This window comes from Lissotriton helveticus, chromosome 9 (genome assembly GCF_964261635.1).
Source record: "Lissotriton helveticus chromosome 9, aLisHel1.1, whole genome shotgun sequence".
Classification (NCBI taxonomy): domain Eukaryota; kingdom Metazoa; phylum Chordata; class Amphibia; order Caudata; family Salamandridae; genus Lissotriton; species Lissotriton helveticus.
The window spans coordinates 1,184,982,112-1,185,126,290 of NC_136070.1; the positions used below are offsets into that span (position 1 = coordinate 1,184,982,112).

At 46.1% G+C, this 144,179-nt stretch overlaps 1 pseudogene; it reads left to right on the top strand.

The window, feature by feature from the left end:
- Positions 1–82,375: 82,375 nt before the first annotated feature.
- On the top strand, positions 82,376–83,044 carry LOC144783394 (uncharacterized; annotated as a pseudogene).
- Positions 83,045–144,179: the final 61,135 nt, after the last annotated feature.

Consider the following 144,179-nt stretch of genomic DNA (forward strand, 5'->3'; position numbering starts at 1 on the left):
ATGTTTACCGTTTGGACTCAAAAATGACTCCGAGGTTTTTCACTTTATTGGTCCGAGTGGGGGTTTCGCCCATTTCCTGTGGCCACCATTTGGGCCCCCAGAAAGAGGTATTGTTTCCAAAGAGAAGCATCTCGGTTTTACCTGTGTTCAGTTTGAGGAAGTTTTGGGCCATCCACTGCCCAACCCCGTGCAGGCATTCTTGAAATCTAGAGTGGTGTCCGTGTGGTCTCCAGCGAGAGACGCCACGATTTGTGTAACATCGGCGTATGACACTGTTTTGAATCCAAAGGATTTTATGAGCGAGCAGAGGGGGGGCAACGTTTAAGTTAAAAAGTGTTGGGCTCAGTGAGGAGCCCAACTCCACAGGGCAGGGAGAACCAAGATGAGCTATGCCCATCGAGCTCCACCCACTGTTCTCTATCAGTGAGAAAGTTCTTTATAAGGGCCAGAGCCTTGTCACTGACTCCTATAGGAAAAAGGCGACTGACAAGCTGGTTGTGGTCAACCATGTTGAAGGCCACCGAGAGGTCCAATAGGATCAGTGCTGCCTTTCCAAACTTGGTGAGTTGTGTGTTCATGGCTTTCTCAGCGATCTTAGTTGGCAAGGGAAGCCGCGAGATAGGCCTGTAGCTGTTTGCGTCTTGACGGTCCAAGCTAGGTTTCTTCAATAGCGGAAGAATAGATGCCTGGATGGTGGTTCCAAGATGGTCTGTGGGCGTGGTCCAAAGCATGGATCTGCAACTCGTGGATTAAATCCGGGTGTGGGCGAGGTCCAGGGCGAGGGTAACAGCGCCTGAGTATATCGTGGCTGGTGAGGCGGCGGGGCAGCGAGTGGCTCCACTTGCTGCCCCGCCGCCTCGCCACCTCAGGACTCATCCACTCGCCAGCAGCCACGATATACTCAGGCACTGTTACCCTCGCCCTGGACCTCGCCCACACCCGGATTTAATCCACTGAGTTGCAGATCCATGCTTTGGACCACGCCCACAGACCATCTTGGAACCACCATCCAATCTAGCCCTGCAGACGCTGGATCACTGATCGGCTCTATAGGCACCCAAGACCGAGGGTGGTGCCCCTCCAGCACTCTTCTTAAATTGACAACCCTGTCCTGAAGACGATCACCATTAAAGAGGATCGAAACGCCGTCGACACCACAGCGCAACCCTTTGGCGTATTTCTGCTGTTCGGCTCATGACAAAAAATGGAAAATAATGAATGCGATTGATGTAATTTGTTATTCTTTTGAGCCACCACTGTATATATATTCAGCTTGCGCCGCTCACGCTGTTCACCTTGATCACTTGCGTCGTCACCTGTGCCCACTTGTATATACCACTACACACTAAGTGCCTCCGGGTTGTCTTATGATTCTCTCTATACATTGCTGCTATAACTGTATACCCCTATGTAACTGTATGTGATACTATCTGGTGATTAACAACCTTAAGACAAAACAATTGAGTCTCCTTGTCTCTTGTCTCTGTAATGTTTTCTACAAACATGATTAACTGAATTTGAATTGATACCTGTTGGGATATTGTTTCTACTTACACCAGTTGATACAGGAAGCCATGTAGAGTTTGGTAGTCTTCTTTATTAGTTCCATATAGTAAACACATCAGTCCCTATTCTGTTTGTCAGCCATCTCTCCAGCCCTGTTTCCAGCTCTTAAACCAGCCTCATCAGGAGCAGCCTCCCTACTGCACAGCCCATCTCCAACTGTCACCACTCATCCAGACAGGCACCCAGGCCTTCCATTCAACACAGTCAGACCAACATTCCGTTACCATCTCTCACTCTGGCTGAGCAGCAGGAGACAGCTAGGCTGGATTACATTCAAAGACACTTTAAGAATTCCAATACCAAATAAATAAATTCAAAGTTGGTTAATTGGCAGCACAGCTTTCATCCTCACAGGTTGATCTCCAGTGGCAACTGAAGACAACCAGTGGAATTTAGGTTGAAACAATCTAAATGGTACATAGAATATCAAATGAAAGATGCACATTGCATTTGTAATTAAAACAACGTGACTACAAAGAGTGGATATATATATAATAACAGTGGACATATAATAAAACAGAATATAACAGACACTTAAGAGGATATAACCCACTGGCTCCCTGTAGAGAAAAGGATAGACTTTAAAGCCCTGTGTATTGCTTTTAAAACCCTCCACAATCACGGACTAGAATACCTAAAGAACCAATTCCAATGGTAAGTTCAGCTGAGAAATCTCTGGTCATCATCTCTAAAGCTGCTGGAGGTTCCTATATTTTGGCTTGTAAACTGGGGGGGTCAAACGTTTTGTTACTAACACTTCGACATTATGGAACTGTCTTCCCACCAATTAAAAAGACTCGTCTGACTTGCTTTCTTTAAGGAAGAGCCTTAAGACCTGGCTTTTTTCCCGTTAGTCAATCTTCTATATCGTGAGGATTGAGTGCCGCTAGCTTTTGGTTTTCACCCTTGGTTTTCAGCGCCTAGACGTCTCCGGGCATTAGTTCACGCTTTATAAATAAATAAATAATTAACACCGGGTCTCAAACCTTGTTCCCAGGATCCAAAGTTAGCAGCTCTGGCCATTAGGCCACATCCATATTTCTCTATTTATTTGTGAATGTCAAACACAAGTAGTATGGTTGCATATGGTCACAGACAGTGAGCATATTCTCTGTTGAAATGGCTTCGTAAAGTAAAAAAACAGCAGCTATTAATGCAGGAAGATTCACCTGGAGTGCTGTTTGGGAATTCTTGCAAGGGTTTGTTTTAATACTGGATTTACGGACATTGTTCAGCACCTTTGCACTAATGCACAAATAGGGCTAATCATTTTTAATATTACTTACATATAGACAAAATCTTTTTTTTTATTGGCACTTCAACAAGCTTGGCTCTTTACACAATTTTACAGAATAATGCATCTACAGTTCTTTATAATAGAACCGCACTGTCGTCATACTTCAATTCCCATTTTATACATAGCAGTGCCATTTAAGTCCACAGGTATTCTGTTGAAGAAGTAGTCTTTGTTCACCAGTAAACAGAATAAACATTTGAAGAAAACAAATATGTTTAAAAAAAAAAACACCCACTCCCACCTCCTCTGCTTCCGTACTCAGATTGGTCAACAAATGCAGAGGAAAAAAAATACTAGTTTAGTCACAAATCCTGCATTATATGACCATAGAAATAGGGTTATTGTTGCGTTTGTGGCTATTAGTCTCCTTTGTCACTGGGTACTGTCTCATTCAGGGCACCAAACTGCATAGCTTCGGGTAACATGCACTCAATCTAATATGGTGTCCTGCAAGAGTTCTGCAATGTCTGTGCCATCGTTCCTCAGTAAAGATTATCTGCCACCCTTTCATTCTGTCTTGCCCGTCATATATGTGCCTCCTCAGTTCCCACCCACTCAAGTAAGTCATCTCGCCAAGCCTGAATCATTGGGTGTCTAGAACTCAACCAACTAATTGCACTCTGACTCTTAGCCACAATAAGCTCCAGCACTGTGAACCTCCTGCTTGGCTGTTTCTGTGCATTTTCCAGGAGTAAACCCAGCAGACACTGTTTGAGTTTACAAGGGCCTTCTCACCCCATAACAGATGTGATGTCGGCTAGTACCTCCGCCCTGTAGATTGTATTAACCGAGCAATGACACACAACATGAAAAAAGTCAGCTTCTATACAACCACATCTAGGGCACTTGGGAGTTCTGTATGAGTAAATAGTGGGCAGTCTCTTCGGAGAGCGATAGACTATGTGGATGTAGTTATTTTGCATCAGTTTATTGAAACCCCATCATGAATGTTACTCTATTCCTTTGGCGTAATGGGCTCATCGCACGTTTGTTACCAGGTTCCTTTCCAATCGGAGCGGCGCTCACCGCCAATCTGCTTGTAAAGCCTGAAACAAGTATGTTATTTGCTTATGACACCCATCTGGGGAAATCATTGTAGCTATGGTCTGCATGGGCTCTGGGGACTCGGGAAATGATGGCCACAACTGCATACAGTAGCAGCTATTTCTGCATGCTGTAAAAATTGTCCTTGTCTAAGTCCAAATGATCCAAAAGTGTCCCATATAGGCATAAAGTGGCCACCTGGGTATAGGTTGGACAGTATAATGCATCTGCCCTCTCTCCATCTATCTGTCAACATCATCTGGGCTGTTTGGGTGAAAGGACACACTATCCATAGTTCTAGGTCCGGGGCATATGGCGCCCGCTGTAGTACCCGCAGCACTGTCCTCGCCTAGTGTCAACATAACAGCTGGATCATGTGGGGTAGCGTATCACGGATGCTTCTGTGCTTCTGTTCCTCATCAGCTGTGCGCCCAGCTGGTGTTCATCGTGCATGCCAGCAATGAGTGATCCCTCCTAATTATTATTGTCAGGTAACCAGTGCATTGCATGTTGGAGATGGGGTGCCAAATAATAGAGCCCTAGTTCTGGTACCTCCCTACCTCCCCTATCCCATACCATTTTGAGAATGGCCAGCCCAATTCTACACCGTTTACCTGCCCACAGAAGCTGCTCCAGTACACTACACAAATTCTTTAAAAACCTAGTGGGGGATCTCCTACATGGCTCCCTGCAGAACATACAAACATCTGGGAAGTATGGCTGAGTAAGGGATATCTTATCCAAAGTGACAACTTCAGTGAGTTCCAAAACTCTATTGATGAGCTGAGATTACAGATTACCTGACCCACATTTTATTATAGCTCTATTGCACCCCACATGTAAGATAAATACCAAGATTTGATTTGATTTCATTCATGTATTTGTAAAGCACAGTTATCACTCTGAAAGGTGCATCCTGGCGATGTGCGGAAGTAAGCGCTGAGATTCAGACAGGTATGTGATGTATTACAATGTATATGAGTGAGGAACAGAGTGTATCGGTACACACAAAAATCCAGGTCTTCAAGGCTATCCTGAATTGAGTTTCTGATTCCATCAGCCTCAACATTATAGGCATGAGGTTCCACCCTCTGACTCCCAGGGCTGCCAAGGATTTTCCTACTTTGGATTGTACCTACATTAGGGGGTTTTAGCAAATTTGTTGCTCAGTATCTAAGTGTCCTAGCAGTGGCATACGGTGTGTACCTGGCCACCAGGTATTTGGGTACTGATTCTCTAAAGGCTCTAAAAGTGATTAGCAGAAGCTTAAATAAAATTATTTTTGGAATGAGTTGCCAATGAAGGGTTGTAAGTGCTGCCAAGGCCAAAGAGCCGAGGGGCACCCTCAACACTAGGCGGGCAGCTGAATGTTGTACCTCTGTAACGTTTTTAGTACTTGCTTGTTTACCCCTGCAAACAGTCTATTACAGTAGTCTAATCTAGATAGGATAAATGCTACTGCTACTGTCTTCCTTGCAGAGTAGGGGATGAGATAAAAAAACTTTTAGAAAGTTTTGATAAGGTTGAAGCACACCCAACCACTGTGAGGGCTTGTGGCCGGAATGAGAAAGAGGCATTGAATTTTACCCTGAGATTCTTTACGACTTCTACTACATTCTGCGATACAAAAGGGGGTGGTGATGGACGGAGCATCCAAATCAATCAAACACTCACACCCAGTCAAAAGATCTGGGTTGAACCAATCACCTTTCTTTAGCCCATTCTGCCACCCCAGTTCAGACATGGCTATATGCAAATCAGTCTGACCCTGTGCCTCATAGGAACAGTCCAGCCCGAACTGCCAAGTCATGTCTTCCCTGGACCGTAAACAAGCTTCCGAGGACCGGTTTCTGGCATTCCAGCCGTCTTCAGCCCGGCTTGCTTGAATCCAGTGGCAAAGTGAGCAAGGGACTCACGTCTGAGCATACCCTGCCACACTTATGGCGGCCAAAAGCGGTACAAAAGGGGGGGGTGATGGACGGAGCATCCGAATCAATCAAACACTCACACCCAGTCAAAAGATCTGGGTTGAATCCATCACCGTTCTTTAGCCCATTCTGCCACCCCAGTTCAGACATGGCTATATACAAATCAGTCTGACCCTGTGCCTCATGGGAACAGTCCAGCCTGAACTGCCAAGCCATGTCTACCCTGGACCGGAAACAAGCTTCCGAGGACCGGTTTCTGGCATTCCAGCCGTCTTCAGCCCGGCTTGCTTGAATCCAGTGGCAAAGTGAGCAAGGGACTCATGTCTGAGCATACCCTGCCACCCTTATGGCGGCCAAAAGCGGTACAAAAGGGGGTGGTGATGGACGGAGCATCCGAATCAATCAAACACTCACACCCAGGCAAAAGATCTGGGTTGAATCCATCACCGTTCTTTAGCCCATTCTGCCACCCCAGTTCAGACATGGCTATATGCAAATCAGTCTGACCCTGTGCCTCATGGGAACAGTCCAGCCCGAACTGCCAAGCCATGTCTTCCCTGGACCGGAAACAAGCTTCCGAGGACCGGTTTCTGGCATTCCAGCCGTCTTCAGCCCGATATCTTATCCAAAGTGACAACTTCAGTGAGTTCCAAAACTCTATTGATGAGCTGAGATTACAGATTACCTGACCCACATTTTATTATAGCTCTATTGCACCCCACATGTAAGATAAATACCAAGATTTGATTTGATTTCATTTATGTATTTGTAAAGCACAGTTATCACTCTGAAAGGTGCATCCTGGCGATGTGCGGAAGTAAGCGCCGAGATTCAGACAGGTATCTGATGTATTACAATGTATATGAGTGAGGAACAGAGTGTATCGGTAAACACAAAAATCCAGGTCTTCAAGGCTATCCTGAATTGAGTTTCTGATTCCATCAGCCTCAACATTATAGGCATGAGGTTCCACCCTCTGACTCCCAGGGCTGCCAAAGATTTTCCTACTTTGGATTGTACCTACATTAGGGGGTTTTAGCAAATTTGTTGCTCAGTATCTAAGTGTCCTAGCAGTGACATACAGTGTGTACCTGGCCGCCAGGTATTTGGGTACTGATTCTCTAAAGGCTCTAAAAGTGATTAGCAGAAGCTTAAATAAAATTATTTTTGGAATGAGTTGCCAATGAAGGGTTGTAAGTGCTGCCAAGGCCAAAGAGCCGAGGGGCACCCTCAACACTAGGCGGGCAGCTGCATGTTGTACCTCTGTAACGTTTTTAGTACTTGCTTGTTTACCCCTGCAAACAGCCTATTACAGTAGTCTAATCTGGATAGGATAAATGCTACTGCTACTGTCTTCCTTGCAGAGTAGGGGATGAGATAAAAAAACTTTTAGAAAGTTTTGATAAGGTTGAAGCACACCCAACCACTGTGAGGGCTTGTGGCCGGAATGAGAGAGAGGCAATGAATTTTACCCTGAGATTCTTTACGACTTCTACTACATTCTGGACACAATTGGACTTGATTGGATGGATAATTCTTGACTATTAACATGATGTCGGTCTTATCCATATTATATTTGAGATTGAGTCTCACCGACCTCTGTTAGACATTGCTTGAAGTTAAGCTCTGACTCATTAGTCATTGTCTACGACTAAGATCAATTGCATATCATACGCTTAAGAGGTTGTTTCAATGTCAAATGAGGTTATTAATGAGATAAGCGGGCCATGTGGATGTTGAACAAAAGAGGGCTAAGAGAAGAGCCCTTGGGTATACCTTAGGAGATTGAGCGTTCCATTGAAATAAATGATCCTAAGGCAACGGTTTGTCTGCGGTTGGTAAGAAAGGATTTTATCCAGGCTAAGGTGGTGCAAGATATGCCACAGTTTTTCATTCAGGATAGCAGAATGTCATGGGAAATGGTTATAGAAGCGGCAGACAAATCTAATAAGATCAGCACCACATTTTTTCTGTCATCTAAGATTAGTTTCAATGTATTTACCCTTTCCAATACCGCAGATTTGGTCGAATGCATAGGACAGAAACCAGCTTGGCGGGGTGCAATAATCTGGCCTCTTCTAGGAAGACAGTGAGCTGTTTATTGACCAGTATTTCTGCAATTTTCCCCAGGGTGGATAATAGTGAAATGGGCAAGAGGTTAGAGAGCGTGGAAGGATCCATGAACTGTTTGTTTGGAGTGGTTTGGCAAATGCCAGTTTCCATTCTGCAGGGACCATTGCTGTGGCCACTGACTAGTTTATTATGTTGTCAATTACTGGATTGACAATATCTATGATCTTATGAAGATTTGTAGACATTATCCATCTTACAGGGTATATCTGTCTCCAGCAGTTGATCCAAAGGTAATTCCCATTTGAAGGCCCGAGTGGTCACCAAATTCCTGCATCATGTTTAGCATGATTGAGGCTGATATGTCAGTTTGACATAGGTAAAACATTGCTTCATCCACACCAAATAAGATTAGTGCTTTGTATGCCCACTCGTATGCCCCAGCCGGGAGTGTTTGTTGAAGATGGCAAGCCAGAGGCTCAATCGCATGGGCGAAAATCGTGGCTGACAATGTGGACCCCTGCTGCATGTCTAGTTGTAGGAAAATCTCAGATAAGACATATTGGCCAGTCTGCCCTCTCATGACTGGGCGCTAATACAATAGCTTAACACACATTATATAGTTGTGACCCAACCCTATGGAATCTAACACCTGCCAGACATAGTCCCAGCGGACTGGGTCGAATGCTTGCTCTATATCTAGAAAAGTAAGCGTGAAGAGGTCATCCGCTAGTTCAGGGGCATGAAGGACATGTGTCAGACGTAGAATTTTACAAAAGGTGTTTCTGCGGGGATAAAAAACAACCGATCCGTATGACTCAGATGTGGTAACTAGGGCAGTAATCTCACAGCCAGTGCGTGACTAAGGATTTTTTGGTCTATGTTCAGCATCAATCATTCAATCAATCAATCAGGGGTTGCAAAGCGTGCTACTCACCCATGATGGTCTCAAGGCGCTGGGGGTGGGGGCGGCTCCAGATCAGTCGAAGAGCTAGGTCTCGAGGTCCTCCCTGAACGTGTGTAGGGTCGGGAGCATCTGATGTTTACAGGGAGTTTGTCTCAGCATAGATAGCGGACTGAAGAGCACGCCTTCATGGGTATTTTCCAGGTTTCTGAATCAGTACAACAATGGCGTACCTCATAGTGTCTGGGAGTATCCCTTTCTCCAGTGCCCCCGTATATAGTAGTAGATGTTTATCTTTCAGAGTTCCTGAGAAAGCCCCTTAAAACTCTGCTTGTAGGCCAATACCCCCAGGTGCATTGGCAGTTTTCAGTGATTCAACTGCTCCCAATAATTCTTATTGGGAGCCTCGCAGTCTTCTGATGTGAGTCGTGTCGGCTGTAGTCCTGTTGAATAGACATGGAGTGAATGCAGGCCTGTATTGGGTGGTGTTGTGTACACACCCCTTAAATGGTCTTCGAATACTGTATTTATTTCCTTTTGTGTAGTGACAGCGTGGCCCATATTACCTTTCACGACCAGTATAGGCTGAGCCGAGGTCTCTGACTGTATTAGTCGTGCCAGTAAGCACCCTGCCCTACCGCCTTCCATGTATAATCTCTGCAGACTAGTAAGTCGAACATGCTTGTCCAATTTGTCCCACAGAGCACACGCCCAATGTTGCTGTCCATCCCGTTCTGCCAGGGCCATGGGTGTGTCAGACAGTGCCCACTCCAGTGATGCCAGCTCTGTCTCACTCTGTGGACCCCCTTCATTGTGTCCCACTCTATGGCCCTACTGCCCGCCCTTTCCCAATTAGTGTAAAAATAGTGGCCTTAGGAATCGTTTAAAATACTAGGCAAAACTGGGCCTGTCAGTGCCTTCACCTGGAGTCTCCACAGTGGTATCCTGGGTGATGTGCAGAGTAGTGAGTGCATATGCAAAAGGGGTGAGTGATCAGGGATGTAGTGTCCCAAACAAGTCATATCGATTACACACTGTGGTGCTGTGTATTGTATAAAAAGTAATCAAACCTGCTATGTGTGCCTGACAAAGGAGATAACATGAACATGCACGTCTGTGTGAGTGCAGTACTTGCCAGATGCCAACCATTCCCACATCCACCCATACCTATGCAAAGTCTGACAAGCTTATTAGGTTTAGTGACTATCTATCTCACTCTCCACCACACAATTGAGGTCACCTGCCAGGATCACCTCCACCTCAAGGTGATTATGCAAAGCTGCCAGAAGTGCCATTGTCAATATTAGGCGCATAAACAATTATTAAGCACAGTTCATGACCATCTATTGTACCTGCCAGAATGACGTATCTCCCATCTGTGCTTACCTGCACATGCGATTTCAGGAATGGTACCCCCGGGGCAACTCATATCGAAGTCGCTCATGCGATCTAGAGTAGGACGTGGCATATACCTGCCCCCACCCCGTTCTTTTCAAATATTTGACACAGTCCCCCAGACAAGTGTTGGTCAAAGTCTCCTACATCTCCTGAGGTATGCGTATACCCTATTCCTTTTGTGGGTTTATTTAGTCCTCTCATATTTCACGTGAGGAATTTGTATTTGGTACAGCATTGGTCTCTGCTTCATCTTGCAGCACCAACAAGTAGTGGAAACTCCCCAACTAATCAATTGCTGATTACAACATTACTCTTTTGGTTTCCCCAGGATCCTCCCTTAGGCACAACTTACAGAATCCCTGGCTCAAACCCTGGCCAATGGGATCCCGCCCCAACTTCCCACCCCTCTCATTTCCAAATAAGCTCCTATAACAACATTAGGTGTAGGTACTACCCGAGTCGACAAGACCTTTTACGAATCGCAAGACCTGGGGAGGTTCTCAGCAATCCAGAGGATGTAGGGCTTTTGTCATCTCCCATCTGTGAAGCCATAAGAAACGTTTAACAGTATTTTATTTGATAAAGATCACCAGCCACTGGGGACACACAGAGCTGAGGACACACATTATCGGTGACAGGACCTTTTGGCAGTCATCAAGCAAGTACGCGATCACTGGACGTGTCCTGCTTGTTTTTATGGTTGCAGGTATGGAGGCCACATGCAACCAAATGGTTTGATGAGAACCTCCCGAGAAGTTTTCAAATTTGGAACCCCAGTAGCCCTGAAGAAGTTGCTCAAAAATTCGGTATGGCAACGAAACATGTTGGCTGATGATTGATTATGGCTCTATTAGAGCCATTTTCTTTAATTTGGAAGAGCTTACAGCATTGAATAAAGTCATTGGAAGCCAGTAAGCTGTATCCACTTTTAATGTTGAGGATTGTTTGTATTCTCAAGGGGTCCAAGTGTCCTGCATGATTGCAGCAGGTATAGATAGTACATTCACACTGAGTTTACTCTATCTTAATTTAATTTCATTGGGTTTAGGTCTTTCTTTATTCAAAAACAAACACATTTCATTTTCTTCTTGGAAAGAAAGCAACCAATGATGATAAGCGGGCTTGCTGGCGAGTACCAGTCAGCAGCCCCCTTGGTGTTGCAACCGTGAGGTGCTTTCTTTCCTTCCCACACCTTTTTTCAGTTGTTGGGTGGGTCTTGTGTTGTAGTGTATTAGACTATATTTTAAAGGATACACCATAACATTAGGACCAGATGGTATTAGAGGGAGTTTGTGGACAAAGTGCGATACCTCTCGCATGTTGAAAGTATATGCCTTGGTGTTTTGATTCAGGGACAGTCCTCTGGTTGATTTAGAATGTATTGAGTGGGTGGCGGGTTGTCCTTAAGCATGGGCGGATTTTGCGTATTGGCAATCCGCGGATCTGCGTATTTGCGTATTTGCGGATTGCGACAATACGCAAAATCCGCGGATCCCAGCGTATTTTTTTTTTTGCGTGTTCGCACGGGTTTCTGCAAGTTCGCGAGGGTTTTATTGTACAAAACGCTCGCGAACGTGCAGAAACCCGTGCGAACACAATGTGGCTACTCATGGCCAAACGGACGGGCTTCCATGCGAGTGGGCATGCCTCTTGTGTGTATAAAAGGTCAGAGACCGATCAGAGCAGCAGATGAAGATGTTAAATCATGCCTCAAGACAAACGTATTCCATTTCCAATCCATAGCACTTTTAAGGGCACATTGTGATATTACGGCTCTGCAAGAGCTCGAAAAGAGGGTTTTTAAAAATAAATGTTTTTATTAGCATTTAAGTCAAAGTAGAACAGTGACACAACTGCAAACAGATCAAGGAGACATGAAAGAAAGGGGGGGTTCGAGGAAGGGGAAAAGGGAGGAGGAAGGGCAGCACAATATATCTTAGCACAGTAGATTACATCAGATTCTGGTAGTGCGTAATCAGTTTTAATGGCAGTGTGAGGCTAGATTGGGTAAAGAAGGCACATTGCCCAGCCTCGACGGCGCTCTCGATTGTTTCTGGGCTGATGAATGAGTCACTGCATTTGAGCTTCAACAAGTTCCAGGGACCATCTGTGTACTGTTTCCAACGGCGCCAGCAAGCTGCCAGCGCCGTTGAAAAATAGTTACAAAGTTAGCTGCACCTGCTCTGTGCAAGCTAACTTTGTAACTATTTTACAACGGCGTTGGCAGCTTGCTGGCGCCATTACATGAGTGGGTGGGGGGAAGGGTGGGGGGAATCCGTTACATCCGCGGATTTTGTCGGATTTTTGGGAAAATACGTAAAATACACGGATTGCGTATTCACCAAAAATCCGAAAAATCCGTGGACGTAACGGATTTGCCGCCCATGCTTAGTTGTCCTGTAGTTCCCTCCACAGCTCCTGTTGTGTTTATATATCAGCGGTATTCCAGCCCGGGGGCAATAATTAAGAATCTAGTCTCAAGCAACAAATGGGGATATGATTGCGGAAGAAGCGGGCAGCTTGTCAAAAGCTAATTTTGACCAAACCCAGTGGGAAAGGAGCCTAATGGAGTCCCACTCTAACAATTTCCCAACACAGTGGATACACAAAGCAAAAAAAAGGGATATTTAAAATGGTGATCACTAATCACATCTTAAAGGATACCATGAATCACAACTGTGTGGGTCCACATCGAGTTGGTCTGTCCGTATCCTTAATTATCCAGCATGTCGTCCACTGCACGGGGTGTGACTGTGGGGAACAGAACTGCGCTATGGTCCGAATCAGAATGGACAGTGCTATCATCTGAGTCCATCGCAATTTTCTCCATGTCCTCTCGAAATGAGCCGACCATTGCCAACGCTTCCAGTTGGTCTCTCCTCTGCTGTTCCTGCAACAGGCCCGAACGGCCTGCTCCCCTGCCAGTCCGTGGGGAGCCTCCGTCCTCTTGTCCTGTGTTAGACTTGGGCCTTAGGGCAGGTTCACCCCTAATCTTTTTGCCTTTATTTGTGACCCTGTGTAGTGATTTTTGGGTCTTGGCGCACTTTTTCCCTGTGTCCCAGAGTGAAAGTGCGTGCGTGTAGTATGGCTGGCCTGCCCTCCCATAGGAATGCATGGGGAATGTGTGTGCCCTGGTAGTTCCTGATGTGTGGGGAGTGCAGGCTCGAGTTTAGTATGTATGAACTCGTGAGAGCGAATGCTGCGCAATGGTATGTGCGGCTTGTGTGTGTCTAGAAGGGAAGTGCTACTTCTGGACATTGATGTATGTGTGCAGTGAGGATAGTGGAGCGTGATTGGCTGGAGCTGGCTGGCATGCCAGGCTCCAGGAAGTCTGGATGGGTCTGCCCGGTGGTGAGTGTGAGATCAGCCTGAGTGATGTGTGGGAGGAGTAGATCTGTGTCCTGGATGGGCTGGGTTTTCCCCACACAATGCTGGCTCCGCCCCCCTGTGGTTTGTCTAATGACCCTAGCCTCCCCAGTGAATGAAAGGGGTGGTTGGGCCATCAAGGGTACTCCCAAGCCAGCTGCAACTGGTTTCCCCCCACCCTGCACCTCCTAACAAAGGATTTCTCTGTATAAATATGGGGCTGTGTCCCCACAGAAATTGTTCTACTTTTGGATTCTTGCCAGAGGGGGCTGTTGCTGTTGCTGGGGCCAGGAGGACCGCCACTTGGCTTGTCTCCCTGCCTGGAGACCCAGTGTGCTGGCTCTGGCCCTGCCCTGCCCCCCTGTCTGCCTCCAGACCTTGCTGGAGCTTTGCTGTGCTTGGGGAGCGCTCTCCCTTGTCCCCAGCGCTGGGAGCGCTTCGTTTTGCTTTTAGCGCTGAGAGCGCTTTATTTCATGCCCTAAGCGCTTAAGAGCGCTTTATTTTCCCCCTAAGCGCTGGGTGCGCTTTATTTTGATTCTAGCGCTTTGGAGCGCTTTTCCAGGCCGAGCGAGTGCCTACCTCGCTTTCTATTTTTATTTTGAGGCCGGTGCCCACCCGGCATTGCCCCGTTTCCTTGTTAATTTGAGCGGCTGCCCACGCCGCATTTGCCCGCGATCACCGCCGCAGCCCGAGTGAGAGGAGGAAGCAGCGCCCGCCTTCAAGTCCGGGCCGCGCTGGGATTGGCCCAGCCGGCCGAGCCCCCTTTCACGTCATCACAGGAGGCGGAGGAGAGAGAGAAGCAGGAAGCAGCCTACGTTGACCACGAGGCTCCCGAGTGAAGGGGAGCCCCGCCCGTGGCCCAGCAGAGTCACTGAGGAGCCGTCCTGCAGCCCCAGACGCCCGGTGAGTGTGGGCTTACCGAGGGAGTCCAGCGGAGACTGCCTCCAACCCAGGAGGAGCCGGTGAGTGGGGCAGCGATTCCCGTGTGGCGGAGGGGGGCGTCGGGACACACTGTCGGTGCCTGCCCCTCCCCTCCAGAACGAAGGCCGGTTGTGTTCGAGCCTAAGAGAGGCTCCTGGGGGACGATTTGTTATTTAGAGCCCCAAGGCTCTAGGGGGCCCCTGTATTGCTACGAGCCTGCGAGGCTCGAGTGCCAGTGCATTGATTTACGAGCCAGAGAGGCTCTGGGGGCCATTTACATTGTGTAGAGCCCCGAGAGGCTCTGAGGCCATTCCTTGGTATTTACGAGCCCTGAGAGGCTCCTCGCCCATATTGATTTAGAGCCCTGAGAGAGGCTCTGGGGGCAATTCATTATTTTAAGAGCGCAGAAGCTCTAATTGCGCATTTGTTTTGCGAGCCACAGAGGCTCTAGGGGGACACAGGCAGCTAGTTGGTAGCAGCCCCGAGGCTCCCACGCTGTGTCTCCCCACCATTGTTCTTGAGCCCACCTGGCTCCAACGTTGCCTACTCGCTATTTACAACTGTCCAGCACTTAGTGGACAGTTGCTACGTTTAGGCTTTTGTGTCTGTGCTGCCTGCGCAGACCCCTGACTTTGAGACTCAGGGCATTCCGCCCCTTTCGAGGCCAGTTGGCCTGAGGGACATTTTGAGTGTTGTGCTACATGCACCCTGCGCATTGTGATTTCTTTGCTATATGATTCTTGCGCAAAAGTTCTAACCTGCACCTCTGAATGTGTTTTAATGTTACATGTGCAATTCTTGTTTATTATTACCTTTGCTAAAAGTGACCTGCTTAGGTAATGCCTTGTTCTTTTATTCCCCTTTGCTAAAAGTAACCTGCTTAGAGGAATGTTGATGTTTGATTGCCTTTGCTAAATGTTACTTGCCTAGGTGATTATTTTAGGTTTCCTTCCCTTCGCTAAATGTGACTTGCTTAGGTGATAGGTTTTCCTTCCATAGGTCCTGATGATAAGGTCCTAGTTCCCTGCGTGATTTCCCTACAGTGTTTAGGGTGGCGTAGGAGGTATTTTCCCTGTACCAGTAGTTACTGGTTGTATGCTACATTTTCTATTTCTGTGTTACAGTCATTGTATGTTTATGTGCTAAAGTGTTATACCTACAAGTATTATTTCTAACAAGTGCATACCCCTGACAGTGGTCCAGGTGGCCCTGTCCTGTACATAATCCCTTGTAAATCTTGCCCGTGCCTGTTGGCACATTGTAAAGTGTGTGTGTTATCTAATGTGTTTTTATTATTATAATACAAAGGCTATTTTTGATATAACCTTGTGTGGAGTTTCCTTTGTGGTGGGCCTTTGGTTGTTGTCGCTGGGGTGCGCGCGCAAACGCTTTACACATCGCCTCTGAGATTAGCCTTGCTGCTCGCGCCACGTTACCTAGAGGGTGAGCGGGGGTTATCTTGGTGTGTGACTCCCTAGCCCTGACCTTAGAAATGATGATCCCTGACTGACCTCGACGCGAGTCTTGGCCGGCCAGGGTCCCGTTTCTAACATTGGTGGCTAGCGGTGCGGATTGGACTTGCGTTTGCGTTGTACCACAGTGGCGACAGGCCACACTTCAAAACTCTGCAATTTTAGATAACCACATTTTGGGGATTATTGTTTTTTAGGGAAGTTCAGTTTTGCTTCTCCTGAAAGGTGTCATTTGTATTTTGTCCAGTACCTTGTTCCCCGCCCTGCTCCCAGAGTTTGGTACCTGTGTCGCTAGTGGTCAGGTTGAGATAATCAGGGGTGGTAGAAACTGCCTTACCAGTCCGAGGGGAGGGTTGTGTGTGAATGAGTGTGTGTTACGCTGGACAGTGGAGTGCAAGTTCTGAGATAGGAATCTTGCTGAATTTTGTTGATTGTATACTCCTGTTTAGCTCAGACCCCCAGGTTCCCTGTGTGATCTCATCTCTAGAACGTCTGCCAAAATGGAGCCTGTTTTTGATCTCAGTGATCTAGTTTGGTACAGTATGCAGGAGTTGGAAAGGTTCTGTAGAGAGAGAGACATAGGGGTGGATGAGTCAGATACTGAGAACCAACTTAGGAACCACCTGGTCCAATGGTATAAGGATCAAAGGGATCTTGAGCGCAGCGAGGAAAGGGCCCAGGCCACATGCCATGAGGGTGGTGAGTCTGTGGGGAGCCCTGAAGATTCTGATGAAGAATGTGAGTTGGATGATGACAGTGGTTGGGCCCCAGCAGATAGTGAGGGCCCCATAGATAGGGAGTCCCTTGCTAGGCCCAGTGTCAGTACCAGCGCCCCATCCCTTGTCCTGTCCCCAGAAGAGTGGGAAGATAGGGAGAAAGAAAGGGAGCACCAGTTAGCGATGGAACAGCTCATGTTAGAGCATGCCCAGGCTATGGCGCAGCTAGAGATCGAAAGACTCTTAGCGCAGGAGAGGATAGAGTTGGAGAGAAGGGCCATCATCCGTGAGAGAGCAGCCCTAGAGGATAGACTCTCCCCTGCGCACAGTTGTAATTGTCTGGATTCCCCAGAGAGGGTGGAGTCCAGTGGTGGCAGCTTTTTAAATATAAGTGTAGACAGTCCCACTCTCAGTTCCCCGAGTATGGTGCCTGTTTTCCCAGAAGAGGAGTTAAGGTTGAGATTCAGGAATCTTAGAAAACTGCCTCACCAGTCTTGGGAAGATTTTGAGGACGAATGTTGTGGGACACTGTTTGATTGGGTAAAGGTTCACACGGAAGATGATTTTGACCTCTTTTTTGATTTGATTGTCAAAGAGCACCTGCTCAGTTGTTGTTCACCAGGGTTGCGCACACACCTGTTGGGGTGTGGATTGTCTGGCGCATGTGAGCTGGCAGCGGAAGCAGAGCGATGGGACAGTGCGAGAGGTTCTTCTGAGTCACTAGTGAGTGATTCCAACAATAGTGGGTCAGGTGTCTTCCAGCCCAGTGTGGTGGAGGAGGGTGAGAGTAGCCCAGCTAGGTCCTTGGTTAGTGAGGAGGGTGTAGGGGCTGACTGCCTGTCTCAGTGGAGCGGGAGTGAGTGTGTGACCGAGAGTCCCCAGACGCCCGAAGCCCTGTCACAGAGCCTGGATGGTTCCTTTAGGGAACACCAGGAAGGGAACCTAGACTTGCCTGTTAGTTCACTTGAGGGAGATCTCCTAGTGGGTAGAGAACCTGGAGCATCTGTAAGCGGAGCTTCCATGGTTATAGAGTCTGGCAGTACTGCTCCAGTAGGGAGAGTACCGGAGTCCAGCGTGAGGAGTGATTGGGGGAGTTCCCCAGTGGAAGAACCAGTGGGTCAGGGACTACCCAGTGGGGCTAGGATCCCGTGTAGTGACCATGGTGACACCACTTCTGTGCTGGGGGACCTTTGCGCACTGTCAGGTGGACAGGAGGCGGGAGATCTGCGCCAGGCAGACAGTCACACAACATATGTGTCATTTGCTAGCCTCAGGGGGATGGTGTGTGAATCCCCAGAAGTCCTGGAGTGCCAGGCAGTGATTCCACCAAAGGTTCTAGACCGGAGGTTGGAGGTCCAGGTTCAGGATTCGCCTGACCTGAAGGGTGGGAATACTGTAAACAGTGTCCTAACCAGTTCTTTCTCCAGAGGTACCGCCCCGCTTGGGAGGGAGCAGGACTCTGGAAGGGGGTGCAGAGGGTGGGAAAGCCCACCTCTGACCCCGGTACCACCTGAGGGGTTAAACCCTAGGTTGGGAGAGTGGTGTTTAGAGGGTACCCCTCGCAGGAGGAGGAGGAACCCTATGAGAAGAGGTAATGGGAGGAGAGCCTTCCCTGAGACTCCTGGTCCACCTAAGGTTGTAGACCCTAGGCTGGAGAACCAGTGGCAGTCTAGCCCTGTCTTGCAGACAGGAAGGGTGGAGAATGGCTATTATGTGCCAGGGGTTACTACCCCCCACTTTGTGAGTAGGCAGGATCCAGTGGTACCTGGGTGGCCTAGGGCCTGGTCCTGGCCGAGGGCAGCTGGAGAGTATCAGTGGGGTACCCCAGTTAGTCCCTACAGTAGTTTTAGAAGGAACCCTAGGGGTTCACCGTGGCGTAAAACAGGAGGGTGTCCCTGCAGTTGTGGGCCCGCGTCCTTGTTTTATCGCCCCAAGCAGGGAAGCCCATCACGGTGGTGATCGGTCTGCCCTGCGTTTTGGCTGGAAGGGGGTCGTGTTAGACTTGGGCCTTAGGGCAGGTTCACCCCTAATCTTTTTGCCTTTATTTGTGACCCTGTGTAGTGATTTTTGGGTCTTGGCGCACTTTTTCCCTGTGTCCCAGAGTGAAAGTGCGTGCGTGTAGTATGGCTGGCCTGCCCTCCCATAGGAATGCATGGGGAATGTGTGTGCCCTGGTAGTTCCTGATGTGTGGGGAGTGCAGGCTCGAGTTTAGTATGTATGAACTCGTGAGAGCGAATGCTGCGCAATGGTATGTGCGGCTTGTGTGTGTCTAGAAGGGAAGTGCTACTTCTGGACATTGATGTATGTGTGCAGTGAGGATAGTGGAGCGTGATTGGCTGGAGCTGGCTGGCATGCCAGGCTCCAGGAAGTCTGGATGGGTCTGCCCGGTGGTGAGTGTGAGATCAGCCTGAGTGATGTGTGGGAGGAGTAGATCTGTGTCCTGGATGGGCTGGGTTTTCCCCACACAATGCTGGCTCCGCCCCCCTGTGGTTTGTCTAATGACCCTAGCCTCCCCAGTGAATGAAAGGGGTGGTTGGGCCATCAAGGGTACTCCCAAGACAGCTGCAACTGGTTTCCCCCCACCCTGCACCTCCTAACAAAGGATTTCTCTGTATAAATATGGGGCTGTGTCCCCACAGAAATTGTTCTACTTTTGGATTCTTGCCAGAGGGGGCTGTTGCTGTTGCTGGGGCCAGGAGGACCGCCACTTGGCTTGTCTCCCTGCCTGGAGACCCAGTGTGCTGGCTCTGGCCCTGCCCTGCCCCCCTGTCTGCCTCCAGACCTTGCTGGAGCTTTGCTGTGCTTGGGGAGCGCTCTCCCTTGTCCCCAGCGCTGGGAGCGCTTCGTTTTGCTTTTAGCGCTGAGAGCGCTTTATTTCATGCCCTAAGCGCTTAAGAGCGCTTTATTTTCCCCCTAAGCGCTGGGTGCGCTTTATTTTGATTCTAGCGCTTTGGAGCGCTTTTCCAGGCCGAGCGAGTGCCTACCTCGCTTTCTATTTTTATTTTGAGGCCGGTGCCCACCCGGCATTGCCCCGTTTCCTTGTTAATTTGAGCGGCTGCCCACGCCGCATTTGCCCGCGATCACCGCCGCAGCCCGAGTGAGAGGAGGAAGCAGCGCCCGCCTTCAAGTCCGGGCCGCGCTGGGATTGGCCCAGCCGGCCGAGCCCCCTTTCACGTCATCACAGGAGGCGGAGGAGAGAGAGAAGCAGGAAGCAGCCTACGTTGACCACGAGGCTCCCGAGTGAAGGGGAGCCCCGCCCGTGGCCCAGCAGAGTCACTGAGGAGCCGTCCTGCAGCCCCAGACGCCCGGTGAGTGTGGGCTTACCGAGGGAGTCCAGCGGAGACTGCCTCCAACCCAGGAGGAGCCGGTGAGTGGGGCAGCGATTCCCGTGTGGCGGAGGGGGGCGTCGGGACACACTGTCGGTGCCTGCCCCTCCCCTCCAGAACGAAGGCCGGTTGTGTTCGAGCCTAAGAGAGGCTCCTGGGGGACGATTTGTTATTTAGAGCCCCAAGGCTCTAGGGGGCCCCTGTATTGCTACGAGCCTGCGAGGCTCGAGTGCCAGTGCATTGATTTACGAGCCAGAGAGGCTCTGGGGGCCATTTACATTGTGTAGAGCCCCGAGAGGCTCTGAGGCCATTCCTTGGTATTTACGAGCCCTGAGAGGCTCCTCGCCCATATTGATTTAGAGCCCTGAGAGAGGCTCTGGGGGCAATTCATTATTTTAAGAGCGCAGAAGCTCTAATTGCGCATTTGTTTTGCGAGCCACAGAGGCTCTAGGGGGACACAGGCAGCTAGTTGGTAGCAGCCCCGAGGCTCCCACGCTGTGTCTCCCCACCATTGTTCTTGAGCCCACCTGGCTCCAACGTTGCCTACTCGCTATTTACAACTGTCCAGCACTTAGTGGACAGTTGCTACGTTTAGGCTTTTGTGTCTGTGCTGCCTGCGCAGACCCCTGACTTTGAGACTCAGGGCATTCCGCCCCTTTCGAGGCCAGTTGGCCTGAGGGACATTTTGAGTGTTGTGCTACATGCACCCTGCGCATTGTGATTTCTTTGCTATATGATTCTTGCGCAAAAGTTCTAACCTGCACCTCTGAATGTGTTTTAATGTTACATGTGCAATTCTTGTTTATTATTACCTTTGCTAAAAGTGACCTGCTTAGGTAATGCCTTGTTCTTTTATTCCCCTTTGCTAAAAGTAACCTGCTTAGAGGAATGTTGATGTTTGATTGCCTTTGCTAAATGTTACTTGCCTAGGTGATTATTTTAGGTTTCCTTCCCTTCGCTAAATGTGACTTGCTTAGGTGATAGGTTTTCCTTCCATAGGTCCTGATGATAAGGTCCTAGTTCCCTGCGTGATTTCCCTACAGTGTTTAGGGTGGCGTAGGAGGTATTTTCCCTGTACCAGTAGTTACTGGTTGTATGCTACATTTTCTATTTCTGTGTTACAGTCATTGTATGTTTATGTGCTAAAGTGTTATACCTACAAGTATTATTTCTAACAAGTGCATACCCCTGACAGTGGTCCAGGTGGCCCTGTCCTGTACATAATCCCTTGTAAATCTTGCCCGTGCCTGTTGGCACATTGTAAAGTGTGTGTGTTATCTAATGTGTTTTTATTATTATAATACAAAGGCTATTTTTGATATAACCTTGTGTGGAGTTTCCTTTGTGGTGGGCCTTTGGTTGTTGTCGCTGGGGTGCGCGCGCAAACGCTTTACACATCGCCTCTGAGATTAGCCTTGCTGCTCGCGCCACGTTACCTAGAGGGTGAGCGGGGGTTATCTTGGTGTGTGACTCCCTAGCCCTGACCTTAGAAATGATGATCCCTGACTGACCTCGACGCGAGTCTTGGCCGGCCAGGGTCCCGTTTCTAACATCCTGAATCGCCCCTCGGATCATCAGCAACTCTCTCTTGGGTAGAGTCCTGGCTTCCCTCTATGCCCATCACCTCCAGCCATTCCTCAAGATCCGCAGGACTCTCAAAGAAGTGTGTTTTCCTCTCATGTATGATCTTCAGTCTGGTAGGAAAAAGGAGTGCGTATTTCAGCTTGGCCGTCTGGAGCTTCTTCTTCACAGCTAGGTATGAAGAGCGCTGTTTCTGGACCACAACCGTGTAATCCGGGTATAGGGACACCCGCTGGTTTTCATATTGTATAAGGGACTTCTCGCGGGCCTTCTGCAGCAGAACGTCCCTATCTCGATAATTTAAGATCTTCACTATCATCGGACGTGGCAGTCGGCCCGGTCTGGGTCGGCCAGTCAGGATTCTATGCGCCCGCTACACGCAGAAGTATGGAGATAACCCTTTGGCAGCCACGTGGTCTCGAAACCACTGTTCCATGAAATCCATGGCACGTGGCCCCTCACAGCGCTCCGGCAGGCCTATGACGTGTATATTATTGCGGCGGTTACGACCCTCCGCATCCTCCACCCGGTCCAGCAAGGAGGTGACCTGTTGCTGCAATTGTTGGATCGAAGCTGAGTGGTCCGCCACCGTTGGCGAGATCTGCGAGAACAAGGACTTGATCCTTCACCTTATCCGTCAACTTACTATGATCTGCTTTCAGTAGGGACAGATTCGTAGTGAGGGCCCCCAGCTGCTGCTCCATCGTTGATCTGGATTCCCTTATTTCCTTTAGGATTAGATCCAGCTTGTCTGTTCACTGTTCCCCGGTAGGGACAGCCTCTGTAGATCCCGGTAGGGCCCGTCCATCCCTGGCGCCTTCCGCTGTACGCATGGCCTCAGAGTCTCCCTGGCCCTCAGTCCCTTGTGGTCAGCAATCAATCCTGTTCAATCCCTAAGGAGAGAGTGTCTCTTCCACCTGGGTACCGTCTCAGGGAGAACTCCCTTTCAAGGCGTCCATCCCCCAGCCCCGCCGAGCGCCGCACTAATGGCAGGGCAAAGATACACAAGTCCAGCAGGCGGAGTGCGAAGAACCAAGACGCCGCAGGGCCAAGGAGGAAGGACCCACCAGGGTGTTCCTGTTTGGGGGTTCTTCAACCTCCCAGAGCCGTGACGAGGATGGCTCTCTCGTCACTCCCCGGTTCAACCCAGTTTCCCTCTAGGCAGCAGGCTCCAGGGGCTGGGAGTCAGGACGGCCATCATCACCAGGGGGTGTGATGTTGTGAGGGTAGGTTCACCGCCCAGACCCACCGGCCAGCCTCAGGTCCGCACCACACGATATGGAGCTGGTCCCACTGTAGGTGTTTTCTTGGAAAAGTTGCGCACCGGGCATAGTGCTAAATATACATTTAATAGTGCTTACACCATAGATCTGATTTTTTGTTTACATAACACAAAACTTCATGTTTTTTTTTTAAAGAAAATATATATAATTTTATGTCATTATTTCTTTTCAATTTTATATTATTTTATATGATGATTATTTGACATTTTTTTCTCAAAATCCTTTCACATATTAAAAACAACAAACAAACATATTCATGACAATTTCATCACAATTATTTCTGTGTATCTATCTTTCCCTATCTATTCTAAAAAACCACAGTTCTTAGATGGTATGTAGCAGCCTAAGGAACTAAAAAACTTCTTTTTTAAATGAAGATAGTGCAAACAAATTGTGTTAAATTAAGGATCAACAAAGCCTTTCATGTTGTTATTTTGTATACATTTTAACAAACCAAATTGTTGATTACTTTAACGCAGAATATAAATCCAGTTAAGCCAAAATACTGGTTTTTAGAGATGATGAATTGCACCAACGCGTTTCGGCGACAGCCTTCCTCAGGGTATTCACACCAAAGTTTGGCTCAGCTATTCTATGGCTCTATGCAGGTATATAAACTCTTCTGGGGTTGACGATAAATTGTTCACATATATTTCTCAGGTTTGAATAAGCAAGCTTTTCTTAGGGCAGTTCATCAGTCAATGCAATAGTCAGACGAGGTCCTGTGGGTCTCTCAAAGGGTATTGAAACGTGGATCTGTAATCACTTCTTAAGGTTCTAGTAATGTTAGAGATAATTCTTTAGATATTCTCGAAGTGTCTGCGTTTTTATACGTTGCCTTTTAATCTTTGCATTTATTTAGGCCTTTGATGAAAGCAAATGATGATGACATCCTTTCAAACGGACAAAAAACTCGCCGTGTTCTGTGGACCTGATGTGAAAACTGTAGGTGTTCTCTTGCACGCCGTAGCACTGTGTTAGGCCTGCCGTTGCAATTCAATGCATTATATCCCACCAAAGGGAGCACGCCTTAGTCCAGGGGAGTAGCGAGGAGACCACCCGGCGCCGTTCCGATCCGCCGTCAGCCGCTGATCTATTGCCTCCACCGCCTGTCGGGTCTCCAATAATCACCCCTCCTCTCTCTCCGCGGCGGGGCCTAGGCCACCATCAGCCCGTGGGGGCGCCCAGCGCCATCGGCCATTTGCACACCTTCAGCTCCCAGAGAAAGTTCAGCACTTGCCACAGACGGGGTGTCCCAGGGTGTCCTCCCCCACGCTCACCTCAGACATCGCACCCTGGCGCTCTGTAGCAAGGCCTTCAGCTACCTCCAGGGCCCACATGAGTATGGACAGGGCGCCACCATTATGGGTGAGTCCGGGCGTAGGGGGCAGGCCGGCAGCGTCGCGATCCCTCGACGATGTGCGACTCGTACCTCAGCGCAGGATATTTGCTGGCAAAGCGTTGCCTCGTCGAACTCCAGACCAGGGGGGGGCTCCTATTCGATCGCCTTCTCAAGCGCCGTCCGACTGCTTACGGCGCGGTGAGCCCCAGCCCACCACTTTCACTTTAGGTCCCGGCCCATCGTGCGGGACCCAGCCTTAGCCGCCGCCGCGGCTCCTCACCATCCGCGCTGAGCCCGCAAACGGGAGTTGGGTTCACTTCAGGGCTGCCGCATTGCTCCCCGCACTGCAGGTCGAGTCTGGGCCCCCACAGGTGCCCCAATCAGGATTATGCCACCAGGTGAAGCCGAAGCTGTAACGGCAGCCAACCCCCATCATGGTTGGCAAGCCACGCCCCCCGCCATTTTATGATCAACTCCCATGAATTATGACGCATCCCAGATTTACAAGAACTTGTAAACCTGGAGATGTGCCAAAATGTGCACCTTCTCAGAGGAGGCGTATTGAGGTGCATCCTCTTTCTATGTGTGCTGCCTTCTAGAAAGAGGAATATGTCTCCCAGGAGGCCCTAGGTGCCCCTTCCTGCACAAAATCAATCCTGCATGCAACACAGCCACCTTTCCAGTATCCCGCCTTAGTGTAAATGATCATGAAGGGTACCTCAAAGCTTTGGCACTGATCTACTCTTTCTTGATCCCTTGCTAGGTTTGTGCTTTACAAATACTCACATATATATAAAAAAAATCAAACATTAAAGGCACCATAGAACTTGCAAAGACGAGATCAATGTTCTGTGGACAGCATGTGAGACTGCTTGCACTCCATATGATGTCATGTGGAGCGGTGCCTAAAGTGATTGAGTCCAGTTGTCACAACGTGAATTAGGCTTTCCAATCCCAGAACTACTTTTACTACTTTCATAACCAATGCATTTTTTCTCAGTTACTGGAAACAACATTTGTGAGTTAGGAGTTTTTAAGGGGGTTCGAGAGTACAAACAAAATGTACGCAAACACGCAGGAATAAGAAGTACAAATATTCATAGCACACTTTCACAGTCATAAAACACTCAGACAGTCCTGGTTTGCCTGTCTTATGGATAGCTGCCTCAATTTATTTTTTAAAGGATGGGTTCTTCTTTTCTTTCACACACCTTCTCTCGAAGTGGAGGTCGTCTGCTTGGACAGTTTCCTTTTGTGTCAAGTTAAATTAGACGCTTAAAAGACAGAAAAGAGGATGGCGGATTCTGGTGTGAGGCGCGTGCTTAGCATCGAAATGCCTATGCGTTTTTTTCCCCCAACAAAATTGAATTTCAGTTTTTCACATTGATTCACGATCTTGAGACGTTTGCATTGAAAGCCTGAGCTCTGTTCTGGGGCAGATAAAAATAATTTGAACATAAATTTACTATTGTTGCATCCTATTGTGTCTCTACAATATGATTTAGTTATGATGAATCATTATTTTATGCAGCTCCCGAAATGGCCTTCTTGAGAAATTCTTCATCTGAAAACAGTTCCAGTGAAAGAATGTTAAATGCCTATTTTGCTCTCTTTTTCTCTCTGTTCCTCTCTCTCCAGACTGTCCAATTTCCATTTGAACTCCATCCTTCCCTCTACTCTCAGTAAAGTGGCCGGGAATCAGTTTCACGCCTTTTTTTAACTTTAACCCTGTCCTCCGATGTTACCCTGTATCTCTGTTTTGTAGATTGATTAGTTTCATGGCTTACTCCTTGACTGCTAATAGTGCCGGGAGGCTCCAGCGGCAGCCATTTATAGAATTTAATTCATTAATTGTCCCCACCTTTGCTTCTGCTATTCCCCGATTTCCTTTTATCTATCTGTCCCGTACACCTGACAATTCACATAGCTCACTGAACACCTCTGCTCAGTGGCATGTATCTGTCCACTTCCCAACCTAACTACCTGCCTTACCCTGTCCCTCAAGTAGTGTCCCTGCCATCTTCCAGTTGTCACTCTACAAGCCTCTCTGTGCCCCTCAGTAAGTCTTCCTCCCCTGTTTCCTGTTGTCACACTACATGTCTCTCTGCACCTCAGTAACTCTCCATGCTCATGTTCAAGTTGCCACTCTGAATGTCTCACTCACTTATCACTTTGAATCCCCTTCCTCTATCTCAACTCTCTCTACATCATCCATCTATCTTTACCTTTGTGCACCTTCTCCATTTGACCTTTCTGTATCCCTCCTCCATCTACTTCACTTCTCACACAATCTCATCTCTATCTTTACCTCACCTTTCTATCTCTCTCTCTATGTCTTTACTGCTCCTATCCCTCCCCACCAACCCTTTCTCTGCCTCAAGAGCCCTGGACCTCTATATATCATTTGTCTCTCCGCTTCATATCTTCCTCTCTAATCCATTACTCTATACTGTACAGCTGTCTCACTTGCTGTCTAACCTCTCAATGTATCTCACTATTATTCACTACTTCACCTTTTAGTCTCCTCTTTCTCTTATTCTGCTCCTTTTCCTTCACCTCCCTATGGGGCATATTATCAAGAAACGGAGTTAAAAAACTGCCGCTAATGCGGCGATAATGGGCTTGATAATATGCCCTTGAGAGTTCCAATAGAAGCCCATGTTCTGGTGTCAACATGAGCTTCTATTGGAATTCTCAAGTGCATATTATCAAGCCCATTATCGCCACTTTAGCAGCAGTTTTCTGCCGCTAAAACAGCGATAATTTTAACTCAGTAGCTTGATAATATCCCCCTAAATAGCTTATTGCTTTCTAATTCTACCATTTCTCAATCTCCATCTCGTTTTCTCCATCATCAACTCCTCTGCCTCTCTTTTTCTCTTTTAAACACACAGAAACACATATCTCACTCTGGACTTCCTTCTCCATTTCAACTGAACCACTCCACAGGCGCAATATTTCTTAGCTTCTTTCTAAATGGATCTCTCTACCTCACCATCTCTTAGTCTTTTTTACTGCACAACTCTTTACCTCTGTATAAACCTAACCTCTCTCTCAGTAGTACACGTGTCTCTCAACTTTCTCTTCTTTCTGTACACCTCATCTTTCTTTCTACCATTTGCCCCTATCCCTACCCTTCTCTTTTGCCCGCAACTCTCTTTGCCAGACTCGTTTTTCTCTACCTCTTTTCATTTTGCTCTCTTTTTATGTTGCATCTCTTTGTTTTTCCTCGTCTCTGTGTGTATGTCTACCTCACACTGCCATGAGCTCTCTATAATTCACGTTTTTTTTAAAATCACTTCTGTCACTACCTCACCCATTGGAGTACTCTACTCTACAGTTCCTTCTCTCTATCTTTTTCTCTACCTCCCTAATGCACTCTAAAACCATACCTATCATGTTTCTCTAGTTTACTTGCCTCTTTACCTACGTCACATAACTTCCTAAATCATCTCAATCTCTACCCCATCTCACTTTACTTCATGCTCCAACTATACCCCCAATTATGGCATTGTCATCTCTTGCATCCTGATCCGTACTATTTCTCTTACTAAGGAACGTCATAAGTAACTGCCTAGCTAGAGGAGTAAACACATAGTAAAGATGAGAAGAGGGACAAAGCAAGGGAGGGGATTTGTAACCAATGGGATTGTGAAAATCCTCAGGTAAGCACTTTAATTGTCATTGTTGCAGCAAGAACGCCAGTGATTACATATATTGGGTAACGAAAGATACAATTAAAAATGCTTTGCACATATATCTTATTTTAATACTATGCTCTAGTCCACTAAAAACCTAGGAAATCACCCCTAGCATGTTTTTCGTTCAAATGGAGGGTAACAGGCTGGGTAAAAACTGACTATCACATAACAGGTTGTTGTGCAAGTAAAACGAGCATTGCCAAAGCCAGTAGGTCCCACCTTTATGAGAATATCTAGCTGTTAGCTTTGACAAAGTTTTTGTATTACTGTTTAAAGAAGAAATTAAAATATACAAATACTGAAGGAAAAGCCAACACATATCTTATGGTATTGTAAAATTTACATTGAATTCAAGGTAAACAGCATTGCTTATTTTTCAAATATTTGTCAACCAGGAAACTCTGAATAGAAATTGAAAATAATTTAAAAAGTCAGAATGTAAAAGGAAACGCTTGCCAATACCTAATTACTTCCCACAGGAATCAGCAGTTTGCTCCTCAGCAGTGGTCCAGCAAGTAGAGTTATGGGCCTCCAGGAGCAGAGTCATGCTAAGTACAACTTCTGTCTCAGATGCCAGCTATGTGAGAGCAGCAGATGGACCCTTCCTCAGCATCATAAAAGCGTTTGTGTGACAAAGATTGTGCTTTCGTGAAATATGTGGAATGCAGGAAACAAAATAAAACAACTCTTAAAGTCTTCTCTTCAACCATACCCCTGCAAACATATTTCTGTTTATATGCTTTTACAGACAGGCTGGGAGAGATAGGGAGAAACACAGCACCAGGGTGGGGAGGTAGGTGCTTAAGGGTGAAGCTTGGGGAGTGCTTGCTTTGCTCAATACTCCGTCCATCATCCCCTTTGGTTTAGCTTTATTCACCCTAAGTTGGAACGGTATGCCTAGACATGGGTCCCTAGCTCACTTTGCCAATGGATTCAAGCTAGCCTGGCTGATGATGTCCCGGGACGCTTGTTTCCAGTCCAGGGAAGACATGGCTTGGCAGTTCGGGCTGGACTGTTCCCATGAGGCACAGGGTCAGACTGATTTGCATATGGCCATGGCTGAACTGGGGTGGCGGATTAGGCTAAAGAATGATGATGGAGTAAACCCAGATCAGTTGACTGGGGGTGAGTGCTTGCAATGTTCAACACTCCGTCCATCATCCCCGTTGGTTTTGCTTTGGTCTCCCTAGGTTGGCAGGGTAAGCCCAGACGTGGGTCCCTTTCTCACTTTGCCAATGGATTCAAGCTAGCCTGGCTAATGAAACCAGTCCCAGGATGCTTGTTTCCGGTCCAGGGAAGACATGGCTTGGCAGTTCGGGCTGGACTGTTCCCAAGAGGTACAGGGTCAGACTGATTGGCATATGGCAATGTCTGATCTGGGGTGGCGGAGTGAGCTAAAGAGTGATGATGGATTAAACCCAGATCAGTTGACTGGGTGTGAATGCCTGCAATGTTCAATAATCCGTCCATCATCCCCTTTGGTTTTGCTTTGTTCACCCTAAGTTGGCAGGGTATGCCCAGACGTGGGTCCCTTGCTCACTTTGCCACTGGATTCAAGCTAGCCTGGCTGATGACGGCTGATTAGCCAGAAACCGGTCCCAGGATGCTTGTTTCCGGTCCAGGGAAGACATGGCTTGACAGATCGGGCTGGACTGTTTCCATGAGGAGCTAAAGAATGATGACGGATTAAACCCAGATCAGTTGACTAGGGGTGAGTGCTTGCAATGTTCAACACTCCGTCCATCATCCCCTTTGGTTTTGCTTTTTTCGCCCTAAGGGTGAAGCAGCACAGAGAGAGAAAGCTACACTTGCAATCTCATAGAGTGTTACATGAAAAAGAATAAAGTAGTTCTCTAAACTAGTGGAAGGATAGAAGTGAGACAATCAATAGGAGCACAAATAGGTTATGCCCCAAGGAGGGACAAACACAAGAAGAGGAATACAAGCTATTGAATGAAAAGTAAGCAAATGAAAGTGACAGCAAAAAATTCCACCAATGGTAAGCAACTGGTGAACTGCAAACTAGGGGTGGGTCGAACTCACTCAGTTTACATAACAACTCTGCAAGATTCCACAGAGTTCCAACAAAAGGCTGAAAATATACAAGTTGCGCTGCTCGTAATACAATTTAGTATCAAGAGTGTGAGCAGTGGTGAAAAAATCAGCACAAATGGCACCATGTGGTGCGCAAGAGCACATAGCCATTTGAGTTGACTTTGATGCCACTCAAATAAAAAATCCACTTGAGCGGCAACAAATCTACTCGAGAAGCAGCCGCCTACCCGCATTAGAAAATCACCTTGCGGACGCCAAACCCCACTTGCAATCACGGCTCACATTTCTGGAGTCTCAATGGAAAAGAATTCTGCCACATGGCGATTGGCAGAACTTGGCCAGAACTCCACATTAGAAGAGTAAAGCAGAGTTGACAAATGTTGCCAATTCCATGAGAGGAATTAAACATTCAAACCAACTCTTCTGCAAACCCATGTTAAGCTCGCCATTAGACCTCAGTGAAATTTAAATTACCCTGGAGTAATTCACGTAATTTCAAGAATTTCCCATTTTGACTTAATACAAAATTCCCAAAGTTACTTCATTATGTTGCTTTGTGCATTAAATTGTCATCTGCAATAAAAAAAGTTACAGCAAATGCACTAATCAATGCTTTTGTGTGAATGTGTCCATAAAACCTCACGATCACGAGGACACATTTCAAGCTGAAATATGTGAAATTACAGATTTGCATTTATCGTAATTACATGCAAATTACAAAGCCTCCACTGGCTCCCTATTAAGGAGCGAGTGGAATTTAAAAATCTGTGCATCGCCCATAAAGCCATCTATGGCATGGCACCTGCTTACATCAAAGATCGCCTGGTAATGTATAGCCCAAAGAGAGCTCTTAGGTCCTCAGACTCTCAGCTATTAGTCTGCCCTCGGTACAAACTTGCCACCAAGGGCGGTAGAGCCTTTTCGGTGCTGGTTCCGCATTTATGGAACACACTACCTGAGCCACTACGAAAGGAAGGAAACCTCCTACGTTTCAGAAAGGGGCTGAAAACGCTGTTGTTCAGGAGAGCCCTGTGAGCCACGTAGGCCAGTGGATGCCCTCTGTACTGTCAAGGTTGTTGTTTACCATCGATTCCCGAGCGCTTAGAGGCCTGTAGGTGATTGAGCGCGCTATAAATCAAAAATAACAATAACAATAACAATAACTTTACTGGTCTATGGATTAATTATACAAAACAAATGCTGTGAAATTCACATAGCACTACTAACACCAGGTCTTTTGCAACCAAGGAGTCTCAATATAGTCTAGTATAGTATAATGTAGTCTCAATATACAAAAATCTAGACCCAATTTAAAAAAGAAATGGTGAAAATATATCCAAACTAAAAAAAATGGCTTCATCAATGCTTGTGTATGGTTTCGTTTGATAATTTTTGTTGCTTTTTCGTGTTTCCATTTCTGAAGGGTTAGCATATAATTCAGTATTGGCTGGTATCAGAAGAACTGAAAAGTGTAATACATTCACAGTTTCTCCAAACAAAGGTCCCCAAAGCATTACTTTCCCAGTGCCCCACAGTTCTTTACTATATCACTAAACTAGTCCATACTTCATCCCATATCATTCACAATAAAATACATATACTGGTGGGAATTGCAGACCTCAATACATACACCTCATTCGCCCGTACAGCGCAACTATGTTTGCAACACTTTGACTGCATGTTCATTTATAACATCTAGAAGAATATATATTAAACCTAACACCTTTGACAAGCGGAAGCGCAAGCTCTGCTGCATTACAATTATAATTTATTTATTTATTTGTATAGTGCAACTAATACCCTAGGGTGTCTAGGTGCTTCGCATGAACACCTCATGATAGCAGTGAATAAACTTAAAACCTAGAATTAGAGAAGCTATAAGGTAAATAACCAAGTCTTGACACCTTTTCTGAAGGAGAACAGATCTGGAGATTGTTTTTGCTTAACAAGTAAACGATTCCATAATCTGGCTGTGATATTTACAAAACCTTTGCCTCCCCAGTTCGAGAGTCGTGTTTGGACACCTCTACAAGCTTGTGTGATGAAGACCAAAGATTTCTGGAGGGAACATACCAGCATAATCGATTAATCAGATAATCTGGGCAGTGGGTATGCAGGGCTTTGAAGGTAATGCATAGAGCCTTGAAATTGATACGTTTTTCTATGGGTAGCCAATGCAAGGGCTTAAGAGCCTGCTTAGCTTAAGCGTATTTAGGAATGGCAAAAAGCAAATGAGCCACAGAAATTTGAAGAACCTGCAGCTTGATAAGGAGTCCCTTTTATATGCCGACCAGAATGGCATTGCAATAGTCCAGCCAGAAAAAAACAAGCATCAAAACCACTGTTTTTTGCAATTCTGGAGGTATAAAAGAAAAAAGAAAATCACAAAAAATGTTCAGTGAGAAAAACGTAGAAGACGTAAGAGCCCTTACCTGATGGCAAAAATGACTCCCACATTTTTAGCCTTAGTGACCGGAGTGGGAGAGAAACCTAATTCGTGAGGCAACCAATCGGTGGAGCAAATGCACGGATCTCTGCCACAAATTCGAATTTAACTTAAGGCAGTTCTCTAACATCCACCTGCTCACTTGTTGCATGCTGGCTTGAAAGTTATGGGTAGTGTCCCGAATATTATTCGAACTGGAGACAATGATCTGTGTATCATCAGCATATGATACCATCGCAAAGCCGTACAATCGCAAACCTGTATGATTTAATAAGTCTGGCGAGCGGGGTGACATACAAGTTAAAAATGGTGGGATTCAATGATGAGCCCTGTGGAACCCCGCACGGGAGCTAGAAGGTGTGCAACACAAAGCCATCCAGTTCCACTACTTGCTCTTGATCTGTCAAAAAAGATTTGAAAAGTGAAAGAGCTACACCGGCTGGCTATGCCAATTTCTTGGAGGTGACTTATCAGGAGGCTGTGGTCTATGGTAGTGAATGCCCCAGAAAGATCTCAAAGGATCAAGGCGGCCTTACCTCCATTGTCTACTGAGCGTCTAATTTCTTCTGATGCAGTAATCAGGGCAAGCTAACGTACTGTGCTCACGGTGAAAACCGTACTGTGTGGAGTCAAGAATATGATTGCTATTAATAAAAGTAGTTAGTACTTGGTTCAAATACTTTTCAAGAAATGTTGCCAGTAGGGGCAGGCGGGAAATTGGACGATGGTTACATGGGTCTGATCTGTCCAACTTAGGTTTTTTTAACGGGGGCAAAATAGAGGTATTTTTCCAGATTTTTGGAAATATTCCAGTTTCAAGAGGTAGATTAAATATGTCTGTAAGCTGATGTGCAACTGTCTCTGCCGCTGCCTGTACTATCTTAGGAGGACCCAGATCCATTGGTGATCCTGTTTTATTGGCACATACAAGTTTGCCATTCTGATCATAAGACATAGGTGGAAAGTCTGAGAATTGGGGAAGATTCGAAGCAGGGAGAATGTTGGAAGCTATTGTCTCTACTATCCCTGCATCAATGTGCATAAGAGGAATGCTCATGTCCTTTAGTGGCCACAGACCAAACACATCATAGATGCTGGATATCTTTCGACAGAAGGAAGATGCTAGGGTGTTACAAAATGTTTGGTCTACTGCAGTCTTCCTAGACGCCTGACTATGGATACGTTTCTGGACTGCAACAAACAGTTATTTAGTATTGTTCCCAGCTGCTATAAGTTTCTCAGAGAAATAGTCTGTTTTAGCTTTATGAATCATTTCTTTGTATTGTGTGATTAATTCCCTATATATTTCTTTCTCTGTGGTGTCATAGGACTGTGTCCAACGCCTCTCGTGTCGACGACATCGCCTCTTACAAAGCCTTAGCTCCTCAGAGAACCATGGCGCAGTCGGAGCCGTTTTGCAAATTTTCCCTCCTTTCTGGGGGATTATTGCATGTACCATTGATGCAATTCGGCTGTGATAATCTAATGATGATGTCTCTCGGTCGTGAGATTAAAGGTATCTTCTATGGACCCGTTGGGTATTGAACTCGGCTCTGTCTAAACGATACCATTGGTATCGCTTCTGCCTTTTTACTGGAAAAATCCCATTGCCAGTAACAAAAGGCATTGTTAGAGTTAACAGAACTGCTGAATGGTCTGAGAAGTGTACTTGAAGAGTATTGTTAAGTTCCAGAAAAAGGCAATCAGTAAATACGGCATCCAGGAGGTGACCCGCTCTATGATTGGAGCCTCCCGTAATCTGTTCAAAACCAATACTGGTCAGCAGATCCATAAGGACACTAGAGTCTTTGTTTTGTTGATTCTCAAGGTGAAAATTAAGATCACAGAGAATAGTATAGTCCTGGGAGTTCACTTTGTGTTCGAGTAGCTGCCCCAGAGTATGCATAAAAATAGCCCTTGGACCGGGAGGCCGATAAATGAGAAGACCATTGAAGTAATAGGTGTGATTATTAGCAATCTTAAAGGGGAGTACTTCACATGCAGAGCCTGTAGGGATCTCAATAAAGAATGCTTTCAGATAGTCCCGATAAACTATGGCTAGACCTTCCCCTTATTTTTCCTATAAGATCTTTCCTAACAACGGAAAAACCTGACTGGTTGGCCACAACCAAATCGGGGCCAGATGAATCATCTGCCCAGGTTTCTATGACAAATATTATGTTGAGGGTGTTCGCTTCTACAAAGTCTGCAAATTCGTGCTTGTGTTTAATTAATGATTGTGCATTTATGAGTGCACAGTGTAGCCCTTGTATAGCCTTATGCCCCTTGGGTTTGAGTGTGTCATTCACCTTTAATTTTGTGGGTTTACTAGGGTAGATATGAGTATATAGTGTGGCTTTAATATCTGTAAATGTAAATGTAAATGTAAATGTGGGTTTACGTGTAAAGCGCACTTCCACCCTACTCAGGGTATCCTGGCGCTGTATACCGCTGTGGAACCCTTCCTGGTTTTCCCTGTGAGATGCCCCATACTGGGCACCCCCAAGGTGGAACCAGGCCTCCCAACGCCACCGGGGCCGTTGTGGAGATTAAGCAAGCTATTGCCCAGAGATGCAGAGTGGGACCCATTATTAGAGTAGGCACCTATGCGAGAATTGTCGAGGCGGCGGACATTGAGCCCGATACCCTGCCGCGTCGGGAATTGAACCCTGGTCCCGGGGCAAACCTCTGCATCCGGGTCTGCCGCCTCTAACCAGTGAGCCACACTTCTCCACAATATCTGTGAGCATAAGTATACAAGTAGGGCAACCCTGCATCCCTGCGCTGTTACAACAATTACGAACTGGGCCTGGACAACAAGAGTTAATATTAAGTAGATTAAAAAGCTTACTTCTTGAATCAGAAATCATGGTTTCTGGATAAATTCCAAATCCAGCAGAGTGTCTGGCACTGAGCGCTGTTCGAGCACGAATGGGCGCAGACAGGTTTGCCTTTGGCGCGCCAGCTTCGCAGACCGCTCCACTGCGAATTAAATCTCCAACCGAGTGCTGGGGGCGTGGCTAATCCAAATGCTAAGGATATGCGTTTCAAATTGGGGGGGAAGATCAGCAGCTAAGTGGGGTCCAGCAACCCCTTAGTCCTCATACAGGCTCACCTGCAGAGGGCTAATACTAGTGACAAAAGTGCAAATACAAATGAATAAGGATAAAAATGAGTAAAACCCTGGGTAAAGACCCACTAAAAGATGGCGCCTGTCCTAAATGGAGCCAGGCACTTCCGAGAAGGGCACGTCAGTGCCTACAAGAAAAGAAAATTGGGCTGCCACCTAGCCAAACGGAGCCAGGTAACTCCATGCACAGTAGTGCTGCAAGGAACATAAAAGGTACGTTTATCAAATGCAATAGTTTCTCTGTTACCTTTTGGTATGCAAAGGGCATATGTATTAAAAGTTCACGCAATGCAGGGCTGCAAGAAAAGTTTCTGGGCTGCACTGCAAGAAAGAGAGAGAGCTGAACAGAGGCATACTAACATGTGTTCTTCAGTTTTGTACCTGAGCTGGCACACTTGCGGCTGCCTAGCACCAACGAAGGCACTTTTGTGCTGTGATACAAGGGTGCCTGCTTTAGGATTGGTTTAGTACAGAAAAGAGACACCTTCCTGCACAAAAAAATCATAAGAGGCAATTTCCCATCAGGTATAGAAAGAAGAAGCAACAAGAAGAACCAAACATATTTCTTCCTATTACGCCTCTCCGTTCTAGGCTCACCATTTTGGAGTAATACCAGGTTTACTATCATTAGTAAATCTGGGACTGTGTCACATTCTATGGATGGAGGCATAGACACACCTATGCTTCAGCCATGGAACACTTTCAACAGTGTAATGCAATGCAATGCATCACAAGCAGAATAAAACACAAAAGATATCCTATTGAAGTTCTAGAATCAATTAACAATAAAACAATAACATCAAATCAAAACAGAAACAATCACCACAGTGAATATCACTTTAAAAATGTTCGGTAGGCAAAAGATTTGCAAAGTAATAGCAACCTTAGTTTAAAAGCACTAGATACAAATTGGCAACCACAAAGCAATGTATATGAGGTTTACTTTCTCAAAGTATTTAGGGGTCTGGAACCATGTTCTTTATTTCTGGATTCAAGAATTAAGGAATTGTCAGCATAGAGGGGAGGGTTCTCTTTGTTTTTGTTTCCTCCTGGTTGACCCAATATCCAAACAGAGATGTGGCACTTATCACAGAAGTCAACAAGTGCTAAGGTCTAGTCTACAATGTGCAGTTTGAAGTGCATCCATGTCTGTGTTACAGGATGGTAGTTACCTCTTACCATACTTTAGAATAGCTGTAATATGTTAATCAATTCCATGCTACTGTTGCAGTCTGTCAGGTGGCGGGGGTATCTAAAATCAATAAGCAGATGGCCTAAAAAGGAGTTTTGCGGTACAAAAGGGGGTGGTGATGGTCCATCATCCCCTTTTGTATCGCTTTGTTCGCCCTAAGTGTGGCAGGGTATGCTCAGACGTGAGTCACTTGGCCACTGGATTCAAGATAGCCTGGCTGATGAGGATTATGAATCCGAAACCGGTCCCAGGATGCTTGTTTCCGGTCCAGGGAAGACATGGCTTGGCAGTTCGGGCTGGACTGTTCCCACGAGGCACAGGGTCAGACTGATTAGCATATAGCCATGTCTGAACTGGGGTGGCTGAGTGAACTAAAGAATGGTGATGGATTAAACCCAGATCAGTTGACTGGGGGTGAGTGTTTGATTTGTTCAAATGCTCCGTCCATCATCCCCTTTTGTATCGCTAAAAAGGAGTTTGTGAGAATTTGGTGTAGACATACTCAGGGACCATTATTGATAGTTCTGGACAGGTTCTTAACACTATGTTCTGGCTATTTTGAGTTTTTTATCTGAAATGGAGAATAGCTGCACAGATCTAGGAATACTGTTTCTTTTATCATGCATTTTCCCTGCTACAGTTGTCATCGTAACAGTGGTCTTCCCCCTAACCTTTTGCCTCCCTCCTTCTTTTTTGCTCATCTTCTTTTTTCAGGCCTTAGGGTAGGCCTTGTGCAATGATAACCAGTGCTAATGTGTTTGTGCACACTCCTGAAACCTTGGCAACGTTAGCTAATCCAGAATTGGCATATTTACTTATATGTTCCTATTAAGACTGTACTACATGTACCCAGGGCCTGTAAATTAAATGTTATAGTGGGCCTGCAGCACATATTGTGCCATCCACTTGAGAAGCACTTTTAAACATTTTCTCAAGCCTGCCATTGCATGCTAAGTCTGCAGTTTTAAACTGCCATTTCAACCTGACAAAATAAACCTTTTTACGCGGTCAAAGATTCCATATTTATACATATGTCACCCTTAGGGCAGTCCCTGTACTGCCCATAATGCAGGGTGCAGTGTGTTAAAAAGTTTGCTGGATCACTGACATAATATCGAGGGACATAATATCGACTATCAAAAATATCGGGGACAAAATATTGACAGACAGAATATCGACTTTGCATCTACAAACAGGTCAGTACAAAAATATTGAGTAAAAAATATCGTTTACAAAAATATAGTTTATAAAAATATCGACTTTATTAAAAACAATGTTACATTAAATTAATATTAAAAATTAATTACTAAAATATACTTAAAAATACTTAAATTACCTTATAATAATTAAATAATTAATGAAAGTTATAAAAAAAAATATTTACAATCATATTTGTTAAAACATATATATATAGTAACATAATATAATTAAATAATATGCAATATTATTACCGTAGGATAGCGGAAGTGTAAAAATTACTATTCCCACTCCAGAGAGTGCAACAGTAGGGAAAGCGTTGGATAGCCTAGGGGTACAAATTGCTATTCCCACTCCAGAGAGTGCAACAGTAGGGAAAGCGTTGGATAGCGTAGAGGTAAAAATTACTATTCCCACTCCAGTGAGTGCAACAGTAGGGAAAGCTTTGGATAGCGTAGGGGTAAAAATTACTATTCCCACTCCAGTGGGTGCAACAGTAGGGAAAGCGTTGGATAGCATAGGGGTAAAAATTACTATTCCCACTCCAAAGAGTGCAACAGTAGGGAAAGCGTTGGGTAGGGTAGAGGTAAAAATTACTATTCCCACTCCAGTGGGTGCAACAGTAGGGAACGTGTTGGATAGTTTAGGGGTAAAAATTACTATTCCCACTCCAGTGAGTGCAACAGTAGGGAAAGCGTTGGATTGCGTAGAAGTAACAATTACTATTCCCACTCCAGTGGGTGCAACAGTAGGGAAAGCGTTGGATAGCGTAGGGGTAAAAATTACTATTCCCCCTCCTATGAGTGCAACAGTAGTGAAAGCGTTGGATAGCGTAGGGGTTAAAATTACTATTCCCACTCCAAAGAGTGCAACAGTAGGGAAAGCATTGGATAGCGTAGGGGTTAAAATTACTATTCCCACTCCAAAGAGTGCCACAGTAAGGAAAGCGTTGGATAACGTAGGGGTAAAAATTACTATTCCCACTCCAGAGAGTGCAACAGTAGAGAAAGTAAATACTTCTTATATTATTTAAAAACAGTATACATTAATATCTATAAAAAATTAATTAAAAGTAATTACCAATTTAATGTAATATACTAATTAATCAATTAAAATTACAAATTACAATTAATATTTACTATTAGTTACCTATTCAAATTAATGACAAATTAACAATTAATTAACAATTAAAATTTAAATAACAATTAATTAAAATTAAAAACAATGAAATAAATTGAATTATTTAATTAATTATGAATAAATTACTTCCCACCCTATTCCCCCATTAACTCACAACCCGCTACAGAAAATAAATTAGTAACATTAACATAATTAGCAATTTATCAATTAAATAAAATTAATTGGCAATTAAGATTTAATTAATTACCCATAAAAAATTAACTAACAATTAATTCTAAAAAATACCAATAAATATTTTTACTTATTTAATTAATAATAAATAAATTACTTCCCACCCAATTCCCCTTAAAACCCACAACCCGCTACAGAAAATAAATTAGTAAAATTAATATAATTAGCAATTAATCAATTATTTAAAATGAATTGCCAATTAAAATTTAATTAATTACCAAATATAAATAAATTAATTAATTAAAAATGAATACCAATATATAAATTTACATATTTAATTAATTATATTTAAATTACTTCCCACCCTATTCCCCTATAAACCCACAACCCGCTACAGAATTAAATTACGCAAAAATCAAAAAAACAAAATTCATTAATTAAAATTAATTATAACATAAATACACACTTTTCACACATATAATAACATAACAAACACTATAAAAAATTCGGTATTATTAAAAATTCGATAATTTTAATAACCTCTATTATATACTTCGATATTTTAACTTTCTATATTTTTAACATTCGATGTGACATTACTTACCTTCAAAACGATATTTTTGATGTCTATATTCTGTCCATTCGATATTTTGTCCAGCCTATATTTTGGACTCGATATTATGTCCATTCGATATTTTGTAGTCGATATTATGTCTGTTTACCGCACAGCCTACCTTTCACATAGGATAACTTTGGAATTGCCTTAATATGTTTAATAAACTGTATCTTCCAAATGAGAACAAGTAATTAGTTCATGTTTGGTATCTTTGGGGTTGTAATGGTAAAGTCGGATTTAAAATTGCAATTTGAAAAAGCCATTTTTAGAAAATTAACTCATTCAATATATGCCTTGAGGAATTATGTAAACAGATTATTTCCACGTTGTACCATGGTCACCTACCTGATCCAAGTGATTAATCATACATCAGATAATTACAGTCACAGATGTATTCCAAGATTCGGATACTTTTACTTCAATTATATACAATCTATTAAATTTTATACAATAAACATCATTAGCATAATCCACATTCTATATATAGACAATATGTACATTTTGTTGATAGTAACACTGGCACAACCAATAAATCCCTGCAAATCCCTAGACTCTATCAAGTGAGGGGACTGATGGAAGTACAAGCACTCCTTTTAAACAGAACAATGCAAAAACCATCATTAGTCCCAATGATTTAATCATCCAGATACTCAAACAACTGGGACATGACAAACACCAGTTTAAAATCTTCAAGTTAAAATGGATGTTTTATTTTTATTTTATTTTAGTTTAAAGGTTTTATATAGCGCTGGCTAGACCTGGATGTATCAGAGTGCTTTACATGAGTATCAGACCATAGTTGCAGGTTACATCGTTGAAAAGGACTGGCAATATTCACTTTCCAGATGCGCTGCGGACACCCTAGTGATTGATTCTCGTTATCCCTTGATTGACTCGAGTTACTTAATTTATTTATGACAACAGTCACGTGCTTCGGCCATCCTGAGAATGATGGATCCCTGATTTGCATGGATTACCTTTTACTGGCTCGGTGCCTTCTCACTTGTGCCTTCTCACTCTTGCCGCCATTTTTCTGTGATTAACGATTCACCACCATTGATTAGTGAGAACGCTCCTTTTCACTCATGGTCCCCCCTCACCCCACACCACTGTCCTGAGGAAGACCTCTCGTGTAAGGCTGGAAATTACCTACACAACAATTGGGGTCGAAAAGTCAACTTTTGAATATTGCCAGTCCTTTTCAACAGTACTTACTTTACTGTTAACATCGTGCTACATGGCAAAACTATACATGTATTTTGTACTATCATGAATGTGTATTTGACCACCAGTTGCACAGGCATATGAGGAATATATGCCTGAACTGCTTGTGATTTTCTGTCACCATTTTTTCTAAAAACTTTACTTCACTACCCCACTGAAGTCACAACTTCCTCCCCACCTTTTTTCCTCTCCACCTGGGGCACTGTCATGTTGAAAATTTGTTAAAAATGTAGACTTTTGCAAAAAACTATCTGTTTCAGTGTGATTAAATAACATTGTTACAACCTGAACGCTGTATTTGCACAATTGTATTTAACTGTGATTTTTTTGTCTGTTTAACACTTTGGATGTTACAATACTGGGACCCCCTTATTGTATACGGTCTGCTGAGCTCTGCAGGCCACAATCCCAGGGAGCACTGTGTTGTAACTTGCCCCTTGACCTGATTCTTCACCTTGTGCCCTTTTCCCCCCTCCCTTATGGCTGTACTTGGTATGCTCCATGTGTCAAGCGGCGCTCGCTCTAGAATGTTGACAGAGCAGCGCCACCGACAGAAGACAGCTGACGACATCCATGTGTTTACTTAGAAATAAAGAACCTATCATCCTTTAATGTAGTGTTGTCCATTACTACATTCTTTGGCGACGAGGACGGGGAAAGCTGTGCCAGGGACAGCGGATGTCGTTCCCCTGGTGAAGTGAGTGCTGTCATGAGAAGTATATAACGTCTTCGGCAGGCGAGTCTGAAGTGGAACTTTAAGGAAAATATTACGGAGCCAGGCGTTTGAGCAGTACTCTGAGGCAGCGCGAGCGTTTAAGGTGCCGACTCCAGTGAATTTCAAGTAAGAGCGTCTGAACCCTTAGAGTCAGCCCCTGCGTCATAAGGGTGGTGGGGACCATCGTCGGGTGTCGGGTCGGGCACCGGGATTTCTCCTCACCAGTCCAGCGGGGCTCCTGCTGTCAGCGCGCTGGGGGAAAAGTCGGGTGTCTTGTCGGGCACAGCTAAGCGCAGGCTGAGCACGGTGAAAACAGCTGTCTCTGAGAGGAATTTTCTAGTTCTCAGCAGGCGGCGTGAGGGAAAGACCTAGCTACGCGCTGCGTTCTGCGTTCCCCTGGGTGACAGCGGTGTGAAGCGGAAAGTGAAAGCTGAACTTTCTGTCAGGGCTACGATGTGAGGCAGAGTGGTTCCCTCGAGATTGGCTCATATCGCGCTGCACTAACTGACTAAACCTTTGGTTCTAAGCCTACGCTATATTGAGCTACGGGCATATTTGGAGGAGAAGCTCACCTGCTTTCACAACGAAATTCCACGAGTTTGCCTGAGGTGACGGGAGAAGATCGTGTGAAGGGAAGCTACCTCAACAGGAAGGTCCCGCCAGTGGGAGGGGGCCAGTTACCTCATTGGTCTGAGGAGAGGCATTCTGTGGAAGTAGAAAGGGGACTATTACTACAACTTTCACAATTATTGTCTTCTCTCATATATATGTGTTGATTTCAATGTAGAGTGGAATTAATAATCTTTGGGGTCACACAGGGAAAAAGTTGCGGTGTCTACATATTTAAATTTTAAGGTTTCTCCTGCATCTCTGTGGTCTGTTTTGAAGACAAGTTTTTCAGGTATCCCACACCTGTATGGCAATGGCGGGGGCGGGCATGAGTCAACCTCCCCCCTTTCTAAATGAATTAGGAGAACCTGACATTCCATGGAGAAGGTGGGAAGGCATTTTCAAATCGTACCTGATTGCCATAGGCGGTAGTAATTACACCAATATACGCAAGCAACACATACTACTCCACAACCTGGGTACTCATGGGAGAAAGGTCTATGAAGACATTACAGGGAGGCTAGTAGAAGACGACCAGGAGGAAGTGGAGGAAGGTGTCAATGTATATGAAAGCACACTCAGGGAACTGGGAGCACATTTTAAGGAGAAGATAAATGTGGTAATGGAGAGGCACAAGTTTTTTAAGAGGGTGCAGAAAAGGGAAGAAAAAGTGAGCAATTACGTAGCGGTACTGAGAGGGTTGTCTGCCACATGCGAATTTGGGCAACTCACCGACTCTTTAATCAGAGATCAACTGGTGCGGTGCACAAATGACACTAAGACGCAGGAGGAGTTACTCACCAAGAATCCCAACCTAGAAGAAGCTGTGAACATAGCCAAGGGTCTGGAACATACCGCGAGATGTATCAGGGAAATGAAATTACCTGAGGGGGCAAGTAAAGAGAGGACGGAAAGCAAGTCTAGTTCTGAGGGAGAAACCGTCTGTAAAGTAGGGGACAAAAATAAGGAGGGGGTGCGTAGTAAGTCAGGCCCCATCGTGTGCTTCAAATGTGGTAGTCCTAACCATTTAGCAAGTAACTGGAAGTGTCCTGCTAGGAATGTACAGTGTAGGAAGTGCAACCGATGGGGGCACTTCTCCAAAGTGTGTAAAACGCCAGGCAAGTCAGTGAATGTCATTGAAGAAACCACCCAAGGGGAGGAAGGGGAAAGATCATATGTTTTTCAACTGAGTGGGGATGAGGAAGATGAAGTGATCTCGTATCCCAAATGTGATGTTCACCTAAATGGAGTTAAATTTAGTATGTATGCTGATTCCTGCTCACCCTACACCTTGGTGGATAAAAATGTTTTTGAAGAAAAGTTTGTTAATCACTCTGTAAAGTTGTTGCAACCTGACATCAATCCCAAGGGGTACAATGAGGGGAGAATACCACTGGTGGGCATGGTGACGATGAAGATTTCCTTTAAGGATAGACACACGGTGGGAAAGGTGTATGTTTCCTCCAGGGGCTCCACTTTGTTGGGCTGGAAGCATCAGAAACAGTTAGGTATCACCTTAGATCCCAATAACACAGAACAAGTGTTGTTAATTGACCCCTTGGGCATAGCAGGAAACCTCATGGAAGAGTTTAAAGAAGTGTTCAGTAACAATCTAGGAGTGTTTAAGGATTATATGCACAAGATCATCCTCAAGGAGGGGGCAGAACCAGTTGTGCATAAGACAAGATCCATACCTTTGCGCATGAGAGAACCTCTTGAGCAGGAACTTCAGAGACTGATTAGTCAGGGAGTTATCGAAGAGATTGAAAGTTCTGCTTGGTTGGCCCCGATTGTTATCACGGCAAAAGATGGAGGGAATACCATTAGGCTCTGTGTGGACCTGAGAGGCCTCAACGCCAACATCCTGGTGGACAGATATCCACTTCCCAGAATAGGCGAAATGTTGAGCACGATTAAGGGAGCAAAGTATTTCAGCGTGCTGGACTTATCGTCAGCTTATTATCAAATTAGACTGCACCCAGACTCTCAACTGCTCACTGCATTCACCACCCCGTTTGGAAACTTTAAGTTCTTGCGCATGCCATTTGGTTTGGCGTCTGCGGCTGCGGCCTTCCAAAGAGTCATGCAACATGTACTAAAGGACTGCATGAACACACTTTGCTTCCAAGATGACATACTGATCTACGGGGGCAATGAAGTGGAGCACAACGAAATGGCAAAGGAGGTACTGAGAAAATTGAGAGATGTGGGGTTTACCACAAAACCTTCGAAATGCAAGTTAGGAGTGTGTGCTGTAGACTACCTAGGTCACACCCTCTCGGAAGATGGGATCAAGCCCAAGAGTGACCTGATCAGGGCGGTGAGAGATGCCCCTACTCCTAAGTCTAAAGAGGACATTCTGTCATTTCTGGGTCTAGCTGAATACATGGCCAAGTTCATTAAAGATTTTGCGATGGTGTCACAGCCTCTAAGAGACTTGATCAAAAAAGACAGTGTTTTCAATTGGGGCAAGGAACAAGAGACGGCAATGAAAGACATCAAGAAGGCCATCATTGAAGCCCCATTCATTGGGAAGTTTGACCCAAACGGAGAGACTATCATCTTTACGGATGCCAGCAACCGGGGGGTAGGGGCCACCCTAGCACAAAGAGAAGGGAGCAAAATCAAGGTGGTGGCCTTTGCATCCAGGACACTCACGGCATCAGAAAAAAACTACTCTACCATAGAGAAAGAAGCACTAGCGGTCTACTGGGCGATCTGCCACTACAAATTCTTCATCTGGGGAACTCCTTTCGAAGTGCAGACTGACCATAAACCTTTAGTCTCTTTATTCACAAAAAAAGATATGGAAAGCATGACGCCGCGTATAGCCAAATGGGCAGTAGGATTACAAGCCTACAATTTCAGAGTGTCATACATTCCAGGACAGCAGAATAAGGTAGCTGATTTCCTATCGAGAGCGCCGGCGGAGGAAGTGGCGGAGGAGAAGATTAGAGGTGACCCAGTCCTGGAGTTGCGGCTAGCAGCCATAGAAAAGGACACATGGAAAAGTCAAATGGGTCAGGATGAGACACTGAAGAAAGTAAAGAGGTTCATACTCACGGGATGGCCGAAGAAGTGCAAAGACATGGAGAGCGAGATCCAGCCATATTGGAACGTGAGAGAGGATCTATCAGTGGAGGGAGAATTAATATTGAAGTCCGGGAAACTGGTTCCCCCAGAAGCACTGAGAAACCAAATAGTGGAGCTGGCTCACGAAGGTCACTTGGGAAGGAGCCTGAGCAAAGCCAGACTTCGTACGGACTACTGGTTCCCTATGATGGACAGTGAGATGGAGGACAAAGTGCGTGATTGTTACGCATGCAGCTTGAGCGACAAGTCCAAGACCGTGAGAAGATCACCTTTGGCACCTGTGGAGGTACCTGAAGCTCCGTGGAACAAGCTCGGCTTGGACATAACTGGGCCGATACATGGAAGAGGGCCCCAAGACTGGTACCTCATTGTCATGGTGGACTACTATTCTAGTTGGGTGACCTACAAGGTAGTCCACAACGTGAACACCCGAACGATCATCGAGTTCATGAGAGAGGTGTTCTCAAGAGAAGGTGTGCCTGAGACTCTGGTGACGGATAATGGTGTACAGCTTATATCTGAAGAAATGAAGGAATTCCTCAAGGACTGTTCCATTGCACATGTCCGCACGCCACTGTACTGCCCCAAGGCTAACGGCAAGGTGGAAAGAGTTAACCGCATGGTTAAAGAGTGCATACAACTGGCAAAACAAGCGGGACGGAACGTTGAGGAAGCGTTAAGGGACATGCTGTGGGCCTACCATACCACGCCCAAGTCTACCACAGGATGCACACCCTTCGAGCTACTGAGAGGAAGGAAAGCAGGCACTAAGCTCACACCCAGTTGGATGGGAAGAAGTCAAGTTGTGGAAACTGACCCCCAGGTGATCAAGAGGAAGATTGAAGCCAATCAACGTAAATACAAAGAATGGTATGACAAGAAGTGGGGAGCTAAGGAGAGAGGATTCCAGCAAGGTCAAAGAGTGTATGTAAAAAAACCGGAAAGGCTGAGAATAGGAGGAGACAAATTCTATGCCCCCAGCACGATCAAGACTCTTAACAAGAATTCAGTAGTCATGGAAGATGGAAGAATGTGGAGCCAGGATAGGGTAGTGCCAGCAGGGAGAGAAGTTTCCAGTCCACACACCGCTAGGTATGAGGGTGGAGACGTCAGAGGGGAGACTAGATTGGACAGAAGAAGTGGTAGGCAAAGGCACGCCCCCCAATGGCAAAAACAGTTTCTAATGAGATAGCTACTTTAGTTTTCCGTATTGTCCAGTATAGTTCTCATTTTCTATTGTCTGTTCTATAGGGAGGATGATGTGTTGTAACTTGCCCCTTGACCTGATTCTTCACCTTGTGCCCTTTTCCCCCCTCCCTTATGGCTGTACTTGGTATGCTCCATGTGTCAAGCGGCGCTCGCTCTAGAATGTTGACAGAGCAGCGCCACCGACAGAAGACAGCTGACGACATCCATGTGTTTACTTAGAAATAAAGAACCTATCATCCTTTAATGTAGTGTTGTCCATTACTACACACTGACATTCCCATTGGGCTCGCAAATTAGCGAGAGGCTCATTAATTTTAATGAGCCTCGCAATTTGCGACCGCATTGTGAATCGCAAAACAGTGTAATAACACTGTTGTCCATTTCATTTAGCGCCTCTCAATATGCGATTTGCAATGAGTCACAAATTGCAAGGCGCTAAATGAAAGGGCGTTACATCTGGCCCTTGGTTCCATTATACAGCTTGAGCTCCATCGCGGTCAGCCTGAACTTGTGACTTTGTCCTGTCTGGCGCTGCTGTATACAGAAGGTTGGTGATCTCTGGTGCTTTTGCACTGACATCCTAAAAAATGTATATCTCTTATTTTACTGATTGGATTTTTGTCGTTTTGGTCTAGTTTTTATTAATTAAAGATTAATCTAGTTTTCTAAATATTGTGTGGTATCCTTTTGTGGTGTGCCTTCACAGAGGTACTGTTTGACTAGTTGCACAAATACTCTGCCCATTGCCTCTAAGTGAAGCATGACTCTGTGCCAAGATACCAAAGGGATGAGCATAGTTTATTATAGGATTTATTTGTGAATTCACCCTGGATAGAATTGTGGTTTCAGCTTAGTAGGATTTTACCCACCTCAACCAGTAACCCATTTGCTTTCACATCCCATTCTTCTTCAAGGGTTGGGCATGTACCATGCTGTGCTTCTCCCTGCAGCCCACAGCACCAACAGCAAAAGCATAAGGTCTTACATCTCCAGGTCTGAATTTATTGACCCTGGAGTTTGTGGACCCTATAATTGCTGGACAATGACATTTGCTATGCACTATTAAGCTTTACATGTGTTGGTAGTGAAAAACTCTTACATTTGTTTTCACTGCTGCACAGCTTACCTTTCACATAGGATAACTTTGGAATTGTCTTAATATGTTTAATAATCTGTATCTTCCAAATGAAAACAAGTAACCAGTTAATGTTTGGTATCTTTGGGATTGTAATGGTAAAGTCGGATTTAAAATTGCAATTTGAAAAAGCCACTTTTAGAAAATTAACTCATTCAATATATCCCTTGAGGAAATATATAAACAGAATATTTCACCATTGTACCACGGTCACCTACATGATCCAAGTGATTAATCATACATCAGATAATTACAGTCATGGATGTATTCCAAGATTCGGATACTTTTACTTCAATTATATACATTCTATTAAATTGTATACAATAAACATCATTAGCATAATCCACATTCTGTATATAGACAATATGTACATTTTGTTGATAATAACACTGGCGCAACCAATAAATCCTTGCAAATCTCTAGACTCTATCAAGTAAGGCGACTGATGGAAGTGCAATCACTCCTTTTAACCAGAACAATGCAAAAACCATCATTAGTCCCAATGATTTAATCATTCAGATACTCAAACAAATGGGACATGACAAACACCAGTTTAAAAACTTCAAGTTAATATGGATGGTTTATTTTTATTTTATTTTAAAGGTTTTATACAGCGCTGGCTAGACCCGGATGTATCAGAGCGCTTTACATGAGTATCAGACTATAGTTGCAGGTTACATCTTTTTAAAGGTTACACAGTTATTAGAGCATGGCTACATAGTTACATGTAAGGTCGAGACAAACAAGAAGGACATATACGGAAGGGAAAATGAGAGATGTATCTCTCATAATGAGGACATAACTCCGGGGAGAGGATGTGGTCCAGCAGCCAGAGCTGCTGTCTTGGGAGCTGGGGATCAGAGTTCGTGTCTACACATCGGCGCAAGGTCCTGTGGTTCTGGGCAAATCACTTAATCTCCCCATGCCCACGGCCAGCGCCTGGATACCATAACAAGTGATAAGCCGCACTATATAAATCTACAAACTTTAACTTTAAATATTTAACTAACCTCTGATGAGACTTGCCTGTTTTTGTGTAACTACCTGATGGCAATGAACGAGAATTGAAAAGTAAATTATGTGTGTCTGCTCAAATATGTTGTCTCGCTATTTTGAATCCCACATCTCTACGCTCAGGCCTGATGGTTTTAAACAGAGTCCCTTATCACCCCCTTGTTGACTTCTAACCACTCTCTATGCTTGCTACTCTATGCCGGTCTGGTAAGTGCCCATTGTATCTATACTCCTTCCTGTCTCACTCTCTCTGTGCTCAGTCTTCTCTTTCTATTCTTAGCCACTGTCTCTCTGGTCAGGTCTCTTTGTCTTGACTCAGCTTCTCTGATGTCCTTTTTTTTCTTTCTTTGACATCCATCCTCCACTTTAACTTTAAACTATTCAAAGGGTGTGCAACCTGAAAACCAAGGGCCATATCCCCTGTCCTATCTTTTATGCGCCAAGACTCCATAGTTGTAAAGTTGCTACTAGTAAAATACCTTTGTAAATAGAAAACAACTGTAAACTTACAAAAAAGTGTATGTTTACCTTTGTGGATCAGGCCCCAAAAGTCTAGCTAAATTCTTTCATTTGTTTTCGCAACTCCCAAATGCCCTTCATTTGCTAATAGTGACAACCTCTTCTATAATGACACGGACATTACTAATTTACTCTCTTTGAACAATTAGCCTTACGTTTCACCTTATTTATCCTTAATGCCATAGTTTGACTTAAATTCATCTACAACCTTCCATTTTTCATCCCATCCATCATTTTACTCTTTTCTACACATCCATCGAGATACTATTCTTGCCAAGTTTCTCTTTCCACACTTTCTCTGTTTTATTCTATTCAAATTTGCACATTGCATTGCCCAATCCTCCTCATCTTTCTTAGACCCAACTCCTTCCAGCATTGCTAGTCCGGATAAAAGATCCCAACCTTATTCTGACACCCAGCTATACTCACCACTAAAGGAATGATCCTGCTGAATTGCTACCTGTTTCCTTATCCTGGCGGACATGGCATCCTTTCTCTTATTCATAAAAATCTCTCTCATTGTTTTGTAATTGGTCCTGATGCAAGCACCTTTTTTTATTAAAATATAATTGAATTACTTTTGAATAATTCTATACATCAAGAAATCTAGTTCTTACTTTTGGTCAGGATATTTTACATTTAAATTTTAAGAGAAATAATGTTAATTTAAATTAATTAAATATTGACTATCAAATTAAGTTACTAGAGTTGTAAGATTTTTTCTTCAATAGAAATGAATATATATATATACACTAATTTAAATTAATATTTAACATAAACATATGTTTATTTTTTTAAGTTTAATAAACCTTTTACAATTTCCCTATATTTTACCACAAAATGATCTCCGTCCTGATGGCAGAATGGTTTGTATCTCTTCCTCAAGCATTAGAACATCGACTCAATGCAGTGTTGTGAAGTATACAACAAATTGGGTCTGAGTAATACACCTTATCTGGCTTCTACTTAAGGCTCCAACTGTGTGGTCCAGGTACTGGAAAAGTATATTGTATACATGCTCCTGAAAGGGCCGAGCCCATAAGTTCTAGACCTGTTCTAGAGTCACAGTCTAATGGTTCGTTTTCACAACATGAAAGATTAAAGGGGAGAAAAGTTGTTAGGGAACAGTCAATTAGCCAATAACTCTCCTTGATAGATAATAACTCATGGACCACTACTTAAGATTAGTTGGTTTATTACAAAGCCAAAAATAACTGGACATAGAGACACCTCAGCACGAGGGCATAGAAACACAGGGGAACTAGCATGAAGACAAACTCTGCATCCAATTTAGATGGTGTAACATAAGCAACACAATTAATTCAAGAAGTAGGGTACATGAAATCAGGAAACATGAGTCCATATTTCCCTGAATTCAGGGTTAGTGAGTGAAAAGCATCAATTTTATCCCTACACTAAAGCTAAGGTGGAGCCTTCCCCAAGAAGTCTCTACACCGTCAATGAGTCAAGTAGCATAACACCACCATCACAAAGCTAGGGATGCTATCTCTCTGAAGGCAAAGAAGAAGTGGGGTACATTCCCTAATTCCAACAAGCAGTTATCCACAGGTACCATTCCCATGATAAATTATGAATTACGCCATCCACCCTGGGTACATTCCTGAATTTAGTTTTCCACAATGTTGACTGTGTACCTTTCTCGCAACATTCACCTGTGCGAATCGTGATGTCCTGCCTTTATTGACTCAAGCCACACAATTGTAACTTCTTCTCTCCTTGCCTAGCTAGTAAAACAAAGATATTATTCTGCGTAAAAGAGCGCTTCTTAACCTGAAATACAAAAACATGAGAAAGAACAGAATTCCACAGTGCACATGAAATTCGACTTTCAATTCTAAAGCAACAGTTGTCAGGGAATTGCATTTCAGACCAACAAATTTCAGCTAACATAAGAATGCACCATGTAAGCTTTACAAAATTCACATAAACATTAATGCACTTTCAACTAATGCCCTTACTTACGTATGGAATAGCATAATTAATAAACACAATTAGTACACAAATAGTCATCAGTTTCACAACACATGTTTTTCACAATAATGTTTCAGCTAGTTATATTCATTTTCTACATTAATTCTCTACAACACTTGTCAATAGACTAAAATACATCAAATACTCGTATTAAAACATTCCACAATTCCAGCATTTCATGTTAATTCAGTGGGTCATTACATGTGGGTGTGCTCTACCTGTGATTATGATGCACCCCTACAAATGAAATGAGATTTCCGCTCCCTCACTATAAGCAGATTTTTGTTGCCAGGCAATCATATGTAATGGCATAAACAGATGTCAAGAGTGACCTAAGAAAGCACAGATGGGTACTTGTAAGCAGTAATCCTGATGCTGTACATTAATTAGCTCATTTATATAATTGGTATGACATATCTCAGTTCATGACATTTTGGTACTGGCATTTCATATTCAAAAAATTGACTGTTCAACATACAATTGTAACACATTAAAAAATCCTTTTACAAATATGTTGAATTGCCATTTGTTTTCCATCAGCAATTAAAAATCGAGAATGTTGGTGGATGTTCATATTGTACTCACCAAGTAGCAATGTCATAAGCAGTCCCTGTGTCTCCATGGTGACTAGTAGGTAGCTGTTCCACAAGATCATGGAATCATGGGTGAAACCCAAAGTTCTGAAATAGGAATGGATAAAGCACATGTGTATTTCACAGACCATCTACAAATTGACTGTGTGCTATATTTCTGGTTGTAATACATGTCATCCTTTGCCATAGGAACAAAAAGTCATATTCCAGGAATCCATGGCCCTCCCGCACTAGGGACACCAGAAGTTCCTACACATCACTGCATTTAGTGCATGTGAGTAAGTATGGAATACAGTGTTCTTGTTACCTTAATTCAACAAGGCATTTATGTTTTAGAGCTGTTTTTCTTAAAAGACTAGCTTTCAAAACATGTGCCTCATGCCTAGTGCTGTTGGTATGAGCCAAATGCGTAAAAATGCTCCACTAAAAGAAATTTGATGTGGAGTGCATTGCAGTCTATATGGCAATATTTAATATGTGTGGTCCTCTAAAATGCAAACACATTGTCAAGATCTGACACTGAATTTAATGCAAGACTATTCCCTGTGTCTACAGATAATTTAGTCCTAGATTTATTGGAACAGTATAATGTGCCCACAGCTGTTTTCCTGGATGGTTACAGGTCAAAAAAGGCGGCTATTTTGACCAGGTATCAAAAATAGTTTTATTTATTTGAATAGTTGTTTTATTAATGATATCTCATCTGCTCAAATGTTTAAATCCATCCAGCATTATTGTCCTATTGATTGATAATTTGTTTTAATATGACATTTGTCATTTTTAAAGATTTTAATTTATTGAATCTTAACCCTTTCAATGCGGCCACCGGCCCGTGTGTCTTTTGGCCATAGGCCAACTGTAGGGAGAGTTAGAAAGGCCCCTATGGGGTTTTGCACCACAGGGTTTCCATTTTTTTGGGGGCGGGGGGGGGCAGGTTGGGCTGTTTGGGAAGAGCTTTTCAATAAGCCTGAGTGTTTTTTAAAATTTGAATCGACGCTCAGCACGCAGGGTGAGATGTAGTCATTACTCCTGAAAGTGAAAGTTAAACAAGCTGTTGGGTAGATGTTACTTTCACCGCATCAGAATTTGGGAGCATATCTGAGCCCCCTCCGAGCACTGAATCTTTCAGGAGAGGTATAGTTGGAAATGGGTGAATCTCCCCTTTCCAGTGGTACCTCTGCCCAGTGGATCTCTGCTTTGGGAGTGCCACAAGAGATCAATCCACAAGCACGGATCACAATAGACACCTCAAATAGGAGGCCAGTCGTTTAGAAAAGGGCTTGTGCTCCCCCAACACCCCTGCAAAGTTTTCACGGGGCTGATGGTTGTAAATACCCTCATCTGCCACCTTGGGGGCAGAAAGCCATATAGACATCAGGGATTTTTTATTTTTAATAAATATTTAGGGGTAGGGATGGCCCTAATGGACATGGGCATGCCCCTACACGAAGTAAATAGGTGAACAGTCTTTCTGAACCCTTGGGGGAGCAGATAGGGATAATTACGCATAATCTGTTTGTGGCGCAGAAAGCCCACCAACCACCAGAGACAGTTTAACAAAAAAATAGGGGCTGCCCAACATGGGCATGGCTATGCCCCACCCCAACTAAATTGACACAACAGTCTTTCTGCTCCTACCTGGGGGGGTGGCAGATGATGGTAATTACCTTGATCAGACCCTCTGAGGGGGGATATATCCCAGTAAGCACAAGGGACTGAATTCATGCAATACGTTTTGGGGGAGCACCCCCCTGGGCATAGGCCTATACTGCCCCCCACCCCAGGGCTAAATATACTTTCTGTCCTTCCTGGCGGGGTGCTAGGGCATTAATCCCCAATCTGCCACCCCTTCCCAGTGCAGGGGATGCGCAGAAACCCACTAGACACAATGGCGCTAAAACAAACAAAAGGATTGGGGCGCTTACCCTGCCATCAAGCCATACCCATGCTCCAGCGGGGTCAATAGTGTCTTTCTGCCCCTCTGAGGGTAGATAGGAGGTTTGGCCAAATTCCGAAATTGCTCCAAAATTGCCCCGAGGGAATACAAAATCCACCTGCCTTTAGGGCAAAAGAATGTGGTGTTAATGTTGGACAAGATGTGTGCCCCCAATTTGCTCCAGGGGGAACTGATAGCCCACAGCATGACAGGAAAAAATATTTTTGAATAGAGATGGGATGGGGTCTGCCAATCCTAACATCAGGACCCATGCTCACCCCTAAAACCTCAACAGTCTTTCTGCTCCCCTGCAGATTAAACCATCCAATCCCAATGGCAAGCTTGAGGATGTATGAATATTGTAGGTGTTATTTTTACATTTGGGTCAGGAGAGTATGGCTAACTCTCATTATCATCCCACTTGCAATGAAGAACAGTTGCTCTTTTTCGGCTTGGGTACGCTGCCACCTGGAAAAACCTACCAGACCCAGACAATTCTGAAAAACAGACAACGGGGGAGCCCAGAGTGGTGTGCTTTGCATACATGCCACACCAATTTCTTACCCACAATGCCCTGCAAACCTCAGAACGTCCATAAAAGCATACATTTTCCTCACATTTCTCTGGATTCTTTGGGTAGAAACATTTCCTACCACACAGCATTCCCCCAAGTCTACCAACAAAAACGGTACGTCACTTGTTTGGGAGGCCCAGGAGACCTTGACACAAAAGCCCTAAAGTGCTACATGGAGAGATCATCAATAAGGTTAGCTGTGGGACTTGGGGCCATGCTTGGCGACCACTCACGGAAACCTAGGTATTTTTGAAACCTAGACAACCAGGGGATTTTAGGAGGATGTGTCTTGTATGAATCCCTTACGTTTTGTTTACCAACAATGCGCTGCTAACCTGAAACCTTGACTGAAATCATGCATTTTACTTTTAATGCTGTGTTGGAAACTTCCAGAATCCACAAAATTCCTACCACCCAGCATTGCCCTACTTGTGCTGATGAAAACACTGCAACACCTGTGTGGTTGGGCCTAGTGCCCACGACAGGAACAGATCAAGCTGAGGTCAAGGTGAGTCCCTACACAAGGGGTTCTATTGACCAAAGTTTGACCTGTTCCCGCTGCGGGCACTTGGCCCAGACACACAAGTTGCACAGCATTATTATCGGTACAAGTGGGGTAGCGCATGGGATGTAGGAATTTTGTGGATTCCTGTGGCTGCAAGAAGTTTGCATCACAGACATACATTGACAATACAAACACTCACCCCCAGTCAAGTGATCTGGGTTTTATCCATCACCGTTCTTTATCTCACTTCGTCACCCCAGTTCAGACAAGGCCATATGCAAATCAGTCTGACCCTGTGCCTCATGGGAACAGTCCATCCCAAACTGCCAAGCCATGTCTTCCCTGGACTGGAATCAAGCTTCCCAGGACCGGTTTCTGGCATTAAAGCCGTCTTCAGCCGGGCTTGCTTGACTCCAGTGGCAAAGTGAGCAAGGGACTCACGTCTGAGCATACCCTGCCAACTTAGGGCGAACAAAGAAAAAACAAAGGTGGTGATGAACGGAGCATTGACAATACAAACACTCACCCCCAGTCAAGTGATCTGGGTTTAATCCATCACCGTTCTTTAGCTCACTCCGCCACCCCAGTTCAGACATGGCCATATGCAAATCATTCTGACCCTGTGCCTCATGGGAACTGTCCAGCCCGAACTGCCAAGCCATGTCTTCCCTGGACCGGAATCAAGCTTCCCAGGACCGGTTTCTGGCATTACAGCCGTCTTCAGCCGGGCTTGCTTGACTCCAGTGGCAAAGTGAGGAAGGGACTCACGTCTGAGCATACCCCGCCAACTTAGGGCGAACAAAGAAAAACCAAAGGTGGTGATTGACGGAGCATTGACAATACAAACACTCACCCCCAGTCAAGTGATCTGGGTTTAATCCATCACCGTTCTTTAGCTCACTCCGCCACCCCAGTTCAGACATGGCCATATGCAAATCAGTCTGACCCTGTGCCTCATGGGAACAGTCCAGCCCGAACTGCCAAGCCATTTCTTCCCTGGACCGGAATCAAGCTTCCCAGGACCGGTTTCTGGCATTACAGCCGTCTTCAGCCGGGCTTGCTTGACTCCAGTGGCAAAGTGAGGAAGGGACTCACGTCTGAGCATACCCTGCCAACTTAGGGTGAACAAAGAAAAACCAAAGGTGGTGATGGACGGAGCGTTGACAATACAAACACTCACCCCCAGTCAAGTGATCTGGGTTTAATCCATCACCGTTCTTTAGCTCACTCCGCCACCCCAGTTTAGTCATGGCCATATGCAAATCAGTCTGACCCTGTGCCTCATGGGAACAGTCCAGCCCGAACTGCCAAGCCATGTCTTCCCTGGACCGGAATCAAGCTTCCCAGGACCGGTTTCTGACATTGCAGCCGTCTTCAGCCGGGCTTGCTTGACTCCAGTGGCAAAGTGAGGAAGGGACTCACGTCTGAGCATACCCTGCCAACTTAGGGTGAACAAAGAAAAACCAAAGGTGGTGATGGACGGAGCGTTGACAATACAAACACTCACCCCCAGTCAAGTGATCTGGGTTTAATCCATCACCGTTCTTTAGCTCACTCCGCCACCCCAGTTTAGTCATGGCCATATGCAAATCAGTCTGACCCTGTGCCTCATGGGAACAGTCCAGCCCGAACTGCCAAGCCATGTCTTCCCTGGACCGGAATCAAGCTTCCCAGGACCGGTTTCTGACATTACAGCCGTCTTCAGCCGGGCTTGCTTGACTCCAGTGGCAAAGTGAGCAAGGGACTCACGTCTGAGCATACCCTGCAAACTTAGGGCGAACAAAGAAAAACCAAAGGTGGTGATGGACGGAGCGTTGACAATACAAACACTCACCCCCAGTCAAGTGAATGAATGAACCGAGTCTTGTTATGCGCAAACTTAGCCCCATGGGCGTCAAGGCACCTAAATCAAATATATCAGCAAAATCCCCCATTCTGCAGCCTTCTCTCATTGATATGCCCTCTTAAAAAGGCAGGTTTTAAGGGCTTTTTTAAATGTCTCCAATGTAGGAAGGGTTTTTATTAGGATGGGGATAGAGTTCCAGAGCTTCGGAGCAGCAACAGAGAAAGCTCTGGCTCCCCATCTAACTAATTTAACACGAGGAACAACCAGTTTACAAAGTCCAGAGGAACGGAGATCTCGTGTGGGGACATAGCGCGTGATCAGGGAGCCGATGGCGCTCGAGGGGCCTTCCATAAGGGCTCTGTAGACCAGACACAGAATCTTGAAAGAGATTCTTTGGTGAACAGGGAGCCAATGAAGTTCTTTCCTGGCGGCAGTGGCAGAAGAGGATTTAGGGAGAGCCAGGACAAACCGAGCTGCAGCATTCTGCACTATCTGCAGTCGGTGAACCAGACTTTTATTGGCTTCGCTGTACAGAGAGTTACAGTAGTCTAGTCTTGATCCTACCAAGGCAACAGCAACTTGTTTACGAGCCTGGGGGGAAAGATACCCACAAATTTTATTGAGTATCCTAATCACACCCCAGCAGGTAGCCACGGTCCTGTTGATTTGAAGGGTCATAGAGAGCGAGGTATCGAATATTACACCCAGATTTCTGGCAGATTGGGCGGGAGTGGGGCAGATGCCAAGAGAAGATGGCCACCACTCATCAGACCAGGCATCTTGGTCCTTCCCAAAAATCAACACCTCCGTCTTTTCGCCGTTCAGTTTCAGGGAGTTTATAGTCATCCAGTCTGCCACATACTGCATGCATACCCTGAAACTGGCAGCAGATGAACTGACGGAGGAGTGAGCCAGTGACACCATTATCTGGGTGTCGTCTGCATAGGACACCACTTCCATCCCCTGCGATCTTACTAGTCTTGCAAGGGGGGCCACGTAGATATTAAACAGGGTCGGACTTAAAGCCGACCCCTGTGGCACCCCACACTGCAAAGACTTGGCAGGGGAGAGGTGGTTCCCAAGCATCACTCTCTGCTCTCTTTCCAACAGGAAGGAGTTGAGGAGACTCAGGGCCGACCCCGCGACACCAGCTTCCCTGAGCCGAGATGTAAGAATGGCCGGGGATAGGGTGTCGAACGCGGCCGTGAGGTCCAACAAAACCAAGACCGTGGTAAGACCGGAGTCCACTTTGCGTCGGATATTATCGACTACATAAAGGAGAGCGGACTCGGTACTATGATGTTTTCTAAAACCGTGTTGCGTGTTGTCGAGGTATCCAGATGACTCCAGGAAAGAGGACAGATGCAGATTTAGATGCGCCTCGAGCAACTTGGCAGGGGCAGGAAGGAGGGAGATAGGCCTAAAATTTTTTAGAAGGGCCGGGTCGAGGGATGGCTTCTTGAGGAGAGGCTTCACAATAGCCTTCTTCCATACCAATGGAAAAGAGCCCTGGATTATAGCCTTGTTCATGATCTGAAGCATAGAGGGGAGAAGGCAGTTTCTACACTCTTTACATTTTTTCAGAGGTAGAGGATCCAGGGGGGAAGCAGATTTAGTCTTATCAAGCAACAGGTTCAAATCCTCCAAGGATAAGGAAGGAAATTCTACCAGGGAACAGGGGGGAACTGTGCCTAGGGAATCCAGGTTGGAAATCACAGGTGGAACGGCTTGATCAATCGCTTGGTAGTTGGCTTCCAAAGAGGTATGTATATCAAGGATTTTATTGTGAAAAAAGTCGGAGATGTTATTACAGAGTTCTTGCGAACTAACTACGGGATCTGGTAATTGAAGGGAGCATAAGGTGTCAGCGATTTTAAAGAGCTCCCTGGAGGAGGAGAGGGAACTTGTAAGGTTGGAGAAGTACTCCTGCTTCTCTGTTACCACTCTCCGTTTATACTCCCGCAGTGCCGACTTGTAGGCCTCACGGTCGTTCAGGTCCCAGGACTTCCTCCAGTTTCTCTCACTACTCCTACAACCCTGCCTCAAAAGTCGCAATTGGTCAGAAAACCAAGGTGCCGTGGGTTTCCGACGAGCAGCATAACACAAAGATGGGGGGGCAAGATTTTCCACTGCATTAGCAATAGAATCCATCAGATCTTGAGCTGCAGCAGTTGCGTCTTTTGAAGATAAAGATTCGGGGGTGGAGACAAACGGAACAAGGGTCTCATCCGAGATTTTCCTAAAGTTACGCTTTAGGATAAATGGAGCAGTTTCCATATTGATAGGGCAAAGAGCAGGGAGCGAGAGTTCTAGTGGCACGGCAAGATGATCGGTCCATACCAAAGGCAATGGGGGGCCGGTAGAAAGCCTGACATCGTTAGAGAATACCCCATCAAGTATGTGCCCAGCCTTGTGGGTGGAACAATTGACAAGCTGGGCAAGATCACATGCTGCTAGCGAGTCGACAAGCGATATGGTGTCCTTTGAGTCAACCTCATCCAAATGAAAATTAAAATCACCAAGAATGGTAAAGGCGGATTTTCCAAAATAGAGTTCTAATAGTGTCAGTAATTCAGATGGAAAACTGGCTCTAGGACCAGGGGGTCTATATACCAAGATTCCTGAAAACGAGGCAGATGGAGAAAGGGTAATGCAGAAGTAGAGGGCTTCAAACCGGTCTGAGGGCATTGAAAGAGATTTTGTCAGGCAGGAAAAGGAGGATTTAAGAAGAATGGCAATGCCTCCTCCTCTACGCAGAGGTCTGTCCTGCCTGTAAAGAGAATACCCATCAGGGATGGCCAAAATCAGGTCATGTCCTGAAGAATCTGAAGCCCAGGTCTCTGTAATAAATACCCAGTCAGGCTGTCGCTCATCAACAAAGTCATGAAAGGCGATGTTATGCTTGATGAGTGATCGAGCGTTAACCAGAAATCCCGATCTCATGGGTGCAGAAGGTGATGCCACCGAAGAATGAGAAATTATAGTGCCTATAGAGGATGCATCAAGAGGGGCAGTGCAGGCCCAGCATCTAGCGGAATGCAAAATCCCCTCAGGAGAGTAGCGATGAAAGCAGGGCATAACGGCAGGTCTAAGTGCCATAAGGTCTGATCTTGAATACCTGGTATCAGCCAAGCGAAGAGGGGGTAGGTCAGAGTTCAGGCCCGCCCGCAGCCCGTCCTCAGCGCGGACGGGCGCAGACGGGCTGAACTCTGGCGTAACTCCGGCGTCGGTCTGGCGTCCCCGCTGCGCGTGGCCGCTGCGCGTCTGCATGGCTACCTTTTATGTCCGCCTAGCAAAACAGAAGTAGGACTAGAGCGCGCGAGGAACGCTCAACTCAATATGGCCGCCACGAGTCAGGGGCAGGGACCCGCAAATGCGGTGAGTATTTATCTTTTTAAATGCAGGTTAGAGTGTCAGCAGTGCAAGTGTGCGAGGCCACAAATTTAAAATCAGGGGATAAGTGACAAACCGAAAAATTAACCTAATAGACAAAACAGGTCGTTAAAACAAAGAGCTTCAACAGACAAGCGCTGCAGGGAGGCGGAAGCGCTGCAATAGAGCGAGCTGCCCGGAACTGCCTACCTTTATGTCCGCCTAGCAACACAGAAGTAGGACTAGAGCGCGCGAGGAACGCTCAACTCAATATGGCCGCCACGAGTCAGGGGCAGGGACCCGCAAATGCGGTGAGTATTTATCTTTTTAAATGCAGGTTAGAGTGTCAGCAGTGCAAGTGTGCGAGGCCACAAATTTAAAATCAGGGGATAAGTGACAAACCGAAAAATTAACCTAATAGACAAAACAGGTCGTTAAAACAAAGAGCTTCAACAGACAAGCGCTGCAGGGAGGCGGAAGCGCTGCAATAGAGCGAGCTGCCCGGATCTGCCTACCTTTATGTCCGCCTAGCAACACAGAAGTAGGACTAGAGCGCCGAGGAACGCTCAACTCAATATGGCCGCCACGAGTCAGGGGCAAGGACCCGCAAATGCGGTGAGTAGTTATCTTTTTAAATGCAGGTTAGAGTGTCAGCAGTGCAAGTGTGCGAGGCCACAAATTTAAAATCAGGGGATAAGTGACAAACCGAAAAATTAACCTAATAGACAAAACAGGTCGTTAAAACAAAGAGCTTCAACAGACAAGCGCTGCAGGGAGGCGGAAGCGCTGCAATAGAGCGAGCTGCCCGGATCTGCCTACCTTTATGTCCGCCTAGCAACACAGAAGTAGGACTAGAGCGCCGAGGAACGCTCAACTCAATATGACCGCCACGAGTCAGGGGCAGGGACCCGCAAATGCGGTGAGTATTTATCTTTTTAAATGCAGGTTAGAGTGTCAGCAGTGCAAGTGTGCGAGGCCACAAATTTAAAATCAGGGGATAAGTGACAAACCGAAAAATTAACCTAATAGACAAAACAGGTCGTTAAAACAAAGAGCTATAACAGACAAGCGCTACAGGGAGGCGGAAGCGCTGCAATAGTGAACTGGGTTTAATCCATCACCGCTCTTTAGCTCACTCCGCCACCCCAGTTCAGACATGGCCATATGCAAATCAGTCTGACCCTATGCCTCATTGGAACAGTCCAGCCCGAACTGCCAAGCCATGTCTTCCCTGGACCGGAATCAAGCTTCCCAGGACCGGTTTCTGGCATTACAGCCGTCTTCAGCCGGGCTTGCTTGACTCCAGTGGCAAAGTGAGCAAGGGACTCACGTCTGAGCATACCCTGCCAACTTAGGGCGAACAAAGAAAAACCAAAGGTGGTGATGGACGGAGCATTGACAATACAAACACCCCCCCCCAGTCAAATGATCTGGGTTTAATCCATCACAGTTGTGCACGACTAATCTGGGCTTCCATTGTAATTCTATAACGCATATTAGCAAGCCCATTATCGCCGTTTTAGCGGCAGTTTCCTGCCACTAAAACAGCAATAATTTTAACGAGGTTCTTACTAATATGCCCCTGCATTTTTTTAGTCAAAGTTTGAAGTTTGCAAGGGATTATGGGTTAAAAACCTGGCAAGTCACCTCACGCTAAATTCCCCAGGTATCTGGTTTTAAAAAATGTGCAAGTTTGCTAGGTTTCCTAAGTGCTAGCTGAGCTATGGCCCAAAATTCACAGCTACCCACTTTGCAAAAAAACAGTTCAGTTTTGAGTGGAATATGGTATGTTATGTTATGTTATGTTAAAATAGTCTTATAGAGCGCACAGCTACTCAAAGAGTATCCCGGTGCTAAGACAGAAGAAACCCAAAGCTGAAAGCACAGGAAAAAGGGAGAGGAGAGAAACAGGAGAGAGAAAAAACAAAAGAAGACAAATTAGGTTGTTTGTTGAAACAGCCATGTCTTCAGTTGCTTCCGCAAAGTCAACACATCGGTGGATTGCCACTTGCACTTGAAAAGAGCGGCCCCCTTTGCAGACCCTGCGATACTTCGGGATGACCATAAGATGTTGTTGGGCGGATCTAAGAGATTTAACCAGTACATAACCAGAGACTCTTCTGCAGATGCACTTTGCTCCAATGCCCTGCAGAGCCTTAAAGGCCAGGACCAGCGCCTTAAAACGAATTCTACTGCAAACAGGCAGCCAGTGTAAGTTCATGATATGATGGGAAATCCGGTCTCTAAGCCCAAGATTCAGAATAACCCTGGCTGCCGCGTTCTGCACCACCTGCATTCTGTTTAATAAGAGCTCCGGAAGGCCCAGATACAGAACATTAGCATAGTCCAATCTGGGCATAATGAGGGCATGAATAACAATTTCCCTTTGTGAGTCTGGAATAAAAACAAAAACCTCCGCAACATTTTTAGGAGGCCAAACAGATCGCTGCCACTGCCTGAACCTGGGGTACCATTGACAGGGTGTTGTCTATTTTTACTCCCAGGTTCTTCACAACCCTCTCTGCTGCCTGGGGTGGAGACATATCCTGAGGCTACCATTGTGTCCAGACATCCAGTGGTAGAGAGCCGAAAAAGATAATTTCGGACTTCTGTTTAAACCAGACAAAGATTTCTTTCAGGCATTTATTAAACTTTTCCCCATTATATTCCTCTCCTTTCCTACAGGTGAACAGCCGTTGAGAGTCATCTGTGTATGATATTATTGTCACCTCATTCTCTTTGGCCAGAGAAGCCAGAGGGGCCATGTACAGATTGAAAAGTACAGGGCTCAAAATAGAGCCCTGTGGCACCCCCATGCTTAAAGATGGTATACTGGCCGAGAACGGAAGTGACCAGACCTCCTGATTTCTCCCATCTAGAAAAGAGGTCAACCACTTCAACACCGTGCCCACAAAGCTGCATGCCCTTAGCCTATGCAAAAGGAGGCTGAGGGGCACGGTGTCAAAAGGCGCTGAGAGGTCTAACAAGACCAAGACCGCTTTGCCACCTGCATCCAGAGTCTCTTTGATGGAGTCTGATACCTCCAGCAACGCAGTCTCTGTACTGAGATTTTGCCTAAAGCCTGACTGGCTAGAGTGAAACAGATTATTTGCTTCTGCGAAGTTGCTGATCACAGTATGAACATATTTCTCAATGGTTTTAGCAAAAAACGGCAAAAGAGAAATAGGTCTATAATTAGTTAAGACCGTCGGATCAGCCGTGGGTTTTTTAGTAAAGGAATTATCTTCGCACTCTTCCAGCCTGCTGTAACCTGTCCCTTAGAGAGGGAAATATTCAGTACGCAATTAACGGTGGGATTCAAAACCTCTGCCATGGATGCCAAAAACTTGGCCGGACACGGGTCCACTGGCGAGCCGGATTTCAGGCCCTTCATTATTGCCAATGAAGTTGTTAGTGGACTAGGTGGAAACGTGGACAGTGAAGCCCTAACTTCCTGCCCCTTTGAAGTGAGCTGTAAAGAGGATCGGACCTCTATCATAGCAGGGTCACCGAAAGTGGATTGTATGGTAACAATTTTTGAATAGAAAAAATTGGCTAGGTTACCAATCCACTCATCCGAGAAGGGTGTCAACCTAGCCTCCACCGTCGGTAAGGAGAATCTATTAACGATGTTGAAAAATTCCCTGCTTTTTTTCTCCACCAATTAAATTTTTGAGGCAAAAAAGCTCTTCTTTGCTGCCTGTATTTTTTTATGGTAATCTTTTAAGGCCTCTTTGTGGTTCTTTTTATTTTCCACCTTAAAGGCCTTCCTCCATGCTCGTTCCTGACGTTTGCAGTTCTTCCTGCATTGACGTAGGGTGTTGTTATACCAGGGAGCTGACATTCTAATTGCTCTAGTGGGGCGAAAGATAGGAGGAGTAAGGGTCAGAGCACCCTGTGCAATCCACTCTATTAGAACCTCTGCATCCTGCTCTATAGCACCAATAAACATAGGAGGATGTTAATCTAGCACATGTTTCAGTGCATCCAGGGTGATTTTATACAAAGGTCTAGAGATAGCCGACGGCCGTTTGGCCTGATACCATGACTGTTTGGACAGTTTCGGTAGACTAAAGCTGACCAAATAATGGTCTGACCAAAGCATGGGTACAGGCAGTTCTGTCTTAATTTGGCAGTTCGCAAACATCTGATCAAGCGTATGCCCTTTCTCACGTGTAGGGGCAAATACACAGGGAACCATGCTAAGCAAACCCAAAGATTCTAACAAAGAAACAGTCTCTGGAGTATACTGTTGGTCCATGTGTATGTTAAAATCCGACAGTACAATAAAATGTTTAAATCTGGAGGCCACCGGGGCAATTACATCCCCAATGGACTTCAGAAATGCTCCTGCCTGCCCCGGGGGTCTATACAAAAGAACTCCTGCAAGGCACTGATGGGGAGACAGGGTAGCCGGAAAACATAAGCATTCCACCCCTTCTAATTCCCCCAAGGCAATGCAAGTAGTGGCAATCTCAATCTTGCTAATAATAGCAATTCCGCCTCCCTAGCAGCCAACCCGATCTTTCCTCATAATGGAGTAGCCAGGGGGAATGGCTGAAGCTATAGAAGGGTTGGATGAGTCCGACAGCCATGTTTCAGTCAGAAACACTAAGTCAGGTGTAGACTCCATCAAAATGTCATAAATGTGTAAAGCATGTTTATTTAAAGAACGACAGTTTAAGAGTAGAGCCTTAAAAGATGATTGTTTCTTAAATGTACACCCCGACCTAACTTGTTTCTGAGTATGGGGATAATACACAGACATTCTATTAAGGCTAGCAGTAATATTACCACAACTACAGCATTGGCACCCTTTGAAGGAAAGGTTGTTCACTATCGGCCACATGCGTCAACCTCGTGTTAATTTGCACCTCCTATTTCCGAATTCGCATTTTTTAAAACATACATGCATTGCATTGAAGGAATCGCACAAATGCGATTCCTTAAATGCAATCGCATTTTTAGGAATCGCAAAAAAATGCGGTTTGTTCATGCATACCAAAAAGTGATTTTGGAATCGCAAACAGCCGAATTTTCCGATTCGCACCGTTTGCGACTCCAAAATCGTTTGATGCATGTGGCCGTATGTCCGTTACATTTTTGCAATTCTGTAAGTAAGTACCTTGTTATGAAAACCTTTGAGGCCAGCAGCATTTCCTGCCCCGGCCGCTTCTGGGACGCTGACGGGTGCAGATGGGCTTGCCTTTGGCGCAGCTGGGCCATCTTATTAAATACCAATCCGTCTGGTGGAAATGACGGAGGCAGGGGGAGGAGCCGCGTCCCTCCACAACAATCGGTCCCTAATAGACCGTGGTGGACCGGGGACCGGCAGCGCTATGGCCAAAAAGCAACAGGAAATAAGAAAAAACGATGTTCCCCCAAAGCAATTCCCTAAGAATAAAGTTAAAGTTTAAAAACACGCTGTGGCAACATGAAGCATATGTGTTTTATCAAGGTTGTTTTTTGGGCCGTTTCCTGGAATGGGCAATAGGCCTACCCACCAAATTGAGGTATCATTTTTATTGGGAGACTTGGGGGAGTTCTGGGTGGAAGAAAGTTTGTGGCTCCCTGCTGATTCCAAAACTTTCCATCACATAAACAAGAAGAAAATGTGTTTTTTTAATCAAAGTTTGAGGTTTGCAAGGGATTCTGTATACAAAAACCTGGTGAAATCCATGCAAGTAATCCCACTCTGGATCCTCCTAGGCATCTAGTTTTACAAAATGAGGATGGTGAGCAAAAAAAATGATGGGTTGGGTTGCTACAGGAGCAATTGCTGGGGGTGTCAGCATAGGGAAAGGGGCGCGGGGCAGGATCACACCCAGCTCTTCATAGAACATCCCAACACCATGTCAAAAAAACACCCCCGATCTCCCACCCTCCCCCTTCTCGCCCGCCAGCCCAATAGCACCGAATGACACTGCCAATTCAACAGGCACTGACACCCAATCCGACAAAAGTTGTTACCTCAGAACGGATGTGCCACAGGATGTCCTCAGTCACACGGGGTTGGCAGTTGATTTGTAGAGGCTTCATTTCTGTGAGCGTTAAGGGAGCCGCCATATCCAAATGTGTCAAGGGGGCAGGGGCGCCTATTAGGCAGCTGTTGTTCCATCTACTGTGGTGATTCTATGTCAGGACCGGAGGCTCCGAATATGCTTTTCTTCCTTCGCTTTTATTCTCATGTAAAAAACACAGCAGCCAGAAAAGCAATAAAAAATGACTTACAACCAGAGACAAAAACATCATTTGTTCTCACGAAAAACGAGTAAATCCAGTCTATAAACATCAACTCCCATAAGTCTCAGGGATAACACAGTAACAGAGTCCTTCCACACTGTCCATGACTCCTACAAAGCTCCACCATATTGTGAAACCCTCTTTTCTACGCTGCTGACAGCCAGCTAAGTGCCTATTTTTCTTGCCTTCGATTATCTGGTGTTTTGTTGATAGTTGTGCCTTGTAAAGGGCCTTGGGTCGCTATGGAGGGGATTGCTGTGTTTGCGATTTCTGTTTGACATCATTTATTTTTCAGATTCCCCTCTTTTTCTAACTGCGGGAGAGCTTTCGCTCCTTACGCGGCCGGCCCACTTGCGGCGAGCGCTGTTGCCCGCCAGGGGGCGCCCATGCGTCTCGTTGCTCCCTCAGCGCAGATACTTCAGAGCAGAGCCACGCTGAGAGAGAGACGAGTTCGCCGGAGCCTGTCCCCTGCTGCCAAACCTGAACACCCTTCAGGGTCTGTATTGCCCCCTTTTTACGCTAATTCCACGCCCGCTGGGGTCCGTATCAAGGGAGTCTTCCCTCTTAAATCACCTACGGTGAAATAGTGCACTCGTTAGCTTGGAGCACGCTGGGTGGTGGCTAGGCTGTGTCAGTCTGTCTGGTCTCAAGGTGTGTGTACCACCCATAGCGGTTTTGCCTGCACCAAAAGCCTGCTGCTCTTTGATCTGCCCAAAAATTGATCCAGGCTCTGCCGGTTCACATAATAGATGAAGGGTTCCACCAGTAGTGTTTTGTGCTGTCATTCCTACGTGCTGCCTGTTGTATTAGGAGTGTTAACCCTTGCCTACATAGTATCCTGGTAAAGTGGAGCTGGGGAGTTACTAGGAGGAGGAGGAGGCTACACAGTTCCTACCACTGGATGACGACTTCTTTGAGGCTGTTGATAGCTCCATCCTCAGGTGTGTTAATGAGGTGGTAGCCCCTATGGAAAAGTGCCTGACTAGCTGCATTGTAGCGGAGTGCGCTAGGTTGGCTCAGGCCCCCATGGGTGTAGCTTCCCCCGCACCAGCCCCCTTATCAGAGGAGGGTGCCCGCCACCCAAGAAGGTATGTGGGGAGGAATGGCGCGGAGGGGGCGCAAGAGGTGGACAAGGATGCCTATGAGCTCCTGAAGAGTGCCTTCTTGGCCAAGTCCGTGCCGCCCTCTTCTGCGCCTCCCCTGCCACCAGAGCCCGCAATGTCTACGGCACCTCCTTCCCCTTCTCAAGATCGGTGTTCCCCTACAGAGACCGACGACGATAAGGGGTCTTCGAGTTCTTGCCGTTCAGCTAGTTCCGCGGGCACTTTGCCTCAGGATGCCTCAGGTATGCTGGATCCGTATGAAATTATCCATCCACGCTCTGCAGCCTGGGCACCTGGGAACAAGGTGGCCAAGTTTGTGGCGGGACGCCTCCGCAAGCCTCTGGAGAAGGAAGCTTGGGGATGCCTCAGGGCGGAATGTCTGCATCCCACGTTAGAAAGGAAAGTGGGCTTTACCCTTGAACTTGACTCAAAAATGGCTACTTTCCTTGCAAAGTATATAAAAGACCCCCGCAAGGGAATAGACCGATCCTGGCGCTCCTGCCAGGAAAAGCTCTTGGACGCCATTGGCCCAATGATGAAGATCTTGGACATGGCGGAAGAGGCAAAGGTGAGAGGTTCTGTCATCTCCTCCGACGTGCTGTCCAATTGGGCGCAGAGGTTAATAGCCTTTATGCGTAATGCCAACTGCGCCCTGTCGACAGAACGCCAACGCTCTTTGTTAATTAAGCTTGACCCAAAATTGGGCGACTTGGCATCCTCCGAGGCAGGAGCTGTGGACCAAGGGGACCTGTTTGGGGACCCCTTTGTGAAAGAATTGGGTAAATTTGTTGCCACCTTTACCTCATTAGATAAGGCCCAATCTAATATTAAAAGAGTTTTTCAGACTCGTTTCTCCCAAGTGGCCGGTCGCAGTAGGGGCCGTGTGACCGGCCGCGGTGGTCAACAGACCAGTAATAGGGGACAAGGCTCCGGGCGAGGGCAGTACAGCACCTCAGCCAATTTCATCAACTTTTACCCCACCAGGGGGTAATGCTTTACAGGCCGCGGCCGTTTCAAGAATAACACCAACGGTGGTCAGTCAGGAGGTGAGTGTCATCCCTGCGGAGCAAGTGTGTATTGGGGGTCGCTTAGTCGCTTAGCGGATTTTCAGGATGCTTGGTCGCTTCTCACAGCAGATGCCTGGGTCCCACAGACCATGAGGGGATTTCATATAAAGTTTTACGACCAGCCACAGCAGGCCGAGCGTCCAAATCACATTTCTTTCTCCGTCCCCGCTGCCCAGCTGATCGACGAGGAGGTGTCTGCTCTGCTCAAGAAAGGGGCCATCTGTCGATCAGCTCTGCACCCCAACGGTTTCCTTAGCAACGTGTTTCTGGTGGAAAAGACGGACGGGGGGTGGCGGCTGGTGATCAACCTCAAGGATTTCAATGGGTGGTTGATCTACCGACATTTCAAGATGGAAGGAATCCATCTTCTGCGGGATGTTCTCTTACCACTCGATTGGATGGTCAGGTTGGACCTCAAGGATGCGTACCTGGTAGTTCCGGTCCATCCTTCTCACCGACGTTTCCTTCAATTTCTTTGGTGGGGTCAGGTATACAAGTTCACCGCCCTTCCATTCGGACTTTTTTCAGCACCATGGTGTTTCAAAAAGGTGCTACACCCGGTGGTAGAATTTCTGAGGGGTCAAGGAATAAGGATGATTGTGTACCTAGACAACATCCTTCTCATGGCGCAGAGCCCCCAGAAAATGATATCCCAGTTGCAGCAGACAGTATCCCTTTAGGAGAGCTTGGGGTTTGTCATCAACAAGGACAAATTGATCTTCTCTCCGATTCAAAGTCTGGTCTTTCTCGATTTCGTCATGGATTCTGTGAATTCTTCATTGAGTCTACCTTCTCGCAAGATGGCCAAGATCTATCACACCTTGAGACAAACCATCTCAAGGCCCCAGACTTCATTCAGATCGCTTGTGTGGTAGGTCTCCTTTCCTCTGCCATCCAGGTGATCTTCCCAGGCCCTCTTCATTATCAGGCTTTGCAGCGCCTGAAAGCGCATCACCTTAGGAAGGGGCTGTCGTACGACCAGTCAGTTCCCCTGTCGGAGGACGCCAGAGACGAGATGTCATGGTGGTTGACACACATGGAGGCCTGGAAAGGTCAAGCAATCTTCGGATTGACCCCAGATTTGGTAACAGAATCGGACGCCAGCAGGTCTGGTTGGGGTGCCCGTTGCGGAGAGTTCTCCACCGGCGGCGTTTAGTCGTTAGACGAACAGTAGTTGCATATCAATTGCTTAGAACTTCTAGCAGAATCATTGGCCGTCCGCTGTTGGACCAGACACCAAGCAAGCTTGTGTGTGCTGTTGAAAATGGACAACGGCTCAGCGGTCCGTTACGTCAATCGTCTGGGGGGTCCCCGTTCCCATGCCTTGGCAGACCTAGCAAAAGAGTTTTGGGAGTATTGCTTGGCACACCAAGTCTCGGTGACGGCGGAGTATCTCCCCGGCCAGGCCAATCAGGTGGCAGATTGGCACTCCAGACATCTAAAAGATTCCAGCCTGTGGAAGCTGGATGCTCTGGTCTTCAAATGGTTGAACAGCCTCTGGGGTCCGTTCTTGGTGGACCTGTTTGCGTCCCATCTGGATCATCAGCTTCCGCGCTTCTTCAGCTGGAGGCCCGATACTCTGGCGGAGGCCAGGGATGCGTTTCTCCAGGACTGGAGTCGGGATAGGGGTTACACCTTCCCACCGTTTGCGATGGTGGCACGAACGGCGGCCCGGATCCGTCTTCTGAAGGCAGATGTGGTGGTGGCGACACCATGTTGGAAGTCTCAAGGCTGGTTTCCAGTTCTTCTGTAACTTTCTTGGGATTTTCCAATCTTACTCCCCCAGCTCCCTCCTCTTCTCCTGAATCCGGGCCGGGATCGTCACCACCTCATTCTCCAAGGATCTCACCGCCTCATGACATGGAGGCTTTCGGGAGACGCTGGTCGCTCCCGGGCCTTTCGGGTCTGGGCAGACAGTACATATAAACGCTATCGGTCCACATTGACTAAGTGGATGCATTGGTGTCTTCGACGGGATCTGGATCCCGGGAGCACAGGCATTGTTCCTGTGTTGAATTTTCTGGCAGGATTAGCTACGGATGGCCTGGCTTACAGATCTATCAATGCGATAAGATCGGCGATCTCTGCAGCTCATTGTCCGGTGTACGGCATCCCGATTGGGGAACATCCAATCGTCTGTAGGCTCTTGCAAGGGATCCATTTGTCTTTGCCCCCAAAGCCTCGTTATTCGGTCCTTTGGGGTATCAATTTGGTCTTGAACCTCTTCTTGTCCTGGCAGCCTAATAAACATATTTTTGAGCTAAATTGGCCATGCTTTTGTGCTTAGTGTCCTGTCACAGGGTTTCGGACGTTCGAGCTTTGGACATTACTGCGAGGGTCTTCTCCCCAGAAGCGGTTACGTTTACTCTGGGTCGTCGCACCAAGTCAGATTCCAGGACAATCTCTTACCCGGCCTTTGCGGATGTGCCCAAACTATGTGTGGTAAACTGTCTGAAATCCTATGAGGTACAAAAGGGGGTGGCGATGGACGGAGCATCTGAACCAATCCTATGAGGAAATGACGCTTGAGTTTCGCCCTCCGGCCGAACAGCAACTCCTTATTGCCTTACGGAAACCGCATCATGCTTTCTCTTCCCCCACGATAGCCAGGTGGGTGAGATGGGTCATGCAAGGTTGGTATTTATACTAAGCTGTTTGGAGCACATTCGGCTAGGGGTGCGATGGCCTTGAAGGCTTTTTCTTTAGGAGCTCGGTTAGAGGACCTTATACGTGCAGCAGATTGGTCTTCCGATTCCACCTTCAAGAGGTTTTATTTTAAACCAGTGGTGCAGGTTTCTCAGTTGGTGGTAAGTAAGCTTTGAACTAGCATAATCGGAGCCTCCGGTCCTGACATAGAATCAAAATTTTCCTAGCTTAGTAACAGTAAGTTTCAACTCTATTAAGGACACGGAGGGGAGGATTATCCCTCCCGTTGCACAATTGGTGCGAACCCACCCGTACTTACGTAAGTAAATTGGTTTCATGTTTTCTGATACAGAACTTGTTGCCCGCATAGTAACGTTTATTCAGAGATATGGTGTTGATTTTTAGAGACGTGATCTAAAATAAGCTCACAGGTTTCTCTTATATTGCAGGACACGATGGAGCCAAGCAGGACCAATAACATTAAGGCGTGACTTGCACGAGGAAAGAGGAGTGTTTCACCAGATGGTGGAGCTTTCTAGGAGTCATGGACAGTGTGGAAGTACTCTGTTACTGTGTTATCCCTGAGACTTATGAGAGTTGATGTTTATAGAATGGATTTACTCGTTTTTTGTGTGAACAAATGATGTTTTTCTCTCTGGTTGTAAGAAAAAGTCATTTTTTATTGCTTTTCTGGCTGCTGTGTTTTTTACATAAGAATAAAAGCGAAGGAAGAAAAGCATAATCCTCGCCTCTGTATCCTTAATAAAATTGAAAGTTACCGTGAGGCCCGGCTTTGTGACATGCTGTGTTTTATGCTTTGTGACATGCTCCGTTGTCTCGCCGGTAGACACAATGTTTGTGAGCACAAAGCCCCATCTCTGGTTTTCTGGGTTTGGCGTGGTTGGCATGCGTAGCCATGGGGGGCAGCCGCTCGCCTTTCTACTTCTGGCAGCGGCCCCAGTACTTCCTGAAGAGGAAGAAAGAAAAGGGGGGGCCAATCGGCGCCCACGCAGGCATGGCGGGGCCCAGCCCCTCCCATATCCCGGTTCCTTTGTGGTTGCTTGCCCCCCGCCCTCGCCCCGGAAGTAGTTGTGCACTTCTGGGGCGAGGGGACGGGGCCGTGACGGCGAAAGGGTTAAGAGCCTGGGGAGCGCGGGAAGCGGCCTCTTTGTGCCCGCGCTCCCAGGCTCGCTCCTCGCCCCACCGTGGGGCTGTGTAATTTTCTTTCCCTTTTTCTTCTTTGCAGGTGCAAGTAGGTGGTTATAAGGGCGGCGTTAGAGGATTTTGGACGTCCGGTGCTTCGCCGCTGCATCGATGGACGAGCATGGAGGCTGCCGGACCCGACCCGCGGGATGAAGAGAGCAGCTGGGCCTGTCGGCGGAGAAGGCAACTCGCCTCGGAGGAACAGCTGTGTCGGTCACCGGCGGTGCGAGCGGATGCCTCCACCCACCTCTTCTTTTTATAAATGGTGAGCGTGCGCATGGTTGGCAGCATAAATTAGGTCGCATTGTGGGGATATTTTCCAGTGTGCTTCGTGTTGGCTGGCCGGTTAGCTCAGTTGTCAGAGCAAAGTGCTCCTACCGCCAAGGTCGTGGGTTCGATCCACGGACGTGCCGTTAACTTTCGAAACAAGTTTTCAATGTACAAGTCAGTTGTTGTGGTCGAGTGGTTAAGACGACGGACTAGAAAACTATTGGCGTTTCCCCGCGCAGGTTTGAATCCTGCCGACACAGAGAATCTTTTTTCATAAGCGAGATGGCTTTTAGAATAACACCTATTGGGTGTTTGTTTGAGATATATTTAATGCTTTTGCCCGGGATCAAGTGGGTTAACACTGCGCACAAATGATTGTAGCAGCCAAAAAATAGCTCAGTTTGGAGAGCGTTGGGCTCAAGTGTTAAGCATCCTCGGTTCAATTCTGGTTTGCGATGAAGGCCTTTAATATCTGCCTATCGTTAACTAGTTATTGTATGTGCTCTAACAGTGACCTCTGCGGGGACTGAGTGCAGATTAATACGTGTTGCACTTTCTTTCAAGGAATTAATGTGCCTTTTATTAGCATGAATATAATTTACACTTGAATGCATGTCCGCTTAATGATGGCATTTTCTGGAAGACATGCTGTGATCTCTTTTTTGATACAGTTACAAGTAGCATAAAATTCACAGCGGCAGTGCCCACCTTTACCCTGACTTTCGAGTGATGAACACAGGAGGTGTACCCAGCATGACTATAATGTTTTCCTTTTAGATGTGGGGGCAATTCACTAATCTCCCAAAAAACGAAGGTGTCTTATGTAATGTAACTGGTGCTATGAAGGCGCTCTGATTCATGTGCACGTTATACGAACTGGGGATGTGGGTTCGAACCTCTGTACATCCTGTGAGTCATTGAAAATCATTTAATGTCCCAAAATGAAGGTTTTATGTAATGTAACTGGTGCTTTGTAAGGCACTCTTATTCATGATTCATGTTCACGCTATATAAAACCATAGTTACCAGGATATTCAGATTGCTATGGGTGACGTTTTTAAACACTGATTTCATGTGTGAGGCAGGTTGTGGCCATGTAAGAACTTCCGACATATTACAATTTCAAGCCTGTCAGAGATGCTACTTAAGTTGCATAGTTAATCTGGTCAGTGGTGCTCAGAACCTCTCTAGTGATTGAAGCTGATACGAAGGGAGCACACCTGATTTAGGAATACTGGGAAGTCCTTCAATTGAATTATATGGCACAGAAGATACAGCATATTCATATTGTATTAATGAGATAAAGGAATGTTTCACAGCCGCATATTTTTTGATTAAGCGACTTCATGGGGGGGAAGGATAACTTTTAAACCCAGCACAGTTTGCACTGCCTTTTGCGAGATTCATGAACTACCCGTCTGCTCCATAGGACATTTTGCATAGATATGGAGGCAGGACACTGTTATCAATGCATATTAGGGTTACAGTTTTATAAGTGGCTGTACAGGTATTTCAAGGATTTCGCCAATGCGTATGTATGGTATGCAGGTTTAGCAGTGGATTGTTTCTGAACGTGCTGCTCTGTGTGTGCGGTTGCAACTTATTATGGAGACGGACGGGTGGGTTCTCAATGCCTTTTGGTGAACTCGGCGTTGTTTTGGGGCATGTGCCAGTATTTCCCATGATTGCTTAGTGCCACCGTGTATGTATGTAGCCGTACCACAACTTGCGACCTCAGAGCACAACATTGCACCAGGGTTCGTTGGCTCCTTTCTTTCTTTTCATGTGCGCATGTACAGTGGGGACTAGGGACAGGGTGTGTGTTTATGTCTAGATGCATATGTGTAGTATATCTGTGTGTGCACACGTGCATGTAGGGGGAGAGGAATGAGGATGGCATGGACGAAAGTCTGGAATGGGGTTTCTGTTTTGGCATACATGAAGCTATACCTAGCTGCCTGCGCTACAAATCTAGTGGGCAAGTTTAAAAAGTGCGAAATCATTTGTAATTTCATGAGGGTCCGACGAGTAGATAGCATGATTAAGGGGGGCTTTCTTCACATGGGGATGCCAGAATCTGCACTAATGATGGTGTTTGCATTACTCTAAGCGGTTGGTTTGATAAAATACCATTTATATTTAGGCTATTGGTAAAGATGGAAAATATAGCAATAAGATTTTATTGAGTGAGGTGAGCGCAAGGCTGGGTGTAAGCACCGGCAATCTAAACTGGTCTTTAGCGGGCTCTGTTTTGAGCCCTATCACAGGTGCCCTGTTTTTACAGACTGTAGGGACAACAGGAACTGCGATGTTACGTTTTAAAATTACGTAAGCTAGACATCCGGACTTAGCATGGTGTGCTGCCGTATATTGTGTTTGGCTGTTTCTGCCATTGCATCCAGATATATGATACAACAACAAGTAACATCATACCTACAAGGTTTTCAAAGGTTGTTAGCTGTAGAAGGCTCATAGGCCATGGCGTCATGCCATAACTTCCCCACTAACGAGAAGTGAGCACACATACAGGCAACAAGTCCCTGTGTTTGTTTTCTTTCTTCATCTACTAACTAGGACGGGCCCAGAGCTCAGGATGGCTCGTGTATTGATATTTGAATTATTGCTCATTCCTATGGGGGGTGCGTTGCATGGTTATCTCATAAACATCCAACTTTCTTTTCTCTTCTGAACTTTATGCATCACTGAATGCAACAGTAGGGACTGTCATTTAGGCCCCCCCCCCTGCTCATCAGTGCGGAATAGCATTCTGCTGTTGAGTGTTAGTTTAGTGGAATGTTTAGAAACACTAACAGCAGCAAGTCCCTGGGTCTGTTTTTTAGATGGGACGGGCCCGGAGCTCAGGATGGCTCTGGTATTGACGTTTCAATTATTGCTCAGTCCTATGGTGGATCCGTCACATGGTTATCTCATGAACATCCAACTCTTCTCTTCTGAACCTTATGCATTACTGAATGCAGCGAGACTTAGGTGGCATTGACTTCCAGGGCTTTGCCACTCGGACCAAGAGAGTAATCCTCCAGTGAATTTCTTATGGAAACCTAATTTTGGAATCTGAAGTGCTACCTCTGAGCGAGGAGCCCTGTCTTTGTCTGAATTACTTACAGTTGGTTTATAGTGGTACTCCTTTTCATTGAGATGCTCTGTAGATGGTGCAAAATGCCTTAAACATTGATCTAGCCAGATCAGGTAGCCATCGGGATGCCTGTGGAAGTGGCGTCATTTGTTCTTGGAGCAAAGTATGTGAGAATAGCGTGAGAAGGTTGCCTGGCATATGCTGTCCATTATGCTAGTGGGCACGTCGCACCAGTCCAAACGACCCTTAGTGATGGTAGGTTACGTACAACCGTATTAAAAAACTATCCTAGTGGTAGCCGTGGAGGGAAGCCTTCAGGCTAAGTCTTGGAGGAATGTGAAGCAGCTTGTTTTACCAAGGGACGGTTGTCATTTTCTGTCAAACAGACTTTCACACATAGAGCCTATGCATAAAGACGTGGGCAGAAAAGCAGAATTAAAAGGCGATGTCCTCGTCTGCAGCACAATTTTCTTTTAGTCACAATGAATGTGAAAATAGGAAGCCGATTTTACAGCCTAGCGTGGTTAGGGCAGCGCTGATCCTATGCTAAAGATTTAGATGCCGCACTGGCAAACAGACTGTCCCTTTCAAACCTGGATCCTATCGCCTAAAGACGTGGGTAGAAAACCAGGAATAGGAGGTGATGTCCTGGTCTGCAGCAGAATTTTAGTAACCATGAATGTGCCGTGGCACCGCACTTCACATTGTGTATCGTCCTTAAGGAGTCACGAGGGCGCTATTGTAATCACGGTGGACCCCATGCACTGGGTCACTGTACTGCACACTGGTTATTATTCTCTAATGAAGGTCATTCTACAGGGCACTTTCCGTAACACTAATCCAAATACACTACATGGGACACAAACTGAGGCTATGCTTAACACTTACAGGGGAAGTGTTAATGAGTATGCATCGGGCGTCTTATCTAAAACTTAGCAAGTGATGGCAATGTAAGACGAGCATGTGTACAGCAGTTATCGCCAGAAACACTAATGGTTTGTGTTTATCTTTTTCATTTATGTATGGCCGGGTCCATGGGGGATATCTGGAGTGCTCCACATCACAACAGCTGCAACAGGTGGACAGCCCAAGGGATGCTTACGTCAGGTAGAGGATGGCAAGCAACAACGCAACTGTGATGGGCGAGCGATCAAAGACGCAGGAGGTGCCAGCACAGGGCTGATTGTTTTTGGTGTGTAAACCCTAGATTGGGCTGGCCGCAGTAATGTAGCGGGATGTTGCGTCACAAAAAATGGCAGTATTTTTCCTTAACAGGAAATTGTATTTCTACAGTAACGGCGCCTGCGCTCGCAGGGCCACCAGTGTCAACATGGTATATTCATAGGTTACCAATGGGTAGGGCTAACGATAGGGATGGGGCAGTGCACTCGGGTGTGCATTGCTAGCCTTGGCAACCCCAGGAATAATAGGCCTAGGCAACGCCTCATCACCCCTGGTCGGGAAGTGGGGACTTCCGTAGTAAAGTGTTAGACATACATTTAACATTTCCCAGAGCGTAGTGGCCAGGTGTGGGTGGTTAGCAGACTTCACGATACGCCAGTGGGAGGTGTACACTGATAGTACCAGGATACCCCCGGTCACAGCAACTACAGGGACACCAAAGATGGGGTCTGTCCGTCCAGAGCGGGAAAGGAGAAGTACCCGATAGGCACGCCCAACACCCTCAGTCAATATCTGACAGCGGGTAACAACGATGGGGGTTTTAATTGGGCAAAGGGGGTTCTGGTGGAAGGGATAATCGCACTAGCAAGCGAGTTAGCAAAATATGAAACCCAGACTACAACATAGGGGGGCTCAGTTTCCCCAGGCTGCAGGAAAAGGGGGGGTGGACTCGGTGAGGGCGCGGAGTCGCCCTGTGAAGAATCACTCGATAAAGAGGGTCAACACTTGAATTGAGAAATTATTTCAAACACCTCAATTGCAGTATATCCCACAGGGGTGCATCAGAGAGAGACATTGTAGAATAACAGTCGGCTGATGAAGAAGAGTTGACAATTGTTGGAGGGGTTGTCTCTACTCACAGGGTGGGGGTCCAGTTCAGAGTCAGGGAATGCCTTATGGATAGGGAACTACCTACCAGGGGTAGAGGGGTTTTTTGATTAGGAAGATGACCTTTCAGTGTGGGCGGTTGGGGGGGGCCAGATAGTCGGTCAACTATGCTGGCCTGTGGCGGTAAGGTCATAATCGGTGAGCAGCAATTTAAGGTCCTTAGGGGGGGGGCGGTCCCATTCACGAAAGGGGCCGCCCAGCGGGAGGGGCCATTGGTCTCTCCCAGAACTTCAGGGGCAGGATATGATATCCATTACTTAGAAGGGGGAGGGAGTCTACGCTTTCCTCAGGCTGGTAGCCACCCCTCACAGACACTATGACGTCATCAAGGTGCGCGAGTGTACGGGCCCTCCTGTTATGGTTAAATGGAGTTCAGGGAGCGCACGTGGGTGAAACGTGCCCTGGGTTGCGCGCGCACGTGGGTGAAACGTGCCCTGGGTTGCGCATGCGCATCTCGAACGTGAGAGCGTAGCTGTAAAAGGATCTGACACCGGTTAGCGACTTTGCCGTATGACTTAAATTATTAGAATGCATTTTAATTTTCAGGATGTTAGATTCGGTTAGGAAACACGCTGTACTAGATATTTGTTAAGGTTAGCCCATCATACCATGTCAAAATGGATGTAAATCTAATGTTCTGAAATGTGCATTTAATAATTGTCTAAATGTTTATTTTATTAAAATTTTAATTTTGTTTTTATATTTTAATAAATACGGCCAGGGGGGGCCCTGACCCCCTGACTTCCAAAGACCCATGCGTTGAATGGTTGAATTAGGTAATGCTGTCAGGGTGTTAAGGAGGGGGGTGGCCGGTAGTCCCAGACCATGAGAAAAGGGGGGGGCCAATCGGCCCCCACGCAGGCATGGCGGGGCCCGGCCCCTCCCATATCCCGGTTCCTTTGTGGTTGCTTGCCCCCCGCCCTCGCCCCGGAAGTAGTTGTGCACTTCCGGGGCGAGGGGGCGGGGCCGTGACGGCGAAAGGGTTAAGAGCCTGGGGAGCGCGGGAAGCGGCCTCTTTGTGCCCGCGCTCCCAGGCTCGCTCCTCGCCCCACCGTGGGGCTGTGTAATTTTCCCCACCCTCCATCCCCTTTAGTAGCGGAATTGGGGTACATTCAGTGGTAGGTATACTGTCTAGCGAGGTGCAGGATCATAGGAATATCATGCTTGCTTCATTAGGCCTTTTTTCCCGTTTACAGGTGGAATGTACATATGGAGATGTTTTGTGCTTTACTGTGGTTTTCAGCTAATTTTCTGCTTAGGCCTTTTTTCCCGTTTACAGGAAAATGTACATGTGTATATGTTTTTGTGCTTTGCTGTGTGTTAACTGATTTTCTTCTTAGGCCTTTTTCCCTCTTAGTATAGCAATGTCGTATTTATTATGTGTGTCTGGCGGTAAGGTCATAATCGGTAAGCAGCAATTTAAGGTCCTTGGGGGGGGGGGGGCGGTCCCATTCACGAAAGGGGCCGCCCAGCGGGAGGGGCCATTGGTCTCTCCGAGAACTTCAGGGTCAGGATATGATATCCATTACTTAGAAGGGGGAGGGAGTCTACGCTTTCCTCAGGCTGGTAGCCACCCCTCACAGACACTATGACGTCATCAAGGTGCGCGGGTGTACGGGCCCTCCTGTTATGGTTAAATGGAGTTCAGGGAGCGCACGTGGGTGAAACGTGCCCTGGGTTGCGCGCGCACGTGGGTGAAACGTGCCCTGGGTTGCGCATGCGCATCTCGAACGTGAGAGCGTAGCTGTAAAAGGATCTGACACCGGTTAGCGACCTTGCCGTACGACTAAGTGTGCAAGTGCTTACACCAGCCCAAAACACGTATGCATGGCTGGGTGCAACAAGGTGCCGGCTGAAAACCAGTTTTCAGGGGGGTGCGGGGGAATGTTTGATCAACTTTTTTACTTATATTTCGAATTATTTAACACAGAAGGCAGCAAGGGCAAGAGGATGAACTCCACAATGGTCGGTCCATGCTAAGGGGAGACAGCCAGAGGGAGTGGTAGCCAATTAAAATAATGTTTGACTTTACAGCATGATATGTCAGTTATTTTGCTTTAAGCTAATACCGATCACCTACGGGTATGCAGCAAGTTTGGAATAAATGTGATTTATTGACCTGGGCTGCATGTTTGGAAAGAAGGGGATTTATCATAGCAGGACTGTCGGCTTAACTTAACATTAGATGCTACTCAGGGATCATTATTGCAGGTAAAAAATGCACTTAGAGTACTTAGCAAGTGCCTAAAGGGCAGCGTGATGTTGGAGCTGACGGTTATTGTAATATTGGGGTGTATAATTTGTGGTTAATGAAAGTGCTTTCTGTTTAGAGCATATAAAGCGCCAATACTGTCGCGGGAGTGAAAGGATGCCCCTGCAACCTCAATTAAGCTGTCCAGGCATCGCTTTATGGATTGCAGCTGAGAAGGTATATGATTATTTAAATGGGGGCCCAACTACAATGGCATTAGGTGGCAGCCTGTCACGTTGTGGTATTTATGGCAGTGGGTCGTCACAGTGGAGCCATGTATTAACCAGTCTCCTTTTCAGGCATGGATGAGCTGCGTTTATGATGACTGGAGGATCTGTGCAGTGTGTCACGGTGAACCAGAATGCACATGGTAAGGAAGTACACACCAACGGGAGGGGACATGCCGCGCTGAACTTCTATTACATGGTTACCCACACGAAGGAGTAAAATAGACAAGTGGAGGTATGTAGTGTTGATGGGGTTTAACCACCATCAAGGAAGTATGCGCAGCAGGTGGGAGTATGGTATTAAGGACCTTTGTTCAGAAGGTGTGGAGAAGCGTGGCTCAATGGTTAGAACGGCAGACCCTGATGCAGAGGTCTGGCCCGGGACCAGGGTTCAATTCCCGCCTCGGCGGCTCTTGGACTCAATCTCCCCGGACATGATAATTCTCGCCTCGGTGCCTAGTCTAATCATGGGTCCCACTCTGTGACTCTGGGCAATAGCTTGCTTAATCTCCACAACGGCCCGAGCAGCGCTTGGATGCCTGGCTTCACCTTGGGGGTGCCCAGGAGTGGACATTTCACATGGAAAAGCCAGGAAGGGTTCCACAGCGGTATGAGTGCAGCGCTGGGACGCCTCGTCACGTGGGCAGCCGTGCGCTTTACAAATACAACACATTTACATTTACATGGCAATAGACGTTTCAAGCAGGGCATGTGGTTCATCACCTGTTGGTCAGGTAACATCTGTGTGAACTGAGAAAACGAGTATGATTTGATTACACGCTGCTTCATCTTACAGGTAGATGTGGAAAACCATAGAGCACCATCCAGCCAATTGCACGCGATCTGGAGAGGCACAATGCAGCTGGATAGGAGGAACTTCCTGATTAAGAGACCAATCTACACACTGGCACATGCCTTAGCACCGAGGGTACAGCAGGAATTGAGATCAAGAATATGGGGGAAATGAAGACCCAAAGTGGTGTTAAATTGATCTCGCAACTTTCAGAAGGGCATAAGCCCATTATGAAACACAGGTTTACCTTGTTTCATGTCATGATTGGAGTTTATGCCAAAGTAACTTTTAGAAGGGAGCAAGCCCAGTATGAAAGCTGATGTTGACAAGCCATGCATTTTCTATGTCTCCATGCTGGTGGGTTAAAATACGTGTCAGAAGTGGTTGTTGTTGATGCAACCATTGACCCTGGTGACACATTCCCGTGCACATGATGGTAAAGCTGTCCTCTCTCAATTTTAGATTTTTCGCTCACACCCACGCATGCTCGGAGTGATGGAGGCCCATGGTTCCCTGTCCTTGTTTTCCTTGGAGGCTAGCCACGAGGGTGCCGAAGTATGGGCAAAGTTCATGGACATGGGGCAGGCAAATGGGCTTGAGTGGGCAAGGAAGTTGTTGGAGATGCAGGAAACGCAGCAACAATCAGCAACACTCTCCTTGACAGATGCTGAGGGGTTTCACCAACAGATTCTGGTCTTGAAGTCCAAAATGTTCATCCTGCCAAAAAGAAGCAACCAGAAAGAGTGGCGGCTGCAGAAAAATTTAAGAAAGCCAAAAAAGGCACAAGCGAGCAAGCAGTAATGGAAGCTCCATCAACCTCACAAGAGGAGAGTGGAAATAAGAGAGGCAGTAAGGACAATGAAGGACAAGACCCAAGTACTGGGACCAGTGGTAACCCTACAGGGGAGAGAAATGACATACAGACTAGCAGGCCGGCAGCGCAGCAGCACACCAACCAACCCACATGGGAGCTGGTTCCCAGACAAACCTCGGGAGCATCGGATCAGGGCCTGCGAGAAGGACTGGGTAAGATGGTGGAAGCAATGAACAACTTTATTGCCTCCGCAAAAGTGCTGGTTAGTTGGGGGCAGTGTCCCAGCATCAGTCTAGTGAGAGCGAGTCAAGTGTGGGTGCAGGGCAGCAGCCCTCCTCTGAAGTTCGAGCCCAGTCCTTCTCTTTGGCAACAGGGGTTCAGGCACAGGTGTGGAAGATGTTACTGCTTGTGGGAGTAGCAAAGCCGTTGCTGACAGGAAGATCATCCCTAGCATGGAGAGTTCCTTTAGAATCCAGAGAGAGAATTTGTAACAGGGAGTTCATTGACATTTTCTCACTACTTCCGTTCACCAAGGAAGGGGCAGACAAAACAGTGTTTAGTAAGGATGTGGATAAGCATAAGTGGAGGAGAAAGGTTAAACCAGAGGCGACAATAGACCACCGGTTAGAGCTATTTGCCATATTATCCACAGTCATCATGGAGATGTCCCCTGAGCAGGGTGATTTAAGAGAAATACAAGCAGAACGGAGGCACGGGCTGGTTAAATGATGATGGAGCGTTCAGGCAAAAGATGGAGCAGGTGCCGGAGATGTCTTGAGATTGTTGGGAGATTGAGCTCTGGGTGCAATACATGGGTAATGGCAATGGCCAGAGGGGCAGACCATATTATTTTAAACAGTTTAGGCAGTCCTTTTGGGGATGGGGCCCGCAGAAGGGAAGGGACGGCTATCAGAAAAGGACCAATAACTCTTTCAGGCTATACAACAATACAACAATGGGGCACACACTTGGGGTGCCACATGCAAATTCACCCACACCCACACCTGATCCAAGTGTGCTGGGTGGCACCCTGCAACCATTTGCAGAGGAGGCAAGACCGATTAGCCAAGAGGCGCCAACGCCGGCGCAAAGCAGCCTTAATTGTTCTCAGTTTAAACACTCCATTCTAGCATCATCTCCTATTTCATTTTCTACCTTGACACATTCTTAAAGAGTATCCTAGAGCAGCAGAGTGGGAACTGTTGTTCAAGGGTTTTGGTGAGGGCTTTAGGATTCCATATTCTGGACCAGCAGTTATGAGAGAGGCCAAGAACCTAAGCTCAGCCATAGAAGCACCAGAGGTGGGCAGGGAAAAGTTGGAGAAGGAGTGCCATTTGGGGAGGGTGGCTGGGCCTTTTTCCCAACCACCCCTTCGACATTTTATTATGTCTCCTCTGGGGATCATGCCCAAAAAAGAGCAGGGCAAGTACAGGATGACTCACCATCTCTCTTACTCCAAGGGATCGTCAGTAAATGACTGCCTGGACGATGGAGCGTACTCCGTTTGATATGCTTCATTCGATGAGGTGGTCGATTTGGTGCGAGCAGCAGGCAAGGGTGCTCTTATGGCTAAAGCGAATATTGAGTCTGCCTTCTGCCTCCTCCCAGTCCATCCGAATAGTTTCCACCTAGTAGGCATGTGGATGTGCAGTGTCATGTTCCCTATTCGAAACGTTTGCATGCCTCCTGGAGTGGGCATTGAGGCAGAGCAACCCCCCAAGGAGCTCATTAAATTAACTAGCTAACTTCCTCTTCATCGGTAAGGCAGGTTCCAGTGAGTGCAGCAAGACTCTCTGTGTATTTCAGCAACTTAGTTAGTCACTAGGGGTCCCCCTGGCTCCAGAGAAGATCCAAGGACCTACCGAATGTTTGACATTCTTGGGCATAGAAATTGATTCTACAGCAGGGATGTGCAGCCTGCCAAAAGATAAGGTTGAGGCCCTTCAAAAATTACATCCTGCCGGTCCTGAGCAGGAACTAGGCAACGTTGGCCACAACTCCGAGCTTGCTGGGCAGGCTAATCTTTGCAGTTAGGATCATACCAGCTGGGAGACTCTTTGCCAGGCTGCTTGCTAGGGAGACAGTGAAAGTAGATAAAGCCCATCACTTAGTGCACTTTAGTGGAGGATTTGAAAGATGAACTGCACATGTGGCTGTCCTTTCTGTCTTATGGCCGTTAGGGACATTGTCAACATCGCTAAATTAGCATGAACTCTGCTGCCATGGAGCTGCTTTTGCGCACGTTACTACATGATTTTATTTTCTCAAGACTCTGTTTATGCACTTCACATGAGAACCATCTGCTTTTTGCGTTCACTGCCTGCTCCTGGAGCTTAGTCTGAACACTGTGAGCAAAGTCGATAAACAATGCAAAACATGCTAACACAGCTGTTGCTGGTAGAAACTCGTGCTTTGATAATATGGGAAAGCATGTTTGGTTAACACACACTTGGAGAGGGACCTTTCCAGGGAAAAGAGCCATGCGGTTCCTATGATGTAGATATACCATCTAGGCACTAAGGTATGGGGTCTGCTGACAAAGCCCAGACATGATCTATTATATAATAATACATCTTCTGACCAAGGGGAGGGTAGTTAGGCCTTATATTCCTTTATCCACTGTCTTTATAAAATGTAATTTCTCTTTATGATATATGGCCTTGCTGCAATGCTAACTGTGGGGCTGATTAGGATGGCGGACGGATTGCCACCGCCATGCAGGCAGTGGCGATCCGTCCGCCATCCATGCCCTTCCGCCACCTATTTCCCCCTCCATGTTACAATGGCGCCTTGCGACCGCGGCGGAAAAGGTCTAATATGTCTCTCAGACACCGCCAGCCATATTAGGATGTGCTGTGGGCAATGCCTTTCCGTGGCGGCAATGCCGCCACGAAAAGGCATACGGTCTTTGCTTTGGGGGCGCGTTGCGGGCCCCCAGGGTGAAGGGGGTGTGGGGGGTGCACATGGGGGGTACCTATGGTACCCCCTGCATTTAAAAAAACAACATGGCAGGCACTGCGCGGTGCTTGTCATGTTGTGCTTTGAAATGCACAACATGCATTTTTAGCATTGCGGTGGGCGGTGCTGCCGCAATGTTAAAAATGCAGGATGCACCCGCCACTGTGGCGGGTGCATCCTAATTCGAGGCACGGGACCTCCGCCCCTGTGGCGGACGGTCCCATCCTCCGACAGGATGGCGGACGGACTTTGTCCGTCCACCATTCTAATTGACCCCGATGTTAGGTTTGTGCATTTTTCTGTTAGTTGAGACTCGTATACTGCGTTATAGAGCACAATAGTTGAAATAAACATTTTAAACTATATTCGTGTCTCGGACAGTTCTTATTGCGATAGGTACGTGTGAGTCAGCAAAAGGGTGTGTTTTGTTACTGCGATTCCAGGGAGATCCGTGAGTTTTTTGTTCTGGGGTGTCTAATCATTTGCATCTTTGTGATTGTATAGGAGAGCGAATAAGACAGTTAAGCTAGTCGGTCCTGGGATTGTGGGTACTGAGGTGGTAGGAAGGCATAGACTTTATACACTGAGGTCCCGCATTCCTGCGCATAGTTCTGTGTATGTGCAGAATCCATTCAAAATTTCTGAATGAGTTCAATGGGACTCTGTTGTAGCGCACACTGTGTTGCAGCAGTCAGCAGCTTCAGCTGTTCACTGATGCATCTCGGAGAGAGGGTTTTGGTGCTATTCTGGACATAGAGTGGTGTGCAGGAAAATGGCCAAACGCATGGAAGAAACATAAGCTTACGAAAAACATATCTGTTCTGGAAATGTTTCCAATTGTTTTGTCACTCCATCGATGGCACAAGTGCTAGCTAACAGAAGGATCACATTCTGGTTAAACAATATGGCTGTAGTGCAGGCCGGTAACTGCCAATCTGGCAATTGCCCAGTCTTGGTGGGGCTGTTGAGGGAATTGGTGAGGGGTTGCCTTTTGAGGAATATGGAATTTTGTGCCAGACATGTCCAAGGGGTGAAGAATGTGGCAGCTGGTGCTGTTTCTCATTTTCAGTGGGCAATACTCCGGGCACATTACCCCAGGTAATGGGAGAGATGACACCCTTCAAGGCAGAATGGTGATACATGGTACAGTGGAGCAAAGGATAATAGTCTTGGGAGAATTATAATTGTCCCCTGGGACACGAGCCAGATACCAGGCATGTTACAGCATGTTTATGTCTGTGACCCATTCAAATCACACACTTTTTTTGGACACCTCTTGGCAATCACCCACATTATGAAGCTGAAAGAGGAGACAGATCCTTGTAAGGGCGGCACTAAATGGATGGGCTAGGCAAGAAGGAGTGAAGTCACCAGACCAGAGGGCACCCATTGATTAGAGCATGCTGAAGGGGTTGGTGGGGACACTCTCAGTCATCTGTAGTTCACAGTACGAGGTGCTACTTTCCTCCACCACATTTTCCCTCACCTTTTATGGGGCCTTACAGACATCCAAGCTAGTGGCACAGGCAAAGAATGACTCAGCCTATCGGACGCTATAGTGGGGTGACCTCAGAATGGGTTAAAATGAGGCTGAACTGACAGTGAGGCAGTCAAAAACAGATTATCTGGTGAAAGCCGCAGTAGTCTGTTTGACTAGATTGGGTGACGCCAAGTGTTGCCCAATAGAACTGCTCTGGGCTTATATGGAGTGTCATCCCACAAAACCAGGGTACTTGCCTCTCACCCAATTTCAATACAGAAGCCTCTGCAGGCGGGATCTTGCAGAGGCGGGGTACCGGGGACAGAAATTGTCAACTCATTCCTTTCAACTTGGGGCTGCCACAAAAACTTTTAAGGAGGGTTTGCCTCCTGGAGCAATTGAGTGAATTGGAAGGTGACAGTCAGACAGATATAAGTAGTATGTCCGGACTGGAGTCCATTAAGGGTCATCGTCGCAACCTCTGCAGTGTCAAAGTAAACCATGACTGGTGAAGTCAAGCGGTAGCAGTAAATCCTCCAAACTACTATATAAACAAAGCCTGGTTCTACCCTTGTTTATGCCGTGATGGTCACAGTGCCAAAGCATTGTTTGCGCCTTACTAATTGTATGAGAATATATTGAGTGTGTTCACAGATGTTAATAAAATGTGTAGCAATGTTTACCTTCTTGTTTTATTTAGGACTCAAAACAGTGTGGGTGATGTGTCACTCTTTTGTGGCCGGAGCGGAACAGTGAGCCAGAGACAGAAGTTGGACCCACGGCCTCACTAACGTTAAACTGTCCTGGATGGGAAGCCAGGGGATAAGATGAGCTATGCTGGAACCTATGTTTCACCAGTGGGTGGGGAAAAAAGGGGTTAAGCCAGACATTCAGATGATCACATCACTTGTGGTAGGAGTCTCCTTTTGCAGGCCAGGCGACAGAGTCTGACCAATATGGCTACCGTTATGGGCGGGGGTGAGATAGTTTGGTCGGATATCATCCCATGCAGGGAGTGGGGGGGGCTAGTTCACCTGCAGCTATCGAGATGTTGAGGGGAAAATTTAATCTGTCCCTACAGAAATGTACTAAGCAGCATCGACTAGGTTTCCTAAGCATAGCTTGCCCAGTAGACATCTAAGCGGTAATTTTGCACCAGATGGGGTACACCTGTCTAATGTGGTTACAGACATTTTCCTGCTGAGCATTGGGGATGCCATGGAAAGGGGGAGTTGTACTTGAAGGAGATGTGAGCGGAGCACAGGTGGGAGGCCTTGGTTATCACGAAGTGTTATCCCAAAGACTTGGCGGAGTTACAGGGCGATCCTAAGCTTTAAACAACTAGAATGTCTCCAGATAGTCGATCTTGGAGCCAAAAAGCAATTCCCTCAGGTCACTGGGAGTCATTATGGCGGGACCTCGGATAACGCAACAGCGCTCATTAATCCTTCAAGGGACAGTTGATATCCTGAGCAACTGTGGAGACTAGCGGGGGTCTCACTCTGATTTGTCAGGAGCATGACGTAAAGTAAAGAGTAGGGTGGCAATCTGCTGCAATGAACGAGCTGTAAAGAATCAAACTGGGGGGCAGCCCCGACACCCACCGACCATGCACGCAACCTGGGAATCATCCTTGACTCTACACTCTCAATGACCAAGGAAGTCAACGCCGTCTCGTCCTCCTGCTTCAACACCCTCCGCGTGCTCCGCAAGATCTACATATGGATCCCGACAGATACAAGAAAGACAGTCACCCAGGCTCTTATCAGCAGCAGACTCAACTACGGAAATGCCCTCTACGCTGGAGCCCCGGCCAAGCTTATCAAACGACTACAACGCCTCGGCACGACTGATCCGTGACATACCATGCCACGGCCACAACACCCCCCACCTGAGAAACCTGCACTGGCTGCCTGTGAACAAGAGGATATCCTTCAAGCTCTTCACCCACGCACACAAGGCACTCCACAAGACAAGCCCAGCTTACCTCAACAGACGGCTCTCCTTCTACATCCCAAACCACCAGCTACGCTCCGCCGACCTCTCACTCGCCACCGTCCCGCGTATCCAAAGAACAACCACCGGTGGGAGATCCTTCTCCCACCTCGCCACCAAGACATGGAACACCCTCCCACTGAGCCTACGACAGACCCAAGGCCTGCTGACCTTCAGGAGGAGGAGGCTGTTCGATCAGTAGCACCCCCCCCAGTGACTTGAGACCCTCGCGGGTATGTAGTGCGCTTTAAAAATGAATGATTGATTGATTGATTGAGTGAGTTGGTGCTGAAAACATCAATAGGACAGATCTAGCTTTCTCAGGTGTCGGCTGTTCAATGAACTCATCCTCGACATCAGGATCGCTCGTAAGCTAACCCAACCTGTGTAATCAATAGACTTGTGAAATAGTTTATCCACAAAGAGTGTCTTTGTCATTTAGTACTTTGCATGCACGTTATTGTTGTAATTTCAGGGTCCTCACATTCTCAAAGGGCAAGCGGTAGCAACGCTGTTATTCCTGCCTTTTCAGCTATAAGCCACTCAGCATATGAAGTCATAGAATGTGGTTGTGCCATTTTATCTTACCACATGCACTAACTTTACATGCAGAAAAAACACCTGTGAAATTTCCCACTTAGAGAATGTGCTTTTCAAGCAAGAACATACAGTAACAGTATTACCCTTGGCGTTTGACTCAGAATGACTGCTTTTCTTGTGCAGCTTGCATATTAACTATTTCTTTGAAAGTCTGAGGAACCTCACTATTTGAAACTTTGTTTTGGACTTGCTGGTGGATTTCGTGCCAAACACGTGCAAGCACCCTTTTTCCTCAGATGCCACTAAACGAGAGAGACATCAGTTTGAGCACTGTTTTCTGGACGAACTGTATTAGATTCTCTCTTAAAATGTGTATGCCATGTTAGAATTTTCAAGTTCATTTCTTTCTCCTTGTGTAACTTTTCCACTCTGAAATGCACAAACAGGCTGTAGAAACGTGTTTGAGGGAATCCAGGCTGTAGAAACGTGTTTGAGGGAATCTTAATTGTGCGTTAGATTCTGTTGACAGATATTCTATTTTCCACTGCTCAACTTCTAATAACAATGCGTTAAGCTTGGCATCTACACACTTTACAATTGACATGTACAAGATTTGCTGATTAAAAAGTAGAAAAAAATATGTTTATCTCTCTCTGCTGCAAATGCATCCATTCGTTTTCCTTCAATAATTACTTGTTTGGATTTTTGAGATGATGCTTGCTACCCTGTCACCCGCCAACTTAAAGTCCACTTCCACTCTTGTACAGTCCTGGAAGGAGAAGAATCAGACTCACTACCCACATGATGTGTCTCAAGCACATTCTCTCCAAAGATCCTTACCTAGGTCCTTGAAGGTGGAACCTTTTTCATACTTTGTGGCAGTTCAGTAGCTGCTTCCAAAGGAAAAGTTCATTACCCCACATGTGAACTTATTCTAGAAAGCTTTGATGACATTAACCCAGTTAGACCCAGCAGTTTCTGGCTGGCATGGATGCATTGAAGCCAGTTGGAATCCCACATCCTAAATATTATGTGTATGAAAGAAGTGTTCTATAACCTGTGCTTACCCTTGGGTAGCTTCAAACAAAGCAGTCAGGCATATCCCCAGGGTCAATGTGTAAAGTATTGGCACAGCATCAACTTCGCAACACACTGCGTATTTGTTAGATTTGGGGGTCTCTAATTGGCACAGGGACCCTTACCTCTAGTCAGGGTAAGGGGGTACACTCCTAAAATAACCCCTGCTCACCCCCTTGGTAGCTGGGCTTACCACAAGACCACAAATGACATAAATCCACAATACTATACTTAAAATTGTAGTTTTAGCTTAGTTCTGTTCAGTTCTTAAAATGTGACACTTTGAGTCAATGTACCTTATGATGTGTTACGCTTCCACAACAAAAGTGTTGCAGCAATGGAAATGCGGCAACGTTCCGGTGCAAAGAAATAAAGACGTGAAGATCTTCCAGATGCGGCACGCTTCTCTGATGATGCAAGAATTCACGATTCGGTGCGTCAGCTGCAGCAGTGACACTCTTGTTCCGCAATGCGATGACAATAGCTTCGGCTGCAACACTCTTCTCCAACATTGCAAGACGCTTCTGCAGAATGCGACAACTACAGTGCGACATCCAAGATGTGACGGCAGCAGCTCCGACTGCGGCATGCTTCTCTGTGGATGGGAGGCGCTTTTCTTGATGCCGTGCAATCGTTGCGAGACGCTTCTCTCGATGCCGTGCAATCCGACAGCTACAGCGGCGACAGACAAGATGCTATGGCAGCATCAGCGACGGCGACACGCTTCCTCTTCGTTGCGAGACGCTTCTCTCGATGCGGTGCAATACGATAGCTACAGCGGCGACATCCATGATGCGATGGCAGCAGCAGAGACGCGCATCTTCCTCTTGAGTCGTGCTTCCAGCTCCTTGTGACACGCAGTCCCTCAGAAGGCCCAAAACAGCAGCAGGCACTTCCAAAGAACTCTGGGGAGCTGGGAGTTGAAGTCTGTTGTCCCTGAGACTTCAGCAGGAAGCAAGCTCTGTTCCAAGCCCTTGGAGATCCTTATAAGTTGATGAAAGTACACAAAGTCCCTTTCTCTTCTCTTTGGCAGTCAGGCAACCACTGCAGGCCAATCCCCCAAGCAGCACTTCAGCTTAGGGATAGACTCTCCTCAGTTTCTTCTGGTTCCACTCCTCAGCAAAGGTTTCTTCTTGTTTGTCCAAAAGTGATCTGATTTCTTGGGATCAGGGTCCCAATACTTATACCCCAAAATCCTTTGTCCTCTGAGGGCAGAGGGGCCTTTGCCCAGTCCAAAACAGTTCTGGAGCACTCTGTTTACATGACTCCTTCTTTCCTTTCACAGTGCAGGGCAGAAACATCAGACGCCCCACAGGAAGTGGAGCCAGCATTGTGGAAGAAAGGCACAGCCCTGGAGCACTCTGTTGACATGATTCCTTATCTCCTTTCACAGTGAAGGGCAGAGACATCAGACGCACCACAGGGGGTGGAGCCAGCACTGTGGGGGCAGGCTCAGTCCTATTCAGGTCCCAGTTGCAACTCCTCCCTCCCATCTAGATGCAGATCCCTCTATTCACCACCGGGCGGACTCATTTTGTCTCTTGGAATTCCCCAGCCCTGTCACACAACCTAGCAGAGGCAGGTCTGGATAGTTAGACAAGAACATACCTACTTTCTAAAAGTGGTATTTTCAAACACAGAATGTTAAAACCAACTTCGCTAAAAGATGTATTATATCATTTTGAGTTCAGGCATACTAAACTCGAATTTCTACTATGTTCCCTGAGTCAGTTAGGATTATAAAATGTAATATTCTAACTGCCCATCTTGGCCTATGGAGAACAGGTAGCCTTGGAATAGTGAAAATACTATTAGGACATGCCACACACACCAGGGCATGTCCTACCTTATACTTACAATAAACCCTGCCCTTGCGCCTACCATAGGGGTGTCTGATATGAAGAAAAGGGAAGGTTTAAGGACTGGCGAGTGGGTGCACTTGCCGAGTCAACATGGCAGTACCAGACTGCACACAGGCTCTGCAATGGCATGCCTTAGACACACTTTTACAGGCAGCTTCTGTGGGTGGCACAACCAGCGCTGCAAGCCCACCAGCAGCATTTGGATTTACAAGCCCTGGGCATACTCAGTGCACTGTACTAGGGTATGACAAGTAAACCAATCAAGCCAATCATGGAATCACTAATCCATACATCAATTTATAATATGGAGAGCATATGCACTTTAGCACTGATTAGCAGTGGTAAAGTGCCCAGAGTCTTAAAACCAACAAAAACAGGTCAGACAAAATACAGGATGATGGCAATAAGTGAAGATGATCCTGCAAAAGGGGCCAAGTCCAACACAACCCCCTTCCAGCCAAAACGCAGGGTAGACAAATTACTACCTTGATGGGCTTCCCTGCTTTGGGCGATAGAACCTAGACCTGGCCCGCGACAGCAGGGGCATATTCTAGTTCTAGGCCAATCTGAATCGATTTAAAATCCTCTGTCCATACTCTCAGGGTCAACCAAGTTAATCCATGGGAAACCCTTCTCTTCACCTGTGGACACCACCTGTGCAGCATCTAACTTTAACTTGCTCACAGGTGTGTCCCAAGTAACAGACAGCAAGTCACCATGGCAACTGACAGTAGTTCGGGTTGAGACCCAGGCCTTATGCCTCTCAGGGCTGTCAAACCTCTGTGGCATCAGAGAGCAGGGGGCAGTAGCCCCAGATGCTTGGCACCCTTTGTCCACTCTCCCTCCTGTCAGGTCAGGTATGACATCGTGGCACTGACCTACCAGCCCTAGGCCTGTACCCGGTGGCTGGACCAGAGACTGGGGTGGGTTCTCCCACACCCGGTCCTCCTCCTTGGGGATCTGTACACTCCCACCTGGAGCGGTACCCCCTTCCGGAATTGTCAGGGTGCATGTAGCAGGTGTCCTGCACAATTCACCCATCAGTTCAGGGGTTCTATCGTGCAACTTGGCATCCAGGTCAGGGAGGACACCCTGAACCTGGCCCTCCAACCTAGGGTCTAAACCCCCAGGCTTCACCGGGGTCAGAGGCGAGGATTCCCTCCCTCTACACCCCCTTCCAGAGCACTGCACCCTCCCAACTGGAGGGGTACCCCTAGAATAGAAGCTACCTCGGTCAGGAAACTGATTACAGTTGCCCCTTCCTCCAGGTCAGATAACACCTGAACCTGGCTTCCTAACCCAGGGACCAAACCCGGCGGTTGAACACTTGCCTGGCAAACCAGGACTTCCTCGGGAGCACAAATGCTCCCCCCGAGGGTGACACATAACTCATGTGTCGTGTGACAATCTGTGTGGTGCAGATCTCCCGACTCCTGTCCATCTGACAGTGCGCGAAGATCCCCCAGGATAGAAGTGGTGTCACCATGGTCATTCACTGGTGACGCAGCCCTTCGAGCTGCCCCCTGACCCACTGGTTCCTCCACTGGGGCCTCTTTCCCCCTCTCCACCCTCAGCCTGGACCACTGTACCCTCCCAACTTGAGCGGCACTGCCAGACACTAGAACTGATGGAGGCCTGCTTACAGACGCTCACAGTTCACCAGACACTAGGGGATCCCCCTCAATGGGCAGCTCATTAGGACAGCCTAGGCTCCCCACCTGGTGCTCCCCTAAAAAGTCACCCAGGCCCTGAGACTGGGTTTCGGGCACGTTGGGACACGCAGCCCCACACTCACTCCTTCTCCACTGAGACAAATCGTGAGTCTCTACACCCTTCCCACTACACTGGGACCTAGCTGGGCTACACTGAACCACTTCCACCACTCTGGGTTGGAAGATACCTGAGCCACTCCCCACAGGGTCATTCCCCAATGCCTCTCCAGACCCTCTGGAATCCACCAAAAGGTCTGCCTCCCATGTGAGCTCCCTGAGGTCAGAGAACTCCCTCTCCAATGGGTGTTGGCATAGCTCTGGAAAACAGGGACTTACAATATGCTCTCCCACAATTGGATCACACAGCCCCCTACAAGGGTTAACCAAACTATCCTTCACCTCTCCATCCAGTGCCTCGCACACATACTCCACAGCACTCTCCTGAGATTGGCAAGACAGATTCTGACTGTCTCTGTCATTCAATCCACACTCTTCTGGGCTGTCGTCACACTCACATACCCGGACGTCAACCTTGGGGCAACCCCTCTCCCTGCACCTCTCATCTAGAGTCAGTAGAGTGTCCCTCCCATCACTAGTACCATGTACCCCTGCAACAGTTTCCTCATTCTCCTCAGGGACGCTGAGCACTACGGGAGCTACCTCATGTCCTTGAGCCTCCTGGTGTATGTTATCCCCCTCCTTCAAGTCTGGCGCCACATCTCTGGGTGTATGTAATGGTCCCTCAGCAGTGTAAAATTAAATTTTCTGCCACCATCTGAGCTGGATTCCACCTCCAACTCAGCAAAGCTCAATCTCTGAGCTACACCCATTTCTTCTTGCTGGGCTGAGACACTCATGGCCTCAAGCCTCTCGAGCTCTAAATCAAGCTCCCTCATTCTCAACTCATGCTCCATTTGCATTCTCCTTTCCTCTAGGGCCAATTTCCTATGATCTAACTCCAGTTGTACACTCAATTTGAGCTTGGCCAGCTCCATTTCATGCATCCTATATCTCTCTCTGTCCTCCCAATCAAAATAAACGGATGCAATGGATGCTGCATTAATAATGGTGGTAAAACTTGGCAGTTCTTGGCAAAAATAGAAAATGCCCCCAAATTGTTTTAGCAAAAAGTATGTGGTTGCGTTTTGGTCTGCACTCACTAGTGGTGTTCACCAATCAATGTACTTGAAGTCACAAATGCAACTCCAGAATCCTCACCGCTGACCACCAATGTTAGATTTGGGGGTCTCTAGTTGGCACAGGTAGGTACTTGTGACCAATAGGGACCCTTGCCTCTAGTCAGGGTAAGGGGGAATACTCCTAAAGTAACCCCTGCTTACCCCCTTGGTAGCTTGGTACGAGCAGACAGGCTTATCTCAGAGGCAGTGTTTAAAGCATTTGTGAACACATACAGTAATCAAGTGACAACACTACAGATGGACACCACACAGGTTTTATATAAAAAATAAGTATACTTTATATAGACTTAACACAAGATCACAAACGACAAACATCCACAATACTATACTTAAAATGGAAGTTTTAGCTTAGTTCTGTTCAGTTCTTAAAATGCAACACTTTTAGTCAATGTAACTTACGATGCGTTACGCTTCCACAACAAAAGTGTTGCAGCAATGGAAATGTGGCAAAGTTCTGGTGCAAAGAAATAAAGACGTGAGGATCTTCCAGGTGCGACATGCTTCTCCGATGATGTGAGAAGTCTCGATTTGATGCGTCAGCTATAGCGGAAACATCCTTGTTCTGCGATGTGACGACAACAGCTTCAGCTGCGACACTCTTCTCCGGCTTTGCGATACGCTTCCGCACAATGCGACAACTACAGCGGCGATATCCAAGATGCGATGGCAGAGCTCCGACGGAGGCACGCTTCTCCGTGGATGAAAGGCGCTTTTCTTGATGCAGTGCAATATGACAGCTACAGCGGTGACATCCACAATGCGACAGCAGCAGCAGCGACAGCGACACGCTTCCTCTTCATTGCGAGACGATTCCCTCGATGCGGTGTAATACGACAGCTACAGCGGCGACATCCAAGATGCGATGGCAGCCGCAGCGACGACGGCACACTTCCTCTTCATTGCAAGACGCTTCTCTCGATGTGGTGCAATACGACAGCTACAGTGGCGACATCCACGATGCGACGGTAGCAGCAGCGATGTCGACACGCTTCTTCCTCTTGAGTTGCGCTTCCAGCTCCTTGTGACACGCAGTCCCTCAGAAGGCCCAAAACAGCAGCAGGCACTTTCAAAGAACTCTGGGGAGCTGGGGGTTGAAGTCTGTTGTCCCTGAGACTTCAGCAGGAGGCAAGCTCTGTTCCAAGCCCTTGGGGATCCTTACAAGTTGATGAAAGTACACAAAGTCCCTTTCTCCTCTGTTGGAAATGGGATCCCCGGCTGGCCAGGGCTTTCGCCAAAGTCAGTCAGAGACCACCACACCCAAGTCAGGGCAAGGGAGTTACACGCCAAGATAACCCCTACTCACCCTCTAGGTAACGTGGCGCGAGCAGCAAGGCTAAACTTGGAGGCGATGTAAGTTAAGTATTTGCGCACGCACCCCAGCAACAACAACCAAAGGCCCACCACAAAGGAAACTCCACACAAGGTTATATAAAAATAGCCTTTGTATTACACCAAAACACATTAGATAAAACACACACTTTACAATGTGCCAGAGGCACGGGAAGAATTTACAAGGGGATATTTACAAGACAGGGCCACCTGGACCACTGTCAGGAATCAGAAGTAACACTTTCAGAAATAATACTTTTGCATGTAAAATCACTGTAGCACTCAATATAAAAATAGAGCACACAACCAGTAATCACTGGTAACAGGACCTCACTAGCACCACCTGTACTAGGGAGAAAACAACCACCTACACATCACAGTACCTGTAGGGGTGTAAGAACAGAACACATGATGCAATGCATAACATTCATTCAGAGGTGTAAAGGCACATGACGCATAAACAATACATTCAGAGGTGCATAGAAAGTACAATTGCGCCAAACTCACGTAAGTCACCACCTGTTACTGTCCCTAGGACAACTGGCCTCTCTGGGGCTAGGACGCCCTGTGTCCAGTGTCCAGGGGGGCCTAAACGTGGCAGCTGCCCACGAAGTGCTGGGCAGCTGTGTGGCAATTGATGGGGCCAACGTGGGAGCCTCTCTAGGCTCTGCCCCACTGACTGTCTCCTGAGCCTCTCTGGGCTCGTGAAACCAATGGCCCCTGAGCCTCTCTGGCTCACAAAACAATCTGGCGCCTCGAGCCTTCTCTCCAGGCTCACAACAAGGTGGGGGCAAGGTGGGGCCTTCTGGGGCCACTCCCCCACAGACACCAAATGCCCTCTGAGCCTCTGGGGCTCGTGAATACAACTTGCCCCTGAGCCTCGCAGGCTCCAACAAACAAATGCCGCCTTTACGAGCCTCTCGGGGCTCTGAAACAATGGGGGCGCTGTAAGCGGGAGTCCCCCTCCCGGGGACTCCCAAGGCAATGGTGCGCCCTGAGCCTCTGGGCTCAAAACACAAAGCGCGAGGTCGCGCTACCGAGGGGGGGAGGGGGGGCAGACACCGACAATGTGTCCCGGCGCCCCTCCCGTGTCTGGTGACTCACCGGCTTCCGGTGCAGGTCCGGGGCTCCTCTCCAGCTCGGGGAGCCTCGGGCGGCCCCCGCAGGCAGCGCCTTCTTCCACTCCGCCAATCAGAGCACAGGTCACCCGGCGAGCCTCCCGCAGCCACAACCAATGGCAGCGCGGCTCCCGGGTGACGTCAGCAGCTGCTCCGTGGCTTCTCCTCGGCTCGGGGAAAGGCGGGGCTGCTTCCTCCGGGCTGCGGCCGTGCTTTTCACCCGGGGTAAAGGCGGTGTGGGCAGCCGCTCGAATGCTCAAAACCAGCGAGGTGGGCACTCGCTTTACAAGGTCGATAGGGTGCTCCCAAGCGCCAGGGGGCAATCACAGCGCTCCCAAGCGCTACAATTCAAAATAAAGCGCTCTCACAGCGCTAGAGGCCAATAAAGCGCTCCCTCAGCGCTAGGACAAAAAGAAAGCGCTTTCAAGCGCTAGGGCCCCAAGTAAAGCGCTCCCAGGCGCTTAGCAGAAGCAAAGTCCAGCAAAAGTCCTCCTTAGCAGGCAGGGGGGCAAGGCTGGGCCAGGGGCCAGCTCACTGGCCCTCCAGGCAGGGAGGCAGTCCAAGTGGCAGTTCCTCCTGGCCCCAGCAGCAGCAACCTCCTCAAGTAGGATCAGAAAGAACAACATCTGTGGGGACACAGCCCCATTTTTATACACCATTTCCCTTTGTCTGAGGGTGCAGAGTGGGGGCGGAACCAGTCGCAGCTGGTTCTTGAGTACTCTGTTTACCTCAACCACCCTCTCTATTCACTGGCAGGGCTTGGGTCGTTAGACACACCACAGGGGAGCGGAGCCAGCATTGTGTGGGGAAAACCCAGCCCATCCAGGACACAGGTACACTCCTCCCACACATCACTCATGCTAATCTCCCACTCACCACCGGGCAGACCCATCCAGACTTCCTGGAGCCTGGCATGCCAGCCAGCTCCAGCCAATCACACGCCAGCACCCTCACAGCACACGTACAGCCATGTCTAGAAATGGCGCTTCCCTACTAGACACATACATGCTGCATACACCATCTCGCAGCATTCACTCTCACGAGTTCACACATACCAGACTCAAGCCTGTACACCCCACGCATCAGGAACTACCAGGGACACATACATTCCCCATGCATTCCTATGGACGGGCAGGCCTAGCTCAGCACATGCACTCAGAGTGCGCACGCACTTTCCACGGGGACACAGTGAAAGTGCGCAGAGTCCCAAAAATCACCATTGCCAGGTCACCATTTCACACAAAAAGTCTAGGGGTGAACCTGCCCTAAGGGCCAAAGTCCAACATAACCCCCTTCCAGCCAAAACGCAGGGGAGACCAATCACCACTGTGATGGACTTCCCTGCTTGGGGCGATAGAACACGGACGCGGGCCCGCAACTGCAGGGACACCCTCCTGTTCTACGCCACGGTGAACCCATGGGATTCCTTCTAAACACACTGTCTGGACCAACTGGGCTACCCCACTGGTACTCCCAAGCTGTCCGCGGCCAGGACCAGGCCCTGGGCCACCCAGGTGCCACTGGTCCATGCCAATTCGCAGAGCGGGGGGTAGTAACCCCTGGCCCATAGGAGCCATTCTCCACTCTTCCTGTCTGCAAGACAGGACTAGACTGCCACTGGTTCTCCAGCCTAGGGCCTACAACCTCAGGCGGACCAGGAGTCTCAGGGAAGGCTCTCCTCCCCTTACCTCTTCTCCTAGGGTTCCTCCTCCCTCAGCGAGGGGTACCCCTAGAACGCCATTCCAACCCAGGGCTTATCCACTCAGGTTGCACCGGGGTCAGAGGTGGGCTCTCCCACCCTCTGCACCCCCTTCCAGAGGTCTGCCCTCTCCCACCTGGAGAAGTTCCTCTGGAAGAAGAACCGGTCAGGACACTGGTTACAGTCGTCCTATCCTTCAGGTCAGGCTGATCCTGAACCTGGCCTTCCAACCTCTGGTCTAAAACCTTTGGTGGAACAGTTGCCTGGCACTCCAGGACTTCTGGGGACTTACACGCAATCCCCCTGAGGCTAACAAATGTCACATCTGTTGTGTGACTGTCTGTCTGGCGCAGATCTCCCGCCCTCTGTCCACCTGACAGTGCGTGACGATCCCCCAGACCAGAAGTGGCGCCACCCGGGTCCCCCCAAGAAGATCTAGCCCAACTGGCTAGTCCCTGGTCCACTGGTGCATCCACTGGGAAACTCATCCCCCAATCACTCCTCACGCTGGACTCCTGTACCCTCCCTACCGGAGCGGTACTGCCAGCCTCTAGAACCATAGGAGCTCTGGTTACAGACGCTCCAGGTCCTCTACTCACTGGGAGATCTTCCTCAAGTGGACTAACAGGACAGCCTAGGCCCCCAACCTGGTGTTCCCTACAGAAACCATCCAAGTCCTGAGGCAGGGCTTCGGGCGTCTGGGGAACCTCGGTCTCCCCCTCACTCCTGCTCCACTGAGCCAGGCAGTGAGCCCCTACACCCTCCTCGCTATCCTGGGACCTAGCTGGGCTACACTGAGCCTCTTCCACCACGCTGGGCTGGAAGATCCCTGAACCACTACTTTTGGAGTCACTCCCTAATGACTCTCGAGAACCTCTGGCCCTTTCCCAGCGGTCTGCTTCATCTGCAAGCTCACATGCCTCAGACAATCCACACCCCAACAGGTGTGTGCGCAACCCTGGTGAACAACAACTGAGCAGGTGTTCTTTGACCATCAGATCAAAAAAGATGTCAAAATCATCTTCCGTGTGAACCTTTACCCAATCAAACAGTGTCCCACAACATTCATCCTCAAAGTCTACCCAAGACTGGTGAGACGGTTTCCTACTGTCCCTGAACTTCACCCTTAACTCCTCCTCTGGGGAAACAGGTACCAGACTGGGGGAACTGGGACTGGGATTTCCTACACTGAAATCTAAATAGCTGCCACCACTGGACCTAACCCTCCCTGGGGGATCCAGAAACTCAACACTGCGCGCAGGGGATAGTCTACCCTCCAGAGCTACTTCGCCTCTGGTGGAGGCCCTCTCAGCCTCCTCTATCCTTTCCTGCGCTAAGACCCTCTCGGTCTCTAGCTGTTGCTTCTTAACCTCCAGCTGTTGCTTTCTAACGCCCAGCTGTGCCATAGCCTGGGCATGCTCCAACCTGAGCTTCTCTAAAGCCAGCTGGTGCTCCCTTTCTCTCCTCCTATCTTCCAGCTCCTCTGGGGACAGGGAAAGGGATGAGGCGCTGCCTCCTGCGCTGGACCCAGCAAGGGACTCCCTATCTATGGGGTCCTCACTATCTGCTGGCGTCCCTGTGCTGTCATCTTCTTCCTCCTCTTCTGAATCTTCAGGGTTCCCCACAGACCCACCACCCTCATGGCGTGAAGCCCGGGCCCTTTCCTCACTGCGCTTAAAATCCCACTGACCCTTTTGCCACAGGATCAGGCTGCTCCAAAGTTCGGACTGAGTGTCTAACTCATCCACCCCTATGTCTCTCTCTTCACAGAACCTTACCAACTCTCCCATACTGTATCTAAACAGATCACAGACATCAAAAGCAGGCTCCATTCTGGCGGACGTTCTAGAGAAGAGATAACACAGGGAACCTAGGGTCTGAGCTAACACAGGAGTACACAATTCACAAAGGTATCAGCAAGCTCTCTACCCCAGAGAACTCACACTCACTTGCCTAGTGCCACACACCATTCATCCACACACAACCCCCCCCTCGGACTAGTAAGGCAGTTTCTACCACCCCTGACTTCTCAACCTGACCACAAGTGACACAGGTACCAGACTCTGGGCGCGGGGCGGGGGAACAAATGCACTTGACACAATTGCACAATTGCACAATGATACCTTCAGGAGAAGAAAATAATGAAACTTCCAAAAAAAACAATCCCCTAAAATGTGGTCATCTAAAATGCAGAGTTTTGTGGTGCAGCCAGCCGCTACTAAGGTACAAGGCAAACACAAATCCTTATCCTCACCGCTTGCCGCCAATGTTGGAAATGGGATCCCCGGCTGGCCCGGGCTTTCGCCAAAGTCAGTCAGAGACCACCACACCCAAGTCAGGGCAAGGGAGTTACACGCCAAGATAACCCCTACTCACCCTCTAGGTAACGTGGCGCGAGCAGCAAGGCTAAACTTGGAGGCGATGTAAGTTAAGTATTTGCGCACGCACCCCAGCAACAACAACCAAAGGCCCACCACAAAGGAAACTCCACACAAGGTTATATAAAAATAGCCTTGGTATTACACCAAAACACATTAGATAAAACACACACTTTACAATGTGCCAGAGGCACGGGCAGAATTTACAAGGGGATATTTACAAGACAGGGCCACCTGGACCACTGTCAGGAATCAGAAGTAACACTTTCAGAAATAATACTTTTGCATGTAAAATCACTGTAGCACACAATATAAAAATAGAGCACACAACCAGTAATCACTGGTAACAGGACCTCACTAGCACCACCTGTACTAGGGAGAAAACAACCACCTACACATCACAGTACCTGTAGGGGTGTAAGAACAGAACACATGATGCAATGCATAACATTCATTCAGAGGTGTAAAGGCACATGACGCATAAACAATACATTCAGAGGTGCATAGAAAGTACAATTGCGCCAAACTCACGTAAGTCACCACCTGTGACTGTCCCTAGGACAACTGGCCTCTCTGGGGCTAGGACGCCCTGTGTCCAGTGTCCAGGGGGGCCTAAACGTGGCAGCTGCCCATGAAGTGCTGGGCAGCTGTGTGGCAATTGATGGGGCCAACGTGGGAGCCTCTCTAGGCTCTGCCCCACTGACTGTCTCCTGAGCCTCTCTGGGCTCGTGAAACCAATGGCCCCTGAGCCTCTCTGCCTCGCAAAACAATCTGGCGCCTCGAGCCTTCTCTCCAGGCTCACAACAAGGTGGGGGCAAGGTGGGGCCTTCTGGGGCCACTCCCCCACAGACACCAAATGCCCTCTGAGCCTCTGGGGCTCGTGAATACAACTTGCCCCTGAGCCTCGCAGGCTCCAACAAACAAATGCCGCCTTTACGAGCCTCTCGGGGCTCTGAAACAATGGTGGCGCTGTAAGCGGGAGTCCCCCTCCCGGGGACTCCCAAGGCAATGGTGCGCCCTGAGCCTCTGGGCTCAAAACACAAAGCGCTACCGGGGGGGGGGGGACACCGACAATGTGTCCCGGCGCCCCTCCCGTGTCTGGTGACTCACCGGCTTCCGGTGCAGGTCCGGGGCTCCTCTCCAGCTCGGGGAGCCTCGGGCGGCCCCCGCAGGCAGCGCCTTCTTCCACTCCGCCAATCAGAGCACAGGTCACCCGGCGAGCCTCCCGCAGCCACAACCAATGGCAGCGCGGCTCCCGGGTGACGTCAGCAGCTGCTCCGTGGCTTCTCCTCGGCTCGGGGAAAGGCGGGGCTGCTTTCTCCGGGCTGCGGCGGTGCTTTTCACCCGGGGTAAAGGCGGTGTGGGCAGCCGCTCGAATGCTCAAAACCAGCGAGGTGGGCACTCGCTTTACAAGGTCGATAAGGCGCTCCCAAGCGCCAGGGGGCAATCACAGCGCTCCCAAGCGCTACAATTCAAAATAAAGCGCTCTCACAGCGCTAGAGGCCAATAAAGCGCTCCCTCAGCGCTAGGACAAAAAGAAAGCGCTTTCAAGCGCTAGGGCCCCAAGTAAAGCGCTCCCAGGCGCTTAGCAGAAGCAAAGTCCAGCAAAAGTCCTCCTTAGCAGGCAGGGGGGCAAGGCTGGGCCAGGGGCCAGCTCACTGGCCCTCCAGGCAGGGAGGCAGTCCAAGTGGCGGTTCCTCCTGGCCCCAGCAGCAGCAGCCCCCTCAAGTAGGATCAGAAAGAACAACATCTGTGGGGACACAGCCCCATTTTTATACACCATTTCCCTTTGTCTGAGGGTGCAGAGTGGGGGCGGAACCAGTCGCAGCTGGTTCTTGAGTACTCTGTTTACCTCAACCACCCTCTCTATTCACTGGCATGGCTTGGGTCGTTAGACACACCACAGGGGGGCGGAGCCAGCATTGTGTGGGGAAAACCCAGCCCATCCAGGACACAGGTACACTCCTCCCACACATCACTCATGCTAATCTCCCACTCACCACCGGGCAGACCCATCCAGACTTCCTGGAGCCTGGCATGCCAGCCATCTCCAGCCAATCACACGCCAGCACCCTCACAGCACACGTACAGCCATGTCTAGAAATGGCGCTTCCCTACTAGACACATACATGCTGCATACACCATCTCGCAGCATTCACTCTCACGAGTTCACACATACCAGACTCAAGCCTGTACACCCCACGCATCAGGAACTACCAGGGACACATACATTCCCCATGCATTCCTATGGACGGGCAGGCCTAGCTCAGCACATGCACTCAGAGTGCGCAGGCACTTTCCCCTGGGACACAGTGAAAGTGCGCAGAATCCCAGAAATCACCATTGCCAGGTCACCATTTCACACAAAAAGTCTAGGGGTGAACCTGCCCTAAGGGCCAAAGTCCAACATCCTCTCTTTGGCAGTCAGGCAACCACTGCAGGTCAATCCCCGAAGCAGCACTTCAGCTTAGGGATAGTCTCTCCTCAGTTTCTTCTGGTTCCACTCCTCAGCAAAGGTTTATTCTTGTTTGTCCAAAAGTGATCTCATTTCTTGGGATCAGGGTCCCAATACTTATACCCCAAAATCCTTTGTCTTCTGAGGGCAGAGGAGCCTTTGCCCAGTCCAAACCAGTTCTAGAGCACTCTCTTTACATGACCCCTTCTTTCCTTTCACAGTGCAGGTCAGAAACATCAGACGCCCTACAGGAGGTGGAGCTAGCATTGTGGAGGAAAGGCACAGCCCTGGAGCACTCTGTTGAAATGATTCCTTCTCTCCTTTCACAGTGCAGGGCAAAAGCATCAGACGAATCACAGGGAGTGGAGCCAGCACTGTGGGGGGCAGGTACAGTCCTATTCAGGTCCCAGGTGCAACTCCTCCCTCCCATCTAGATGCAGATGTCTCTATTCACCACTGGGGAGACTCATTCTGTCTCCTGGAATCCCCCAGCCCTGTCACTTAAACTCCAGACAAGGAGTGCACAACCTAGCAGTGGTAGGCCTGGATAGTTATACAAGACAATACCTACTTTCTGAAAGTGGTATTTTCAAACACAGAATGTTAAAACCAACTTCACTAAAAGATGTATTTTATCATTCTGAGTTCAGGCATACTAAACACGAATTTCTACCATTTTCCCTGAGTCAGTTAGGATTATAAGATGTAATAATCTAACTGGCCATTTTGGCCTGTGGAGAACAGATAGCCTTGCAATAGTGAAAAACTAAAATGGCTGTAATTCACTATTAGGACATGCCACACACACCAGGGCATGTCCTACCTTATACTTACATTGCACCCTGCCCTTGGGCCTACCATAGGGGTGTCTGATATGAAGAAAAGGGAAGGTTTATGGACTGGCAAGTGGTTGCACGTGCCCAGTCAACATGGCAGTACCAGAATGCACACAGGCTCCGCAATGGCAGGCCTTAGACACACTTTTACAGGCTGCTTCTGTGGGTGGCACAACCAGTGCTGCGAGCCTACCAGCAGCATTTGGATTTACAAGCCCATGGCACACTCAGTGCACTGTACTAGGGTCTGACAAGTAAACCAAATAAGCCAATCATGGAATCACTAATCCATACATCAAATTATAACAGGGAGAACATATGCACTTTAGGACTTATCAGCAGTGGTAAAGTGCCCAGAGTCATAAAACCAACAAAAACAGGTCAGACATAATACAGGAGGATGGCAAAAAGTTCAGGGATAACCCTGCAAAAAGGGCCAAGTCCAACAGTATGCTACAAAAGGACTCCAGACCGTATGTATAAAACACTGGTCTTTATATCACACACAAAATCAAAAGAATTTATACAATGAAATCAAAATGATCTGCATATTGAATATATACTTCACAGTTGTATGCAATTGTTAAACGTTCTCATTAGCAGCAGAACAGCATATCTATATATGCTCTATTCAGAGGTAATCAACAAACAAGACATTCCCAATTTCGCATACCCCAACATGTGCAATGATCAAGAAATTATGGGTCTTTGACTATGCCTCATGACGCATCCTTTCTGGTCACTGAACTACCCCAGCCAATGACACACATTGCTCCTGCTAACGACACGTTGATTAGAATGTCGGATCCACCGAAAGCAGAAAGAAACAGTTACTTAGTTTCGTCCATTCGAATTGGACGTCGAGGAGCCCCCCATAGACAAGTGTTGCAACCCAGGAAGCTGGTGCGCTTCCAAATCTGGAGAAATGCACCCTATCAGGTGGAGGTGCAAGCTGCTGTAGAACCTGACAGCCAGCTGTCGGTGCCCAAAAGGCACACTGATACCCCTCAGGCCCCGTCACAATGTTCTCCACAACAAAGTACCTTGTGGCATGGGTCCAGGTAGCTAGGGACCTCGGACAGAAGCTGCAATGTCATGCACTGTCTCCTGCTGATCTGGAGGTCGAAGACAGACTCAGCTCCCACTTCAGGTCCCCCAACACCCCTTGGACACCACATGCTCTGGAGTGCAAGCTAGCAAAGGTCCTCTGGTTGCAAGCACGGTCCCTTGGACTGTGCAAGCTTCCCCCACACTCCTCAGCTCCTCACCTCCCGGCACCTCAGGTGCGCAACTGATCTTTATGAGCACACTCCTCTGCCCAGTTTGATGAAGGTGTATGTAAGGACTGTCTGTTTCTATGGCACCTCTGTGGAAATGGGGAGATCATGTCCCTGGGATCTCGTGGACGGGAGGTGAGCCAACCGGCCATTGGAAAGTACTTAAGACCCTGGGCTGGGCTATGAGAGTTGGCACTAGCTGCTGGCCAGCAATGTCCAGGCAAAATCCAACAAGTGATAGTCTTCTTCCTGGAGCAAGACAAGCTCCTGGCCACCACAAGTATGCGGGTAATCCTGTTAAGTCCCTCCTGCCCTAATTATTTCACTTGTCGATGTCCTAGTTTTCGTACCAGCATACTATGGTTCCAAATTCAAAAGCGTCTTTAACTATTGAGGTCAGAGCCCCAATAGTTTTACCCAATGATGGCCTTTAAAGATGTAATCATTTCAAAAGGCCACTTTTAAAATGCACAGCCCATCTCTAAATGCTATCTTTCTGCCATCCTACCCTGAGTGGTTAGATTACTATCTTTATTGTGGCCAAGACCCTGCCACTTGGAATGCAAGTGCCAATTTCAACCCCATGTACCCGCTCCAGAGAGGTTCCTCAGAGTCAGAGGTCTGCAGTTTCCCTTGAGCCCCTAGTTTGTGGTATTCTATCAGGAATGCACAGATGTAGCTGATCCCCTAGCACCCAGATATGAAGTGGAGACATGCCGACAGGCATACAGATCCCTGAGCATCGTAATCTCTACTTTCCCAAAGTTACATTTCCACACATGTAATGTTGAATCCACTCACACTACAGAGAGAATTTACCATTTTGAACTCATCGATACCAAAAGCTATACTGTTACTATTCTGCCCATGGGGAGTCCTGCTCAATAGCCTTCCCTACATTCCACCCATGCTAATCCAATGCAAGAAGCAGGCCCGGTCGTACCAAACACACCAACCAGTGCCATTCACGACCCTTGCATGTCATGCACATGTACACATGCCCTACCTCTTCCCGACACCACACCCTGTCACCAGTGAGAACGCCGTTATAGCAAGAGATATGCAGAACATTGGCATGTAGCTTTTTAAATGCCAAGCTGAGTAACAGTAACCCATGCACACAGGCCCCACCAGAACAAACCTGTGGCACAATCGATGAGCTACCTCAGAGGATGGCACAACCAGTGCTGCAGGTCCACAGCGGTGAATTCAAGTTACATGCACTGAGTATACGTCTTACCCCTAGACCAGGGGCTTACAGCTAACACAAATCTACCAATCATGCATACACCACTCATAAGTACGTATATGAGAAGGCACTGAATGGCAGTGTCAAATGAGCTCAAAGTCCTAGGGCTAGCACTTAGATCAGTGAAAAACTGGGAAGGAGAAAAGCAAAAAATCGAGGGAATGCATCCTAGAAATGGCCATTTCCAACAGGCCCCTGTTTACATTTTATTTAATAAATGGAAGTGTATGGCATCTCTCGATGTTTGTAGAGTTAGTACAGTTTGCGCATAGCATGATGGCTTACCGTAGATGATCATGAACAATATTGCACTGGAAAAGAGAAAGCTTAAGATATAAGCCCTGTATGGCAAGAATGATTCCAGGGATGAAGCGACTAAATCCTGCATTACCTCCTTGCATCAGGAAAAGCATGCCGAGCCCAGAAACATGGACACCTTGCCAGAAGCTTGAGAAACTGTTCCAATCTCATTGATTGGAATTTTAAACTTCTATGATGCAGTTGAACTGATTGGCATTGCACTGCTGTCCAAATATTAGAGACTGTGAATATTGTCTGAAACCTCTTATCAACACCAGATCTAATTAGACCCAGCTGGCATGCTTTCTGAGTGGTGAAGCTGCAAGCTATCTCACTCCAGGGTGTTTGCACTAATACCTATGGCTCTGCTGCTGCTGTCTTCTGAGCAGCAGGCTAGAGATTGAAAAGTATTCCAAGAAGCCTATTCTAGTTTATGCAAGGGCTCTGAGGAAAACTGCCTGATGATCTGTTTTTGTGCAGGTGAGTATTTTATAGTGATTAACCATATGGGCAAGCAATTTCCACTGCACCAAAATAAAAATCTGTGTAACTTTATGTGACCATTCATCTTGTGAATCCTGGTGCACACTAGGCTCATCCCATTGCGGTGAATGTTTTGGACCCATCTCTAACCCTGTTGTTTGAGGGTGGCAGAAGCACCTTTAAACCACGTTTTGAGGTCCCTTCCTGGCTCTGTAAAGGATCAATATGCAGTGGTTTGTCTGCCAGTTGGATGCAGTACACATGAAAGGATCTGCAAGGACCAGGCGCTTTCAGTGCTGCATGTGTCTTTTTTTTTAAAAAACGTCTTTTTATTAAACATATGTCAGTATCAATATACATTTTACACAAGCAATGGTTAAAGATACAAATGTCTCATCATCCTTCAACACCTTTGACATATGAATATTTGGGAACAATCTATACTGTAAGTGGATTCCTCCTTCACGTTACCCCCATCTACCACCCATTCCCCTTCTAGCAGTCAGGTACCCCGCAATCCCCCCTGTACTCTTCCCACCACTGCCAAACTTTCTCCCATTTTTTGGGGCAGCCCAGTCTCTCATAGATTGTCTTTCCCACAGCACAGCACCAGTCCATATCTCTCTTCCATTGTGACACTTTCGGCGGTTGAATATCCCCCCAAGGCCCCAGCAATATTTCTTTTGACCACCATTGCAGCCACCAGTAGCCAAATTCTTTGATATTTGGGCCATATCTGTTCCCCAGAGACGCATAGGCCGTGCCACCTGGTATCTAGAGGGACGTCCTGTTCGATCACCTCCAACATAATCTGAGTCACCTTGGTCCAATATCCCTGTACAATCGGGCTTTCTAACAGAATATGGAAGAAGGTACCCCTCTGAGTACATACTAAGTAACATGAAAAGGATGTCCCCAACTACCAAGGAAAAGAGGACAAATGTTCCAAAATATAGAGAAATTCCACCCACAGAACAGCTCAATTAAATTTCATTAATCCCCTCTGACATTCCTCTGTTAATATATGCCCCAACTTAAACATTAGTGTGCTGGTGGAGTATGACCTATGCAGGATTCTCAGTTGGACCAGTCTAAATCTCAGCCTGATCACCACCTCCCTAGGCCGCTGCACCACCTCTGCTTAATCATCGTCTTATAACAAGCCCACATCAGACTGCTAGGCCTCCTGCATCTTTGTGAGTAAATCTGGGGAGTTGTTGTTTAGCTTCTTGCACGTGCATGACAGGGTTTTCTCTGGAATTGGGTCTAATACTAATCTATCCTCTAACGGGCTATAATCGGGGATCTGATACCCATCTTTGAGGGGTCTGCCCTGCGCATGTTTCAATTGCAAATATCTGTAGTGTTCTGTGTAAGTCAATTGATATTCATTCTGTAGCTCTGGGAGCGAAAGCACTGCCTGCCTCCTCAACACATCTCCTAGGCGTACAATATCTATCAATTTCCATTTAGAAAAGCCCTGCAGTCTGCCTACTTCCCGGAGCATTTCGCTGTTCCTCAAAGGGGTTTGTTCAGTCAGTCGGTTGGCCCAACCCAGAAATCGATTGGTCCTTGACCATATTTTCAGTACTATCTGAGTATGTGGTGACAAGCTTCCCTGCCTCTTGCCTGTACAGTGCCCCTAAATAGCTGCTAGACCCCATTACCCAGTAATCCATCCTCTATGCCGTGTCATTTCCGCAAATACCCAATCATTAATGGCCATTAGATGCGAGGCCCAGTAATACTTTTGAAGATCTGGAATGGCCAGACAACCCTCATATACTCCCTTTTGCAACTTAGCCAATGCGATCCGTGCACCCTAGCCATCTCACAACAACGTTCTCAGTTCACTATCTACATCCTTAAAGAATTTGTTCGGTATTTAACAGGGGGTGTTTTGTATGACGTATAGTATTCGCAGCAGGGACATCATTTTGAAGAGGACTTCTCTACCCATAAGGGATATTGGTAGTGTCCTCATGTGAGTTACTTCTCTCCTCGAGCATTCCAGCTGCGGCTGTAGATTCCCCGCCAAAATGTTGAATCTGTTTTGGCTATCTGTATACCCAGGTATTTAAAACTATCTTTAACCTCTAGTTTGGAATCTGCGCCCAGTAGCAGTGGTGGCCCGTTCGATAACATGTATACAAGTGACTTATCCCAATTGATCTGATATCCAGAATACCCTTCAAAGAGCTTAAAGATCTGTAGTAGCCAGTTGATTGCGAACCGTGCTCTCATTGCACACAAGAGGACATTGTCCACGTAAAACGATATCCTCTCTTCCCACTGCTCTCCCCTTTGGATGCCCTTAATCACTGGGTCCCCCTTACCCATGCTGCGAGTGGTTCGAGCGCTAATGCAAATAAAATTGGTGATAGAGGGCACTCCTGCCTCGTACCCTTCTGGAGAGGAAAAGAGCGGGAACCCGAACCATTAACCCGAATTCTGGCCAGGGGCTGTGTATACAGCAGCTTAATCCATGAAGGGAATTGGGGGCCGAATTGAAACCGTTTCAGGACTTCGAATAGATAGTGCCACTCTATACTATCAAATGCCATGCGAGCGTCCAATGACAGTACCGTTGCCTCCACTCCCGGGTTGGTCTCTATCTGGTGCATCACCCCATAGAACTAACGAAGATTGAACCTGGTACTTTGTGGGGCATAAAGCCCGATTGGTCTGGGTCTATCAGTGTTGTGATTGGCACCAGAAGTATGTTCACCAGGAACTTGGCCAATATTTTAACCTCTAAATTTAACAGGGATATCGGCCGGTACGAACTACACTGGTCCACTGGCTTACCAGCCTTGGGGATTACCTCAATAGTTGCCGTCGGCTGGTCAAGCGCAAGCACCCCCGTTCTCTCTCCCCGTTAAACATATCTGAGCGATATGGGGCCACGGAGTTGGCTGTGCATTTAAAGAGTTCTGCGGGCAGTCCATTAGGTCCCGGTGCCCTCCCTGCCTGTAAATCCTATATGGCACCTACTATTTCCTCTCTCGGTATGTTCCACTTAATATTTTCTCTGTCTTCCTCTGACAGCACTGGCAGTCGCATTTCCTTCAGCATTTCCTCCAGAAGCTCACAACAATCTTTTTTCTGACCTAACAGGGTTTGTCTCATATAACTCCTCATAATAGTCAACAAAAACTCATGCCAAGTCCTCCCCAGCGGAATGTGCATTTCCGCTTTTGTCCCGTATTTTTGCCACACAACTCTTTTCTCTGTCTCGTTTTTCTAGCCAGGCGATCATTTTTATTAGCTTTATCTCCCAGATCGTATACTTTTTTCTGTGTGGCCAGTGCAGCCAATCTTGCTGCATTATTTGCCAATTCTTGTAACTCAAGTCTCTGCAGGTCCACCCACCCTCCAGGAAGGCAGCTTACATCTCCATTATTGTCGCCTCCAACCTGTCCCATCGCAGTCTCTTTTCTTTATTATGGCCACCTATGCAGGCTTGGACGTGCCCACTCATAACAGGCTTAAACGCTTCCCAGAGAGTACAAGCCTCCTCTACTGACCCCTCATTTTCCTGAAAATAAAGTTGAGCCTGTTTCCGGACCTTTTGAGCATTGTCTTTGTTCTTAAAGAACTATGCGTTCAGTCTGGGTGGCAGGGTATATTGACGAACCGGACATCTCACCATTACCTCCACTGGTGAATGGTCCGAGATACCCCATGGACCTATCCGTTCATTAGAAAACCATACCTCCCCTCCTCTATGTGTCAATATGTGATCTAGCCATGAGTAACTGCCATGGGCAGCTGAGTAGAATGTATATTGGCGAGTGCCCGGGTTAAGCAACCGCCAGAGGTCTATCAACCCCATGACCTCGATGAATGCGCCTCTCTCCCTCGCTGATACAGAGTCCCTATCTAGCCTTGGGTCTGAAGTATGGTTCATGTCACCACCCAGCACCAAGAGGCCTGGTGGAAGATCAACCAGCAGGGTTCCCAGCGCTGTGAATGTCTCGGAGCACGCCATTAGTGAAATGTAACTGGAGACCATATTGACTGCTTGCCCCTCCCAGTTCCGTATAAGGGCTACAAACCTACCCAGGGGATCATGCCAAATTTTGTCAATCACCACGGGGAGACTCGACTTGACCAAAATGCCCACTCCTCGGGAACCGGATGTATAACCAGCATGTGAAATCAACTTATAACCATATCTATCTAGTGCTCGGTATTTATGGCATTTGGTATGCGTTTTATGAAGCAACACGATACCTGGGGAGTGTCTATGCAGATATTATAGTACTATGCTCCGTTTAATTTGACTCCCCAGGCCGTTTACATTCCAGGATAGAATTCGAAGACTAGTAGCCCCTTGTTGTCCCATCGGCCGCCAACCTGATGGTATCTGTCCTGTTCCCTGCAGTGTTACCCACTCGTGTAGGGCCATTCCTGTAGTAAATGCTCTGTTCTATATCCAACCTGTTGTATCGACCCACCTCCCTGACAGTGCATTGTGAAACAACTGACAATAGAACTATAAAAACATACGAAATGGAACATTCCCTGTAATACCTTCACCCCCCTCCTTGTTGCTCTGCTGGTGGGTAAAGAAACTCCCACCACCCCAACTCGCAGAGTGCCTGTCGCCCTCAACAAATAATCAAAAATGGGGTTGGTCGATGCCAAGCTCCGATGGCCCCTAACCCGGTACCCCCCGTAACAGTATGTTTGTTTCAGTCCAATAGCAACCCGCATGTGTCTTTTTGACTTCATATCAAATTGCTTCTGAGGATCAGAGCCCTTTTCCAATCACTTTATCTGTGGGATCAATTCCACTGGGACTCAGGGCCATACATTTGGTGTTACTAGCACCTTAAGGGTAAGAAATATCAGACGATTTTCCATTTCCTAAGAGATGAGAGGACAGATCAGGACTGCCATATCAACATACTGTGGTAAAACCTAAAGCACAAAAATTGGGAACCCATATATACAACATTTAAGACTTTATCAAGATTCCCTTTAATTACCTCAAATATCATCTAGCTGTTGTGTTATAAAAAGTGTCTGTGAAGGGCACTGGCGGCCAAAAGGGCTAGCTGGTGAATCAGTATTTTTACACCCTCTTATAGGATAACATTAGATTATAAATTCTAATGGGATAGCATTGCTATCCAAATATTTGTGGGCAATAGTTTGTGTAGTGGTCTAGAACAATCCACTATAAACCCTAATCCTAAAGTAAGGAGAAGACTTCTCTGGGCAACAAATCAGACGAGAATCCTGGGAACTGATATGTCATTATTTTCTATGACAGATAATTATCAGCCTAACGTTAGTGAAATTCTTTTTTGGCCACTGAGGTGAATATTTGCAATATTTGCAATATTTTGGCATAGGACAGCGCCACAAGCCGTCTACCTGCCCTGCTCTTTGTCAAATGTAAAGGGCCGAAATGTGCGATATCTACAAGATACAGCTCATTACTGCCCTTTCTACAAGATCTGGCACACAAATTGCAGCTGAGGCACAGAACAGGCACCCTTACACCATGGTGCCCGGGTGTTGTTGCAGGATGTGACTCCTTCCTGCACAAAAACAATCAAAGGAGGCATTTTCCTCAGTCTATGTGTACTGCAGAATGCAGCACACATAGAAAGAGGAAAGAATGAGAAGAAATGCAAGCATTTCTCCTCGTTACGCCTGCTTTGGGAAGGCGTTAGTTGTGGCGTTGCCCAGGAACTACGCTATGTTGTAAATCTGGGGCAGAATCGAAAACCAAGGGTGTTGTGTAGGAACACCCACCAGCAACACCCATGAAACACCCCTTCCACGCAGAGTAAGGCTTTGCGTGGCCTTGAAAATATGGACCAGTACACTGTGCCTCTGGGCAGCCACAAAAGTGACGCTCCGGCAGTGTAAAAGTGCTACAGGGGTATTGTAAATATGCCCACAAGTTTTTGACATTTTTGGCTGAATGATCAGAAGTTAGACACCCCTCCATCCAAATAACATTTATCAGTCATTTTCCTTATATTTTGTGAACACCTGACTACAATCAGCACAGTGATTTAGAATCATTCAAGAAACACACCGACAATTTTGAGCCTATCCTCAATGTTCAGTGCCTGTAAAACCTCATTCATGTTTTTGTGATTTCTATTTTACTTCTAATATATATAAGCAGCTACCCAGCCTCGAAATTCTACCTTCATTGTGACTGTGATGACTAGGGGCCAGATGTAGTAAGCTTTTGTGAGAACGCCATTTGTGACCACAAAGTAGCATTTTGTTTTTTTGGTGTCATTTTACCGCATCGCAATTAGGATTTGCAACAAAATACTGATTATGTATATGGAAGGGCATGTTTAGGACAACCCTTTCAAATACTGAATCAGCATGGTATGTATTAATGTTTTGCAACCGAATTCCGGTCACAAAACATTAATATTTTACCAAGTACAAACATGTATCTGTAATCCAGTCGCATTTGGAAAGGGGTTTCCTTGTGAATGTAAAACAAAATGTTTAAGAGGAGACAGTGGCCCCATGGACCACTGCATCTCCATAGCAAAAGCACAAAAATAAGCAAATAAGTGTTTCTTCTTAAATGCAGTTCTTTTTCTTTAAGGGAAGTTGTCCGCTTGCATTTTTTTTTACCTTATTAAGAAGCAATTACAGACATGGTGGTCTACTAACCCCAGTAGGGCACTATGCCTGTGATGACTATAATTCATAGTGTATCACAATTTGCAAACTACTTTATTAATACTCAAGTGGTAAGTGGAACTGTGAACCACTATCAATCAATCAATCAATCAGGAGTTTATATAGTGCAGCTACTCACATGTGAGGGTCTCAAGGCGCAGAGGGGGTGAGGATGGCAGCTGATCCGCCTGGCTGCTGGTGTTCAGTCAAAGAGCCAGGTCTTGCGATCCTTCCTGAATTGGGTCAGCGACAGGGATTGCCTGAGGTGGAGAGGCAGGGTTTTCCAGGTCTTAGCAGCGAGGTAGGAGAAGGATCTTCCTCCAATTTTAGTCTTGTGGATCCATGAGACAGTATTAATTGGTAGTAAATAGGTCGCTTTGCAAATTAAAACACTGGTTGCAAAAATACTAGTCACAATATTCAAACAGTATTTTGTTACCAGTTGTATGTGCATCAGGCCCTATGTTATTAAGTTACTACTGATCACTAACTCCTTTGACATTGTGTATGCCTTGTCTGAAAGGTCAATGACGCCTAGAAGCCTAGATTTCCATTGCAAATAAAGTATTTAGTATTCTGGTCAGTAGGTAAAAAAATATAGTTTCACGATTCGAACATCAAGGTAGTACCATAAATCCATGGATTTATGAAAATGCCTAACACAGTATGGGCCAGATGTAGGAAGCCCTTTACCGGTCGGTAACGGCCGAAAATCGGTATTTTCGTCCGTTACCGACCGGTATTGAGCTTTCGGGATGTAGGAGACCGAAAATCGTCCGAATCGGTAAATTTACAGAATCGGTAATTTACCGAATCGGTAAAATACCGAATCGGAAATATTACCGAATCGGTAAATTTACCGAATCGCAACGGTTTGCGATTCGGTAAATTTACCGAATCAGTAAATTTACCGAATCAGTAAAGTTACCGAATCGGTAAAATACCGATTCGGTAAATAAGGAGTGTTAAAAATGGATATTGAGATATAGGGAAGCTCAGAAATACCGAATTTGCATGAAATTCGGTATTTAAGAGTCGGTATTTACCATGGATTGGAATCAGGTGGTAAACAGGTGCAACCTATAAAAATGGACCCAAAATGCAATTCTTCTTGCACAATAGCGGTATTTTATGTCATTGCAAGTTGGCTACGGCTACAGGAGGAAGGAGAGAGGGAATGGCAGAGAGAGGAGCAGGTCTACAGACAGAGGGTAACCCTGTTCATGCTCACAGAGGCAGAGATACTCCAGAGATACAGGTTGGCCCCAGACACCATCACGGAACTCATCAGGGACCTTCACCCACTGTTGGAGCATACTACCCCAAGGGCACACACTATTCCTCCCCACGTGCAGGTGCTGTGCAGCCTACACCTGCTTGCGTCTGGGAGCTACCAGAGTGTGGTTGCTGTGGTAGGTGGGGTGACCCAGAGCAGCCTGTCAAGGTTTTTCCACAAATTCCTTGACGCCATGTTACAGAGGATGGAGCATTATATACCTTTTCCTGCAACCCATGCTGAACTGGTCCAAACAAAATCTGACTTCTACCAGATGGCACGTTTCCCCAATATAATTGGCTGCATTGATGGCAAGCACATTCCCTTTTGTCCCCCTGCTGCCACCGAATATATATACAGGAATAGGAAGTCCACCCACACCATCAATGTGCAGGTGATCTGCAATGCAAAGTTCGCCATTACTGACCTTGTGGCAAAATTCCCTGGGAGTACCCACGACTCCTATATATTTCAAAACAGTGGCGTCTATGCACGGCTGACTGCAGTGGAATTTGGTGAAGGATACCTCCTAGGTAAGACACAGTGTGCGACCCCTATAACACCTATTGCAGTAAGAAGTACATGAATGAATTTGAGTAATGTATTCCCATTTCCTTTTAGGAGACAGTGCATATGCCCTCCGCTCCTTCATACTCACACCCTACCTCAACCCCTCAACACCCAGCCAAAGGAGATATAACCGGGCACACAAGAGCACACGGAATGTGGTAGAGCGATCATTTGGTATCTGGAAAAGCAGGTTCAGATGCTTGCACAAGAGCGGAGGTGCAAGGCAGTATACCCCCATCACCTGCTGTAAGATCATTGCTGTCTGTGCTATGTTGCACAATCTCTCTTTAAAGAGGGGTACTGAGGTGGAGTTGTCAGACTATGAGGATCATGACGACAACATTGCTGTGCCTGAAACACAACCTGCTGGAGTGTCAACACCAAGTGATGGCAGATACAGACGTGAGGAAATAACACGCAACTATTTCTGAGTAAGTGATGAGACTGAGACCTATATTGAAAGCACGAGAATGTGTTTTATTTAGTATATTTCTAGGTATGTTAAAGAACAAAAGTGCAACAGTAAGCATTTCACAGCAATGCTCAAAGTGAGCAAACACACACAGACAGGTGTTGAATCCACCCACCGTAGTTGTATATTGTCACTAGGCAGGTTTAAATGGCACAAATGTGCAACAAAAACATTATCATCTATAAATTGAATGTCCAAAGGCATTAGGCCATAGTATTAACTGTTCATTTGCGGCCACGCTTTGCACTGGCAGGTGTATGTGGCTCACCCTGTTCACTGGGCGTTTGGCCTGTACCCTCACCCTGTCGCCTGCTGCTCCTCCTTGTCTCTACGACATGGGGGCTTACCGTGCTGCTCCTCCTGATGCTACCTTCAGTGTCCGGCACGTCAATAGCAGCAGTTTGTGCACTTTGAGCATTGAGTAGAGCCTCCAGCGCACCGGTCATTCCGGCTATGCCCCTTATCAGCTGATTGCTGTTTTGAGTCAAGACTTCCTGACTGTTCATGCTACGCCTGCATAGCAGGGATGTGGCTGTTGCCAGGCGGTGGATAGATTTCTCAGTTCTCTCTGCACGCTGCTTCTCCCTGTGCCTTGATATTATATCAGAGTCCAGTTTTGTGCACAGTTGCTGCATGGATTGGGTCATGTCATGTATGCCTGTTGCCATGCTCTTGTTAACTTCCACCAGTTCCCTGATGCCCTTACCAATTTCCTGCATGTTGATGATGAGGTTGCGCATTTGTCTTTGACAGGACATGATGCCCTTGCCCTGCATCCTCTGAATCCTGACCATGGATCCCTCCAGGCCTTGGAATACACTGGACCCCTCCCCACATGCACCTACACTCCTTCCTTGTACTGTGCGGCGTCTAGTGGTACGTGGTACAGGCTCCATGCTGGGCTGCAGTGTGGCAGAGATGTCAGCTTCAGGCAAGTTTTGTGACTCTTCACCCACCATTTCACCAGCAGCTGTCTCCATTACAATCAGTGGGGAAACGACATGCCTCCTGCTAGGGTGTGCAGCAGGTGTTTCAATTTCAAGGGATGCTGGCATTTCGGGTGACGAAACTAATAGTGGGGACTGTGAAGGTCTTGGGGAGGCCTGCATTTCTTCACTGATGTCAGGTTCTTGGGAAGGTGGCTGCCCACTCGGAACACCTGTGTCCTGTGGTGCACTGGGACCTGGCTCATGATTGTCATCCCTCTCGGGTGCCGTGCCTTCTGCCTCCTGAGACTGCCTTCTGGATGTGTGACCTGTGGACATATGAGCACATATCAGCTAGGTGCAAATGTCTCACAGCCACTACAATTAAACATATGAAATTGCACTTATTACATGCTGCCTGCCCTTTATTATGTCTGCATTCATTTGCCTTACTTGGTGGTTACAGTGCTGTGTGACATGCTCTTTCATTAACTGACTACATGTACCATGATGCATTACTACTGTTTAGCACAGACACACTGGGACTGGGGCAACTTAGCTGCAAGGGGTGAGGGATGGATGAGGGTGTGAGGGGGATTGCTGTGCATGCATCTTACCTTTTCTAGTTGCAGATTTCGCCGAGCTGTCCACTTCTCCCAGTCCATGGACGCTTTCAGGCTCCAAGGTTGTGGCTACCATCTCCTCCAGGTCGGTGAGGGGGGGTGCTGTGTTCTTTCCTCCACCTGTTTGCGAGGCCTGTTTGTGGTGGTCAGCTAATTTTTTTTTGTGAGGCTCCTTAGGTCATAAAACCTCTTTTTTAAATCTTCAGTAACTCTGGTGGTCACTCCCACTGCATTTACTTTCTCTAGGATTTCAAGCCAAAGCTTCCTTTTTGCTGATTCAGGCACAGTAAGGGAATGCCTTCCAAACAGTCTGTGGTGCACCTTTACCACCTCCTCCACAAGGACCTGGAGCTCCATGCTGCTGAATTTCAGCTTTCTTTTTCTTTCTGTTTGCTCTGTGTCCTTGCTGCTTGCCATGTTTAAATTTTAAAAGAGCACAAACTGCTGCTGCTCCCAGTCTCTCTGCGCCAACTGCCTCTCCAGAACCTTCTAATCAGTTGCTGCTGCCTGTGTAGCCACTTCCTGGTAGGAAGGGGGAGGGTGGTTGCACCTGATTGGCTGTTGTGTTCAGTTTCACTTTTGCTTGCTGTCCAATTCGGTATTTACCGAATCGGTATTTACCGATTCGGTATTTAACTGAATCGGTATTTCCAACGCATTCCTATAGGCCTTTTGACCCCTACATCTCATTTACCGATTTTTGAATACCGAATCGGTAAAATTCGGTATTTAAGAATCGGTAAATTCAGATTACCTACATCTAGCCCTATATTATTTATTGTTGGTGATAAATAGCACCTATCATGAGTTGTTACCCATGAATTGGGTATAACATGCAGATCTGAATGGCCTGGTAGTAACAAAGTGCTGCACAGTTTAATTGTTGATGTCCTTTATCAAACGTTACTTATTTTTGTCCCATTTCAACGTAATTTCTCACAAGGGCACGTTTATTTCATATGCAATAAGAATTTGAAACAGAATTGAGAGAAAGTGTACCTTTTATGTGTCTTTGTTTCCACTTTGTACCAGAGTAGGATTCTCATCATCAGGGTCCAGGTAACTTGACCTGTTATTTCCCACCTTGGAGTTACCGACACCGGATGCTGTAACTCCAGGAACCGGAAAAGTCCAGCCAACTACAAGTTGGGTGCTGAGGACAACACCAGGTCCAATTACCAATCAATTCCTAATTGTTCCTGCATAATTTTTATAGCAAGATCACAGCTGTTTGCAACCCAAATGAAGGAGAGGGCTGAACTTCTCCCCCTTAACTGATCCAAAAAGCCTGGGGGCTCATTTATGAGAAATGACGCATCGCTGCGTGAAAGCAGCGATGCGTCACTTCTCAGTGCGCCCTCCTTGCGACATACCTGATGCGTCATATTTAATGTATGACGCATCATGTCGCAAGGAGTTACAGATACGTCAGTGTTTCCGACGTATCTGTAAGCGCAAAAGTGACGCATTGCTGGAGTGTGTCACCAAAGTGACGCAACTCCAGCAATGCGTCCTTTCACATGGGGCAAGCCCCATGTGAAAGGGCTTGCGTCAGTCTTACGCCTGCTGTGAGGCAGGCGCAAGATTTTGACGCATCGGCGTCCTAGAAGTGACACAGTGAAATCTCATAGATTTCACTGCGCCACTTCTACGACCCTTTTTTGCGTCAATACGCCCCCTTGCATACATTATACCTGGCGCAGGTATAATGTGGCACAGGGGTTTACAAAGTGACGCATCTACCTGGATGCGTCACTTTGTAAATATGGCGCAACAAGGCGCATTTTTTACGCCACTGGTGCGTCGCAAAAAGTGACGCACCGGCGGCGTAAAAGTGACTCATGGACTCATAAATGAGCCCCCTGGGCTTTTGAAGCGCCTGGGTTGTTGTGGACCTGAAAAACTGACTTGCAATAACAGTTTATTTTCAAATGACTTCAACTACTAATAAGTTTGGATAAGAACGGTCAGGTCTATCAGTGAATGTTCATAAGCAATGGCACTCTATTGATGCTGTAGTTTACCATCTTCATCTAAATTGAGGGAAGGTATACAACCTTTACCACGCAACTTTTACCACGACCTACCTTTACCACGCAACTTTTACTACGCAGGACCCTTTACCACGCATACCATTACAACGCTGGTATTTACAACGCAGGTACCTTTACAACGCATACCATTACAACCTAAGTATTGGTAAGTATATAATTTTATTTAAAATATTTTAGGTTTGGGTTTTGGGTAAATGGGTATTTTTAGGGTTCAGGGTCAGTTTTCAGTTTTTGGGTAAATGGGTATTTTTAGGGTTTAGGGACAGTTTTCAGTTTTTGGGTAAAGGGGTATTTTTAGGGTTCAGGGTCAGTTTTCAGTTTTTGGGGTGCAGGGGTATTTTTAGGGTTCAGGGTCAGTTTTCAGTTTTTGGGGTACAGGGATATTTGTAGGGTTCAGGGTCAGTTTTCAGTTTTTGGGGTACAGGGGTATTTTTAGGGTTCAGGGTCAGTTTTCAGTTTTTGGGGTGCAGGGGTATTTTTAGGGTTCAGGGTCAGTTTTCAGTTTTTGGGGTACAGGGGTATTTTTAGGGTTCAGGGCTGTGTTTGGGTTTTGGGGTTCAGGGGTATTTTTAGGTTTTAGGGCTGGGTTTGGGTTTTGGGGTACAGGGGTATTTTTAACATATATATTTAAAAATTAATAAATAAATATTAATATAAATAATTAAAATATTAAATATTAAAATAATAATTTATTAATTAAAAAAAATATTATTAATAATTAAATTATTTTACCATATTATTTACTTACCTATAATTACGTTGTAATGGTATGCGTTGTAATATTACCTGCTTTGTAAATACCAGCGTTGTAATGGTCTGCGTGGTAAAAGATCCTGCGTTGTAAAAAATGCGTGGTAATGGTCTGCGTGGTAAAAGACCGCGTGGTAACGTCATATATCCTTGAGGGAAGTATTACTACAGTCCCACAATTTCTTATTTGACCCTGCATTACCCGTATAATCTCATTTGAAACTTTGATGGCTTAATTAGGGCTGGTAGGGCTGGAACCCAGACATATTTCCAGGATATTTATTTAAAATAGAATTATATACATCTAATCTAAATTACATTAAATACATATTCAGTAGTAAAGTAGGAAAAGCAGACGCGAATACAACTGTCCTGATCCTATCTTGGACACAACTTGCTTCAGCTGCACACAATATTCAACCAGAGCCCTCCCAGTCGCATTCTTTCAATGTGCAAAGGCACTTTGGCACTTTGTCAGGGGTGTAATGAGTTATATGACTACACCTACTATACAATGCCATATAATCGGCTGTCATTGCCCTGTGCCACAGTGATGTTATACAAATATGTATCTTAGAACAACCAGGGTTACCCAGTCTATGGGTGCACATTAAATAGTGCTTCGGAAGAAAAGGAATTCACAAGCCATCCTTAGCAAGGCCAGCGACCACTACAGTTAGGAGCAGGCTGAAATTGCAATGGATAAAAGCGAGACAAAGCCCTCCTTCTGCCTCTCAAACATTCACTGAAGTGTCCCCAGTCCTATAGTGCGGATGATTATTTCGCCAGAATGACAATGTATCCATTCTTTAGTCACATTGTGTTAGAAAGTATAGCTGGCAGCAAATACATGGAATGAGCTAATTAAAGAAACTGTGAATTCAAATAGTTCACCCAGCTGTGACCTAAACATAGCAGAGAATGGCAAAGCACCCGCCAGCACTGCTTGTGTCAGCAACAAAGCAGCCTTCAACCTCTCCAGAGAGATGCTTTTTCGCCTCTCCAATAGATAAAAGCGTCCTCGGCTTCACAAATTGGTGCCTGGGCAGTGAGAGCATCTTTGCTGTCCGCTCATACTGAAATGTTACATTATATGTGGAAGAAAAGTGTGGCATGTTACCAGGCCATTGCCTGACTTACTCGAACGCTTGCCACGGAGAGGAAGCGTGAATATCCGTCGAGACTCCGTCCCCGGAGCGCCGGTGATCTATTCCCTTTTGCCACCGGCCATGAGCTTCCTCTTCAAACCCCAAAATCCTTCTGCAAGCCTGAAATCCGCCCTCATGTTGAATCCATAGGAAAGCTCTGATGCGGAGCATCCCACGCACGTTACTGGATACAAGTGTTCATCTCCTCTAGCGTGATGATCCTTTGCAGAGACCTCTTTTAAATGTTGAACTGCCGTCTGAAAAATCAAGATTTTGCTACACCGTGTGCCCTCCAGTCCACTCCTGTCCTGATGAAGGTGTAACCCCGGCTGGGGTCTCACACCGAAACGCGTGTTGGCACTTTCACCATCTGAGAACCAACCGAATGATCTGGGAGAATATTCTAACTATCCCCATCGATCACTAATTAGAACTCTATTGCGGAGTGACGAGTGACTTGTGAATGTGATTGCAGCATTTACCTGGATGTGAGAAGTATGTATGCGTATGTCTGGTGATATTAGTTTGTGGCTGTATGTCTGGTGATATTAGCTTGTGGTTGTATGTGTGGGCTTCGGTGAGAACACATTGGTTTTTAAATTGACGTCATGTCCTATTCACTGTTGCATCATTTTCCTTACTATGAACTCTATGTACCTTAGCGGTTTTTATGAAATGTACAATTTGAAAAAGTACTGTTTTGATAAATGATTAAATAAATAACAAAATATGCAATTTATCTTGAAATGTTGCTAAATATTGTTGTTTGAACTGCTAGTGTGGCTGGAGGCTAGTGCAAATATATTTGGACCTCTTCTGAGGCTACCTTGCATGTCCATAGGCAGGTATTTCCTTTCCTCCTTGATATGTATTTTCCCCGTCTACCTGCCTAGTATCGATGTGGGGTCCCCCTTCTTTCTGGTTCATCATGATGTCTTGCAGCACTCAAAGGACTGATTCATAAAGAATTTCCCGTGACTTATTCTTGGAGTATTCTTTGCTTCCTACTTAGTCTGGTGAATCAGTAAAGTAATGCAGAATTAATTAAACAGACCCCTGAATTATTCAAAAATACCTTTATTATCTCTGTTGAAAATTGAACAAAGTGGCTTACCCCTAATGTTAATTTTGATTTGAAATAGTGGGGTGTGAATCAAGAATAATTAATACAGAATATTGTAGGTCACTAACATCGTAGACAGGATACGGAAGAACAAATATTGACAGTTAAGTATGTATATGTTTTCTTTGGCTAACTCCACTTCTGTGTACCTTGACGATACATGATAGATAGATAGATAGATAGATAGATAGATAGATAGATAGATAGATAGATAGATAGATAGATAGATAGATAGATAGATAGATAGATAGATAGATAGATAGATAGATAGATAGATAGATAGATAGATAGATAGATAGATAGATACTGGTGGGAGGTTGGCCTGAATGCCTGGACTGTGGTCAGGCTCTCTTTCCAGCACCCCGTAGGCAGCCAACCCCACACTGCGGCCAACATAGCCTGAAACAGCCAACCGCACATTTTGCAAGTTAGACGTGTGAGGCGAGAGGTTGTCCAATGCACCCAAAGGCATCCAATGCCCCGCAGGCTGCCCCCCCCATGACGAGCACATCCCTTGGCGTGTGTGGTGTAGTGTTCGCCTAAGGGCCCCAGTTACACCATTCCCCAGGGCCAAAATATATAAATTAAGCCGATGGTGTCTGCAGTCCCCTCCCCTTAATATTCCTGGAGCCGAATGCCATTAAAAAGAGGAGGAGACCCCACAGCACCGCTCCCCAAGCCTTATTAGGCCCCAAGAACACAACCCCCCAAATTCAGTTAAAAATGTTTAGGGCACAACTGGCAACAATGTAGCTCCAGGGGGAGTGTTTGGGGGCTTACACCCCCCTAAAAAATTTATTTTGTAGTAATTAGTTGGGTACAAGTGCTTTCAGTCGGGTAATGTGTAATGTGTCTGTCGGATTTCACCTAGGATTTTTACATGCCCACTCTAAAAAAAACACACACACTGTCTATTGTGAAGGCCTTTAAAAATGATGATTAGTTTGAAAGATATTGCATTTGAGGACCCCTAACAACCCATACTCCTCTCTCTTTCCACTGCCCCTTAAGCCCCCCCCCATGACCTGCTTCACATATAATGTGTCTTAATAAGATGTCCCAGCATGGCTGTTGGGAAATCTGAAGTTCACACCACCCCCAATCATACTTCTCAAGAAACACCCCTGACCAAAGTGCCCCTTCACAGAGTCTCTATAGGCCCTAGAACCCCTATCTGTTTGGGACAAATCAACAAAAAAGGGGAGGGGCCATGCAGCCCCCCTCCCTGAGCCTACAAAAGCCCCAGCAGCACCATCCTTTGGAGCAGTATCTTTTTTTAAAGGAGAGGGGAGCTGCACTGCCCCCTCCACAATCTTTTACAGGACCCTGGGCCCCACCTCCCCGAGCTGTATTTTGTCAAACAGGGGAGTGCGCAGTCCCCTCCTTGATCCTTCATAGACCTTGGAGACCCCATCGCCATAGCTTATTTAAACCTGGAGGGTGATGCACGTCCGCCCCTCCCCAAGCCTTCTCAGGCCCGAGGGACCCCGTATCCTGGTCCTCTCTTTCTTGTAGGTGGGTGCCCAAGTGCCCACTCGGCTCACACAGAGCCCCAGAGCTGACTTTGTCCCTAGCCAGCTCCCAGCAAAGTGCGGGAGCCGACATTGCTTCGCCTGCCAATCCTGGCATTTGCGAGGCAAGGGATCCGGAGCAGTTCCTGATGATTTGATCTCAAGACCCTGGTGTAGTGTAGTTCCTATATTCCCAATAGGCTCTGCGCATTGGAATAATATATCCTATAGATCTGATGTAGGACTGAGGTCGACTAGGTCTCTATCGAATGTATTAGACTTAATTGTGAGTGTCCGCTAACTCAGAGGTCACTAGAAACTTTCTCGAATAAACAAGAAGGGATTCGTTTTTGACAACCGCATAAACATGACAACTTTGTTTCCCAAAGAATAAACGTATCTTCAGAGTCATGGAAACAATAGATAGATATTTTACTCAGTCAATCGTGCATGCTTCGTTTCATCAGAGGTGCAGAGAAAATAGAGAGACGGGCGTTTTCAATAAAAGGATTTATTGAGCAGTCTTCTTTCTCTTGCAAGTAAAGTGAACTGCTACAATCGTATTACTGGCTGCAAAGTATAATGCATACAGCAAGAAGAGTATTATAAAATAATACTGTAAAAGCATTGTATGGTTCTTAAACCATAGATAAATACATACATAAATAACAAAGGCTAAAAGTACTCAACTGGTGCTTCTAAAATACGCCTACCCCAATGTACCTAACCTAAGTCTAGTATGAGGGAAGAAGTAAATGTGGTGTAGCATAGGTTTAGTTTCTTTGCCAAGAATCTATCCAAGATTTCTCTTAGGGTCTAATCAGCTCTGTACCTTCGTTTTAGAATGACGGAGGTCTGGTATCTCTGTCTCGGGACTCGATTTTCCAACACCCCGCGATGGGAGCTTGGAAACACTGGTGCTGTATTCTCAGTGAGAGAAAGGACAGCTTTTCGATCAGTCCGTCAGCTGGAGGGACGGCTTACTTCGGCACTTGCTGTAGCGAGCTGCTTCGGGCAAGTAGATAGTCGAGCTGCTCCGAACCACTGTGTGTTTGCTAGAGCAAGTGAAGGCATATTTATACCTTGAAGGTGCCTAGTTTGACGTAAAGTCGGGCATGATAACGTCATCAAAGAACCCCAAGGGAATGGTAGTTCTTTGAAAACTCCATGAGTTTTTGGACAAATTAATATTCAAGCAAGGGGATGTCCCTCACTGCTTAAGCCAATTTCTCCGAAAAATCGTTGTGGCTTTTTGGAACCGGTGGAAGTAGCCATGCCTGTATTTGGACAGCATGGGCTATGTCTAAATATGGTTATGATTTCTATGCCTACATAAGGGCAATGTGAATTGTATAAGGGCATGAATCTGTGAAATTCGCTCGGATCCTAAAACGCCATACAACACCCATCCACTTTATTATGTTCCACATTACTATATTCTAAGCATTTAAAACATATCTAAAGCATGATGTGTAAAAAACCCCACCCAAATTACATAAAATGCATTCGAAATGGTTGTACACGAAAATGAGCCTTTGTGCTGTACGTGTTTTAAAGCAATGTTTTCATTCAAAGCATGTAGTTTGACATTGGAGATGCTATCAGAATGAATCATGAAATTACATTTATGAAATAACTCTTAGAAAAAAGGTCGAGACCATTCCAGGACAGAATATATAAATTGTTTTGGTTGTGCACAAGGTCAAATATTGTCTCTTGGAAGTTTTCACAGAATTCTTTTTCTCTATGAATAGTTCTACTTTAAGCAGATTACTTTGTGCCCAAAAAGAAAGTTCAATTTTGGAAAAAGTTAAATCGCAGAAAATAGAGTTCTAAAGTTGGAAATTTTGTTTTGAAAAGTGAAGGTCGAATACAGAGTCCCATAGAACGCTGTGTGCTAATTTCAAAAGTCATTCTCGCTGTTCGGAGAAAACATCAAAACTTCTAAGCTGGTAAAGAATTCATCTACCACAGTAGGTAAAAGTTGGACCACTTCGTTAAGTAGACCGATTGCACAAAAATGTGAAGCATCGCCGTCAGCGTTGGCTGCAGCAGCAATGTTCGAAGGAGATGGTACCTGTGTGCCTGTCGATCGACGTATCTCACCGTCAGCAGTTTGCATCTGTGATTCCTCAGTGAATGCCATCATCAGGATCGGTAGCATCTGGGGACAACACATTGCATGAGCCGTTACCGAACCAAGCAAAGTCTCAACATCCATTGGCAGTGCTGATGGGAGTGTTAGACAGATGTCCAACACACATTCTTCTCCACATAGCAGGCATCATAGAACAGGTAAGATACAATCTTGCCAGATTGGTTGGAATGATAGAAACCACGTGGTATTTAGATCTCTTAAACGAGCCAAGCCCAGAATCTGTATCATTCGCTCACGACACGTCATTGCCAGGAGAGTGCTCTCTATGGTAATCTGGGTGTCGCTGATGACCGGACTTGCCATATCGAAGCAGAAGGAACAAGAAAAGTATTCCTGCTACAAGTCCTAAAATGAGAGGCAGGCCGCCGAACACAGAGTGCACGAAGTTTGGAAATATGCAGAGGACTGCTTCAAAAGGTGCTAACAGTAAAAAAAAAAACTGTCTTAAATACATGTACAATACCACTGGTATCAGACATGTTTAAGATACGACCTAACATTTCTACGAAATGTAGTTTGTGGATAAAAGGGCATGCATCTCTGCAGAGGAACTTGCAACTTGTAGTTCATACATCTCTTTTGATGAGGTCAGTGGCACAGTTTTTTGTAAAAGAGAGGCTTTCATTCTGCTTAAAGTATCAATTCGTATAGAAGAGATGTTCAGTGAAGGCCATAACGTCGACTCCCCATCTGTCTTAGTTTTAGGAAACAATACTTGCATACAACAAGTGACCCTGGCTGACACACTTACGAGATAGGCTATTCCTGACAACATGCCACAGCAGCTGTGATCATTCAACATGATATAGCTTCCGTTAGAAAGCTGCCTAAAAATTGGATCTATCACTGCAGCTGGAGAACCTTGCAGGTGCCAGGATAAGTTGGTCGAAGAACCGTCACAGGCTCCATGTAAATTAATACCCTGACATAAAAGTGTACCGCTTAGTGCGCTTTTGCATTGTGTACCACTAAGAAATACTTATTTTCCCCGCCCATGTTTTCTTACCTCTTATATGCTTCATGAATGTGTTCCAAATGTTTCTGTTCATTCAATCAATTCAAAATAAGTGTATTCAGCACAAGACCACAAAAGTTTAACAAACAGACAATACATTTTTAAAATGTTAAAGAATGAAAAATCCTCAACGTGATAAAATCACAGTTAAAAATAAATACCTCATCGGCTAAAAAATCTCATATTTGTTAAAATGGCACTTATCCAATTTGTTTCTTCTCCCCAGCCAGTTACTATAATTCATAACATTTCCTAATACCATTGCAGTTTTGATAAAATTTGACACCGTACTGTAAATAACAGAATTGGTCAGCGATTGCATATATCTAAACCCCTAAATAATATGTGCATGGGAAAATATTTATTAGTAGGGGTGCCAAAAACCATTTCCTCAATTCTTTATAAAGTGCACACAAATGAAGCAGGGAGTGAGGTTGTCCATCCACCCAGATTGTTAAGGAAATGCCACTAAAAAGTGCAGAGTGCCTAAACGGAGTCTTGTTAAAAAAAATGTGTCTGACTATTTGTGGTAAAGGATAGGTAAAATTGCTGTTTAGGCATAAAAGGGCAGCTAGGACCTGATGCCTCCAATTTCGAATGACGCAAGGTTGCCCAGGTGTTGTGCGCCTCTTTTATTATAACCTTGGCATTTGTAGGGATACTCATTCGGGTGTCAAAGTACTCGCCCAACCCAATCTGAAGTAACCTATCCCTCACAAAACGAAGCCAGGGAATTTTCAAAGACTTATCCAGATTAATATAGTCTTCCATAAACTCCCAAGAAAACTAACTCCTCAGAGACCCATTTTTTGGCCCATATGAGCAGCGGGGCAGAACCAATGCGATCTTCTATATATTCCATCCCCACCTCTTGGTGAGAGAAAGAAGTGGGTGAGCTAATTGGAATCATCAATAAGCATTTTATAAACTTGTTTTCCACCACTTGTAACAGACAATTTTTTTGGTAGCCCCACACACCCACCCCGTAAGATGCAACGGACAAGCATTTTGTTTTGTATAAAGTAACAAGCTTGGGCACTGGCTTATGGCCTAACTTACAGGCAAACCTAAAGAGCCCCTCCACCTCTCTACTTGTTTGCTGTGCCCTTGCCGTGACCAAGGAATCCCTTTTCATCTCGTTATTAAACATATTCCCCAGATATGTAAACGTTCCCACCTTTTCAATAGTCTTTCCTCTTACATTAAAACTTTGGGTTTTTGTATTTTTGGGCCGCTTGCTGTTGTATAAGACTTTGAAAAATGTACCTTCAAGTCGAGGGCCAACATAAAATCCGTAAAGGCATAAAAATGAGGTTTGGTACAGTGTCGTCCGCATACGAAAGTAGCCGCTTACGAAAGTAGCAGAACTGGGAACATCAATTATCTTACCCAATAAAAACGCTTCAAACCATTTGTATAAATCAGGAAAGGTCAGGGAGCTATATTGCACCCCTGCCGAACTCCTTCGGTTGAGGCAATGGGCTTAGTGCTTTCACCCTGTGGGCTGAATCTTATAGAGACGGAGTTGTTAGCATGAAGTCTTTTTAAGAGTAGAATCAGCGCCTATTCAAAGCTCTGTTCATTCTTCTACAATATAAGGGTATCATCCTGGGAGGATTACATAAACTTATCAATATCCTTAAAAAGCTGGGACATTGCCTTTTGAACACCGACGCCACAGAGGTCAATCCAAAACGCATTCTAGTGAATTGAAACAATCCTATGGCATAAAAAAGTAGTTACATGTTTTGACTCTTCAGCCAACTCTATCTATCTTAGATTTAACTTGGAAACCAATTCCAGCACCCACTAATATGCATATTACCTCATCAATATTAGGCAGGTAATGACAATCCACAATGCTATTAGCATTCAATGCCCTGAGGTCTACCTTCAGTCTCAATTTTTTATCTGGCTTGTGTACCAAAATTATGGGGGGACACCCCTCAGAAGATTTTGATCTTTTCAACTATGTCCTCATCAACCATTTCATACAACATCTCATTAAACTCTTGTCTAATATTAAGGTACATTTCCTAACTTTTGTTTCACTAGGACCGCCCCTTCTTGCATCTTACTTTTATGTGAGTACCGAGTTTATTTGCCTAATTTGTAAAAAAAAACTTCGGACACTGAGCAATTACTCCATACTCATCACTCTTATAGCAATGCAGATTCTTCACTCCTGGGATTCAGCATTATCTGCAGCTTCCTTTGATCCCTCCTACCAAGTATATTCACACCTTTCCCAGCCATGTACAACTTAATCTGAGCCAGCCTCCCCTTAAACTACAACATCACACTTTCATAACCCACAATATCAATGATAGACCATCAGAACCTTCAGCCAAAATGTCCAACTCTTTTAATAAACAAAGGTCCAATATATTACTGAATGTCTCTAAGATATACTCCTTGGTTGTTATAGTCCATGTAGATCCAGAAAAAGCCATAGGTTCCAACTCAATATTCAGAATCTTGGCAACACACTTAGGTGACATTTTAAGTTCCTGATCCTCTTTATAGGTGGCAAAGGGCCAGAGGTTTCAAGCCTTTTTGCGTTTGCGTTTGAGAACACAAAAATTGCGTATCCGATGTAGCAAACCTAATTTTGCGATTTGTTTGAGAACGCAAAAATTGCTTGTCTGATGTAGCATACCAATTTTTGCGATTCGGAAACCTGTTACCGAATCGCAAAATGGGACCCCTGCCCCTTTGAGAATGTTTGTAAAACCATTTTTAAGAGCAAGCAGTGGTCGCAAGCACAACACTGCCTGCTCTTAAACAAAGAAAAGAAAACTTTTCATTTTTATTTTTGTAATGCATCTCTTTTTCCTTTAAGGGAAACGCTGCTTTACAAAAAAAAGATTGTTTTATTTAAAAGCAATCATGGACATGGTGATCTGCTGATCTCAGCAGGCCACCATCCCTGTGATTTTTGCGATTCCTATACACCTTCATACATTACATTTTGTGACTCCCTACGCAATTAGGGAATCGCAAAATGAAATGTTCATACACCTGGCCCATAATTTTTAATAGACAAACTATGCCCTTACGATAGCCTTCTGTTTTACCACAATCCCATATAATTTTGGAATTTTTACCTTCACATACACAATAAACTTTCTCTCTTGGAGGTGTGGCATTCTTCTTCTGGTCTTGACACACCCAGGCATGTCCAAAGCTGCCACAAAGCTTGCAATGTGGTTAGCACTACCACATCTATGGCACAGACTAGTTTGCTACCCTCTCATGTAGGAGCTAGTGTTGTATGAACAAGCACTACTCACACTACACACCTCAGAACCAGAACATTTAACCATACACACTTCATCCACACCACATGTATTTTTATTTCCTCAGCCATGAGCACAAAATTGCATGTCATAGAAACGGCTCGCTCCCTGTCCCATTGAGTTCAATGCTATACTAGTGGTTGGTTTAAATCAATATAGAGCTTTTCCATACACATCAGTGTTTCCCTGTCCATGCTGCTGCACAACTTGTGGTAAAGCTCTGAAAACCACTTGATCCACTTATTCCAAACAATGTAGCGAAATGCTTTCTTTCCTTTTTGTACTTGTATGACAATGACCTTCCAGTGAATAATTAATTCCTCCTTCCACCTCATCCAGGAAATGAGGGGTTGCCTTTACTTTGTAAGAATTTAATTGGAGGGTCAAACTGTATCTTGTTTTTACCAGTATATATTCTTCCTCAAATAATTCAGAAGCAATGTCACACAATAATATTGCTAGTAAGGCAGAAGAAACAAGTTTACCAAAGCTGTACAAACCAGTACATTCCGCAATCCTTGTGAGAATAATGGTAATAATCCTTGTCAATCCATCAGCAAAACAGGGAAAGGTAACCTGTACAGGATCAAACCAGGTAACACGTTCCCGATCAGATTCACGGATTTGGCAACACAGCCAAGACTGAAACCCAATGAAGCCGACATCGGAAGGTTTCACGGTAGCGTTCCAATCACAACGTGCATATCATTGCCACCAATCTGTGTTTGCATTGTAACAACATAGAAAATATGATGGTGTCCAATAGCAAAGAGCATGGCACTCAGTCAATTGGTGCTCACGTAAAGCAGCCAATCCTGATGCGAAAATCATAATCACACACCAGTAACCACGGAACATGAGAAAGAGAGTAATGGTGCTTCCATTGAGCTCAAGATCCTACATTAAAAAAAATGTGGTAAGAATCAATGTATAGCCTCACTGATTATACAATACTTTACAGTAGATAACCACTTAAAAAAGATGGTTGACCTATATGCAGGAATATCGCATGAATATTGTCATATTCCTGAATCTGAAGAGCAGCAGCTTCATAAGGATTCCAAGTAAAACAGGGTCCTCCAGAACTGTTACCGGTCCTGTGCTAAAAGTTAAATGACAGGTACTCCCCTGAAATTTGTCGCCAATGTTAAAAGCATGAATCCAGATAATATAGCATAAAGATGATGCTTATTACAGCAGCACAGCATCCACAGGCAAATCGTAAACAGCTACCGATAACTGATCCTTAGAGATTCTACTGCCTAACATTGAATACAGCTACCATTCAGAACGCAGTCAAATATAAACAATAGTAAAACCTATATCTAATATATGCCTAACAATAAGAACATAAATATACAACACTTTGGCAGAATGAATAATGAAATAAAATGGGTGAGATTGCCCACATTTTGCTTGATTTGAATATTTTCTATGACTGGGTAAATAGGAAGATAGTCCACCTCTAACAAAGAACAAATACCATGAATATAACACATCATTTAATATATCTAAATCTTGAAGCAAAATTAAAGCTTGGACAAAACTTCAAATGCAAAACAAGATGGGAATAAAATGCAAAATCTATTGCAACTAGAGTAGTCTACGCACTCATCAATTATGTCTGTCAAAAGAACATTTATCAGTTGTTTGTGTTTTTCATCTTCCTATACATTTATTGTACATAATTTAAAGGCACCAATGGTGTATGTAAATGCTCTCTTAGACTGATAGATTCATGTTCTGTTGGATTCATGTGTGCTACCTTATTGTGAAGTCCCTATTGGTGTGTTTAAAGTTATGCTCAGAAACAATGCTTACATTGTAAAACAATAAGTGTTGGGCCCAAAGTTTTGCTCAAAAGCCCACAACAGGTGCAATGAATATAAGGGGTGCTTTATACCAAGTCTGCATAGTCTTGATTTCACCTCATGCCGCTTTCTTCCACCACCATACTCTCCCTTACCATTTCTCGCAATTTTACTGAATCATTTTCATCCTGATTTCTCCCTTTCTCCCTTTTTCTGTCTTTCACAAATTCTTTCTTTCCTCCATTTATGTTTTTCTCTCTGTTGCTCTGGTTGAAATTCTGAGGATTAAAAAGAGGTAACACTCCATAAAACTTATTGCCTGTGGGTCCCACCTCCAAACACCGGCTCAAATTAAGCGTGCCTATAAGAAGCTCATTGGTCCCTTCTGTATATTAGTATGCATTCTTCAGTTCTTTCTGTCAAAAATAAAGATACAATCCTCCTCAGCATTAGTGAGAGGGGATAAGGACAATTTTTCTCTTGGGTAAAGCTCAGAGTGAATTAGGAAAAATTTGGTAGTTATTGATCAAAGTCACAGGTCCATACTTTAGCCCCTTCTTCTCATCTTGGTAATTTACTATGGGCAGCAGAGGCTAAGCTGTAAATGCATGAAGGCAATCAGCAAATGATTTGTGGTCTCTCCTAAGCAGTCCACAATCATCCTGGCACATATTTTCAGTCATCCCTAATGAACTGCCTCCCACTAACCCTCTGGTGTATGTTTAAGGATTTCCTAAAACTAAATAGTTAAACTAACCTATTTAGGAAGTGCAAACGGTGCGAATCGGTAAATTCAGCCGTTTGCACTTCCTAAATACGTTTTTGGGATGCATGAAACAATTTTTCAAATGTCGCTTTTTTTTGCTTTTCCTACAAATGCGAATGCATTTAAGGAATCGCATTTGTGCAATTCCTTAAATGCAATGCATCCATTTTTTTAAAAATGCAAATTTTGAAATAGGAAGTGCAAATTAACACGAGGTTGACCCTCGTGTTAATTTGCGAAAATCTTTAAAAAAGCACAAAAATGCATTTTGGAAAGTGTCATGTTACAGTCACACATGTCCTTAGGACATGTGTGTGTGAAACATGCACTTTAAAATACATTTCAGGGGTGCAGGGGGGGTCCTTTGGACCCCCCTCTGCACCCTTGCAATGCATCAACAAATTGCGAATTCCAAAAAAAAGAAATGCAAAACGGCATTGATTCCTATGGGCCTCTAGGCCCATAGGAATCAATGTAATGCCATTCCTTAATTGCGATTCGTAATTAAGGAATCGCAAATTCCGAAAATTAAGAAATCCTAAAAAAATTTAGGATTTCTTGATGCATAGAATTTTGCAATTCCTAAATTGCGATTCCTTAATTTTCGCAATTTAGGAAATGCAAAATCATACAATGATGCATGTGGCCGTTAGGGGCATATGTAGGTAATTCACATTTTGCGATTCTCAAATAGCGATTTTTAAGGAATTGCTATTTGAGAATTGCAAAATGGAATGTAGGTAAAAAATCGCAATTTTTCTGCAAATCTCTAAAATTCCTTAATTGCGATTAGCAAATTGTGAATCGCAATTAAGGAATGAGTGTCCGATTCATTCCTATGGGCCAAGAGGCCCATAGGAATGAATGGGGATACATTCTCAAATTGCGATTTTCTATGAGAATATCGCAATTTGAGAATCGCAATTCCAAGGGTGCCAGGGTGTCCAAAGGACACCTGTTGCACCCCTGGAATGTGCCTGTAAGTACATGTGGCGCACATACATGCCCTAAGGGCATGTCTGTGCGCCACATAGCACTTTGATTTTTTAAAAAAAAATGCATTGTGACAGGAAATCGCAAAATACTATCTACTTGGAAGCGATTCCTTAAATGCTTGAGCAAATTGCGATTCCTTATTTTGATATGTGGCACCTACATACCAAAAGCCCGTTTGCGAATCGCAAACGCCTTCCTACATATGCCCCATAGCTCCTGCTAAATTAACACTTAGCAATAATTGGAACCTAGTCCCGTGGCCATTTAAGGGCTAAGAAGTTCGTAAAACTCGGGACATAGAAAAAAGAGCTTTTGCTGACTAAACGTTTGACTATTAGTTTGATAGTCATAGGCCATAGGTAATGGACCTCTTTGTTCAGTGGTGATGGCAAATTAACCACTGCCTATCAAACCCGTACATAAATTTGGCATTTAATTTGGCAATACTCTGTCTTGAGCCACATAGGGGAGTTGAGTCTTCCATCCCTGCTTGTTTCATATTAAGACTCTAAAATAGATTCCCCTCTCCAAATGTTATCATACACCATCTACATTGTGGATCATACATTGATTCTCTGTTGACAACTGACTTCTTTCTAATGTAAAAGTCATTACCCATAGGGCAATCTGTTCATAAGTTTCAGATTTAACAGCAACAATGTTCAGAAGGCATCAACCAGGGAGAGAAAAACTCTAACTACTATCCTCCCAACTTGCCTTAAACTCTGTCCTGAATTCATACTGCTAATTTTGGTGACCAGGTTTGTGCAGCAGCAGACACTATAACATGGGTCTCCCTCCCTGTAAATCTGCATCAACCATCCTACCTATTGGATTTTAGGAAACTGCTGGAGACTTGAATACTGAAACAAAAATTTTCTAGCTGTCAAGCCATATAACTGGCGACCCTTTTCTGTACTTGTGAATACATTTCAAAATCCGAATTTCACTTTTTTAGTTCTACCAGTGCTGTTTTGTTTTGTACTAAGAAACCTAGAACTGTGAGCATTTTACACATGAAAATGTAATACAACATAACAAAATGCCCCATGAGTTTGGGCTAAAGACGAGTACCCTTTGTCAACCAGGACTGGATAAAGAGCTACTTTGTAAACAAAGGACCCATTTTCCTGTTCTCAAGTAGCACAGGGAGAGTGACTGCACCACGTATCAATAGGGATTTACTACTGCCTACTAGAGATCTGATTATTGATGGTAAATCTACTAGATATGTACCCAGATGCTCAGAGGAAGATACACAATGCTGTGTAGACAAGAGGCCTGGTCAAAGCATTTACCTCATCTTGCTGTCCTTCAAGTTGAGCTTTTCTATTGTGTGTGCTGCTAGAACTGCTTCTCATCTCTGTAATCAGTTTGCAAATGTTACTTCTATCTGCTGTTCTAAGACACAACCCCAAGTGAACCACCTTCCCCACTACTGCTCGCTCCACATTGAAGTACGTAAACAGCAGCTGAATACATCCATAAAGCTTGTTCAACCACTCGAAGGGGGGGTTAACACCCTGAATCTAGCCTTTCTCCAGCCTCGCCAACCCCCGAGAGTTATTGTAGGTGGTTCGCATCATCCTGACGAAGGAAGAGGTGGGCCTGATGTCTTACCATACTCCCTTAACGTTGGCTCTGTTCACCTTCCGCCCGAATCCACACCGCTTGTTGTAGTGCTGGCCAACGCACCGCGCCTCAAATCCAGGGCCAAGGAAGACTTTTTTCAGTTAAAGAACAAGGTGGTGCACTGGTTCAATTCCAACATTGGCCTTAGTCCAAGGGTGGAAAAACACATCCTCATGGTGCGTCAGACACAGTGGGTTGGTAGCTCAATTAAATCTTGGCAGGGAGACTGTATCATTGTTAACTTTAACAACACTACAATTGTTGGTCATATGCTTAGTTCAGTATCCCAGCCTGAGTATAGATCCTGGAATTCTGCAATCTTGGCATTACCACTGGGCTATTTTTACCAACCCAGATCTTCTCATCCTGGATCCCAACGAGAGCGGCCTACTAAGGGTGCTGGTGGGGGCCACATAGGGGGGACTGTGGGGGTAAGCACTGCCAACAGGTTTGCCCCTTTGAGCACGCTGAATGATTGTGACTGATGCCACTTGAATACTTTGGACCACATGGTACCTGCCCCTCGGGGAATCATCATACCCCCAGAACAGGGCCAGAGTGAGTAAGGAGAGCTCAAGCTCAATCCTCCCATGCCCTGTCTCATCGGCAAGGAATTTGGGATTCAAATTCGACAATACAATGTCGTGCAAAATCCCGATAGGACATGTTTCCTCTACATACTTCTGGAAACTAAAGGCATTTCGGAAATTCCTCCACTTCCTACCAATGTATTGCAGAAAAACTATTGTCCATGCATTGGTGACATCACAATTGGACTATGCCAATAGTCTATATCTGGGCCTACCAGCCTATCTGTTCAGAAAGCTGCAAACAATACAGAAGGCAGCTGCAAGGCTCATAAGAAATGTCCCTTTAAGACATCACATCTCACCACATCTACGTAGCCTACACCGGCTACCGGTCAGAAAAAGAACATAATTCAAGACACTTACCCTTGTTTACAGAGCAATAAAAGGAACTGGTGTCCACCATTTAAGAAAGAGAATCTATAAATTACATCATACAAGAAATCTAAGATCTAATCACCAAGAACTTCAAAGCCAGAATGGGCGGACGCTCATTCTCCGTCAAAACAACTGTTCTCTGGAATGCCCTACCCATACAAATCAGAAAGGCCTCCTCGGAGCCTAGCTTCCATAAGCTACTGAAGACATGGCTCTTCAATCTCCCGTAGATTCACGTGGACCCTACAGTGCTGACTTCCTGCTCCACCTATCTCTGCTATCAGCACTGTGACACTCCCGTTGGGGGTAGCCGTGCGCTCTATAAGCTACATAATAATAATAATATTAAGGAGGATGCAAGTTTCTATCCTGGAACATTGCGGGCTGTTAAGTAAGATCGAGAATCCAGGATGGCTGGCCCTTGTGAAAAGCTTTGACGTGATATGTCTATTGGAAACCTGGGCTACTGAGAATAACTTCAACCTGGATGGCTATAAAACTCTCTTTGTCCCAGCAAAACCATCCACGTCAGGTAGAGCCAAGGGGGGACATGCCACCTTCATCTCGCTGGCTATCCCTGAAATCTCAGTAACTGTACTCCATGTTTTACCCAATGTACACGCAATTTTGCTGACTAGCGGCAAAAGTAGACTTCTCTTGATACATTTTTATAATGCGGGAGGTACACACGAGGGGAGGGCAATATAAAGCAGCTGGGGTCAATATTACAGGGTGGTATCTTGAAAGGACTGGACTGTCATCATATCTTCTTAACTGGGGACTTCAACATCCATATATGTGGGGATATTAGACAAGGAGGAGTGGAAGCCATGGGCTGTGCCCGACAATCTGGTCTGCACATGGAACACAACCCTGAGGGCACCGAGCTTAACTTAATTCTACTCGAACTTGATTTACCATCTGTCATGAACAAGTTGCCTCCTGGTAAAACAGATATTACTCCCACTTTCATCGGTAGAGGTTGTGAGACCTTTATAGACTTCCCCTTTGTATCCACTCCTTTCTTTCCTCTGGTCAAAGATTACCTTGTTCAGTCAAGTGAATTCAGCTATCATAATCCCACTTGTGTAGCAACAGGATGGGCCCAAGTGCATAGACATACTGAGGTGGATGGGGGCATCTCACTCAAAGCGGCGGAGGCAGGAAAGAGTTTAAAATGGGGATGTATAGCACCTGAGTCCATTCATGAATCCCTTGTAACTCAGTGTAGCAGGGAGCTTGCCACCTGTCTTGATGATGAGGCTAGCACTCCGGACATCCTGGATGCTTTTGGAAACATGTCCACTGTCATAAGGAGGCTTTTACGAGCTCCGTACGGGGGCAGTGAGCCAGTAGGCCCAAGATGGTTCAGCTCAGTTTGTTCCCAAACATTCTAGGAAGCTGAGACAGGCCTTTATCAACGGCCACTGAGACATGGTGGTGGTAAAAGGGCTGCATAGGGCATATAAGGCTGCACTAGCAAATTGTAAATCCTTCCTGTAGGAGGAGGCCTGGTCTGATCTAGTGGAGGAAAGCACACTACCCAATAGCACTACGCTTTGGGCCTTCATTAATAGCACATTTTTTTCAGAAGAGAACGCCAAATCACTGGACGCCCACATCACGGAGTATGATTGGGTCCACCACTGTGAGGGTATTTTTCAATCTAAATCCCCGCGATCTGAAGGGCAGGAAAGCGTGGAAGGTAAGGCGTAACTCGTATTTTCCACCCAAGAAGTAAGAGCTGGAATATTAGGTCCAACCAAAAGAAAAGCCCCAGGGTCAGATGGGATTCCTCCTGACCTTTATATTGCCCACATAGATTTTTGGGTGCCTGTCTCTACAGCTGTTACTAATGCTGCTGTGCGGGGCGACCGCCCAGATTCCTGGGATTTATCGACCATAGTGCCTGTATTTAAAAAGGGCGACTGGGACAGTACCTTATGTTACAGGCCCATTTCTCTCCTAGATTCTTTAGTGAAGGTGGTGGGTCATATGATTCTTAACAGGTTGGTAACTTGGGCGGATGAAAGCAACTTCTTATCTGAAATACAATATGGTTTCCGCCCTGGCCAGTCTACTGTAGAACAGTGTTTGAACTTATATCTAGTTCTGAACATGTATACTTTGGCTCGTTCATGTCAGATATATTTAGCCTTCATGGACCTGTCCTCAGCCTTTGACTGTGTGAACAGGTCCAAGTTATGGCAGTTGATGGTGTCCATTGCCATTGACAAAAACACCATTTTGTTCTTGAAGGACCTCCACTGAGATTCTAGGGTGGTTGCTCGCTATTCTAAGGACCTGAAAGTGTCCCGTCAGTTTAACATCAGGAGGGGGGTGCATTCTTGCACCCTTCCTTTTGAATTTATACATCAACTCCCTAGAAAAGGCCCTTCTAGTAACCAAAGCTGACAGTCCACAGGTAGGCAAGCATAGCCTGCCAATTCTCTTACATGCGGACGATGCAGTTCTCCTGGTGAGGACTGTAAGGGGCTTACAACTTCTCCTAAACTCTTTTGCCTCTTTTATGGAGGAGCTGGACCTGTCGGTGAACCATTCTAAATCGTATATTATGCAGGTGGGCCCTGGAAAGGCTTAGGCTAAGCAGCCCACCTTTAAACTAGGGAGTTCTTTAATACTGAAGACAAATGTTTTCTCCTATCTGGGAGTAGTGTTTGACAACTTACTGAGCTGGAGCCCCCTGCCTAACAGAAAGAAAGGGGAGCTAGTGAAAGCTTCAGCTGCTGTTTTTAAATTTGCCAGCAGAGTGGGAGGGAAGCCAATAGGGGCCATGTTGAAGAGCTACCAAGCGAAATGTATTTGAAAGGTCAGTTATGGAAGCGAGATATGGGGCCACACTGCGCTTGGGGCCCTGCAGAGCACATAAAATTCATTTTTGTGAAGAGCTCTTTCTGTCCCGCAAGGCACCCCATCTTATGTTGTACATGAGGAATTGGGGACGCCTAATCTCTCTGAGGACTTGTCTTTTCGACCTCTGGCCTTGTGGTTTAAAATATGGGCCAAGCAAAGACGTCCTACTGGGACTGCCTTTCTCTTGATCACTTTTCAAGTATTCAATAGCTCCGGTATATACAAGTAGGCCTTGCTAGACTAGGAAGCGCTGCTCTCTTTACAAATCCTGATGGAATTGGTAAAAGGGACCTCATTTGGGCCAAGGAGTCTTTTTTAAGAATGCAACATAGTGTGCGCAAGTACATCATACTGAAAACCGTGCCTATCACGGAGCCTTATCTTCTAGGGCTGAAAAGCATACAAGATCGTTTTCTTCCGACGAGGTTCCGGCTTGACCTTTTCCACTACTTATTCACATACCCTGATGGTTCTCACAGAGGTCAATGCCCTGTGGCTGCGATGGAGAATCTCCTCAGGACATGATGCACTTTTTAATGTTCTGCACTTTTTATGCTGTTCCCAGAAGGTTATTTATAATCCCTATCTTAAAAAAATGGGCTTTAGGAGTGTGAGACCAGCTTTTACATTCTTACAACTTCTTTCTAGTGATACCGTTTTGTACACATCAAATCTAACTCTTATGCCCTGCATTGTAAAGTACACAATCTGATACCCCTGTAGTCCAATGGCACCAACCAAGAGGCACAGAACCTAGCTCGCTCCAATGCTTAGAATTCTTACATAGCGAAACAGATACCCCTGCGGGGAAACAGCCTTTACAATGAGGTTTTTACCACGTTGTGCCTTTACCACGCATTTCCATCATACAACCCACCTGTAGCCCAAATGCATCAAAAAAAGAGGCACAGTCCAAGCCTCACCCCAGAGCCTTGTATTCATAGGTGCATAATCTGACAGTGTCAATCAAGAGACACAGATGCAACCTTTCTCCAGTGCCTCCTAATCACTCATACAAAATCTGATACCTCTGCAGCCCAACACCATCAATCAAGATGCACAGATCCAGCTTTACTGCAGTGCTTTGTATTTTTAAAAACATCTCATACCCCAGCAGGACAACACCTTTTTTTTATTTTGAAATGCATTATTTAGATGTTAAACAAAGTAAAACATCATTACAAGGTCATATAGCAAAAAGAAATATTAGCATAATTCATACAAATGACATCATTATGTCCATAACCTCAAAAAGGAAAAACATATACTTAGAAAAAAAACAGCAATTTTACATTTTGAATAAGAGAAAAAAGGGGGAAGAAGGAGAAGAAGGATAAGAGGGGGACAGAAAGAGAGCAAGGGGGAAATAAAAAATTTAAATAAATACAAAAGTGGTACCTTAAACTGAATAAACTCAGGGAGTAGTTCCAGAGAGAAAAGAGGTTAAAGGTGACCATAGCAAATATTTTTTGATTAACAGAGGTACAGAGGTGGCAAAGGCACAATCCAACCTGTGGCGATGACATAACAAGTTCCACCATGCTTGGTATGACATTTTTGAAGTGTCTTTCCAGTTGATGGTAATGATCGGAAAAGAAATAGCTAAATACAAGTCTATAAGTTTACCAACATTTCTTTGTACATCCCAGAGGGGCGAGGAGCTGCCCAAAAATACATTAAAAATTTCAAAAGAGAAGTTTCTTGATAAAATGTCATTAAGTTTTACCCAAATACGGGACCAAAATGGTTTAACTAAGGGGCATTGAAAAAACATGTGAAGAAAATCACTGTTCTCATAAGACTAATATCTCTTAGATTCTAACAACTTAAATGTATGCATATCAGGAGTGAAGAAAAGTCTGTTGTAGAAGAAATATAGAGTTTTTGTAGTGCTGGCTGAGCGTGAAGACGTATCTATTTTTGACCAAATGGAATCCCAAGTTTGAAGGGAAAAATCTTGGGCCAAGTTTTTCTCCCATAAGAGTTCTTTTTAAAAAATAAATACATCTTTATTTAGATATCCAACACATACATTAACCTTGCAATAAGTACATTTATACATTTTATATTTCAATATGTATGTACAAGATGTAAATTATTTGTCCTTAGACTGAATTTTGTTTGCAGTAATCCATAGAGTTTGATATATTAGAAAGTTTCATTCGACTTGTCTTCTATATCCCCGTTTCCAATTAAATAAATTCAAAAGCTTAAATTAAGGCTTGGCCTCATTAGTCCAATTGGTTACTGGAGACCAAATTTCTTGTCCTTTTTTTTAACCTTGGCCCCCCTCCTTGAATATACCGCCATTTCCCAGCGATAAGTAGCTAGCAGTTTCCCAACCAGCAATGTACTGCAGGTGAATCCATATCTAGCCATACTGTAGCCAGGCATAGCCTAAATACTGCCATAGCAGTGAAAAGTAAAACTCAATTTGATTCTCTCATTTCTTGGTTGCTTATGCCTAACATGATTACTTGCGGTGTCAGATTAATCTCAAACCCCCACATAAGCTTAATATATTTTCCCACCTCGTTGATCAGAGCTGATAATTGGGGGCAAGTTGCAAACATGTGTACACTATCTGCAGCAAAGTATCCACAACGAGAGCAGTATGTACCAGTAGAACCTCCACATTTGTAGATCCGCACTGGAGTATTATACAAATGAAGCCAGCTCTTAAAACATTTTACTTGCAAATTAGCCGAGAAAAATGCAGTCTGGCTCAGCAGTAGAGAATCCCCACACTCCCCTACCTCTGCTTGTACCAGATCCTGCCAGCGGTTAGTGTGTTTAGTGAGATCATCCTCTGGTATATCATTGAGTACTTTGCATAGTTTAGCTATAGGTAAGGAGGCCCCTAATATCGTATCTAGCAAGGGAATTCTAAGCCCGTTAATTACCTTTTTGGATAAGTAGTTCCTCATTTGTAAAAATTTTAAAAAATGCATATTGCCAATCCCAAATTTCTTCTTAATTACATCAAAGGGTGTATTGAATTATCCCCCATCGGGTCACCAATATACCTCACTCCCTTGTCCTGCCAAATTTTCATGTATCCATCTCGGAAGATCTCCAGCAATAAGTAGTTATTTACCAAAAGAGTGTATCTGTGTATCCTGCCTGTTTTAAATGTCTTCCTAACTGCCATTCAAACCTTAAATGCTCCAAGTATAGTTTTAAATGTCACTCTTTTAAAATACCCTAAATCAATATGACGCATAAGGCACCATGTGCCTCTGATAGAGCGCGCGAGGTCACCCAGCCAATAATTTTGCCGTTTCCGGCTTCGGGCCCATATATTTTCAATTCACAATATTCATTGACAGGGTGACTTCACGGGCTGCTACCAATTTGTGTGAATTCCCTACTATAATTACTCAGTGTACCCGACTTACCATCCACCGGCACGGGTACCTATGACCTCAACGGATCAGGGAGCTAGCTGTAAAAGGAAAGGCAGCAAAATACCAACCCAAAATGATATTCAATACTGTTGTAAATGACCACGGACAACTGGAAGTTTTAAAATCTTTATCTAAAGTTCGTTCTCGGTAAGCATAAGATTTACAAGAATAAGGCAATCAATAATCAAGATAACGAAAAGTACAT